Raw genomic sequence first — 142,586 nt, forward strand, 5'->3', positions numbered from 1 at the left:
GGCTGGGTGTCTGTAAAGCAACAACTGCTGATGTTATACTTCTACGTCTGGACGGCTGCTCTTTGGGGGTTTGAGGCTGGCTGTCTGTAAAGCAACACGTCTGGACGGCTGCTCTTTGGGGGTTTGAGGCTGGGTGTCTGTAAAGCAACACGTCTGGACGGCTGCTCTTTGGGGGTTTGAGGCTGGCTGTCTGTAAAGCAACAACTGCTGATGTAATACTTCTACGTCTGGACGGCTGCTCTTTGGGGGTTTGAGGCTGGCTGTCTGTAAAGCAACAACTGCTGATGTTATACTTCTACGTCTGGATGGCTGCTCTTTGGGGGTTTGAGGCTGGGTGTCTGTAAAGCAACAACTGCTGATGTTATACTTCTACAGCTGGACGGCTGCTCTTTGGGGGTTTGAGGCTGGGTGTCTGTAAAGCAACAACTGCTGATGTTATACTTCTACAGCTGGACGGCTGCTCTTTGGGGGTTTGAGGCTGGCTGTCTGTAAAGCAACACGTCTGGACGGCTGCTCTTTGGGGGTTTGAGGCTGGCTGTCTGTAAAGCAACAACTGCTGATGTTATACTTCTACGTCTGGACTGCTGCTCTTTGGGGGTTTGAGGCTGGGTGTCTGTAAAGCAACACGTCTGGACGGCTGCTCTTTGGGGGTTTGAGGCTGGCTGTCTGTAAAGCAACAACTGCTGATGTTATACTTCTACGTCTGGACGGCTGCTCTTTGGGGGTTTGAGGCTGGCTGTCTGTAAAGCAACAACTGCTGATGTAATACTTCTACGTCTGGACTGCTGCTCTTTGGGGGTTTGAGGCTGGCTGTCTGTAAAGCAACAACTGCTGATGTTATACTTCTACAGCTGGACGGCTGCTCTTTGGGGGTTTGAGGCTGGGTGTCTGTAAAGCAACAACTGCTGATGTTATACTTCTACAGCTGGACGGCTGTTCTTTGGGGGTTTGAGGCTGGCTGTCTGTAAAGCAACAACTGCTGATGTTATACTTCTACGTCTGGACTGCTGCTCTTTGGGGGTTTGAGGCTGGCTGTCTGTAAAGCAACAACTGCTGATGTTATACTTCTACGTCTGGACGGCTGCTCTTTGGGGGTTTGAGGCTGGCTGTCTGTAAAGCAACACGTCTGGACGGCTGCTCTTTGGGGGTTTGAGGCTGGCTGTCTGTAAAGCAACAACTGCTGATGTTATACTTCTACGTCTGGATGGCTGCTCTTTGGGGGTTTGAGGCTGGGTGTCTGTAAAGCAACAACTGCTGATGTTATACTTCTACAGCTGGACGGCTGCTCTTTGGGGGTTTGAGGCTGGGTGTCTGTAAAGCAACAACTGCTGATGTTATACTTCTACAGCTGGACGGCTGCTCTTTGGGGGTTTGAGGCTGGGTGTCTGTAAAGCAACAACTGCTGATGTTATACTTCTACAGCTGGACGGCTGCTCTTTGGGGGTTTGAGGCTGGGTGTCTGTAAAGCAACAACTGCTGATGTTATACTTCTACATCTGGACGGCTGCTCTTTGGGGGTTTGAGGCTGGCTGTCTGTAAAGCAACACGTCTGGACGGCTGCTCTTTGGGGGTTTGAGGCTGGCTGTCTGTAAAGCAACACGTCTGGACGGCTGCTCTTTGGGGGTTTGAGGCTGGCTGTCTGTAAAGCAACAACTGCTGATGTTATACTTCTACATCTGGATGGCTGCTCTTTGGGGGTTTGAGGCTGGCTGTCTGTAAAGCAACACGTCTGGACGGCTGCTCTTTGGGGGTTTGAGGCTGGGTGTCTGTAAAGCAACAACTGCTGATGTTATACTTCTACGTCTGGACTGCTGCTCTTTGGGGGTTTGAGGCTGGCTGTCTGTAAAGCAACACGTCTGGACGGCTGCTCTTTGGGGGTTTGAGGCTGGGTGTCTGTAAAGCAACAACTGCTGATGTTATACTTCTACGTCTGGACTGCTGCTCTTTGGGGGTTTGAGGCTGGGTGTCTGTAAAGCAACACGTCTGGACGGCTGCTCTTTGGGGGTTTGAGGCTGGCTGTCTGTAAAGCAACAACTGCTGATGTTATACTTCTACGTCTGGACGGCTGCTCTTTGGGGGTTTGAGGCTGGCTGTCTGTAAAGCAACAACTGCTGATGTAATACTTCTACGTCTGGACGGCTGCTCTTTGGGGGTTTGAGGCTGGCTGTCTGTAAAGCAACAACTGCTGATGTTATACTTCTACGTCTGGACGGCTGCTCTTTGGGGGTTTGAGGCTGGGTGTCTGTAAAGCAACAACTGCTGATGTTATACTTCTACAGCTGGACGGCTGCTCTTTGGGGGTTTGAGGCTGAGTGTCTGTAAAGCAACAACTGCTGATGTTATACTTCTACAGCTGGACGGCTGCTCTTTGGGGGTTTGAGGCTGGCTGTCTGTAAAGCAACAACTGCTGATGTTATACTTCTACGTCTGGACGGCTGCTCTTTGGGGGTTTGAGGCTGGCTGTCTGTAAAGCAACACGTCTGGACTGCTGCTCTTTGGGGGTTTGAGGCTGGCTGTCTGTAAAGCAACAACTGCTGATGTTATGCTTCTACGTCTGGACGGCTGCTCTTTGGGGGTTTGAGGCTGGGTGTCTGTAAAGCAACAACTGCTGATGTTATACTTCTACGTCTGGACGGCTGCTCTTTGGGGGTTTGAGGCTGGGTGTCTGTAAAGCAACAACTGCTGATGTAAAAAGGGCTTGATAAAATAACTTTGATAGATTGATGAACTACTACTGCTACATTTAGGACTCTGATTACAGCCTTTGAGCAGCTCTAGTCTTCAGGCATCTCTGACTTTAGTTAGTGTGTTTATAGAGTGTTTATAGTGTGCAATGTGTTTATAAGGTAGCCTAGTGGTTAGAGCGTTGGACTAGTAACTGAAAGGTTGCAAGATCAAATCCCTAACTCTATAGAAAGGTAAAAATCTGTCGTTCTGCCCCTGAACAAGGCAGTTAACCCACTGTTCCCCGGTAGGCTGTCATTGTAAATAAGAATTTGTTCTTAACTGACTTGCCTAGTTAAATAAAGGATAAATCAAATAAAAATGGTGTTATAATTATGTTCAAATGTGTTTATAGCCATAATAGATCACAGACTATATATATATTATACATGTTAAAAACCTTTCTATAGAGTTAGAGATAATAAAATATAATGTGTGTGTGTGTGTGTGTGTGGAGGTGGTACATGTTGATATTTCTCTAAATGTGTTACATTTCTGAGGCTGTCAGGGGGAGGGAATGTGACAAGTCGGTTACACGGTTGACGTTCTGACTGTTTTCTCACGGGAAAAAGCGCCCCAGAACCAAGGGGGCGTTTAGTGTGACTAGCTGTCGGGTCAGAACAGATGTAGAGCACAGGAATCTGCTTCGCTCATTGGTTTCCAGAATATAGACTTCGGGGCCCTCCAATCTAGTCCTATGTCTATTACTAAAAGGCTATTTAGCATACAAACAAATAAAGCAAACGCTTCTTACACGTATGAGCTATATTATCTCGAAACAGTTTAATTAAGATACACATTGTAGGCAATTACACATGAGTTTATTGATCTGTATTACTCTAATAATATATCGGTGCAAGTGGTTACTGTTTCTCACCCGCGGGGGCGGCTATGTCAAGGTGTTTTGAATTTGTGCGTGTGCATATTTGTGTGTGAGTGAGTGGATATTTACTGCTCTGAAACACGACGCTGGTGTAGGCTATCTTCAGACCTGCGCGTGCTGCCGTACTAATATTTATAAGAGCTATCGGGATGTGGCGCCAAGAACATCCGTGCTTGTCCGCGTTAAGACGCACACACACACACACACACACACACACACACACTGAGCGAGAGACCGAGAAGTTCGTCCGCTCGGGGCGTGGTTTAGAGCGTGTCACTCAAGCGGAGGAGTCAGCTGCTGGCACGAGTCTGGGCGGGGTGACGTGTGCGGAGCTGGAGCCCAGGCAGCAGCAGAAGTTCGTTACTAATGTCAGGACTTCCTCCTGTCTGTTAGTCACCAGTCTACTGCCGGAGGCTCCCAACGGTTTTACACGGATATTCCATCCTGTCGAAATGAAACGGAACTTTTACGGTGCAAAACAGAACTGTTGATTCTGGTGGACCCGTAACCTTCTTTCCAGAGACCACGATGTGAATAAATAGTCATTTGCAGGATTTATTTGTGGATTTTTGTGGTTACTGAAAGGCGGGACGTGGTCTGACCATACTGGGGCGGAGGAGCGGTTGGTCAACCATGCTGTGGCCAGGCTTAACGCACTGGGTAGCGGCTGTGTTTCTCTGTCGGGTCGCCTCGGCGCAGTACACCAGCGACCAGTGCAGCTGGAGAGGAAGGTAGGCTATAAGTTTATTATTGTATGTGTGTTATTCGACACGTTTTATTAATCCTTATAGGATGTAGACTATAAGCCTACAATCTCTTTTGGTTAAGGAGTGTTGGGTTTAGGCTATGGCAGTGTTGCCATCGAACCAGTATATCAGGCTGATACATTCAGATGTTATGGAAACCCTCGTTTCCTCCCTGCACTTCCAGATGTTGCGCAATAATGTCCTGAACAGCGAGACCACAGCATATTTGCAGGTGCAAACAGGTTGGATAGATTAAGTCTAATGCATTTCATATTTTTTGCAATAAACGGGGGGGGGGTGAACCACTTGACACCCCTTGACACCCCCAGCCTCTGTGAGAGTGAGTGAGTGAGGGAGAGAGAGAGACGTCCTTCCTTATACAATGAGATTGTGTTTATACATGCGTTATGTAGTTTAGGCCTGATGGATTTGCATAGGGAACGTGCTTGTTTCTCCTGTCCTGTAGCCTATAGCGATGTGAGCTCCAATTGGCGGCGTGCCATAACATTAAAAGAAAACACGATAACATATTTTGAACTGTTCCAGTTCAGTATACCAAATCTCCGTGCGTGCGCCAAAAGGAGAGCTTGGGTTGGGCGCTTGGACCGTGGAGCCGCCAGAGGGAAAAGGAGAGCTTGGGTTGGGCGCTTGGACCGTGGAGCCGTCAGAGGGAAAAGGAGAGCTTGGGTTGGGCGCTTGGACCGTGGAGCCGTCAGAGGGAAAAGGAGAGCTTGGGTTGGGCGCTTGGACCGTGAAGCCGTCAGAGGGAAAAGGGGAGCTTGGGTTGGGCGCTTGGACCGTGAAGCCGCCAGAGGGAAAAGGAGAGCTTGGGTTGGGCGCTTGGACCGTGAAGCCGCCAGAGGGAAAAGGAGAGCTTGGGTTGGGCGCTTGGACCGTGGAGCCGTCAGAGGGAAAAGGAGAGTTTGGGTTGGGCGCTTGGACCGTGGAGCCGTCAGAGGGAAAAGGAGAGCTTGGGTTGGGCGCTTGGACCGTGAAGCCGTCAGAGGGAAAAGGGGAGCTTGGGTTGGGCGCTTGGACCGTGAAGCCGCCAGAGGGAAAAGGAGAGCTTGGGTTGGGCGCTTGGACCGTGAAGCCGCCAGAGGGAAAAGGAGAGCTTGGGTTGGGCGCTTGGACCGTGGAGCCGTCAGAGGAGAAATTATAGGTTTTCAGCGCTACACCTCGTGTCGAGTTCATACCTTACCTTTCACATACTCATAAAACTGTGTTCTAGGCTATTGTATATAGCATGGCACCCTCCAGAAAGTGAGTGCGCAGCCACTCCTGTAATTACAGTAAAATGAACAGGTCCATATGGCCTGCCCTTTGATCCGTCGTTTTAAGACGCTGCGTAATAAAAATAACGACTGTGCGATGCTTTCTTGTTGCCGTGCCGCGGTGCGGTATTCTTTTGAAGACATCAACTTCGAACAAGTTTGTAGTCTTTTACTGATCTTAAAGTGCGCGCATCCCAGATAACCGACCACATCCTCCCTCCCCTGCGCTCCGGGTATTGGTCACGTCGGGTCACAGTTGAGAGAGAGAGAGAGAGAGAGAGAGAGAGAGAGAGAGAGAGAGAGAGAGAGAGAGAGAGAGAGAGAGAGAGAGAGAGAGAGAGAGAGAGAGAGAGAGAGAGAGAGAGAGAGAGAGAGAGAGAGAGAGAGAGAGAGAGAGAGAGAGAGAGAGAGAGAGAGAGAGAGAGAGAGAGAGAGAGAGAGAGAGAGAGAGAGAGAGAGAGAGAGAGAGAGAGAGGAGAGAGAGAGAGAGAGAGAGAGAGAGAGAGAGAGAGAGAGAGAGAGAGAGAGAGAGAGAGAGAGAGAGAGAGAGAGAGAGAGAGAGAGAGAGAGAGAGAGAGAGAGAGAGAGAGAGAGAGAGAGAGAGAGAGAGAGAGAGAGAGAGAGAGAGAGAGAGAGAGAGAGAGAGAGAGAGAGAGAGAGAGAGAATCATAACCTCTCCTTCTCCCCCATCATCATAACCTCTCCTCCTCCCCCATCATCATAACCTCTCCTCCTCCCTCATCATCATCATAACCTCTCCTCCTCCCCCATCATCATAACCGCTCCTCCTCCCTCATCATCATAACCTCTCCTCCCCCATCATCATAACCTCTCCTCCCCCATCATCATAACCACTCCTCCTCCCCCATCATCATAACCTCTCCTCCCCCATCATCATAACCACTCCTCCTCCCCCATCATCATAACCTCTCCTCCTCCCTCATCATCATCATAACCTCTCCTCCTCCCTCATCATCATCATAACCTCTCCTCCTCCCTCATCATCATCATAACCTCTCCTCCTCCCTCATCATCATAACCTCACCTCCTCCCCCATCATCATCAACCTCTTCTCCTCCCCCATCATCATCATAACCTCTCCTCCTCCCTCATCATCATAACCCCTCCTCCTCCCTCATCATCATCATAACCTCTCCTCCTCCCTCATCATCATCATAACCTCTCCTCCTCCCTCATCATCATCATAACCTCTCCTCCCTCATCATCATCATAACTTCTCCCTCATCATCATCATAACCTCTCCTCCTCCCCCATCATCATCATAACCTCTCTTCCTCCCTCATCAACATCATAACCTCTCCTCCTCCCTCATCATCATCATAACCTCTCCTCTTCCCCCCATCTTCATAACCTCTCCTCCTCCCCCATCATCATCATCAACCTCTCCTCCTCCCCCATCATCAACCTCTCCTCCTCCCCATCATCATCATAACCTCTACTCCTCCCCATAATCATCATATCCTCTCCTCTTCCTCCCCATCATCATAAACGCTCCTCCTCCTCCCCCATCATCATAACCTCTCCCACTCCCCCATCATCATCAAACTCTCCTCCTCCCCCATCATAATAACTCTCCTCCTCCTCCCCCATCATCATAACTCTCCTCCTCCCCCATCATCATAAACTCTCCTCCTCCTCCCCCATCATAATAACTCTCCTCCTCCTCCCCCATCATCATAAACTCTCTTCCTCCTCCCCCATCATCATAACCTCTCTTCCTCCTCCCCCATCATCATAACCTCTCCTCCTCCTCCCCCATCATCATAACCTCTCCTCCTCCTCCCCCATCATCATAACCTCTCTTCCTCCTCCCCCATCATCATAACCTCTCCTCCTCCTCCCCCATCATCATAACCTCTCCTCCTTCTCCTCCCCTTTACCCTCTCTCCTCCTCCTCCCCTTTACCCTCTCTCCTCCTTCCGCAATACCTTAACTTCTTCTCTACCCTACTGTCCCCCTCTCTCCCTCTCTCTCTCCCTCTCTCCTCCCCCAGTGGTCTGACCCATGAGTCTCACTCCCGTGATGTGGAGCAGGTATACCTGCGTTGCTCCCAGGGCAGTCTAGAGTGGCTCTATCCTACTGGGGCCCTCATCGTCAACCTGCGGCCCAACACGGAGCCCACGTCTGGGGCTTCCTCCGGCCTGCACGCCTGCATCAAGCCCCAGACAGACTCCCGCGGATCACACCTCTACCTGGAGAGAGCTGGACAGCTCCGCCTGCTGATGTCTGAGACAGAACAGGTAGATGGTCAGTTAGTCAGTCAATCAGTCTGTCTGGTGGTCACTCATTCAGCCAGTCAGCATTCGGGCAGTCAGTCGGTCTGTTGGTCAGCATTCGGTCAGTCAATCAGTTGGTCAGTCAATCAGTCAATCAGTTGGTCAGTCGGCCGGTCAGTCAGCATTCGGTCAGTCAATCAGTCAATAAGTTGGTCTGTTGGTCAGTCGGTCATTCAGCCAGTCAGCATTCGGTCAGTCAATCAGTCGGTCAGTCAATCAGTCGGTCAGTCAATCAGTCGGTTAGTCAATCAGTCGGTCAGTCATTCAGTCATTCAGTCGGTCAGTCATTCAGTCAGTCATTCAGTCGGTCAGTCATTCAGTCGGTCAGTCATTCAGTCGGTCAGTCAATCAGTCGGTCAGTCATTCAGTCGGTCAGTCATTCAGTCGGTCAGTCATTCAGTCGGTCAGTCATTCAGTTGGTCAGTCAGCATTCGGTCAGTCAATCAGTTGGTCAGTCGGCCGGTCAGTCAGCAATTCGGTCAGTCAATCAGTCAATCAGTTGGTCTGTTGGTCAGTCGGTCATTCAGCCAGTCAGCATTCGGTCAGTCAATCAGTCGGTCAGTCAATCAGTCGGTCAGTCAATCAGTCGGTTAGTCAATCAGTCGGTCAGTCAATCAGTCGGTCAGTCATTCAGTCGGTCAGTCATTCAGTCGGTCAGTCATTCAGTCGGTCAGTCATTCAGTCGGTCAGTCATTCAGTCAGTCAGTCATTAAGTCGGTCAGTCAATCAGTCGGTCAGTCAATCAGTCGGTCAGTCAATCAGTCGGTCAGTCAATCAGTCGGTCAGTCAATCAGTCGGTTAGTCAATCAGTCGGTCAGTCAATCAGTCGGTCAGTCATTCAGTCGGTCAGTCATTCAGTCATTCAGTCATTCAGTCAATAAGTCGGTCAGTCGGTCAGTCGGTCAGTCATTCAGTCGGTCAGTCATTCAGTCGGTCAGTCGGTCAGTCATTCAGTTGGTCAGTCATTTAGTCGGTCAGTCATTCAGTCGGTCAGTCATTCAGTCGGTCAGTCGGTCAGTCATTCAGTCGGTCAGTCATTCAGTCGGTCAGTCACGTTTATTCATAAATCCCTTTTTTACATCAGAAGTAGATATTTCACAGTAACCTGACTGAGAACAGCACAGAGCAGGTTACATAGGCAGGAAACGCATGCTTAAGTTTAACCGCTCTAAATATAACTGTTGATATGTTCATAAAGTACTTGTGTGAAAATGATTATCTCAGCGTCATTACACCAGTACATTACACCAGTACATTACACCAGTACATTACACCAGTACATACATGCACCAGTACATTACACCAGTACATACATACACCAGTACATACATACACCAGTACATTACACCAGTACATTACACCAGTACATTACACCAGTACATTACACCAGTACATACATACACCAGTACATTACACCAGTACATACATACACCAGTACATACATACACCAGTACATTACACCAGTACATTACACCAGTACATTACACCAGTACATACATACACCAGTACATACATACACCAGTACATTACACCAGTACATTACACCAGTACATACATACACCAGTACATTACACCAGTACATTACACCAGTACATTACACCAGTACATACATACACCAGTACATTACACCAGTACATTACACCAGTACATACATACACCAGTACATTACACCAGTACATTACACCAGTACATTACACCAGTACATACATACACCAGTACATTACACCTTTACATACATACACCAGTACATTACACCAGTACATTACACCAGTACATTACACCAGTACATTACACCAGTACATACATACACCAGTACATTACACCAGTACATTACACCAGTACATTACACCAGTACATACATACACCAGTACATTACACCAGTACATACATACACCAGTACATTACACCAGTACATACATACACCAGTACATTACACCAGTACATTACACCAGTACATAGATACACCAGTACATACATACACCAGTACATTACACCAGTACATTACACCAGTACATTACACCAGTACATTACACCAGTACATTACACCAGTACATTACACCAGTACATACATACACCAGTACATACATACACCAGTACATACATACACCAGTACATTACACCAGTACATTACACCAGCACATACATACACCAGTACATTACACCAGTACATTACACCAGTACATACATACACCAGTACATTACACCAGTACATTACACCAGTACATACATACACCAGTACATTACACCAGTACATTACACCAGTACATTACACCAGTACATTACACCAGTACATTACACCAGTACATACATACACCAGTACATACATACACCAGTACATACATACACCAGTACATACATACACCAGTACATTACACCAGTACATTACACCAGTACATTACACCAGTACATTACACCAGTACATTACACCAGTACATACATACACCAGTACATTACACCAGCACATTACACCAGTACATACATACACCAGTACATTACACCAGTACATTACACCAGTACATTACACCAGTACATTACACCAGTACATACATACACCAGTACATTACACCAGTACATTACACCTTTACATACATACACCAGTACATTACACCAGTACATTACACCAGTACATTACACCAGTACATTACACCAGTACATTACACCAGTACATTACACCAGTACATTACACCAGTACATTACACCAGTACATACATACACCAGTACATTACACCAGTACATACATACACCAGTACATTACACCAGTACATTACACCAGTACATTACACCAGTACATACATACACCAGTACATTACACCAGTACATTACACCAGTACATACATACACCAGTACATAGATACACCAGTACATTACACCAGTACATTACACCAGTACATTACACCAGTACATTACACCAGTACATTACACCAGTACATTACACCAGTACATAGATACACCAGTACATACATACACCAGTACATTACACCAGTACATTACACCAGTACATTACACCAGTACATACATACACCAGTACATACATACACCAGTACATTACACCAGTACATACATACACCAGTACATACATACACCAGTACATTACACCAGTACATACATACACCAGTACATTACACCAGTACATTACACCAGTACATTCCACCAGTACATTACACCAGTACATTACACCAGTACATAGATACACCAGTACATTACACCAGTACATTACACCAGTACATTGCACCAGTACATTACACCAGTACATACATACACCAGTACATTACACCAGTACATAGATACACCAGTACATTACACCAGTACATAGATACACCAGTACATAGATACACCAGTACATTACACCAGTACATTACACCAGTACATACATACACCAGTACATTACACCAGTACATAGATACACCAGTACATTACACCAGTACATTACACCAGTACATTACACCAGTACATTACACCAGTACATACATACACCAGTACATTACACCAGTACATTACACCTTTACATACATACACCAGTACATTACACCAGTACATTACACCAGTACATTACACCAGTACATTACACCAGTACATTACACCAGTACATTACACCAGTACATTACACCAGTACATTACACCAGTACATTACACCAGTACATACATACACCAGTACATTACACCAGTACATACATACACCAGTACATTACACCAGTACATTACACCAGTACATTACACCAGTACATACATACACCAGTACATTACACCAGTACATTACACCAGTACATAGATACACCAGTACATAGATACACCAGTACATTACACCAGTACATTACACCAGTACATTACACCAGTACATTACACCAGTACATTACACCAGTACATAGATACACCAGTACATACATACACCAGTACATTACACCAGTACATTACACCAGTACATTACACCAGTACATTACACCAGTACATACATACACCAGTACATACATACACCAGTACATTACACCAGTACATACATACACCAGTACATACATACACCAGTACATTACACCAGTACATACATACACCAGTACATTACACCAGTACATTACACCAGTACATTCCACCAGTACATTACACCAGTACATTACACCAGTACATAGATACACCAGTACATTACACCAGTACATTACACCAGTACATTGCACCAGTACATTACACCAGTACATAGATACACCAGTACATTACACCAGTACATAGATACACCAGTACATAGATACACCAGTACATTACACCAGTACATTACACCAGTACATTACACCAGTACATACATACACCAGTACATTACACCAGTACATAGATACACCAGTACATTACACCAGTACATTACACCAGTACATTACACCAGTACATAGATACACCAGTACATTACACCAGTACATACATACACCAGTACATTACACCAGTACATACATACACCAGTACATTACACCAGTACATTACACCAGTACATACATACACCAGTACATTACACCAGTACATTACACCAGTACATTACACCAGTACATTACACCAGTACATAGATACACCAGTACATTACACCAGTACATACATACACCAGTACATAGATACACCAGTACATTACACCAGTACATACATACACCAGTACATTACACCAGTACATTACACCAGTACATTACACCAGTACATTACACCAGTACATACATACACCAGTACATTACACCAGTACATAGATACACCAGTACATACATACACCAGTACATATTTAATCATGTTTGTTATATTTCCAGGCGCATGGCAGGGTGCAGTGTTTCTCCCTGACAGAGGGGGCGCTGTTCATAGAGGCAGTGGGCCAGCAGGACATCAGCAAGAGGATCACAGTGTTTCAGTATGAACTGGTGGCCAGCCACGGACCTGGAGCTCATCTGTACCCACACCTCAACACTGGCACTGGTAAGAGACCAACACACACACACACCTGAATACTGGCACTGGTAAGAGACCAACACACACACACACACCTGAATACTGGCAAGAGACCAACACACACACACCTGAACACTGGACCTGGTAAGAGACCAACACACACACACACCTCAACACTGGCACTGGTAAGAGACCAACACACACACACACCTGAATACTGGACCTGGTAAGAGACCAACACACACACACACCTGAACACTGGCACTGGTAAGAGACCAACACACACACACACACCTGAATACTGGCAAGAGACCAACACACACACATCTGAACACTGGACCTGGTAAGAGACCAACACACACACACACCTGAATACTGGCAAGAGACCAACACACACATTTCATGGTAGAACCCAGGCGATAGAACCCGTTCCCCAGATAGAACCCGTTCCCCAGATCAAGGGCTGTACAAAGTAACATGACAGATGGACAGAGTCAGTGACAGAGTCCAGAGAGAGGAGGAAGAATGAACCACTGGTTCAACTGACCCCTAGACACATTAAATAGGCCTTGTGTTAGCTGAAGAAGGGGAGGCCGAGGTAGAAATGGGGGGGGGGCAGGAGATGACAGGAGTTAAACAGGGTGACTGTCTGTCTAGCCTAATAAAGCAGTCTAGCCAAGACCCACACATCCACAGCCCTGCTGTCACTCAAGAGACAGACCGGACCAGACCAGAGACCCCCCTCCCTCTCTTACTGCTGTCCTCTATCCCCCTCTCCTCTCACCCGTCTCCCTCCTCTCTCTCCCATCTCCCTACCTCCTCTCTCTCTCCTCTCCCTCCCTCCTCTCTCTCTCGTCTCCCTCTCTGACATATAAAAACAAGCTGGCTAATCAACAGGTCACACTGGGGTCAAGCCCAGGGGTCAGCCAATCATCATCCAGCTGTCAATCAGTGGTGTCTGCTGCAAGACAGGGAGAGGATATGATTGGTCAGATGGAGAATGGAGGGAGGGAGAGTGGGAGGGAGGGAGAGCGGGAGAGGGAGAAAGGTTTGTATCTGCCTAGTACAGGTATGGAGGGAGAGAGAGATGTTTTGTATCTGCCTAGTACAGGTATAGAGGGAGGGAAAAAGAGAGAGAGAGAGATATGTTTTATATCTGCCTAGTACTAGGTATAGAGGGAGGGAGAAAGAGAGAGAGAGAGATATGTTTTGTATCTGCCTAGTACAGGTATGTGTGCCCCATAAAACCATTGACAGACAAAGAGAAAGACTGTGTGTGTTTAATAGTTGTTTTACTGGCAGACAGGGTCAAAGGTTACCACCCTGACTACCTTCTCCCACCTGTTGTTTCACTCTCTCTCACACACACACACACACACACACACGCACACAAGAAAATCCTTCATCTTGTACCCTCCCCCATAGACATCCATCTTATCCCTCCCTCTCTCCCTCCTCATTCCTCCCTCCTCACCCCTCCCTGTCTCCATCCTCATCCCTCCCTCTCTCCCTCACCTCTCCCTCTCTCCATCCTCATCCCTCCCTCTCTCTCTCCCTTCTCATCCCTCCCTCCTCATCCCTCCCTCTCTCCCTCATTCCTCTCTCTCTTCCTCCTCATCCCTCCCTCCTCATTCCTCCCTCTCTCCCTCATTCCTCTCTCTCTTCCTCCTCATCCCTCATTCCTCCCCCTCTCTCGCCTCATTCCTCTCCCTCCCTCCTCATCCCTTCCTCTCTCCCTCCTCATCCCTCCCTCCTCATCCCTCTCTCCCTCCTCATTCCTCCCTCTCTCCCTCATTCCTCTCTCTCTTCCTCCTCATCCCTCATTCCTCCCCCTCTCTCACCTCACCCCTCCCTCTCTACCCCAAATAGAGCTAGGGGGAACAACAAGGGGGTAAGAGAACCAGACTTCCCCCTCTCACACCTCCTCTCCCCTCTCTCAGGAAGTGAGGGATGGATGGGGGAGGGAAAGAGGGAGGAGAATATTAGTGGAGAGATACAGGACTAACTGACTCACACGCTCAGTCTTCTTTATATCTGATGCTAGTGTTGTACACGACTGATCAACCGTTTTAGAACACCTACTAATTCAAGGGTTTTTCTTTATTTGTACTATTCTCTATATGGAATCATGTAGTAACCAAAATATCAAAATATATTTTATATTTGAGAGTCTTAAAATAGCCACCCTTTGCCTTGATGACAGCTTTGCACACTCTTGGCATTCTCTCAATCAGCTTCATGAGGTAGTCACCTCGTATGCATTTCAATTAGCAGGTGTGCCTTCTTAAAATATCATTTCTCTCCTTCTTAAAGCATTTCAGAAGGAAACGTTGGGGGGGGGGGGGGGGGGGGTGTTATACAGAAAATAGCCCTATTTGGTAAAAGACCAAGTCCATATTATGGCAAGGACAGCTCAAATAAGCAAAGAGAAACAACAGTCCATCATTACTTTAAGACACGAAGGTCAGTCAATTCGCTTTTAACGTTTCTTCAAGTGCAGTCTCAAAAACCATCAAGCACTATGATGAAACTGTCTCTCATGAGGACCGCCACAGGAAAGGAAGACCCAGAGTTACCTCTGCTGCAGAGGATCAGTTCATTAGAGTTACCAGCCTCAGAAATTGCAGACCAAATAAATGCTTCACAGAGTTCAAGTAACAGACACATCTCAACATCAACTGTTCAGAGGAGACTACATGAATAAGGCCTTCGTGGTTGAATTGCCACAAAGAAACCACTACTAAAGGACACCAATCAGAAGAAGAGAGTTGCTTGGGTCAAGAAACACGAGCAATGGACATTAGACCGGTGGAAATTTTGGCCTGGATATTTTTGGTTCCAACCTCCGTGTCTTTGTGAGATACGGTGTGGGTGTATGGATGATCTCTGTTTGTGTATTTCACACCGTAAAGCATGGAGGAGGAGGTGTTATGGTGTGGGTGTATGGATGATCTCTGTTTGTGTATTTCACACCGTAAAGCATGGAGGAGGAGGTGTTATGGTGTGGGTGTATGGATGATCTCTGTTTGTGTATTTCACACCGTAAAGCATGGAGGAGGAGGTGTTATGGTGTGGGTGTATGGATGATCTCTGTTTGTGTATTTCACACCGTAAAGCATGGAGGAGGAGGTGTTATGGTGTGGGTGTATGTATGATCTCTGTTTGTGTATTTCACACCGTAAAGCATGGAGGAGGAGGTGTTATGGTGTGGGTGTATGGATGATCTCTGTTTGTGTATTTCACACCGTAAAGCATGGAGGAGGAGGTGTTATGGTGTGGGTGTATGGATGATCTCTGTTTGTGTATTTCACACCGTGAAGCATGGAGGAGGAGGTGTTATGGTGTGGGGGAATATTGCTGGTGACATTGTCTGAGATTCATTTAGAATTCAAGGCACACTTAACCAGCATCGCTACCACAGCATTCTGCAGCCATACTCCATCCCATCTGGTTTGGGCTTAGTGGGACTATCATTTGTTTTCAACAGGTCAATGACCCAACAAACCTCCAGGCTATTTCATAGTTTTGATGTCTTCACTATTATTCTACAATGGAGAAAATAGTAAAAATCAAGAAAAACCTTTGAATGAGTAGGTATTCTAAAACGTTTGACCGGTAGTGTATACTGTATGGTGGTGAATATGGTGGTGGTGTATGGTGTGTATGGTGGGATGGTGTATGGTGTGTGGTGGTGTGTGGTGTTGTATGGTGGTGTGTGGTGGTGGGGTGTGTGGTGGTGTGTGGTGTTGTATGGTGGTGTGTGGTGGTGGTGTGTGGTGGTGTGTGTGGGGGTGTGGTGGTGTATGGTGTGTGGTGGTGTGTGGTGTTGTATGGTGGTGTGTGGTGGTGTGTGTGGGGGTGTGGTGGTGTATGGTGTGTGGTGGTGTGTGGTGTTGTATGGTGGTGTGTGGTGGTGTGTGGGGGTGTGGTGGTGTATGGTGTGTGGTGGTGTGTGGTGTTGTATGGTGGTGTGTGGTGGTGTATGGTGGTGTGGTAGTGGTGTGGTGGTGTGGTAGTGGTGTGGTGGTGTATGGTGGTGTGTGGTGGTGTATATGTCATGTGTCTCATGTCTCATGTCTCTCTCTCAGCCTCCTGTACACCCTGCACAGATGACCAGATCCTGATGGCGGTATGCACCAGCGACTTTGGTAAGCACACACACACAGGTTACGCACAACACCACAACACACACACACACACACAGGTACGCACAACACCACAACACACACACACACACATGTTATGTTAAGTCATGTTATCATAGACTCAGTACTGGTACCCTGTGTGTATAGTCATGTTATCATAGACTCAGTACTGGTACCCTGTGTGTATAGTCATGTTATCATAGACTCAGTACTGGTACCCTGTGTGTATAGTCATGTTATCATAGACTCAGTACTGGTACCCTGTGTGTATAGTCATGTTATCATAGACTCAGTACTGGTACCCTGTGTGTATAGTCATGTTATCATAGACTCAGTACTGGTACCCTGTGTGTATAGTCATGTTATCATAGACTCAGTACTGGTACCCTGTGTGTATAGTCATGTTATCATAGACTCAGTACTGGTACCCTGTGTGTATAGTCATGTTATCATAGACTCAGTACTGGTACCCTGTGTGTATAGTCATGTTATCATAGACTCAGTACTGGTACCCTGTGTGTATAGTCATGTTATCATAGACTCAGTACTGGTACCCTGTGTGTATAGTAATGTTATCATAGACTCAGTACTGGTACCCTGTGTGTATAGTCATGTTATCATAGACTCAGTACTGGTACCCTGTGTGTATAGTCATGTTATCATAGACTCAGTACTGATACCCTGTGTGTATAGTCATGTTATCATAGACTCAGTACTGATACCCTGTGTGTATAGTCATGTTATCATAGACTCAGTACTGGTACCCTGTGTGTATAGTCATGTTATCATAGACTCAGTACTGGTACCCTGTGTGTATAGTCATGTTATCATAGACTCAGTACTGGTACCCTGTGTGTATAGTCATGTTATCATAGACTCAGTACTGGTACCCTGTGTGTATAGTCATGTTATCATAGACTCAGTACTGGTACCCTGTGTGTATAGTCATGTTATCATAGACTCAGTACTGGTACCCTGTGTGTATAGTCATGTTATCATAGACTCAGTACTGGTACCCTGTGTGTATAGTCATGTTATCATAGACTCAGTACTGGTACCCTGTGTGTATAGTCATGTTATCATAGACTCAGTACTGGTACCCTGTGTGTATAGTCATGTTATCATAGACTCAGTACTGGTACCCTGTGTGTATAGTCATGTTATCATAGACTCAGTACTGGTACCCTGTGTGTATAGTCATGTTATCATAGACTCAGTACTGATACCATGTGTGTATAGTCATGTTATCATAGACTCAGTACTGGTACCCTGTGTGTATAGTCATGTTATCATAGACTCAGTACTGGTACCCTGTGTGTATAGTCATGTTATCATAGACTCAGTACTGATACCACGTGTGTATAGTCATGTTATCATAGACTCAGTACTGGTACCCTGTGTGTATAGTCATGTTATCATAGACTCAGTACTGGTACCCTGTGTGTATAGTCATGTTATCATAGACTCAGTACTGGTACCCTGTGTGTATAGTCATGTTATCATAGACTCAGTACTGGTACCCTGTGTGTATAGTCATGTTATCATAGACTCAGTACTGGTACCCTGTGTGTATAGTCATGTTATCATAGACTCAGTACTGGTACCCTGTGTGTATAGTCATGTTATCATAGACTCAGTACTGGTACCCTGTGTGTATAGTCATGTTATCATAGACTCAGTACTGATACCCTGTGTGTATAGTCATGTTATCATAGACTCAGTACTGGTACCCTGTGTGTATAGTCATGTTATCATAGACTCAGTACTGATACCATGTGTGTATAGTCATATTATCATAGACTCAGTACTGGTACCCTGTGTGTATAGTCATGTTATCATAGACTCAGTACTGGTACCCTGTGTGTATAGTCATGTTATCATAGACTCAGTACTGGTACCCTGTGTGTATAGTCATGTTATCATAGACTCAGTACTGGTACCCTGTGTGTATAGTCATGTTATCATAGACTCAGTACTGGTACCCTGTGTGTATAGTCATGTTATCATAGACTCAGTACTGATACCCTGTGTGTATAGTCATGTTATCATAGACTCAGTACTGGTACCCTGTGTGTATAGTCATGTTATCATAGACTCAGTACTGGTACCCTGTGTGTATAGTCATGTTATCATAGACTCAGTACTGGTACCCTGTGTGTATAGTCATGTTATCATAGACTCAGTACTGGTACCCTGTGTGTATAGTCATGTTATCATAGACTCAGTACTGGTACCCTGTGTGTATAGTCATGTTATCATAGACTCAGTACTGATACCATGTGTGTATAGTCATGTTATCATAGACTCAGTACTGGTACCCTGTGTGTATAGTCATGTTATCATAGACTCAGTACTGGTACCCTGTGTGTATAGTCATGTTATCATAGACTCAGTACTGGTACCCTGTGTGTATAGTCATGTTATCATAGACTCAGTACTGGTACCCTGTGTGTATAGTCATGTTATCATAGACTCAGTACTGATACCACGTGTGTATAGTCATGTTATCATAGACTCAGTACTGGTACCCTGTGTGTATAGTCATGTTATCATAGACTCAGTACTGGTACCCTGTGTGTATAGTCATGTTATCATAGACTCAGTACTGATACCACGTGTGTATAGTCATGTTATCATAGACTCAGTACTGGTACCCTGTGTGTATAGTCATGTTATCATAGACTCAGTACTGGTACCCTGTGTGTATAGTCATGTTATCATAGACTCAGTACTGGTACCCTGTGTGTATAGTCATGTTATCATAGACTCAGTACTGGTACCCTGTGTGTATAGTCATGTTATCATAGACTCAGTACTGGTACCCTGTGTGTATAGTCATGTTATCATAGACTCAGTACTGGTACCCTGTGTGTATAGTCATGTTATCATAGACTCAGTACTGGTACCCTGTGTGTATAGTCATGTTATCATAGACTCAGTACTGGTACCCTGTGTGTATAGTCATGTTATCATAGACTAAGTACTGGTACCCTGTGTGTATAGTCATGTTATCATAGACTCAGTACTGATACCCTGTGTGTATAGTCATGTTATCATAGACTCAGTACTGGTACCCTGTGTGTATAGTCATGTTATCATAGACTCAGTACTGGTACCCTGTGTGTATAGTCATGTTATCATAGACTCAGTACTGGTACCATGTGTGTATAGTCATGTTATCATAGACTCAGTACTGGTACCCTGTGTGTATAGTCATGTTATCATAGACTCAGTACTGGTACCCTGTGTGTATAGTCATGTTATCATAGACTCAGTACTGGTACCCTGTGTGTATAGTCATGTTATCATAGACTCAGTACTGGTACCCTGTGTGTATAGTCATGTTATCATAGACTCAGTACTGGTACCCTGTGTGTATAGTCATGTTATCATAGACTCAGTACTTGTACCCTGTGTGTATAGTCATGTTATCATAGACTCAGTACTGGTACCCTGTGTGTATAGTCATGTTATCATAGACTCAGTACTGGTACCCTGTGTGTATAGTCATGTTATCATAGACTCAGTACTGGTACCCTGTGTGTATAGTCATGTTATCATAGACTCAGTACTGGTACCCTGTGTGTATAGTCATGTTATCATAGACTCAGTACTGGTACCCTGTGTGTATAGTCATGTTATCATAGACTCAGTACTGGTACCCTGTGTGTATAGTCATGTTATCATAGACTCAGTACTGGTACCCTGTGTGTATAGTCATGTTATCATAGACTCAGTACTGGTACCCTGTGTGTATAGTCATGTTATCATAGACTCAGTACTGGTACCCTGTGTGTATAGTCATGTTATCATAGACTCAGTACTGGTACCCTGTGTGTATAGTCATGTTATCATAGACTCAGTACTGGTACCCTGTGTGTATAGTCATGTTATCATAGACTCAGTACTGGTACCCTGTGTGTATAGTCATGTTATCATAGACTCAGTACTGGTACCCTGTGTGTATAGTCATGTTATCATAGACTCAGTACTGGTACCCTGTGTGTATAGTCATGTTATCATAGACTCAGTACTGGTACCCTGTGTGTATAGTCATGTTATCATAGACTCAGTACTGATACCCTGTGTGTATAGTCATGTTATCATAGACTCAGTACTGGTACCCTGTGTGTATAGTCATGTTATCATAGACTCAGTACTGGTACCCTGTGTGTATAGTCATGTTATCATAGACTCAGTACTGGTACCCTGTGTGTATAGTCATGTTATCATAGACTCAGTACTGGTACCCTGTGTGTATAGTCATGTTATCATAGACTCAGTACTGGTACCCTGTGTGTATAGTCATGTTATCATAGACTCAGTACTGTTACCCTGTGTGTATAGTCATGTTATCATAGACTCAGTACTGGTACCCTGTGTGTATAGTCATGTTATCATAGACTCAGTACTGGTACCCTGTGTGTATAGTCATGTTATCATAGACTCAGTACTGGTACCATGTGTGTATAGTCATGTTATCATAGACTCAGTACTGGTACCCTGTGTGTATAGTCATGTTATCATAGACTCAGTACTGGTACCCTGTGTGTATAGTCATGTTATCATAGACTCAGTACTGGTACCCTGTGTGTATAGTCATGTTATCATAGACTCAGTACTGGTACCCTGTGTGTATAGTCATGTTACTCGTGTTATTTTTCTATTACATTAAAATGTTTCTCTCTGCATTGTTGTGAAGATCCCGTCAGTCAGCATTTCACTGTTAGTCTCCACCTGTTGTTTCCCAAGCATGTGACAAATGTTATTTGATTTGATTTAGAACACAGCCACAAACAGCACCAGCTGTAAAGGACATGAACAATCCTTTTCATCACTCTCTCTCCCCCCTCTCCTCCCCATATCTCTCTCCTCCCCATATCTCTCTCCTCCCTCTCCTCCCCATATCTCTCTCCCCCCTCTCCTCCCCAAATCTCTCTCCTCCCTCTCCCCCCTCTCCTCACCATATATCTCTCCTCCCCATATCTCTCTCCTCCCTCTCCTCTCCATATCTCTCTCCTCCCCATATCTCTCTCCTCCCTCTCCTCCCCCTCTCCTCCCCATATCTCTCTCCTCCCCATATCTCTCTCCTCCCCATATCTCTCTCCTCCCCATATCTCTCTCCTCATTCTCCTCCCCATATATCTCTCTCCTCCCTCTCCTCCCCATATATCTCTCTCCTCCCTCTCCTCCCCATATATCTCTCTCCTCCCCATATATCTCTCTCCTCCCTCTCCTCCCCATATCTCTCTCCTCCCTCTCCTCCCCATATCTCTCTCCTCCCTCTCCTCCCCATATATCTCTCTCCTCCCTCTCCTCCCCATATATCTCTCTCCTCCCTCTCCTCCCCATATATCTCTCTCCTCCCTCTCCTCCCCATATATCTCTCTCCTCCCTCTCCTCCCCATATCTCTCTCCTCCCTATCTCCTCCCCATATCTCTCTCCTCCTTCTCCTCCCCATATCTCTCTCCTCCCTATCTCCCCCCCATATCTCTCTCTCCTCCCTCTCTCCTCCCCATATCTCTCTCTCCTCCCCATATCTCTCTCTCCTCCCCATATCTCTCTCCTCCTTCTCCTCCCCATATCTCTCTCCTCCTTCTCCTCCCCATATCTCTCTCTCCTCCGTCTCTCCTCCCCATATCTCTCTCTCCTCCCCATATCTCTCTCTCCTCCCCATATCTCTCTCCCTCCCTCTTTCTCTCCAGCGGGTCGTGGCAGTATCCGTGGCGTTGACATGCCCTCGTCATCAGACCACTCCTCCGTTGCCGTGACGCTAAGCCGCCTGTTCCATCAGAAGAGCGGAGTGTTCTCTCTGGACGGAGCCAGAGGAAAGGGGTGGTCCGGACGTCTGAACACGCCCCTGCGGTGCCGGCTGCAGCCGAGGGAGAAGGGGGAGTTCCTGTTCACGGGGGCAGTGAGGTTCGGAGAGGCGTGGCTTGGCTGCTCCCCGCACTACCGCCACTTTCTGAAGCTCTACAGGACCGCCCTGGAGACAGGAAGTAACCCCTGTCACATGGACATGGACACAGACTGAGGCACGCCCCTTCCGCCCAGGAGACAACCAATCAGGGAACAGGATTGGGAAACAAACTCAGCGAATCAGGGACACAGAGAGAGAGGGCTGGGTCGCTGGCTGGACTGACAGGGCCCTGATCCAATCAGAGGAGTGAAGTCGTAAAGGGGCGGAATCTTTGATATGACTGAGAGGTGGTTGGACGTGGTCCCAAGCCCTGCTAACCGATTGGCTGAAGCTCTTACAGTTGCCTAGCAGCAAGGATAGTTGGCCTGTGTCTGAACAGTTCTAAAGCCATCTGTTGTCATAGAATGTCTTAAGACGCTGGTGTGTGTGTGTGTCTGTGTGTGTGTCTGTGTGTGTGTCTGTCTGTGTGTGTGTGTATAGTGTGTGTGTATAGTGTGTGTGTGTCTGTGTGTTTGTGCGCGTGTGTTGGAAATAGATGTAAATATGATCATTGTTGTAATGAAAGTTTGTTTCGTGAAAAGCTTTATGTTTACAGTTTAGAGGTTGTCTTCTGACAGAAGTGTATAGTGGGTTCCTGCACAGCGTGTGTGTCTTAGCGTGTTTGTGTGTGTCTTAGCATGCTCTTGTGTGTCTTAGCGTGTTTGTGTGTGCGCGCTAGTGAGTGTGTGAACGTGTATGTACTATCCTGTGAATGTGTGTGTGCGCTAGCGTGTGTGGTTCTGCACTAGCTTGTGTGAAGGTGTGTCTGTGAAGGTGTGTGTGTGAAGGTGTGTGTGCGACTGTGTTAAAGTACAATAGCACTCTGTCTCTCTGTTCTAGGGAATAAACTATCTTCCTGGAACAAGTCTTTATTTTACTGTGTCTGTGTCTAGATGTGTCTGTGTCTAGATGTGTCTGTGTCTAGATGTGTCTGTGTCACATTGGATTTCTCTACAGTGTTTATAAGGTACTGTTTTGAAGTATCCTCATTTGTGTGTGGGTGGGCGTTTGTGTGTGTGTGTGGGCGTTTGCATGTGTGTGTGTGTACTATCACAGTAAAGGGAGAGAGTGAGTGTGTGTGTGTGTATATATTATCACAGTAAAGGGAGAGAGTGAGTGTGTGTGTGTGTATATATTATCACAGTAAAGGGAGAGAGTGTATATATTATCACAGTAAAGGGAGAGAGTGTATATATTATCACAGTAAAGGGAGAGAGTGAGTGTGTGTATATATTATCACAGTAAAGGGAGAGAGTGTATATATTATCACAGTAAAGGGAGAGAGTGTATATATTATCACTGTAAAGGGAGAGAGTGAGTGTGTGTATATATTATCACAGTAAAGGGAGAGAGTGTGTATATATTATCACAGTAAAGGGAGAGAGTGTATATATTATCACAGTAAAGGGAGAGGGAGTAGAGGCAGACTTTTATGATCCATTTGATTTATTTTCCGACATCTTCGGCCAAAACCACTTCAACAACCACACTGGTGCGAGTGTGTGTGTGTGTGTGTGTGCGCATGTCTGTTGCAGATTAATTCATTGTCGAATGTTCACAAATGTCCAATGGAAATGTGCATTTGGGCTATCCCCTCTGACACACACACACACACACAGGTTGGACTGAGTGGTGGAGGAGGGGAAGGATGGAGGCAGGGAGAATTGGAGGGAGGGATGGAGGGAGAGAAAGATGGAGGGAGAGAAGGGAAGATTGAGGTAGAGAAGGAAGGAAGGATGGAGGTAGAGAAAGATGGAGGTAGAGGATGGAGGGAGAGAAGGGAAGATGGAGGTAGAGAAGGAAAGAAGGATGGAGGTAGAGAAGGAAAGAAGGATGGAGGAAGAGAAGGAAAGATGGAGGATGACCTCAGTGTCAGTGAGTGGGGGGGGGGGGGTCACATTTCCCCTCAGGAAGAACAGCAATGTTTGGAATGTCTCCCTCACACACACACACTTTCTCTGCTGTGTTGTGAGTGTACACCCACACGAGTTTGTAAAACGTCTGCCCTGCTCGAGCTGGCCCAGTCAGCTGTAAGTGCTGTCGCTGTCATTGTGAAGTGGAAACTTCTAGGAGCAACAACAGCTCAGCCATGAAGTGGATGACCACACACGCTCACAGAACGGGACACGGGAAGTGCGTAGCACGTAAAAATCGTCTGTCCTCGGCTGCAACACTGTTCATCAGGAGCTTCATGAAATGGGTTTCCATGGCCGAGCAGCCGCACACAAGCCTAAGATCCCCATGCTCAATGCGTTGGCTGGAGTGGTGTAAAGCTCAGCGCCATTGGATTCTGGAGCAGTGGAAACGCCTTCTCTGGAGTGAACCATCTGGCAGTTCAACGGACCAATCTGGGTTTGCTGGATGCCAGGAGAACGCTACCTGCATCAATGCATAGTGCCAACTGTAAAGTTTGGTGGAGGAGGAATAACGGTCTGTGGCTGTTTTTCATGGTTCAGGCTAGTCTCCTTAGCTACAGCATACAAAGACATTCTAGACGATTCTGTGCTTCCAACTTTGTGGCAAAAGTTTGGGGAAGGCCATTTCCTGCCCCTGTGCACAAAGCGAGATCCATACAGAAATGGTTTGTCAAGATCGGTGTGGAAGAACTTGACTGGCATGCACAGATCCCTGACCTCAACCCCATCGAACACCTTTGGAATGAATTGGAACGCCGACTGCAAGTCAGGCCTAAATCGCATAACATCAGTGTCCGACCTCACTAATGCTCGAGGCTGAATGGAAGCAAGTCCCCACAGAAATGTTCCAACATCTAGTGGAAATTCTTCCCAGAAGAGTGGAGGCTGTTATAGCAGCAAAGGGGGGGGGGGGGGGGGGGGGGATCAACTCCATATTAATGCCAATGATTGTGGGATGTAAGATGAGCAGGTTTCCACATACTTTTGGTCATTTAGTGTATACTGTAGTTATACATACATGAGACACAACACAACATACAACATAACCATGAATGGAAGTGCAACACATTTCTTCATTTAACCTTTATTCAACGAGGCCAAGTCGGTTAAGAACAAATTCTTATTTACAATGATGGCCTACCCCAGCCAAACCCTATGGGACTCCCGTCACGGCCGGTTGTGATACAGCCCGGGATGGAACCCGGGTCTGTAGTGACCCCCCTAGCACTGCGATGCAATGCCTTAGACCACCGCACCACTCGGGAGGTTTATTAAGACAGGGAGAGAAGAAGGGTAGAGGAGGATGAACTCATAGTGTGTTTTAATGATAGGAGAGACGAAGAGAGGAGGGTGAACTCAGTGTGTTTTAATGATAGGAGAGACGAAGAAAGGAGGGTGAACTCAGTGTGTTTTAATGATATGAGAGAAGAGAGGAGGGTGAACTCAGTGTGTTTTAATGGTATGAGAGAAGAGAGGAGGGTGAACTTACAGTGTGTTTTAATGATATGAGAGACGAGAGGAGGGTGAACTTAGTGTGTTTTAGTGAAAGGAGAGGAGGGTGAACTCAGTGTGTTTTAATGATATGAGAGAAGAGAGGAGGGTGAACTCAGTGTGTTTTAATGGTATGAGAGAAGAGAGGAGGGTGAACTTACAGTGTGTTTTAATGGTATGAGAGAAGAGAGGAGGGTGAACTTACAGTGTGTTTTAATGATATGAGAGACGAGAGGAGGGTGAACTTAGTGTGTTTTAGTGAAAGGAGAGGAGGGTGAACTCAGTGTGTTTTAATGATATGAGAGAAGAGAGGAGGGTAAACTCAGTGTGTTTTAATGATATGAGAGGAGGGTGAACTTACAGTGTGTTTTAATGATATTAGAGAAGAAGAGAGGAGGGTGAATTTACCGTGTGTTTTAATGATAGAAGAGAGGAGGGTGAACTTAGTGTGTTTTAATGATAGGAGAGTAGGGTGAATTTAGGACTTGGTGTGTGTGTGTGAATGTATGTGTGTGTGTGTCTGGTGTGTGTGTGTGTGTGTGAATGTATGTGTGTGTGTGTGTGTGTGAATGTATGTGTGTGTGTGTGTGTGTGTGTGTGTCTGGTGTGTGTGTCTAACGACGTGCTCTGAATTCCTCAGAGGTTTAAGACAGGCTCCAACGACCTTAGAAGACTGTCTATATATAACCACCCTTTAAACACACACCATTCTAGACCTCTCTGACCCCCAACCCCCCTCCACATAACATCTGATCAGTGATCAGCTAACACTTTCTCTCCTCCTCCTGTTCTTCTGCCTGAAGAAAACTCTCCCTTTCACATGGAGGGACTGTAGAGAGAGGAGATGGAGAGACCCTGGACGATTTGTTCCTTGTAGCCCTGGTTTTATCCTGTCGAGAGTGAGTGAGTGAGTGAGAGAGTGAGAGTGTGTTTGTTTTGGGCTGTAGTCTGAGAAGGCCACACGCGTCCTACGCACCGCCAACATGCAAACAGGCTACACAGCAGAAACACAACCCGCCCTAGCAACACCCAACACCCCTAGGCAACCCCTTCTCGGCAACCATCCAACTTCTTTTGTCAACCCCTCTAATTCAGGAGACACACTTGCTCTCTACACAAGACATTAACCCTGCACCCCCCCCCCCGCAACACACACACACTCACACACTCACACACTGACGTCCGTCTGCTTTATGTGTGTGTGTGCGTGCGTGCATGTGTGTGTCTCTGTGTGTGTGTGTGTGTGTGCGTGTGTGTGTTGCGGGGGCAGTTCAGGATGCAGTATGAGAGAGGGACAGCTGAGGAGCAGTCAGTAAGGGAGTATAGAATGGCTGAGCTCAGGGAAACTGGACACACCAGCGTTCTAACTCAGACACACACATACACAAAGCACCAGAGGACTCAAGTCACATGACTTGGATTCCAGTCTGACTCTTTAGTCATAAAGTTTATGACTTGAGACTCAACTTGATGAAACATAAAATAACTGGAGACTTGACATGGACTTGCAGTCTCGACACTCTGGACTCGACTTCGACTTGAGACGGATGACTTCTCCGTGAATTACTCTCCACCGCAGCCAGAGACAGTATCGTACTTGCAAAAAAAGTTGATTGGCTAGTGAAAATCCCACTCAACCCTCTGATTGGACCAGCAAACTGTCAATCAATACAGTTCTGGTGAGTTTGCACAGTGAGAAGGTTGTGGGGGGTTGTAAACGTGAAACTGAAAGGGATTTATTTTCTTCGTATTTTAATAGGCTACATATGGCCCACTATTTGTGTATTATATATTTGCTTATTCGATCTGGTCACTAAAATAAACCTATGGCATTCCACCACATTCTTATTAAAAAACGCCTAATCTGTGCTTCAGAACCCCAAAACATTTTGCGTCTTGACTGTTGACCAATGACCAGTAATCAGCATTGGCGGGCGCACATATCCAGATTAGTGACCAGAAAGCGCTTGTTTAATTTTATCCGGTTTTGCCTGGCGAAAAACAGAGTAGCCTACCTATGTATAAAGTACCGTTTAGCAATATGCTACAGACACAACTCTGTCACAACAGTAGGCTGGCTACCTGATGATGTCATTCATCATCGTCATATTTCAGATAGTCCTAGTTTGGGAGGGTTATAATGGTAGAACTGGTAACATGGATGAACGTGTGACATATTCTGGGAAATTAAAGGAAAATTCCACCCAAAAAAACTAAATTTTGATATTTGATTCATTAGTTAATTGCTGACAAGCAAAACATTTTGGGACTGTCAGCAATCCAGTTTTCAAGATACGTAACTTTCAAAATGTCAGCTCCAAACGCAGGTGTAAAACGCAGTTTATTTCTGTATCTTGTCGTTTGAAAACGCATCACCATTTATGGCTGTAATGACAGGCTACATTTGCGCAGTGATTGTGCGGGGTCGCGTGTTTGAAAACCGCTGAGCTCGCGAACAGATGGCTAATTTGCTGTACAGCTATAGAAATGGGTGCAGCGCAAACGTCAAATTGAAGGGAGAGGTGACTGCCATAGATGAATATGGAGCTCCAAAAATGGTTTGGTGATGAAGTATATGAACCGTTTGCTTTAAATGTATACTTGACTTAAGAAGCTTGGATTTGGAATTTATTGAAATGAATTATTACATCATCAGAATGTGTCTGTCTAGTTGCCTCAGTAAATAAACAAAGATTTGTAATTGAATAAATCATTTTCTGTATTTAAAAAAAACAACAACTTGTAACTCAACTCGACTTGCTCTTACGACGCACAACATGGACTTGACCCGTTCTACTTGGGACTCGACTTGAGACCCGGACCATGTGACCTGAGACCCGGACCATGTGACCTGAGACCCGGACCATGTGACTTGAGACTTACTTGTGATTCGAATAATAGTGACTTGGTCCCACCTCTGGCATGCAAACACACCAATTTCCTCCTTAAAATCCACCCTCCCCACTCTTGTTAATTTTGGAATATGTGATATTTACTTTCTCTGTATCCAACATCTGGATGTAATAAATAATATTCTTGCCACAAGATCTCTGCAGCAGGTGAAACTCTAACCGTTAAGTGTCTGGGACCGGTATCTGGAATCTGTCGAGTCTGGAGGCAGCTCTGCATAGTGGTCAATAGCTGGCACATCCACAACGTCATAAAATCTCATTTTAATCGTAACCACACTGCTAACCCTAATGCCTCACCTTAAATTAAGACCAAAAGCTCATTTTTGTTATTATACATTTTTAAAACAGCCAATTTGGACTCTGCAGCTCTAGTGGGCCCAATAAGAGTCATTAGAAAACACAAAAAAATGAATAATACCAATGGAAGACATCTATTGCAGGACAAATAACCGTGAGTTTACATAGCTGTCCATAAATGGATGTTGCATTTGACTTCATGGGTTGGTTAGGTATGCTTCTAACCCATCGGTTCCTACTACTGATTAGAATTCCATTAGGCTGTATCTTTACCTAACAAAAAACAGGCTGTCCCATTTCCAGTCATTACAATTAGCTTAATACCCCCTCGATCTTCAAGATTAGGTCTTATTAAATATGGAAAAGTACATGAATCAACTTGTTTTACCTGAGTATAATCCCAACAAATAAGGACTAAATAGCCCACTCTGTTGTTTATGATTGTGTTGTCATGGAGAACTGATTGGGTTCCTGGCTTCCAGCTGAAAAATAAATGCTGCTCTCGGGGGAAATGACATGATTTGACCACTACCGAAAAGTGATTTCTTTTCATGTGAACAATGTAATGCCATGTGCTGCATTTACTAGAAGCCTCTAGTTTACGTTGTTTGTTAATGACACTTTGAAATCGCCATAATTTGCAGCTGTTTAAGTCTATCAAATGTGCCTGAGTTTGAGCATGTGTCTGTTAAGGCCTCTGAGCATGTGTCTGTTATGCCTCTGAGCATGTGTCTGTTATGCCTCTGAGCATGTGTCTGTTATGGCCTCTGAGTATGTGTCTGTTATGCCTCTGAGTATGTGTCTGTTAAGGCCTCTGAGTATGTGTCTGTTATGGCCTCTGAGCATGTGTCTGTTAAGGCCTCTGAGCATGTGTCTGTTATGCCTCTGAGTATGTGTCTGTTAAGGCCTCTGAGCATGTGTCTGTTAAGGCCTCTGAGTATGTGTCTGTTATGGCCTCTGAGTATGTGTCTGTTAAGGCCTCTGAGCATGTGTCTGTTATGGCCTCTGAGCATGTGTCTGTTATGGCCTCTGAGCATGTGTCTGTTATGGCCTCTGACCATGTGTCTGTTATGCCTCTGAGTATGTGTCTGTTATGGCCTCTGAGTATGTGTCTGTTAAGGCCTCTGAGCATGTGTCTGTTATGGCCTCTGAGCATGTGTCTGTTATGGCCTCTGAGCATGTGTCTGTTATGCCTCTGAGTATGTGTCTGTTAGGCCTCTGAGCATGTGTCTGTTATGGCCTCTGACCATGTGTCTGTTATGCCTCTGAGTATGTGTCTGTTAGGCCTCTGAGCATGTGTCTGTTAGGCCTCTGATCATGTGTCTGTTATGGCCTCTGACCATGTGTCTGTTATGCCTCTGAGTATGTGTCTGTTATGCCTCTGAGCATGTGTCTGTTAAGGCCTATGAGCATGTGTCTGTTATGCCTCTGAGCATGTGTCTGTTAAGGCCTTTGAGCATGTGTCTGTTAAGACCTCTGAGCATGTGTCTGTTATGGCTCTGAGCATGTGTCTGTTATGGCCTCTGAGCATGTGTCTGTTATGCCTAAAAGCCCCAATCTTGGTCTTCTTAAATTAAACTTGTATTTGACCGTAAGGAGCACAACACCACGGGGAAGTTTAGAATGGACCAACTTCCTCAAACTGTTATTCCACAGGCTGGGATCCACAGGCTGGGATCTGTTAAGGACTCTGAACATGTGTCTGTTATGCCTCTGAGCATGTGTCTGTTAAGGACTCTGAACAATAGGGAGCTGCAACTTCCTGAATTCAACCTTTATTGGGTTAAAATAGGCATGCATTTGTGAACAGCCATCCGCAACAACCACAATCCTTAAAGGGCAAATAGCTAAATGAGAGCGCAGCAGTGTGATTCACATCAATGCATTATGTAGCCTAGTAGGTAGCAATAATAAGTGCTATCCTTACGGTCGCTGCACCACTGCTGTCGTCCTTACGGTCACTACACCACTGCTGTCGTCCTTACGGTCGGCTACACCACTGCTGTCGTCCTTACGGTCGCTGCACCACTGCTGTCGTCCTTACGGTCGGCTACACCACTGCTGTCGTCCTTACGGTCGGCTACACCACTGCTGTCTTCCTTACGGTCAGCTACACCACTGCTGTCGTCCTTACGGTCGGCTACACCACTGCTGTCGTCCTTACGGTCAGCTACACCACTGCTGTCGTCCTTACGGTCGGCTACACCACTGCTGTCGTCCTTACGGTCGGCTACACCACTGCTGTCGTCCTTACGGTCGGCTACACCACTGCTGTCGTCCTTACGGTCAGCTACACCACAGCTGTCGTCCTTACGGTCGGCTACACCACTGCTGTCGTCCTTACGGTCGGCTACACCACTGCTGTCGTCCTTACGGTCACTACACCACTGCTGTCGTCCTTACGGTCGGCTACACCACTGCTGTCGTCCTTACGGTCGGCTACACCACTGCTGTCTTCCTTACGGTCGGCTACACCACTGCTGTCGTCCTTACGGTCGGCTACACCACTGCTGTCGTCCTTACGGTCGGCTACACCACTGATGTCTTCCTTACGGTCGGCTACACCACTGATGTCTTCCTTACGGTCGGCTACACCACTGCTGTCGTCCTTACGGTCGGCTACACCACTGATGTCGTCCTTACGGTCGCACCATTGGAAGACATAGCTTGGTCTAGTAGTCTGCCTATTCCTGCTCTTTCCCCGCGATCCGTCAAAACGTGTCATCATAGGGGTCACAAACTTGTGTTCAGGCTTGCTAGACATGTGCGCCTTTTTTCAATGGTGATTTCAATGTCATTGAGAAAACTGAAATATGTCAAATATTTTTTTTGCAAACATTTATTATGGATTTAAAAGTAATCCTAGAACTATTCATCTATAATCTGATCACAATATTTATGCTTGTAACATAATGGATTACAGTTACATATGTTTTCTAATCCATTACTCCCCAACCCTGGGAGTCATTTATTTGTTAAAAAAAAATAAAAAAATTGCATTTATTTAACCAGGTAGGCTAGTTGAGAACAAGTTCTCATTTACAACTGCGACCTGGCCAATATAAAGCAAAGCAGTGCGACACAAACAACACAGAGTTACACATGAGATAAACAAACGTACAGTCAATAACACAATAGAAAAGTCTATATACAGTGTCTGCCAATATAGTAAGATTAGGGAGGTAAGGCAATAAATAGGCGAAATAATTACGAAATAATTACAATTTAGCAATTAAACACTGGAGTGATAGATGTGCAGCAGATGAATGTGCAAGTAGAGATACTGGGGTGTAAAGGAGAAGAGAAAAACAAAAACAATATGGGGATGAGGTAGTTGGGTGGGCTCTTTACAGATGGGCTGTGTACAGGTGCAATGATCAGTAAGCTGCTCTGACAGCTGATGCTTAAAGTTAGAGAGGGAGATATAAGTCTCCAGATTCAGTGATTTTTGCTATTTGTTCCAGTCATTGGCAGCAGAGAACTGGAAGGAAAGGCGGCCAAAGGAGGTGTTGGCTTTGGGGATGACCAGTGAAATATACCTGCTGGAGCGCGTGCTACGGGTGGGTGCTGCTATGGTGACCAGTGAGCTGAGATAAGGCGGGGCTTTACCTAGCAAAGGCTTATAGATGACCTGAGCCAGTGAGGACGAATATGAAGCGAGGGCCAGGCAACTAGAGCATACAGGTCGCAGTGGTGTGTAGTATATGGGGCTTTGGTGACAAAACTGATGGCACTGTGATAGACTACATGAAATTAGCTGAGTAGAGTGTTGGAGGCTGTTTTGTAAATTACAACGCCGAAGTCAAGGATCGGTAGTATAGTCAGTTTTACGAGGGTATATTTGGCAGCATGAGTGAAGGAGGCTTTGCTGTGAAATATGAAGCCGATTCATGTACCATTACTGGACATTCAGAGGCAGGTTCCCAGACACAGATTACGCCTAGATTCATCCTGGACTAAAAACAAAACGCTGTCAATGGAGATTGTCCATTGAGTTGTTTTCAGTCCAGGACTGGGCTGAATCTGTGCCTGGGAAACTGCCCCACAGAGCCTGATCATGGGATGGAGGGAGATCGCCCCACAGAGCCTGATCATGGGATGGGGGGAGATCGCCCCACAGAGCCTGATCATGGGATGGAGGGAGATCGCCCCACAGAGCCTGATCAAGGGATGGAGGGAGATCGCCCCACAGAGCCTGATCAAAGGATGGAGGGAGATCTCCCCACAGAGCCTGATCAAGGGATGGAGGGAGATCTCCCCACAGAGCCTGATCAAGGGATGGAGGGAAACCGCCCCACAGAGCCTGATCAAGGGATGGAGGGAGATCGCCCCACAGAGCCTGATCAAGGGATGGAGGGAAACCGCCCCACAGAGCCTGATCAAGGGATGGAGGGAGATCGCCCCACAGAGCCTGATTATGTGATGGAGGGAGATCGCCCCACAGAGCCTGATCAAGGGATGGAGGGAGATCTCCCCACAGAGCCTGATCAAGGGATGGAGGGAGATCTCCCCACAGAGCCTGATCAAGGGATGGAGGGAGATCGCCCCACAAAGCCTAATCAAGGGATGGAGGGAGATCGCCCTCCAGTGGCAGAAGGACTCTGTTGCTCTTCTCTCTTGTTCATCAGTTTGACAATCAAAACATTAAAACCTACAACGTGTCCAGCCAGACATGGGAGGAGACGTGGGTGTATTGCAATTAGGAGGAACAGGACATGTACCACTAGCATAACACCCAACTCTCCCTTAGTTCAGCGTAAGGAGAGCAGAGCAAACCAAAGGGGATATCAGTAGGGGGTTTAGCATCTAAATCTTGGTGGGGCAAACTCAAAAAAATGTTTATGATGCAAAGCCACTACACAACACTACATTACATAACACTAGACTACAGTACACAACACAATGCAACATAATACATTACATAACACTACACTACAGTACACAACACTACACTACAGTACACAACACAACACTACACTACAGTACACAACACAACACAACATAATACAATACATACACAATACACAGAACAGCACAACATAATACATTACATAACACAACACTACACTACAGTACACAGCACAACACAACACTACACTACAGTACACAACACAACACAACAGGACACAACACAACACAACACTACACTACAGTACACAGCACAACACAACATAACACATTACATAACATAACACTACAGTACACAACACAACACAACACTACACTACAGTACACAACACAACACAACAGGACACAACACAACACTACAGTACACAACACAACACAACAGGACACAACACAACACAATACATTACATGTATTATAATGGAGACAAACGGCCTACATAAAGCTGTCCCAACAGCAGAGCTTTATTTTCAGCACCATGGAGTGAATCCTTACCACCACTACACCTGGATATCAGAGGAGCCTTGTTTTCAGCACCATGGAGTGAATCCTTACCACCGCTACACCTGGATATCAGAGGAGCCTTGTTTTCAGCACCGTGGAGTGAATCCTTACCACTGCTACACCTGGATATCAGAGGAGCCTTGTTTTCAGCACCGTGGAGTGAATCCTTACTACCACTACACCTGGTTATCAGAGGAGCCTTGTTTTCAGCACCGTGGAGTGAATCCTTACTACCACTACACCTGGTTATCAGAGGAGCCTTGTTTTCAGCAGCGTGGAGTGAATCCTTACCACCACTACACCTGGATATCAGAGGAGCCTTGTTTTCAGCACCATGGAGTGAATCGTTACCACCTCTACACCTGGATATCAGAGGAGCCTTGTTTTCAGCACCGTGGAGTGAATCCTTACCACCACTACACCTGGATATCAGCAGAGCCTTGTTTTCAGCACCGTGGAGTGAATCCTTACCACCACTACACCTGGATATCAGAGGAGCCTTGTTTTCAGCACCGTGGAGTGAATCCTTACCACCACTACACCTGGATATCAGAGGAGCCTTGTTTTCAGCACCATGGAGTGAATCCTTACCACCACTACACCTGGTTATCAGAGGAGCCTTGTTTTCAGCAGCGTGGAGTGAATTCTTACCACCACTACACCTGGATATCAGAGGAGCCTTGTTTTCAGCACCGTGGAGTGAATCCTTACCACCACTACACCTGGATATCAGAGGAGCCTTGTTTTCAGCACCGCGGAGTGAATCCTTACCACCACTACACCTGGATATCAGAGGAGCCTTGTTTTCAGCACCGTGGAGTGAATCCTTACCACCACTACACCTGGTTATCAGAGGAGCCTTGTTTTCAGCACCGTGGAGTGAATCCTTACTACCACTACACCTGGATATCAGCAGAGCCTTGTTTTCAGGACCGTGGAGTGAATCCTTACCACCACTACACCTGGATATCAGAGGAGCCTTGTTTTCAGCACCGTGGAGTGAATCCTTACCACCACTACACCTGGATATCAGAGGAGCCTTGTTTTCAGCACCATGGAGTGAATCCTTACCACCACTACACCTGGATATCAGAGGAGCCTTGTTTTCAGCACCGTGGAGTGAATACTTACCACCACTACACCTGGTTATCAGCATAGCCTTGTCTGGCAGTGAAACAGTTCTTTCAGCCTCATTTACTGCCTTTAAAAGAAACAGCTGATATGGCTGACTTGCTTAAACAAATGTGGTTTCTACTGACATTTAAGATGTACATACTATTGCATAAGCAAACGATGAGTGGATAAGAAGCAATCCGTAATTTAGATGAAGGCATTAATAAGCGAGTTACGACAGACATAGTCATAACTATTTGTTCAGCACTTTTGAAATGTACAGTGACAGAATTCAGAACATGGGCTGCTCTTACAGTGTTCTCCCTGTACACCAAGTCAGAGCCGTAGGATAAATAAAAGGGAACATATAAGCAGATAATGAAATATTATATGATGGCATTTCTCTAAGGCATTAGGCTACATGTGCACCACCAAGTCAGAACAGAAGGCTATGTTATGAGGGGGAAAGGGACCAAATTATTAGAGTGAGGCACATGGGCTACTAACAGCTTACTACACAACATACACTTAGTATTACTTTCTTAGCTACAGTATACATATCTCCCTGGCATATTACATCATTTATGCAGCAGCATACAAAAACATTTTGTACTCACCTTGTTGTGCTGTGCTCACTTGAACAGGAAGGTGGTGTGGCAGTCCTTCTTGTCGGAACATTTCGACATCAAACTTTGTCATCAAAGTCTGGCGTTCTCTGGATTTATGGTGCTTTCAAGACAACTGGGAAAAAAAACAGGCCGTATCAATGCTCTTCCGGTCTGAGCTCTAGAAAGAGGCCCGAGTTCCTGACTTGGAATTCTGAGTTGGATGACCGTTCAAAACCTATTTTTCTAGTCAGAGCTCGTTTTTTTCCCCCAGAATTCTCAGTTTTCTTGAACTCACTGAAGTCTGTGATTTCCCAGTTCCGAGTTTCCGGTTGTTTTGAACGTGGCAGAAGTCGTGTTGGATTGACAGCATGGCCAATGTATTCAGCCTTTTCTGGCCCATTGTATTGCATGTGAATGTTTATCCTTTTAAGCTTGGAAAAGAGACCCTTAAATCCAGACTGGGACCACACACACTCTCCACTGAATAGCCGGCTAGTGACTGCTTTGTAACGCTTGCAGTCAGCCACTGATACCTTCCAAACTACTCATTGTTGAAATGGTAGATTTCCAACTTGTTGTGCAATGTTTATGTCCCATGGCCGATGAGCACCTAAACTTTTGATCAGTAATTTCTCTTCATATGACGAACATTGAAAAGGATTTTCCAGTAGATTTTCAACGTGATTCATGATGATGACTGCTTGACTAACTTGCTAGCTAGGATTTTGAAAGTATAATGTTGATACGATCAGTCCAATCAAAGCTACGGTAGAGATTTTATACTAGTTATCGTGGGAAGTTTTTCTTATATTCATGACTCCAATTCACGTAATTGAAGTACCTTTGACTAGTTTGTCTCTTAAATAAACATGACAGGAATGCACCTGATATACGCTAGCTGTCCCAAGGCTACCTGAGCTAGGTCACATGGTCATGTCTAGATACAGCTTTATTTGGGGGGGGTTTAGCTAACACTAACCCTTTTCTCCTAACCTGTTACGTTAATTCTCTTAACCTGTTACGTTAATTCTCTTAACCTGCTTCGTTAATTCTCCTAACCTGCTTCGTTAATTCTCCTAACCTGATTTGTTAATTCTTCTAACCTGCTATGTTAATTCTCCTAACCTGATTTGTTAATTCTTCTAACCTGCTATGTTAATTCTCATAACCTGCTATGTTAATTCTCCTAACCTGATTTGTTAATTCTTCTAACCTGCTACGTTAATAATCTTAACCTGCTACTTTACTTCTTCTAACCTGCTACGTTATTTATCCTAACCTGCTATGTTAATTCTCTTAACCTGCTATGTTAATTCTCCTAACCTGCTATGTTAATTCTCCTAACCTGCAATGTTAATTCTCTTAAACTGCTACGTTAATTCTCCTAACCTGCAACGTTAATTCTTCTAACCTGCTACGTTAATTCTCTTAACCTGCAACGTTAATTATTCTAACCTGCTACATTAATACTCATATCTGTTGCATAAGTTTTCTAAACCAGCTACGAAAGGTACATTTTGACAAAACCAGGTAACATGACAGAAATGTGTAGAGCTATGGGTAGTGGGTAGCTAATACAGTACTGATGCAATAATACCGTCTCTGTATATGTGTAGTGGGAAGCTAATACAATACTGATGCAATAATGCTGTCTCTGTATATGTGTAGTGGGAAGCTAATACAATACTGATGCAATAATGCTGTCTCTGTATATGTGTAGTGGGAAGCTAATACAATACTGACGCAATAATGCTGTCTCTGTATATGTGTAGTGGGAAGCTAATACAGTACTGATGCAATAATGCCATCTCTGTATATGTGTAGTGGGAAGCTAATACAATACTGACGCAATAATGCCGTCTCTGTATATGGTAAACTACCGGGTTACTACACAGTTGGTCATCTCTCGTGAACAGGCACCTCACACAACTGGCATCGTATCTTAACGTCTGTCAACACACTGGGGGGATGCGACAACTAACCAGGAACTTTGTTCCGTGTGTGTAGAATTTTCAGCACTTATTATTTTTTGAAAAATTACGATTTTGCAGCTGTTTGTATGTTTCTTATTTTGGAACATGACAGAGACATGCCTTTAACCAGAGAGGAAGAGGAGGAGACATGCCTTTAACCAGAGAGGAAGAGGAGGAGACATGCCTTTAACCAGAGAGGAAGAGGAGGAGACATGCCTTTAACCAGAGAGGAAGAGGAGGAGACATGCCTTTAACCAGAGAGGAAGAGGAGGAGACATGCCTTTAACCAGAGAGGAAGAGGAGGAGACATGCCTTTAACCAGAGAGGAAGAGGAGGAGACATGCCTTTAACCAGAGAGGAAGAGGAGGAGACATGCCTTTAACCAGAGAGGAAGAGGAGGAGACATGCCTTTAACCAGAGAGGAAGAGGAGGAGACATGCCTTTAACCAGAGAGGAAGAGGAGGAGACATGCCTTTAACCAGCGAGGAAGAGGAGGAGACATGCCTTTAACCAGAGAGGAAGAGGAGGAAACATGCCTTTAACCAGAGAGGAAGAGGAGGAGACATGCCTTTAACCAGAGAGGAAGAGGAGGAGAGATGCCTTTAACCGGAGATGAAGAGGAGGAGACATGCCTTTAACCAGAGAGGAAGAGGAGGAGACATGCCTTTAACCAGAGAGGAAGAGGAGGAGACATGCCTTTAACCAGAGAGGAAGAGGAGGAGACATGCCTTTAACCAGAGAGGAAGAGGAGGAGACATGCCTTTAACCAGAGAGGAAGAGGAGGAGACATGCCTTTAACCAGAGAGGAAGAGGAGGAGACATGCCTTTAACCAGAGAGGAAGAGGAGGAGACATGCCTTTAACCAGAGAGGAAGAGGAGGAGACATGCCTTTAACCAGAGAGGAAGAGGAGGAGACATGCCTTTAACCAGAGAGGAAGAGGAGGAGACATGCCTTTAACCAGAGAGGAAGAGGAGGAGACATGCCTTTAACCAGAGAGGAAGAGGAGGAGACATGCCTTTAACCAGAGAGGAAGAGGAGGAGACATGCCTTTAACCAGAGAGGAAGAGGAGGAGACATGCCTTTAACCAGAGAGGAAGAGGAGGAGACATGCCTTTAACCAGAGAGGAAGAGGAGGAGACATGCCTTTAACCAGAGAGGAAGAGGAGAAGACATGCCTTTAACCAGAGAGGAAGAGGAGGAGACATGCCTTTAACCAGAGAGGAAGAGGAGGAGACATGCCTTTAACCAGAGAGGAAGAGGAGGAGACATGCCTTTAACCAGCGAGGAAGAGGAGGAGACATGCCTTTAACCAGAGAGGAAGAGGAGGAAACATGCCTTTAACCAGAGAGGAAGAGGAGGAGACATGCCTTTAACCAGAGAGGAAGAGGAGGAGAGATGCCTTTAACCGGAGATGAAGAGGAGGAGACATGCCTTTAACCAGAGAGGAAGAGGAGGAGACATGCCTTTAACCAGAGAGGAAGAGGAGGAGACATGCCTTTAACCAGAGAGGAAGAGGAGGAGACATGCCTTTAACCAGAGAGGAAGAGGAGGAGACATGCCTTTAACCAGAGAGGAAGAGGAGGAGACATGCCTTTAACCAGAGAGGAAGAGGAGGAGACATGCCTTTAACCAGAGAGGAAGAGGAGGAGACATGCCTTTAACCAGAGAGGAAGAGGAGGAGACATGCCTTTAACCAGAGAGGAAGAGGAGGAGACATTTGGGCCAAATACTTACCTTTAACATGTAAACACGCTCCACATTCTAGTATGTTTTCTAACACGTCTCCCCCATAACATAATCAAGCATCTGACACAATACGCCTATACCAATATGTTTGGACAATAACACTCTGCCCACATGACAGAACCAGAAATATTACATTTTAGCCTGGTAGACTATAGTTGTGTCAATACCAATACGCCTGTACCAATATGTTTGGACAATAACACTCTGCCCACATGACAGAACCAGAAATATTACATTTTAGCCTGGTAGACTATAGTTGTGTCAATACCAATACGCCTGTACCAATATGTTTGGACAATAACACTCTGCCCACATGACAGAACCAGAAATATTACATTTCAGCCTGGTAGACTATAGTTGTGTCAATACCAATACGCCTGGTAGACTATAGTTGTGTCAATACCAATACGCCTATACCAATATGTTTGGACAACAACACTCTGCCCACATGACAGAACCAGAAATATTACATTTCAGCCTGGTAGACTATAGTTGTGTCAATACCAATTCGTTGTGAGAAGGAGGCAAGGAGAGAGGAATTCCGGAAATTAAATTGAGATCTGTAGTGCCTCTGTCAGTGTGTTTCTGTCATCTGATCTGTAGAGGGCGCTCTATCTCTGATTCCAGTATGAGATGTAGGAACAGAGATGTGATTGGTTAATAGAGACCGATGGCAGAGGGCTATTTAAGGCGGCCAGACGTTTAAAATAATAATAATAAAGGTTAATTGCAGGGGGGCTGGACATTCTCCACCTGCGATTATACTGTATAAAAAAGCAACACACAACTATCCAATAAAACACTTTTCTTAATATTACATGTTGTTAAAAGTAACCAGGAAAGAAGTGGAGGCTCAACCAACGTGAGTCAAGGTGCAACCAAAACATTTGATCATCATTGGAAAGGAAAAAAAGCACAAGGCTCTCCTCCCAACATTATTTTAGTTTTTAGTTCAAAACGATCAATAGCTTCTTGAAAGTAATTAGGTCCATTTAAAATCATCTGAAAAAACAAAGCATCTCAATAAATAACACAAAGATATGTCCAATCAGGTAATGGAACAAAGATATGTCCAATCAGGTAATGGAACAAAGATATGTCCAATCAGATAATGGAACAAAGATATGTCCAATCAGATAATGGAACAAAGATATGTCCAATCAGATAATGGAACAAAGATATGTCCAATCAGATAATGGAACAAAGATATGTCCAATCAGGTAATGGAACAAAGATATGTCCAATCAGGTAATGGAACAAAGATATGTCCAATCAGGTAATGGAACAAAGATATGTCCAATCAGGTAATGGAACAAAGATATGTCCAATCAGGTAATGGAACAAAGATATGTCCAATCAGGTAATGGAACAAAGATATGTCCAATCAGGTAATGGAACAAAGATATGTCCAATCAGGTAATGGAACAAAGATATGTCCAATCAGGTAATGGAACAAAGATATGTCCAATCAGGTAATGGAACAAAGATATGTCCAATCAGGTAATGGAACAAAGATATGTCCAATCAGGTAATGGAACAAAGATATGTCCAATCAGGTAATGGAACAAAGATATGTCCAATCAGGTAATGGAACAAAGATATGTCCAATCAGGTAATGGAACAAAGATATGTCCAATCAGGTAATGGAACAAAGATATGTCCAATCAGATAATGGAACAAAGATATGTCCAATCAGGTAATGGAACAAAGATATGTCCAATCAGGTAATGGAACAAAGATATGTCCAATCAGGTAATGGAACAAAGATATGTCCAATCAGATAATGGAACAAAGATATGTCCAATCAGATAATGGAACAAAGATATGTCCAATCAGGTAATGGAACAAAGATATGTCCAATCAGGTAATAACACAAAGATATGTCCAATCAGGTAATGGAACAAAGATATGTCCAATCAGATAATGGAACAAAGATATGTCCAATCAGGTAATGGAACAAAGATATGTCCAATCAGGTAATAACACAAAGATATGTCCAATCAGGTAATGGAACAAAGATATGTCCAATCAGATAATGGAACAAAGATATGTCCAATCAGGTAATGGAACAAAGATATGTCCAATCAGGTAATAACACAAAGATATGTCCAATCAGGTAATGGAACAAAGATATGTCCAATCAGGTAATGGAACAAAGATATGTCCAATCAGGTAATGGAACAAAGATATGTCCAATCAGGTAATGGAACAAAGATATGTCCAATCAGGTAATGGAACAAAGATATGTCCAATCAGGTAATGGAACAAAGATATGTCCAATCAGGTAATGGAACAAAGATATGTCCAATCAGGTAATGGAACAAAGATATGTCCAATCAGGTAATGGAACAAAGATATGTCCAATCAGGTAATAACACAAAGATATGTCCAATCAGGTAATGGAACAAAGATATGTCCAATCAGGTAATGGAACAAAGATATGTCCAATCAGATAATGGAACAAAGATATGTCCAATCAGATAATGGAACAAAGATATGTCCAATCAGATAATGGAACAAAGATATGTCCAATCAGGTAATGGAACAAAGATATGTCCAATCAGGTAATGGAACAAAGATATGTCCAATCAGGTAATGGAACAAAGATATGTCCAATCAGGTAATGGAACAAAGATATGTCCAATCAGATAATGGAACAAAGATATGTCCAATCAGGTAATGGAACAAAGATATGTCCAATCAGGTAATAACACAAAGATATGTCCAATCAGGTAATGGAACAAAGATATGTCCAATCAGATAATGGAACAAAGATATGTCCAATCAGGTAATGCCACAAAGATATGTCCAATCAGATAATGGAACAAAGATATGTCCAATCAGGTAATGGAACAAAGATATGTCCAATCAGGTAATGGAACAAAGATATGTCCAATCAGATAATGGAACAAAGATATGTCCAATCAGGTAATGGAACAAAGATATGTCCAATCAGATAATGGAACAAAGATATGTCCAATCAGATAATGGAACAAAGATATGTCCAATCAGATAATGGAACAAAGATATGTCCAATCAGGTAATAACACAAAGATATGTCCAATCAGGTAATAACACAAAGATATGTCCAATCAGGTAATAACACAAAGATATGTCCAATCAGGTAATAACACAAAGATATGTCCAATCAGGTAATAACACAAAGATATGTCCAATCAGGTAATAACACAAAGATATGTCCAATCAGATAATGGAACAAAGATATGTCCAATCCGGTAATGGAACAAAGATATGTCCAATCATGTAATGGAACAAAGATATGTCCAATCAGGTAATAACACAAAGATATGTCCAATCAGGTAATGGAACAAAGATATGTCCAATCAGGTAATGCCACAAAGATATGTCCAATCAGGTAATGGAACAAAGATATGTCCAATCAGGTAATGCCACAAAGATATGTCCAATCAGGTAATGGAACAAAGATATGTCCAATCAGGTAATGGAACAAAGATATGTCCAATCAGGTAATGGAACAAAGATATGTCCAATCAGGTAATGGAACAAAGATATGTCCAATCAGGTAATGGAACAAAGATATGTCCAATCAGGTAATGGAACAAAGATATGTCCAATCAGGTAATGCCTCAAAGATATGTCCAATCAGGTAATGCCACAAAGATATGTCCAATCAGGTAATGGAACAAAGATATGTCCAATCAGGTAATGGAACAAAGATATGTCCAATCAGGTAATGGAACAAAGATATGTCCAATCAGGTAATGGAACAAAGATATGTCCAATCAGGTAATGGAACAAAGATATGTCCAATCAGGTAATGGAACAAAAATATTTCCAATCAGGTAATGGAACAAAGATATGTCCAATCAGGTAATGGAACAAAGATATGTCCAATCAGGTAATACCTCAAAGATATGTCCAATCAGGTAATGGAACAAAGATATGTCCAATCAGGTAATTCCTCAAAGATATGTCCAATCAGGTAATGCCACAAAGATATGTCCAATCAGGTAATGGAACAAAGATATTTCCAATCAGGCAATAACACAAAGATATGTCCAATCAGGTAATGCCACAAAGATATGTCCGATCAGGTAATGCCACAAAGATATGTCCAATCAGGTAATGCCACAAAGATATGTTCGATCAGGTAATGCCACAAAGACATGTCCAATCAGGTAATGCCACAAAGATATGTCCAATCAGGTAATGCCACAAAGATATGTCCAATCAGGTAATACCTCAAAGATATGTCCAATCAGGTAATAACACAAAGATATGTCCAATCAGGTAATGCCACAAAGATATGTCCAATCAGGTAATGCCACAAAGATATGTCCAATCAGGTAATGGAACAAAGATACATCCAATCAGGTAATAGAACAAAGATATGTCCAATCAGGTAATGGAACAAAGATATGTCCAATCAGGTAATGGAACAAAGATATGTCCAATCAGGTAATACCTCAAAGATATGTCCAATCAGGTAATGGAACAAAGATATGTCCAATCAGGTAATGCCTCAAAGATATGTCCAATCAGGTAATGCCACAAAGATATGTCCAATCAGGTAATGGAACAAAGATATGTCCAATCAGGTAATAACACAAAGATATGTCCAATCAGGTAATGCCACAAAGATATGTCCGATCAGGTAATGCCACAAAGATATGTCCAATCAGGTAATGCCACAAAGATATGTTCAATCAGGTAATGCCACAAAGATATGTCCAATCAGGTAATGCCACAAAGATATGTCCAATCAGGTAATGCAAAAAAGATATGTCAAATCAGGTAATGCCACAAAGATTTGTCAAATCAGGTAATGCCAAATTCCAGTCTGAAGGATGCTTTGAAGTCACTTCCCTCAGTCATTAGGCGTTGTTTGTCTCACTCCCTTCTAACGAGCCCTTGTGAGTCATAGGGAGGGAAACATAAGGCAGGACGTGTTCCTTAGAGTCGTTTCTTTCAGCAATGGGGTCATAGTATTGTGTGGCTTGAACACTGCCATTGAAACACTAATTCACATGAAGAAGAGAGAAGCAACATGCCACATGTGCGTTAGAAGCGCCTGAAAACAGCTAGAAAACACACCATAGACAACCATGGAGTTTGTCATTTTGACACTGAAAGGTAGATTTTGACGGGGATTTTGTTGCAGGTCTTTAATTCATGTTCAGAATTGATCAAAGGGCCGATGTAAATGACTAAATTACTACCAGTATAACAGCCCTGACTTATGGTGTGTGATGTAGAAAAAAACATTCCTGATTACTACAGGTTGGGTCTTGCCTGCTGCAGTCCTCTCTCTCTCTCTCTTCTTCCCCTGCCACTCTCTCAGTTCTTTCTTGTTCTCTCAGAGACAATACCAAGTCAAACTGACACCACAACACAGAGAAACTTCTGCCACTAGACAAGTAAGAATCTTCCTTTCATAAACACTATTATATAGACACCATATATACAAAAGTATGTGGACACCCCTTCAAATGAGTGGATTCGGCTATTTCAGCCACACCCGTTGCTGTCTGTGTATAGAATAGAGCGCACATCCATTCAATCTCCATAGACAAACATTGTCAGTAGAATGGCCTTACTGAAGAGCTCAGTGACTTTCAACGTGGCACCATCAAAGGATGCCACCTTTCCAACAAGACAGTTTGTCAATTTTCTGCCCTGCTAAAGCTGCCCAGGTCAACCGTAGGTACTGTTATTGTGAAGGGGAAACGTCTAGGAGCAGCAACGGCTCAGCCGTCGTGGTAGACCAGACAATCTCACAGAACGGGACCGCAGAGTGCTGAAGAGCACACTTGTCTGTCCTCGGTTGCAACACTCACTAGCGAGTTCCAAACTTCCTCTGGAAGCAATGTCAGCACAATAACTTTTCGTCGGGAGCTTCATGAAATGGGTTTCCATGGTTGAGCAGCTGCACACAAGCCTACGATCACCATGCGCAATGCCACGCGTCGGCTAGAGTGGTGTAAAGCTCTCCGCCATTGGACTCTGTAGTTGTGTAAGCTCGTTCTCTGGAGTGATGACACCATCTGGCAGTCCGACAGAATAATCTGGGTTTGGAGGATGCTAAGTTATAGCAGCAAAGGAGGGTCCAACTCCATATTTATTTCAATAAATCAATTGTATTTTTAAAGCCCTTTTTACACCAGCCGATGTCACAAAGGGCTATACAGAAGCCCAGCCCAAAACCCCAAACAGAAAGCAATGAGCAATGCAGATGTAGAAGCACTGCGGCTAGGAAAAACTCCCTAGAAATGCAGGAACCTAGGAAGAAACCTAGAACCTGGCTGTATCGGGTGGAGGTTATAACAGAACATGGCCAAGATGTTCAAATGTTCATAGATAATATGATTACAATGAGATATAGGCCTAGATGAGCCTGGCCCTTGGTCACTCCCCCACATTGCCAAAGTGTTGAAATATTCATAGATGACCAGCACGGTCAGATGATAATAATCACGTGGTTGTAGAGTGGGCAACAGATCAGCACCTCAGGAATCATATTAATGTCCATGATTTTGGAATGAGATGTTTGATGAGCAGGTGTCCACATAATTGGTGCCTGTACTGCTCTGGGCATCTTTACACTGCTCACCACAATAGTGAAGTCACTTGTATACCTGCTCTGCCCCTCATCGACCCTCCTAAACCCCAGAAAGGCCTGTCCTCCTCCCCTCCACCCCCCAGAGTAGGAGTGTTTCTGGACTGGCCAGCTGGCATTCTGTCCCTCTACGAGGTCTACTCTGACAATGACTCCCTTGTACACATTCCAGACCACATTCACTGAGCCCCTCTACCCAGGGTTTAGGGTTTGGAATGAGGGCTCTTCAGTGTCCCTGAGCCAGGTAGAGTAGTCTCCTTTGTCCTGGAGGAACACCTGGGTCTCCATGGAAACACAGTCAAACTCCTGTTCTAACCCAACCATGTGACATGATGGGGTGTTGTTGACAGTGATCATGACATCAGATATGGACATTGTAACAGATAAATGTTGTTGACTGTGATCATGACATCAGATATAGACATTGTAACAGATACATGTTGTTGACAGTGATCATGACATCAGATATAGACATTGTAACAGATACATGTTGTTGACTGTGATCATGACATCAGATATAGACATTGTAACAGATACATGTTGTTGACAGTGATCATGACATCAGATATAGACAATGTAACAGATACATGTTGTTGACAGTGATCATGACATCAGATATAGACAATGTAACAGATACATGTTGTTGACTGTGATCATGACATCAGATATGGACATCACGAGTTCATAAATAGACACTATGCAGAAATGTCCTGGTTGCTAAAATTATATTATAAACTGGGTGGTTCGAGCCATGAATGCTGATTGGTTGACAGCCATGGTATATCAGACCGTATATCACGGGTATGGCAAAACATTTATTTTTACTGCTCTAATTACGTTGGTAATCAGCTTATAATAGCAATAAGGCACCTCGGGGTTTGTGATATTTGGCCAACATACCACGGCTAAGGACTGTATCCAGGCACTCCGCACTGCGTCGTGCATAAGAACAGCCCTTGGCCGTGGTATATTGGTCATACACCACACCTCCTCTGGCCTTATTGCTTAAATAGTTCACCTACTTTCAGTTTATGTGACAAAACAAGCAAGTATAGTGCAGAGAATCATTGTACCGTCTAAACCGCTGTGAAATATATTTTCCAGAACCATAAATACTGTTTATTCAGCTGTTTGAAGCTGCTGTACAAAACCCAAAGTAAAAGACGCACAAACTAAACTCTAAGAACGGGAAGCATAGAAATAGTGCACATAGAACAGATCTACCGCGTCTTAAGACTTGCTTTCGATGAGAACGACAGATCTATACCTCACATTTCTATATGAATTTGGTCAGGTCGCCCCCCAAAATGTGACATACTGCAGCTGTAGAACGACAGATCTATATGTAACGGCTGTCGTAGGTGGAAGAAGGTGAGGACCAAGGTGCAGCGTGGTACGTGTTCACGCTTTTAATAAAGGAACTAAACACTGATAAACAAAACGCAGAGAACAACCGAAACAGTTCTGTCTGGTGCAGACACAAAAACAGAAAGCAAACACCCACAACCGAAACAGTTCTGTCTGGTGCAGACACAAAAACAGAAAGCAAACACCCACAACCGAAACAGTTCTGTCTGGCGCCGACACAAAAACAGAAAGCAAACACCCACAACCGAAACAGTTCTGTCTGGTGCAGACACAAAAACAGAAAGCAAACACCCACAACCGAAACAGTTCTGTCTGGCGCCGACACAAAAACAGAACGCAAACACCCACAACCGAAACAGTTCTGTCTGGCGCAGACACAAAAACAGAACGCAAACACCCACAACCGAAACAGTTCTGTCTGGTGCCGACACAAAAACAGAAAGCAAACACCCACAACCGAAACAGTTCTGTCTGGTGCCGACACAAAAACAGAACGCAAACACCCACAACCGAAACAGTTCTGTCTGGTGCAGACACAAAAACAGAAAGCAAACACCCACAACCGAAACAGTTCTGTCTGGTGCAGACACAAAAACAGAACGCAAACACCCACAACCGAAACAGTTCTGTCTGGCGCCGACACAAAAACAGAACGCAAACACCCACAACCGAAACAGTTCTGTCTGGTGCAGACACAAAAACAGAACGAAAACACCCACAACCGAAACAGTTCTGTCTGGTGCAGACACAAAAACAGAAAGCAAATACCCACAACCAAAATGGGGGAAAAACAGGCTACCTAAGTATGATTCTCAATCAGAGACAACGAACGACACCTGCCTCTGATTGAGAACCATACTAGGCCAAACACATAGAAATATAACATAGAAAAAAAGAACATAGACTACCCACCCCAACTCACGCCCTGACCAACCTAACACGAAGACATAAAAAAGGAACTAAGGTCAGAACGTGACATGTAACTCACATTTCTATATGAGTTTGGTCTGGTCGCCCCCAAAAAGTTACATACTGCAGAAACAAAACTTAAGATAGTGAAAAACAAAACTCTGCACATAGAACAGATCTACCGCGTCTTAGACTTGCTTTCGGTGAGAACGACAGATCTATAACTCACATTTCTATATGAATTTAGTCCGGTCGCCCCCAAAATGTGACATACTGCAGCTGTAATGATTATAGTCTTGTGACTGTTTTCTGTTCTGTGCTGTAGGCCAACCTGGTCTCAGAGCAGGTCATATTATTCTGTAAGTAAATCCAAGACTTTCCATGTTACGTTTGGTGTGGTTACATAATACAGATCGTTATTTTAAGAGAAAAAACGAAAGGAGGGTAATTGGTCAGGATTCCTGATTATATTCCTGTACCTGTTCTTCCTGTTCTGTTCTGTTAGAGGGTTGTACCGGAAAAGGCCTTTACCTTTGTATAGGAGACATTATGTTGCTAAATCAGTGATTGACTTTATATCAATGCTGTATATCAATGCTGTATATCAATGCTGTATATCAATGCTGTATATCAATGCTGTATATCAATGCTGTATAACAATGCTGTATATCAATGCTGTATATCAATGCTGTATATCAATGCTTTATATCAATGCTGTATATCAATGCTGTATATCAATGCTGTATATCAATGCTTTATATCAATGCTTTATATCAATGCTGTATATCAATGCTGTATATCAATGCTTTATATCAATGCTTTATATCAATGCTGTATATCAATGCTGTATATCAATGCTGTATAACAATGCTGTATATCAATGCTGTATATCAATGCTGTATATCAATGCTGTATATCAATGCTGTATATCAATGCTGTATATCAATGCTGTATATCAATGCTGTATATCAATGCTGTATAACAATGCTGTATATCAATGCTGTATAACAATGCTGTATATCAATGCTTTATATCAATGCTGTATATCAATGCTGTATAACAATGCTGTATATCAATGCTTTATATCAATGCTGTATATCAATGCTGTATATCAATGCTGTATAACGATACTGTATAGTAAGCTACTGTATCAATAGATCTAGTTATTCACATATTTTTGTGATTGAACAAGCATTTCGCTGCGCTCGCAATAACATCTGCTAACCATGTGTCTGTGACCAATAAAATGTGATTTGCTTTGCATCTTGCTCTAAACACAACACTCCTGTTTATGTCTGATTATCTCAAGACAAGTAAAGCTTTGACACGAACTGGTGTGTGTTTCACCTAATTCAGCTCTTTCAGATCAGTGTAGTTGAATTAAGGTCAAATTAAAGGAGACTGAGAGGATGCAAAGGCGAGAAAGACACTTTAAACTTTTGAAAGGGTATTTGATTGACACACTTTGCGGCCAATAGCAGGACATTGCCGGGTCCACGGAGGCGTGTCTAACGCCCATTTTTCTCAACACACGAAAACCAATCATACAGTAGGCTCCTCCTATACGTTGACAGACACTGTGATGACCAATGAGAAGAGGTGTAAGTGTATGACAGGCGGAGCCACGGTCTGGAGCAGAGTCTGCGTGTCGCCTGACCGGATGATGACTGACTGAAGTTTTATCACTGTAGTTTTCTATTCCGTGTTTTCTATTCATTTAAATAGCGCGTCACTGTAGCCCTGTTATTTAGAATCTAGTTACGGAGCCTAACCCAAATCTGACAACAATCACGTTTTAACAGTCGACTTGACTTTTACGCTTTTTTTCCGTGAAAGGAAACTCCAGTTCGCAAGTGAGAGAGCGCAAAGATCCGACCCATCTCTCTCTCTCTCCCTGTCTCTCCGAGAATCCTGAGTTGAGTCCGCCGGAGAGAAGAGCAGCAGCCATGGGGAACCGGGGCATGGAAGACCTTATTCCCCTCATCAACAAGCTCCAGGACGCCTTCAGCTGCATCGGCCAGAGCTGCAACCTGGACCTGCCGCAAATCGCCGTGGTCGGAGGGCAGAGCGCCGGGAAAAGCTCTGTTCTTGAAAATTTCGTTGGAAGGTGAGTAGTAATGGTTAGCTCTGGTCCTTGGCGTTACTACGCGTTCATACATTTATGAGTGAAAGAGGGAACGCGCACTAACGCTCTGGACCAGAGCTGGGTAACGGGTTGAGTATAGAAATACTATACACATAGATAGTCATATATCTATATAAAGTGAAGGGTTGGATGCATGCTGGCGGAGCTTTGGGGCTTTTTACATAAAGTTTGTAGTGCAAGTTATATGCTATATATACCGTCCCTTGCATGGCGTAAAAGTAGCCAACGAAGCAACATCGGGTCTACGAGTTTTCACGTCTTTTTTCCGGTTCTGATGAGCGGGTTTATTCACGAATAACGTTTACGCACTTTGCGCAACTAGCTGTCAAAATAAAGGGATAAAAGGCGTGGGGGGAGAGATAGTGGGGGTTTGAGAAAGGGGGGAGGAGACTGAAAGAGAGTCTCTCTCTCTCTCTCTCACACCCACACACACACACACACACACACACACACACACACACACACAGCAATCAGCTCATAGACCTACAGTATGTCTGTCTGTTATATTGACTCTATCCTATCGAACTTTAACATGGATCCTGTGTGTGTGTGTGTGTGTGTGTGTGTGTGTGTGTGTGCGCACATGCGTGTGTTCTTGTGTGTATGTTTCTGTTTGTGTGCCAGTGTGTGTGTGTGTGTGTGTGTGTGTGTGTGTGTGTGTGTGTGTGTGTGTGTGTGTGTGTGTGTGTGTGTGTGTGTGTCAGTGTGTGTGTGTGTAGACTGGTGTTGTAGTTTATAACCTAACATTATATAATATTCAATAGATTGGTCTGTATAATTTGGTCTGTGTCGTGTGTTAGCTTCATCGAGAGGTAGAGAGAGACGTCCCAAATTGAACCTTATTCACCACATAGTGTATTACTTATGAAGGGAATAGGGTCCATAGTGTAGTACTTAGTGCACTATAAAGGGAATAGGGCCCATAGTGTTTTACTTAGTGCACTATAAAGGGAATAGGGTCCATAGTGTTTTACTTAGTGCACTATAAAGGGAATAGGGTCCATAGTGTATTACTTAGTGCACTACTTTTAAAGGGAATAGGGTCCATAGTGTAGTACTTAGTGCACTACTTATAAAGGGAATAGGGTCCATAGTGTAGTACTTAGTGCACTACTTATAAAGGGAATAGGGTCCATAGTGTTTTACTTAGTGCACTACTTTTAAAGGGAATAGGGTCCATAGTGTAGTACTTAGTGCACTACTTATAAAGGGAATAGGGTCCATAGTGTATTACTTAGTGCACTACTTATAAAGGGAATAGGGCCCATAGTGTATTACTTAGTGCACTACTTATAAAGGGAATAGGGCCCATAGTGTGGTACTTAGTGCACTACTTATAAAGGGAATAGGGCCCATAGTGTAGTACTTAGTGCACTACTTATAAAGGGAATAGGGCCCATAGTGTAGTACTTAGTGCACTACTTATAAAGGGAATAGGGCCCATAGTGTGGTACTTAGTGCACTACTTATAAAGGGAATAGGGCCCATAGTGTAGTACTTAGTGCACTATAAAGGGAATAGGGCCCATAGTGTTTTACTTAGTGCACTATAAAGGGAATAGGGTCCATAGTGTATTACTTAGTGCACTACTTATAAAGGGAATAGGGTCCATAGTGTATTACTTAGTGCACTATAAAGGGAATAGGGCCCATAGTGTATTACTTAGTGCACTACTTATAAAGGGAATAGGGCCCATAGTGTTTTACTTAGTGCACTACTTATAAAGGGAATAGGGCCCATAGTGTATTACTTAGTGCACTATAAAGGGAATAGGGCCCATAGTGTATTACTTAGTGCACTATAAAGGGAATAGGGCCCATAGTGTTTTACTTAGTGCACTACTTATAAAGGGAATAGGGCCCATAGTGTAGTACTTAGTGCACTACTTATAAAGGGAATAGGGCCCATAGTGTATTACTTAGTGCACTATAAAGGGAATAGGGCCCATAGTGTATTACTTAGTGCACTATAAAGGGAATAGGGCCCATAGTGTTTTACTTAGTGCACTACTTATAAAGGGAATAGGGCCCATAGTGTTTTACTTAGTGCACTACTTATAAAGGGAATAGGGCCCATAGTGTTTTACTTAGTGCACTACTTATAAAGGGAATAGGGTCCGTAGTCTATTATTTTGTATGAAAGATAACACATTTTCTGTCCCTCTCATGCCCCCTCCATATTTACATACTCCTGCGTGTTAGCCTGTATGTGTGTGTGTGTGTGTTTGTGTGTGTGTGTGTATGTGTGTGTGTGTGTGTGTGTGTGTGTGTGTGTGTGTCTCAGAGAGATAGACAGTAGGGGCATTGATGGGGTGGCTGGGTGGTGAGGTCATTATTGATGTCATAAGCTGTGATGTCATATGTCATCTCTGGTGGACAGTGGTGTGTGTGTGTGTGTGTGTGGTGGCTGCAGTAAGTCTAGGGGTCAACCCTATGAAGTAGTGCACTACACCCTATTTGCCCTAGTCAATAGTAGTGCACTACATAGGGAATAGGGTTCCATTTGGGTTCCATTTGGTGATCACTTCCTTCCTTCCTGTCTGCTTGGTCAGGGCTAAACAGTTAGGAAGAAGTGATGTGTGTATGTATGTATGTATGTATGTATGTATGTGTGTGTGTGGGGGGGAACTGTCCCTGACAAAAAAAAATATTGGTCGCCTGAAAGTCGTCTATTCTCCTCCAGCTCTTGCTGGCTTTTCCAGATTCCGACTTTACTCTCCTGAAGTTGCCACCTTTCTCATGTGGATTATCAATGTATCTTACCGTTTCTACCGATCTGCCTGTTATGCTTTTCATGGAACAGCTTCATTTGTAATAACGTCTTCGTGTCTCTAAATCCTTGTCATGTGGTTCATCAACATTCTATCCAAATCTAAATAAACACGATACAAACCTAAAAAGTAACTTATATTGCCATTGTCATCTATGTAAAGACAGCCTACATAAAGCCAACACATAAAAACATTGTCAACTATGTAAAGACAGCCTACATAAAGCCAACAAATAAAAACATTGTCAACTATGTAAAGACAGCCTACATAAAGCCAACAAATAAAAACATTGTCATCTATGTAAAGACAGCCTACATAAAGCCAACAAATAAAAACATTGTCAACTATGTAAAGACAGCCTACATAAAGCCAACAAATAAAAACATTGTCAACTATGTAAAGACAGCCTACATAAAGCCAACAAATAAAAACATTGTCATCTATGTAAAGACAGCCTACATAAAGCCAGCAAATAAAAACATTGTCAACTATGTAAAGACAGCCTACATAAAGCCAACAAATAAAAACATTGTCAACTATGTAAAGACAGCCTACATAAAGCCAACAAATAAAAACATTGTCAACTATGTAAAGACAGCCTACATAAAGCCAACACATAAAAACATTGTCAACTATGTAAAGACAGCCTACATAAAGCCAACAAATAAAAACATTGTCATCTATGTAAAGACAGCCTACATAAAGCCAACAAATAAAAACATTGTCAACTATGTAAAGACAGCCTACATAAAGCCAACAAATAAAAACATTGTCAACTATGTAAAGACAGCCTACATAAAGCCAACAAATAAAAACATTGTCATCTATGTAAAGACAGCCTACATAAAGCCAACAAATAAAAACATTGTCAACTATGTAAAGACAGCCTAAATAAAGCCAACAAATAAAAACATTGTCAACTATGTAAAGACAGCCTACATAAAGCCAACAAATAAAAACATTGTCAACTATGTAAAGACAGCCTACATAAAGCCAACAAATAAAAACATTGTCATCTATGTAAAGACAGCCTACATAAAGCCAACAAATAAAAACATTGTCAACTATGTAAAGACAGCCTACATAAAGCCAACAAATAAAAACATTGTCAACTATGTAAAGACAGCCTACATAAAGCCAACAAATAAAAACATTGTCATCTATGTAAAGACAGCCTACATAAAGCCAACAAATAAAAACATTGTCAACTATGTAAAGACAGCCTACATAAAGCCAACAAATAAAAACATTGTCAACTATGTAAAGACAGCCTACATAAAGCCAACACATAAAAACATTGTCAACTATGTAAAGACAGCCTACATAAAGCCAACAAATAAAAACATTGTCATCTATGTAAAGACAGCCTACATAAAGCCAACAAATAAAAACATTGTCAACTATGTAAAGACAGCCTACATAAAGCCAACACATAAAAACATTGTCAACTATGTAAAGACAGCCTACATAAAGCCAACAAATAAAAACATTGTCATCTATGTAAAGACAGCCTACATAAAGCCAACAAATAAAAACATTGTCAACTATGTAAAGACAGCCTACATAAAGCCAACAAATAAAAACATTGTCAACTATGCAAAGACAGCCTACATAAAGCCAACAAATAAAAACATTGTCATCTATGTAAAGACAGCCTACATAAAGCCAACAAATAAAAACATTGTCAACTATGTAAAGACAGCCTAAATAAAGCCAACAAATAAAAACATTGTCAACTATGTAAAGACAGCCTACATAAAGCCAACACATAAAAACATTGTCAACTATGTAAAGACAGCCTACATAAAGCCAACACATAAAAACATTGTCAACTATGTAAAGACAGCCTACATAAAGCCAACAAATAAAAACATTGTCAACTATGTAAAGACAGCCTACATAAAGCCAACAAATAAAAACATTGTCAACTATGTAAAGACAGCCTACATAAAGCCAACACATAAAAACATTGTCATCTATGTAAAGACAGCCTACATAAAGCCAACAAATAAAAACATTGTCAACTATGTAAAGACAGCCTACATAAAGCCAACACATAAAAACATTGTCAACTATGTAAAGACAGCCTACATAAAGCCAACAAATAAAAACATTGTCAACTATGTAAAGACAGCCTACATAAAGCCAACACATAAAAACATTGTCAACTATGTAAAGATAGCCTACATAAAGCCAACACATAAAAACATTGTCAACTATGTAAAGACAGCCTACATAAAGCCAACACATAAAAACATTGTCAACTATGTAAAGACAGCCTACATAAAGCCAACACATAAAAACATTGTCAACTATGTAAAGACAGCCTACATAAAGCCAACACATAAAAACATTGTCAACTATGTAAAGACAGCCTACATAAAGCCAACAAATAAAAACATTGTCAACGATGTAAAGATAGCCTACATAAAGCCAACAAATAAAAACATTGTCAACTATGTAAAGACAGCCTACATAAAGCCAACAAATAAAAACATTGTCAACTATGTAAAGACAGCCTACATAAAGCCAACAAATAAAAACATTGTCAACGATGTAAAGATAGCCTACATAAAGCCAACACATAAAAACATTGTCAACTATGTAAAGATAGCCTACATAAAGCCAACACATAAAAACATTGTCAACTATGTAAAGACAGCCTACATAAAGCCAACAAATAAAAACATTGTCAACTATGTAAAGACAGCCTACATAAAGCCAACACATAAAAACATTGTCAACTATGTAAAGACAGCCTACATAAAGCCAACAAATAAAAACATTGTCAACTATGTAAAGATAGCCTACATAAAGCCAACAAATAAAAACATTGTCAACTATGTAAAGACAGCCTACATAAAGCCAACAAATAAAAACATAGCCGCCTGCAGGTAGAAAATCTCCTGATAAAATGTTTTATATTGAATTCGTTAACAGAAATGACTGTAACCAAAGTAACAAACATTGTAGATTAGAAATGATAGCAATTAACAGTAAATGTACTCCTGGTGATATATATATATATATAACATTGGGAATTGATAGACACTAACAATCAGATGCAAATTCACACAATGAAGTTATGAAACAATGTGCCCAAATTGGCAGGTGAGAGCGCATTCTGCACAGAGAAGTACATTGTACATCTGGGAGCTGCATGGTCTGACTTCTGCATTGGGCCTTGCAGCATTTACAGTGATACGACCTCAGGAGAAGTCAGGGCCTCAGGAGAAGTCAGGGCCTCAGGAGAAGTCAGGGCCTCAGGAGAAGTCAGGGCCTCAGGAGAAGTCAGGGCATTTATGCTTCTTGCGCTTCGCAGAGCAGTGCAGAGTTGTTGTCAAGGAAGTGTGTTTGTGTTTTCTACCGGATGTAATCTCCCCCACCTACCATTTTTTTAAAAATAGTTTTATTTTATTTCACCTTTATTTATTTATTTTATTTTTATTTAGGTAGGCCAGTTGAGAACACCTTTATTTAACCAGGTAGGCCAGTTGAGAACACCTTTATTTAACCAGATTGGCTAGTTGAGAACAAGTACTCATTTACAACTGCGACCTGGCCAAGATAAAGCAAAGCAGTGTGACACAGACAACAACACAGAGTTACACATGGAATAAACAAACATACAGACAACAACACAGAGTTACACATGGAGTAAACAAACAGACAGACAACAACACAGAGTTACACATGGAGTAAACAAACAGACAGACAACAACACAGAGTTACACATGGAATAAACAAACATACAGACAACAACACAGAGTTACACATGGATTAAAACAAACATACAGACAACAACACAGAGTTACACATGGAATAAACAAACATACAGACAACAACACAGAGTTACACATGGAATAAACAAACATACAGACAACAACACAGAGTTACACATGGATTAAAACAAACATACAGACAACAACACAGAGTTACACATGGAATAAACAAACATACAGACAACAACACAGAGTTACACATGGAATAAACAAACATACAGACAACAACACAGAGTTACACATGGAGTAAACAAACATACAGACAACAACACAGAGTTACACATGGAATAAACAAACATACAGACAACAACACAGAGTTACACATGGAATAAACAAACATACAGACAACAACACAGAGTTACACATGGAATAAACAAACATACAGACAACAACACAGAGTTACACATGGAATAAACAAACATACAGACAACAACACAGAGTTACACATGGAATAAACAAACATACAGACAACAACACAGAGTTACACATGGAGTAAAACAAACATAAGGTCAATGATACAGTAGAACAAAAAGTATATATACAGTGTGTGCAAATGAGGTGAGATTAGGGAGGTAAAGGCCATAAAATAGGCCATAGTGGTGAGGTAATTACGATATAGAAATTAAACACTGGAGCGATAGATGTGCAGAAGATGAATGTGCAAGTAGAGATACTGGGGTGCAAAGGAGCAAAATGAATAAATTAATACAGTATGGGGATGGGGTAGTTGGATGGGCTATTTACAGGTGCAATGCTCTGTGAGCTAACCAATCATGTCAATGTAGAGCTGTACAGAGCCCTCTGCATTGGTACAACATTTGGGAGGCGCTTGGCGTTGCGGTAGGGAGTGCCGTTGGGCCTCTGCATTGGTACAACATTTGGGAGGGGCATGGCGATGTGGTAGGGAGTGCCTTTGGGCCTCTGCATTGGTTCAACATTTGGGAGGGGCATGGCGATGTGGTAGGGAGTACCGTTGGGCCTCTGCTTGCCTCTGGAGGCTCTGCAATTGGGTCACACCCTCCATATGGAGCCTCTGACCATATCTTCAGATCAAGTATAAATAGGCTTTTAGTCTCAGCCTCCATAATGGATTAGTGCCCTGAGATGGGCGCAAGTATATATGTATTTGTTACTGCTCGACTCAAACAATCTTGGTCAACCAACAGCCTGACGACCAAACAATCGACCAGTCAACTAATTGGGGTCAGCCCTAATGTACTGTATGTGTGTGTGTGTGCAATAGTGGTTGGTTGGGAGAAACTTGACTGTCCGTATTCCCCTCCCCCTTACTGTCCTGGATCTAACACACACACACACACACACACACACACACACACACACACACACACACACAGATGCTTTCAGGGTCCTGGGTTGATGCAAAGACGTTGACCTGGAAATTATTTGATTTCCATCGTATATCCCCCTCTCGTTCTCTCCCTGTATCTCTCTCTCGCTCTCTCTCTCTTTTCTCTCACTGTTTTTCCATCTCTCTCTCTCTCCCTCTCTCTCAATTCATTTTCAATTAGCTTTGTTGTCATGACGTATTGATTATAGTGCCAAAGCACAATGTTACATTAGAAAAACACTCTTAGAACAAAAGGGTTCTTCGGCTCTCCCCGTAGGAAATCCCTTTTTGGTTCTAGGAGACCCTTTTTGGAAAGGGCCCTACATGGAACCCAAAAGGGTTCTTCGTCTGTCCCCATAGGAAACCCCTTTTTGGTTCTAGGGAGACCCTTTTTAGAAAGGGCCCTACATGGAACCCAAAAGGGTTCTACCTGGAACGAAAAAGGATCTATCTGGAACCAAAAAAGGTTCTTCAAAGGGTTCTCTGGGGACAGCTGAATAACCCTTTTAGGTTCTAGAGGTCTTTTTATTCTTCTAAGAGTGTAATGAACAATTATTAATAATGAACAGGTTATGGAGTGGTCTCCGTGTGTGTGTGTGTGTGTGTGTGTGTGTGTTAAATGATCTGTGTCTTTCTTCAAGGGACTTTCTACCCCGGGGCTCTGGTATCGTGACCCGAAGACCTCTCGTCCTTCAACTGGTCAACAACCAAGCAGGTGGATATGCACACACCCTCACGCACCTACGCACGCACGTATGAGGGAGAAATGTAGAAAACTGATCTCACCATAGAATGACTTAGAACTCTAGAATTAGAATGGACACTGTCTAAAAATTACCTTAGAACTCTAGAATGGACACTGTCTAAAAATCACCTTAAAACTCTAGAATGGACCCTGTCTAAAAATTACCTTAGAACTCTAGAATGGACACTGTCTAAAAATCACCTTAAAACTCTAGAATGGACCCTGTCTAAAATCACCTTAAAACTCTAGAATGGACACTGTCTAAAAATCACCTTAGAACTCTAGAATGGACACTGTCTAAAAATCACCTTAGAACTCTAGAATGGACCCTGTCTAAAATCACCTTAAAACTCTAGAATGGACACTGTCTAAAAATCACCTTAGAACTCTAGAATGGACCCTGTCTAAAAATCACAAGGTCTGTCAAGTTGGTTGTTGATCATCGCTAGACAACCATTTTCAAGTCTTGCCATAGATTTTCAAGTTGATTTAAGTCAAAACTGTAAATAGGCCAGACAGGAACATTTAATGTTGTCTTGGTAAGCAACTCCAGTGTATATTTGGCCTTGTGATTTAGGTTATTGTCCTGCTGAAAGGTGAATTTGTCTCCCAGTGTCTGTTGGAAAGTAGTTTGAACCAGGTTCTGTGCTTAGCTCTATTCGGTTTATTTTTATCCTAAAAAAACGTGTTGCAAACAGGATGCATGATTTTTAATATTTATATTTTCACTCTGTCATTTAGGTTAGTATTGTGGAGTAACTACAATGTTGTTGATCCATCCACAGTGTTCTTCTATCACAGCCATTAAACTCTGTCATTTAGGTTGGTATTGTGGAGTAACTACAATGTTGTCTATCCATCCTCCGTTTTCTCCCATCACAGCCATTAAACTCTGTCATTTAGGTTGGTATTGTGGAGTAACTACAATGTTGTCTATCCATCCTCCGTTTTCTCCCATCACAGCCATTAAACTCTGTCATTTAGGTTGGTATTGTGGAGTAACTACAATGTTGTCTATCCATCCTCCGTTTTCTCCCATCACAGCCATTAAACTCTGTCATTTAGGTTGGTATTGTGGAGTAACTACAATGTTGTCTATCCATCCTCCGTTTTCTCCCATCACAGCCAATAAACTCTGTCATTTAGGTTCGTATTGTGGAGTAACTACAATGTTGTCTATCCATCCTCCGTTTTCTCCTATCACAGCCAATAAACTCTGTCATTTAGGTTAGTATTGTGGAGTAACTACAATGTTGTCTATCCATCCTCCGTTTTCTCCCATCACAGCCAATAAACTCTGTCATTTAGGTTGGTATTGTGGAGTAACTACCATGTTGTCTATCCATCCTCCGTTTTCTCCCATCACAGCCAATAAACTCTGTCATTTAGGTTCGTATTGTGGAGTAACTACAATGTTGTCTATCCATCCTCCGTTTTCTCCCATCACAGCCAATAAACTCTGTCATTTAGGTTAGTATTGTGGAGTAACTACAATGTTGTCTATCCATCCTCCGTTTTCTCCTATCACAGCCAATAAACTCTGTCATTTAGGTTAGTATTGTGGAGTAACTACAATGTTGTCTATCCATCCTCCGTTTTCTCCCATCACAGCCAATAAACTCTGTCATTTAGGTTAGTATTGTGGAGTAACTACAATGTTGTCTATCCATCCTCCGTTTTCTCCTATCACAGCCAATAAACTCTGTCATTTAGGTTAGTATTGTGGAGTAACTACAATGTTGTCTATCCATCCTCAGTTTTCTCCCATCACAGCCAATAAACTCTGTAACTGTTTTAAAGTCACCATTGTCCTCATGGTGAAAACCCTGAGCAGTTTCCTTCCTCTCTGGCAACTGAGTTAGGAAGGACGCCTGTATCTTTGTAGTGACTGGGTGTATTGATACACCATCCAAAGTGTAATTAATAACTTCACCATAACATTCTCAAAGGGATATTCAATGTTTGCTTCTTTTTGTTGACCCATCTACCAATATGTGCTCTTCTTTGCAAGGCATTGGAAAACCTTCCTGGTCTTTGTGGTTGAATCTGTGTTTGAAATTCACTGCTCGACTGAGGGACCTTACAGATAATTATATGTGTGTGGTACAGAGACGAGGTAGTCATTCAAAAAGTATGTTAAACACTATTATTGCACACAGAGTGAGTCCATACATCTTATTATGTGAAATGTTAAGCACATGTTTACTCCTGAACGTATTTAGATTTGCCATAACACAGGGGTGGATTACTTATTGACTCAAGACATTTCAGCTTTTCATTTTTAATGAATTTGTCAAAAAATGTAAAAACATAACTCAAATTTGGCATGATGGGGTATGGTGTGTAGGCCAGTAACACAATCTGAATTTAATCAATCATGACATGTCATGACATGCTTCGTTTTTGTGGTGACTTACAGATGTTTTCTCTCTCCCTCTAACCTCTTCCCTCCCTCCCTCCCTCCCTCCCACCTCTTCTCTATGTCCCTCTCTCCCTCTAACCTCTTCCCTCCCTCTCCCTCTAACCTCTTCCCTCCCTCTAACCTCTTCCCTCCCTCCAACCTCTTCTCTATGTCCCTCCCTCCCTCTAACCTCTTCTCTATGTCCCTCCCTCCCTCTAACCTCTTCTCTATGTCCCTCCCTCCCTCCCTCCCTCTCTCTCCCTCCCTCCCTCTAACCTCTTCTCTATGTCCCTCCCTCCCTCTAATCTCTTCCCTCCCTCCCTCTCTCTCTATCCCTCTCTCTGCCTCTCTCTCCCTTGAACCTCTTCTCTATGTCCCTCCCTCCCTCCCTCTCTCCCTCCCTCTAACCTCTTCTCTATGTCCCTCCCTCCCTCTCTCTCCCTCCATCCTTCTCTCCTTAATAACAGAGTATGCTGAGTTCCTTCATTGTAAAGGTCGTAAGTTTGTGGACTTTGATGAGGTGCGTTTGGAGATTGAGGCCGAGACTGATCGCATCACTGGGTCCAATAAGGGAATCTCTGCTGTTCCCATCAACCTCCGAGTCTATTCCCCTAATGGTACACACACAGACACAGACACAGACACACGGACACACGGGCACACACACACACACACGGACACACACACGGACACACAAGCACGGACGCATGCAAACATAGGCACACACGAACATGCAAAACACACAGTCCTGAATGCAGTTATGCTTTGTTAGGTTCTGGTAAACAGAGTGAACAACTAATGGACAACTAGTCAAAGCAGAAACCACATCTTTTCCCCCACTGGGTCAAACAGCTGCACAGCACAAAGTTTCCAACAGCACCAGTATGTATACCCTCCTTTAGGCAGTCTCCTGCTCGTCTAAACACTACGTCTATGTTGCTAGGCAGGAAGTCAAGTGATGTGTTTAATAAAACTGTTCCTTCTCCCTTCATCTGACCTGACCTCGGCCCACATTCCTCCCTAGTCCACATCTGACCTGACCTTGGCCCACATTCCTCCCTAGTCCACATCTGACCTGACCTCGGCCCACATTCCTCCCTAGTCCACATCTGACCTGACCTCGGCCCACATTCCTCACTAGTCCACATCTGACCTGACCTCGGCCCACATTCCTCCCTAGTCCACATCTGACCTGACCTCGGCCCACATTCCTCCCTAGTCCACATCTGACCTGACCTCGGCCCACATTCCTCCCTAGTCCACATCTGACCTGACCTCGGCCCACATTCCTCCCTAGTCCACATCTGACCTGACCTCGGCCCACATTCCTCCCTAGTCCACATCTGACCTGACCTCGGCCCACATTCCTCCCTAGTCCACATCTGACCTGACCTCGGCCCACATTCCTCCCTAGTCCACATCTGACCTGACCTCGGCCCACATTCCTCCCTAGTCCACATCTGACCTGACCTCGGCCCACATTCCTCACTAATCCACAGCGATCCAACCTTATCAGTGACCGTAACCATTAACCAGTATAGCCAGTATTTCAAACTACAACCCGACAGTCCCTCCTTTTTCAATAGTATTTCCATACTGTTCAACATCACATAAACTTTGAAATGACTTATAAATGAACAGAAAATAAAACATGGTTCACTTTCACGGTTGATTATTTTGTTGACACGTCCGAGACTAATGTCCTCTGATCTGTAATTACACTATGGACTCTCATTTCCATCTCTCGTCGGACAACTGATAATGACTTTTCAGCTGGAGATGTTGACTTCATCCGTTTCAGCTGGAGATGTTGACTTCATCCGTTTCCGCTGGAGATGTAGACTTCCTGCGTTTCAGCTGGAGATGTTGACTTCATCCGTTTCAGCTGGAGATGTTGACTTCATCCGTTTCAGCTGGAGATGTTGACTTCATCCGTTTCAGCTGGAGATGTTGACTTCATCCGTTTCAGCTGGAGATGTTGACTTCATCCGTTTCAGCTGGAGATGTTGACTTCATCCGTTTCCGCTGGAGATGTTGACTTCATCCGTTTCAGCTGGAGATGTAGACTTCATCCGTTTCCGCTGGAGATGTTGACTTCCTCCGTTTCAGCTGGAGATGTTGACTTCATCCGTTTCCGCTGGAGATGTAGACTTCATCCGTTTCAGCTGGAGATGTTGACTTCATCCGTTTCCGCTGGAGATGTTGACTTCCTCCGTTTCCGCTGGAGGTGTTGACTTCCTCCGTTTCCGCTGGAGGTGTTGACTTCATCCGTTTCAGCTGGAGATGTAGACTTCCTCCGTTTCAGCTGGAGATGTAGACTTCCTCCGTTTCAGCTGGAGATGTAGACTTCCTCCGTTTCAGCTGGAGATGTAGACTTCCTCCGTTTCAGCTGGAGATGTAGACTTCCTCCGTTTCCGCTGGAGGTGTTGACTTCATCCGTTTCAGCTGGAGATGTTGACTTCATCCATTTCAGCTGGAGATGTTGACTTCCTCCGTTTCAGCTGGAGATGTAGACTTCCTCCGTTTCAGCTGGAGATGTAGACTTCCTCCGTTTCCGCTGGAGATGTTGACTTCATCCGTTTCCGCTGGAGATGTTGACTTCATCCGTTTCCGCTGGAGATGTTGACTTCATCCGTTTCCGCTGGAGATGTTGACTTCATCCGTTTCCGCTGGAGATGTTGACTTCATCCGTTTCCGCTGGAGATGTTGACTTCATCCGTTTCCGCTGGAGATGTTGACTTCATCCGTTTCCGCTGGAGATGTTGACTTCATCCGTTTCCGCTGGAGATGTTGACTACATCCGTTTCAGCTGGAGATGTTGACTTCATCCGTTTCCGCTGGAGATGTTGACTTCATCCGTTTCAGCTGGAGATGTTGACTTCATCCGTTTCAGCTGGAGATGTTGACTTCATCCGTTTCCGCTGGAGATGTTGACTTCATCCGTTTCCGCTGGAGATGTAGACTTCCTCCGTTTCCGCTGGAGATGTAGACTTCCTCCGTTTCAGCTGGAGATGTTGACTTCCTCCGTTTCAGCTGGAGATGTTGACTTCATCCGTTTCCGCTGGAGATGTAGACTTCCTCCGTTTCAGCTGGAGATGTAGACTTCCTCCGTTTCAGCTGGAGATGTTGACTTCATCCGTTTCAGCTGGAGATGTTGACTTCCTCCGTTTCAGCTGGAGATGTAGACTTCCTCCGTTTCAGCTGGAGATGTAGACTTCCTCCGTTTCAGCTGGAGATGTTGACTTCCTCCGTTTCAGCTGGAGATGTTGACTTCCTCCGTTTCAGCTGGAGATGTAGACTTCCTCCGTTTCAGCTGGAGATGTAGACTTCATCCGTTTCAGCTGGAGATGTTGACTTCATCCGTTTCAGCTGGAGATGTAGACTTCATCCGTTTCAGCTGGAGATGTAGACTTCCTCCGTTTCAGCTGGAGATGTAGACTTCATCCGTTTCAGCTGGAGATGTAGACTTCATCCGTTTCAGCTGGAGATGTTGACTTCCTCCGTTTCAGCTGGAGATGTTGACTTCCTCCGTTTCAGCTGGAGATGTAGACTTCCTCCGTTTCAGCTGGAGATGTTGACTTCATCCGTTTCAGCTGGAGATGTAGACTTCATCCGTTTCAGCTGGAGATGTTGACTTCCTCCGTTTCAGCTGGAGATGTAGACTTCATCCGTTTCCGCTGGAGATGTTGACTTCATCCGTTTCCGCTGGAGATGTTGACTTCATCCGTTTCCGCTGGAGATGTTGACTTCATCCGTTTCCGCTGGAGATGTAGACTTCATCCGTTTCCGCTGGAGATGTAGACTTCATCCGTTTCCGCTGGAGATGTAGACTTCCTCCGTTTCAGCTGGAGATGTTGACTTCCTCCGTTTCAGCTGGAGATGTAGACTTCCTCCGTTTCCGCTGGAGATGTTGACTTCATCCGTTTCCGCTGGAGATGTTGACTCCATCCGTTTCCGCTGGAGATGTTGACTTCATCCGTTTCCGCTGGAGATGTTGACTTCATCCGTTTCCGCTGGAGATGTTGACTTCATCCGTTTCCGCTGGAGATGTAGACTTCATCCGTTTCAGCTGGAGATGTTGACTTCATCCGTTTCCGCTGGAGATGTTGACTTCATCCGTTTCCGCTGGAGATGTTGACTTCCTCCGTTTCCGCTGGAGGTGTTGACTTCCTCCGTTTCCGCTGGAGGTGTTGACTTCATCCGTTTCAGCTGGAGATGTAGACTTCCTCCGTTTCAGCTGGAGATGTAGACTTCCTCCGTTTCAGCTGGAGATGTAGACTTCCTCCGTTTCCGCTGGAGATGTAGACTTCCTCCGTTTCCGCTGGAGGTGTTGACTTCATCCGTTTCAGCTGGAGGTGTTGACTTCATCCGTTTCAGCTGGAGATGTTGACTTCCTCCGTTTCAGCTGGAGATGTAGACTTCCTCCGTTTCAGCTGGAGATGTAGACTTCATCCGTTTCCGCTGGAGATGTTGACTTCATCCGTTTCCGCTGGAGATGTTGACTACATCCGTTTCAGCTGGAGATGTTGACTTCATCCGTTTCCGCTGGAGATGTTGACTTCATCCGTTTCAGCTGGAGATGTTGACTTCATCCGTTTCAGCTGGAGATGTTGACTTCATCCGTTTCCGCTGGAGATGTTGACTTCATCCGTTTCCGCTGGAGATGTAGACTTCCTCCGTTTCCGCTGGAGATGTAGACTTCCTCCGTTTCAGCTGGAGATGTTGACTTCCTCCGTTTCAGCTGGAGATGTTGACTTCATCCGTTTCCGCTGGAGATGTAGACTTCCTCCGTTTCAGCTGGAGATGTAGACTTCCTCCGTTTCAGCTGGAGATGTTGACTTCATCCGTTTCAGCTGGAGATGTTGACTTCCTCCGTTTCAGCTGGAGATGTAGACTTCCTCCGTTTCAGCTGGAGATGTAGACTTCCTCCGTTTCAGCTGGAGATGTTGACTTCCTCCGTTTCAGCTGGAGATGTTGACTTCCTCCGTTTCAGCTGGAGATGTAGACTTCCTCCGTTTCAGCTGGAGATGTAGACTTCATCCGTTTCAGCTGGAGATGTTGACTTCATCCGTTTCAGCTGGAGATGTAGACTTCATCCGTTTCAGCTGGAGATGTAGACTTCCTCCGTTTCAGCTGGAGATGTAGACTTCATCCGTTTCCGCTGGAGATGTAGACTTCATCCGTTTCCGCTGGAGATGTTGACTTCCTCCGTTTCCGCTGGAGGTGTTGACTTCCTCCGTTTCCGCTGGAGGTGTTGACTTCATCCGTTTCAGCTGGAGATGTAGACTTCCTCCGTTTCAGCTGGAGATGTAGACTTCCTCCGTTTCAGCTGGAGATGTAGACTTCCTCCGTTTCCGCTGGAGATGTAGACTTCCTCCGTTTCCGCTGGAGGTGTTGACTTCATCCGTTTCCGCTGGAGGTGTTGACTTCATCCGTTTCAGCTGGAGATGTTGACTTCCTCCGTTTCAGCTGGAGATGTAGACTTCCTCCGTTTCAGCTGGAGATGTAGACTTCCTCCGTTTCAGCTGGAGATGTAGACTTCCTCCGTTTCCGCTGGAGATGTTGACTTCATCCGTTTCCGCTGGAGATGTTGACTTCATCCGTTTCCGCTGGAGATGTTGACTTCATCCGTTTCCGCTGGAGATGTTGACTTCATCCGTTTCCGCTGGAGATGTTGACTTCATCCGTTTCCGCTGGAGATGTTGACTTCATCCGTTTCCGCTGGAGATGTTGACTTCATCCGTTTCAGCTGGAGATGTTGACTTCATCCGTTTCCGCTGGAGATGTTGACTTCATCCGTTTCCGCTGGAGATGTTGACTTCATCCGTTTCAGCTGGAGATGTTGACTTCATCCGTTTCAGCTGGAGATGTTGACTTCATCCGTTTCCGCTGGAGATGTTGACTTCATCCGTTTCCGCTGGAGATGTAGACTTCCTCCGTTTCCGCTGGAGATGTAGACTTCCTCCGTTTCAGCTGGAGATGTTGACTTCCTCCGTTTCAGCTGGAGATGTTGACTTCATCCGTTTCCGCTGGAGATGTAGACTTCCTCCGTTTCAGCTGGAGATGTAGACTTCATCCGTTTCAGCTGGAGATGTTGACTTCCTCCGTTTCAGCTGGAGATGTAGACTTCCTCCGTTTCAGCTGGAGATGTAGACTTCATCCGTTTCCGCTGGAGATGTTGACTTCATCCGTTTCCGCTGGAGATGTTGACTACATCCGTTTCAGCTGGAGATGTTGACTTCATCCGTTTCCGCTGGAGATGTTGACTTCATCCGTTTCAGCTGGAGATGTTGACTTCATCCGTTTCAGCTGGAGATGTTGACTTCATCCGTTTCCGCTGGAGATGTTGACTTCATCCGTTTCCGCTGGAGATGTAGACTTCCTCCGTTTCCGCTGGAGATGTAGACTTCCTCCGTTTCAGCTGGAGATGTTGACTTCCTCCGTTTCAGCTGGAGATGTTGACTTCATCCGTTTCCGCTGGAGATGTAGACTTCCTCCGTTTCAGCTGGAGATGTAGACTTCCTCCGTTTCAGCTGGAGATGTTGACTTCATCCGTTTCAGCTGGAGATGTTGACTTCCTCCGTTTCAGCTGGAGATGTAGACTTCCTCCGTTTCAGCTGGAGATGTAGACTTCCTCCGTTTCAGCTGGAGATGTTGACTTCCTCCGTTTCAGCTGGAGATGTTGACTTCCTCCGTTTCAGCTGGAGATGTAGACTTCCTCCGTTTCAGCTGGAGATGTAGACTTCATCCGTTTCAGCTGGAGATGTTGACTTCATCCGTTTCAGCTGGAGATGTAGACTTCATCCGTTTCAGCTGGAGATGTAGACTTCCTCCGTTTCAGCTGGAGATGTAGACTTCATCCGTTTCCGCTGGAGATGTAGACTTCATCCGTTTCCGCTGGAGATGTTGACTTCCTCCGTTTCCGCTGGAGGTGTTGACTTCCTCCGTTTCCGCTGGAGGTGTTGACTTCATCCGTTTCAGCTGGAGATGTAGACTTCCTCCGTTTCAGCTGGAGATGTAGACTTCCTCCGTTTCAGCTGGAGATGTAGACTTCCTCCGTTTCCGCTGGAGATGTAGACTTCCTCCGTTTCCGCTGGAGGTGTTGACTTCATCCGTTTCAGCTGGAGGTGTTGACTTCATCCGTTTCAGCTGGAGATGTTGACTTCCTCCGTTTCAGCTGGAGATGTAGACTTCCTCCGTTTCAGCTGGAGATGTAGACTTCCTCCGTTTCAGCTGGAGATGTAGACTTCCTCCGTTTCCGCTGGAGATGTTGACTTCATCCGTTTCCGCTGGAGATGTTGACTTCATCCGTTTCCGCTGGAGATGTTGACTTCATCCGTTTCCGCTGGAGATGTTGACTTCATCCGTTTCCGCTGGAGATGTTGACTTCATCCGTTTCCGCTGGAGATGTTGACTTCATCCGTTTCCGCTGGAGATGTTGACTTCATCCGTTTCAGCTGGAGATGTTGACTACATCCGTTTCAGCTGGAGATGTTGACTTCATCCGTTTCCGCTGGAGATGTTGACTTCATCCGTTTCAGCTGGAGATGTTGACTTCATCCGTTTCAGCTGGAGATGTTGACTTCATCCGTTTCCGCTGGAGATGTTGACTTCATCCGTTTCCGCTGGAGATGTAGACTTCCTCCGTTTCCGCTGGAGATGTAGACTTCCTCCGTTTCAGCTGGAGATGTTGACTTCCTCCGTTTCAGCTGGAGATGTTGACTTCATCCGTTTCCGCTGGAGATGTAGACTTCCTCCGTTTCAGCTGGAGATGTAGACTTCCTCCGTTTCAGCTGGAGATGTTGACTTCATCCGTTTCAGCTGGAGATGTTGACTTCCTCCGTTTCAGCTGGAGATGTAGACTTCCTCCGTTTCAGCTGGAGATGTTGACTTCCTCCGTTTCAGCTGGAGATGTTGACTTCCTCCGTTTCAGCTGGAGATGTTGACTTCCTCCGTTTCAGCTGGAGATGTAGACTTCATCCGTTTCAGCTGGAGATGTTGACTTCATCCGTTTCAGCTGGAGATGTAGACTTCATCCGTTTCAGCTGGAGATGTAGACTTCCTCCGTTTCAGCTGGAGATGTAGACTTCATCCGTTTCCGCTGGAGATGTTGACTTCATCCGTTTCCGCTGGAGATGTAGACTTCATCCGTTTCAGCTGGAGATGTTGACTTCATCCGTTTCCGCTGGAGATGTTGACTTCATCCGTTTCCGCTGGAGATGTTGACTTCCTCCGTTTCCGCTGGAGGTGTTGACTTCCTCCGTTTCCGCTGGAGGTGTTGACTTCATCCGTTTCAGCTGGAGATGTAGACTTCCTCCGTTTCAGCTGGAGATGTAGACTTCCTCCGTTTCAGCTGGAGATGTAGACTTCCTCCGTTTCAGCTGGAGATGTAGACTTCCTCCGTTTCCGCTGGAGATGTAGACTTCCTCCGTTTCCGCTGGAGGTGTTGACTTCATCCGTTTCAGCTGGAGGTGTTGACTTCATCCGTTTCAGCTGGAGATGTTGACTTCCTCCGTTTCAGCTGGAGATGTAGACTTCCTCCGTTTCAGCTGGAGATGTAGACTTCCTCCGTTTCAGCTGGAGATGTAGACTTCCTCCGTTTCCGCTGGAGATGTTGACTTCATCCGTTTCCGCTGGAGATGTTGACTTCATCCGTTTCCGCTGGAGATGTTGACTTCATCCGTTTCCGCTGGAGATGTTGACTTCATCCGTTTCCGCTGGAGATGTTGACTTCATCCGTTTCCGCTGGAGATGTTGACTTCATCCGTTTCCGCTGGAGATGTTGACTTCATCCGTTTCAGCTGGAGATGTTGACTACATCCGTTTCAGCTGGAGATGTTGACTTCATCCGTTTCCGCTGGAGATGTTGACTTCATCCGTTTCAGCTGGAGATGTTGACTTCATCCGTTTCAGCTGGAGATGTTGACTTCATCCGTTTCCGCTGGAGATGTTGACTTCATCCGTTTCCGCTGGAGATGTAGACTTCCTCCGTTTCTGCTGGAGATGTAGACTTCCTCCGTTTCAGCTGGAGATGTTGACTTCCTCCGTTTCAGCTGGAGATGTTGACTTCATCCGTTTCCGCTGGAGATGTAGACTTCCTCCGTTTCAGCTGGAGATGTAGACTTCCTCCGTTTCAGCTGGAGATGTTGACTTCATCCGTTTCAGCTGGAGATGTTGACTTCCTCCGTTTCAGCTGGAGATGTAGACTTCCTCCGTTTCAGCTGGAGATGTTGACTTCCTCCGTTTCAGCTGGAGATGTTGACTTCCTCCGTTTCAGCTGGAGATGTAGACTTCATCCGTTTCAGCTGGAGATGTTGACTTCATCCGTTTCAGCTGGAGATGTAGACTTCATCCGTTTCAGCTGGAGATGTAGACTTCCTCCGTTTCAGCTGGAGATGTAGACTTCATCCGTTTCAGCTGGAGATGTAGACTTCATCCGTTTCAGCTGGAGATGTTGACTTCCTCCGTTTCAGCTGGAGATGTTGACTTCCTCCGTTTCAGCTGGAGATGTAGACTTCCTCCGTTTCAGCTGGAGATGTTGACTTCATCCGTTTCAGCTGGAGATGTAGACTTCCTCCGTTTCAGCTGGAGATGTAGACTTCCTCCATTTCAGCTGGAGATGTAGACTTCATCCGTTTCAGCTGGAGATGTAGACTTCCTCCGTTTCCGCTGGAGATGTTGACTTCATCCGTTTCCGCTGGAGATGTTGACTTCATCCGTTTCCGCTGGAGATGTTGACTTCATCCGTTTCCGCTGGAGATGTTGACTTCATCCGTTTCCGCTGGAGATGTAGACTTCATCCGTTTCAGCTGGAGATGTAGACTTCCTCCGTTTCAGCTGGAGATGTTGACTTCCTCCGTTTCAGCTGGAGATGTAGACTTCCTCCGTTTCAGCTGGAGATGTTGACTTCATCCGTTTCAGCTGGAGATGTAGACTTCCTCCGTTTCAGCTGGAGATGTAGACTTCCTCCGTTTCAGCTGGAGATGTAGACTTCCTCCGTTTCAGCTGGAGATGTAGACTTCCTCCGTTTCAGCTGGAGATGTTGACTTCATCCGTTTCAGCTGGAGATGTAGACTTCCTCCGTTTCAGCTGGAGATGTAGACTTCATCCGTTTCAGCTGGAGATGTTGACTTCCTCCGTTTCAGCTGGAGATGTTGACTTCATCCATTTCCGCTGGAGATGTTGACTTCATCCGTTTCAGCTGGAGATGTAGACTTCCTCCGTTTCAGCTGGAGATGTAGACTTCCTCCATTTCAGCTGGAGATGTAGACTTCATCCGTTTCAGCTGGAGATGTAGACTTCCTCCGTTTCCGCTGGAGATGTTGACTTCATCCGTTTCCGCTGGAGATGTTGACTTCATCCGTTTCCGCTGGAGATGTTGACTTCATCCGTTTCCGCTGGAGATGTTGACTTCATCCGTTTCCGCTGGAGATGTAGACTTCATCCGTTTCAGCTGGAGATGTAGACTTCCTCCGTTTCAGCTGGAGATGTTGACTTCCTCCGTTTCAGCTGGAGATGTTGACTTCCTCCGTTTCAGCTGGAGATGTAGACTTCCTCCGTTTCAGCTGGAGATGTTGACTTCATCCGTTTCAGCTGGAGATGTAGACTTCCTCCGTTTCAGCTGGAGATGTAGACTTCCTCCGTTTCAGCTGGAGATGTAGACTTCCTCCGTTTCAGCTGGAGATGTAGACTTCCTCCGTTTCAGCTGGAGATGTTGACTTCATCCGTTTCAGCTGGAGATGTAGACTTCCTCCGTTTCAGCTGGAGATGTAGACTTCATCCGTTTCAGCTGGAGATGTTGACTTCCTCCGTTTCAGCTGGAGATGTTGACTTCATCCATTTCCGCTGGAGATGTTGACTTCATCCGTTTCCTCCTTCGGGTTCCTAAGAGAGTGACAGCACAAGACTTGAAAAGCAAAAGAAAACACAAAACATAACAAGTATTAATAATGCCTTAAACTAGGCATAATTACATATGCATATTCCCACTCTCTCTTCACCTGACTCTATGCCTTCGGGATACTGTTCTGCTGGGTTCTACAAAAATGAAGGCCCTAAAACAACCTCATGTTTCATGTTACTATAGTCTAGTTCCATGTTACTATAGTCTAGTTCCATGTTGTTACTATAGTTACAGTGCCTTGCGAAAGTATTCGGCCCCCTTGAACTTTGCGACCTTTTGCCACATTTCAGGCTTCAAACATAAAGATATAAAACTGTATTTTTTTGTGAAGAATCAACAACAAGTGGGACACAATCATGAAGTGGAACGACATTTATTGGATATTTCAAACTTTTTTTAACAAATCAAAAACTGAAAAATTGGGCGTGCAAAATTATTCAGCCCCTTTACTTTCAGTGCAGCAAACTCTCTCCAGAAGTTCAGTGAGGATCTCTGAATGATCCAATGTTGACCTAAATGACTAATGATGATAAATACAATCCACCTGTGTGTAATCAAGTCTCCGTATAAATGCACCTGCACTGTGATAGTCTCAGAGGTCCGTTAAAAGCGCAGAGAGCATCATGAAGAACAAGGAACACACCAGGCAGGTCCGAGATACTGTTGTGAAGAAGTTTAAAGCCGGATTTAGATACAAAAAGATTTCCCAAGCTTTAAACATCCCAAGGAGCACTGTGCAAGCGATAATATTGAAATGGAAGGAGTATCAGACCACTGCAAATCTACCAAGACCTGGCCGTCCCTCTAAACTTTCAGCTCATACAAGGAGAAGACTGATCAGAGATGCAGCCAAGAGGCCCATGATCACTCTGGATGAACTGCAGAGATCTACAGCTGAGGTGGGAGACTCTGTCCATAGGACAACAATCAGTCGTATATTGCACAAATCTGGCCTTTATGGAAGAGTGGCAAGAAGAAAGCCATTTCTTAAAGATATCCATAAAAAGTGTTGTTTAAAGTTTGCCACAAGCCACCTGGGAGACACACCAAACATGTGGAAGAAGGTGCTCTGGTCAGATGAAACCAAAATTGAACTTTTTGGCAACAATGCAAAACGTTATGTTTGGCGTAAAAGCAACACAGCTCATCACCATGAACACACCATCCCCACTGTCAAACATGGTGGTGGCAGCATCATGGTTTGGGCCTGCTTTTCTTCAGCAGGGTCAGGGAAGATGGTTAAAATTGATGGGAAGATGGATGGAGCCAAATACAGGACCATTCTGGAAGAAAACCTGATGGAGTCTGCAAAAGACCTGAGACTGGGACGGAGATTTGTCTTCCAACAAGACAATGATCCAAAACATAAAGCAAAATTTACAATGGAATGGTTCAAAAATAAACATATCCAGGTGTTAGAATGGCCAAGTCTAAGTCCAGACCTGAATCCAATCGAGAATCTGTGGAAAGAACTGAAAACTGCTGTTCACAATGCTCTCCATCCAACCTCACTGAGCTCGAGCTGTTTTGCAAGGAGGAATGGGAAAAAATGTCAGTCTCTCGATGTGCAAAACTGATAGAGACATACCCCAAGCGACTTACAGCTGTAATCGCAGCAAAAGGTGGCGCTACAAAGTATTAACTTAAGGGGGCCGAATACTTTCGCAAGGCACTGTATCTAGGACTGAGTCTATCAGATACTCCCTACCAGTCTCCCATGGTTCACTGATATATCTAGGACTGAGTCTATCAGATACTCCCTACGAGTCTCCCAAGGTTCACTGATATATCTAGGACTATCAGATACTTCCTACGAGTCTCCCATGGTTCACTGATATATCTAGGACTATCAGATACTCCCTACGAGTCTCCCATGGTTTTCTTGCAACCGACATATACAATGAGATCCTATGTTCTGCTACAGTCAGTGGTCGGGTTTAGGTCCACATCTCTCAGGTTAGGTTAGGCACACATGTCTCAGGTTCAGATAGGTACACATCTCTCAGGTTAGTTACACATCTCTCAGGTTAGGTTAGTTACACATCTCTCAGGTTAGTTTGGGTACACATCTCCCGGGTTAGGTTAGGTACACACCTCTCAGGTCAGGTTATGTACACATCTCTCAAGTTAGGTTAGGTACACATCTCTCATCCCAAGGCCCATCTACAGCTCTTTGAACACCCTTGTTACAGTGTAAACCTCCCTCTGTAGATGTATTTGCTTATTGTACATCAATTTTCTATTTGAATTGAATAATTTAATCTCTCTCTCCCTCTGTCTCTCTGTCTCTGTCCCTCCCCCCTTTCCCACACACCCTCCCTTCCTCTCTCTACTCCCATCCCTCTCTCCCTACTCCCATCCCTCTCTCCCTACTCCCTCTATCCCTCCCTCCCTCCCTCCTCAGTGTTAAACCTGACTCTTATAGATCTACCAGGGATGACTAAGGTAGCGGTGGGAGACCAGCCAGTCGACATCGAGCACCAGATCAGAGACATGCTGATGCAGGTCAGAGACTGTGGTTATGGTCCCAACTGGCACCCTATTCCCCAAATGGCACCCTATTCCCTAGATAGTGCACTACTTTTGACTAGATGGCACCCTATTCCCTAGATAGTGCACTACTTTTGACTAGAATGGCACCCTATTCCCTAGAGAGTGCACTACTTTTGACATGATGGCACCCTATTCCCTAGATAGTGCACTACTTTTGACCAGATGGCACCCTATTCCCTAGATAGTGCACTACTTTTGACCAGAATGGCACCACTTTTGACCAGAATGGCACCCTATTCCCTAGATAGTGCACTACTTTTGACCAGATGGCACTCTACTCTCTATTCAGTGTATAACAGAAGGGGATTGAGTGATTGAAACTCACTCCTCAGCCTGAAATGTCTTTACTTTGGGTTAAAACGTTTCAGGCGGTCGGTCACCTGTGTTTTTGATGCAGATATAAAGGACCAGTCAAAAGTTTGGACACACCTACACTTTAAATATTAAAGTAATATAGTATATATTCTATGTTGTGTGTAGTTCATATCCAAAGAGTAATAAAGTACATGTTAAAGTAATTAAGTCTAGAGAAAGGAGGTAATTAAGTATATGTTACAGGGAAAGGGGGTAATTAAGTATATGTTACAGGGAAAGGAGGTAATTAAGTATATGTTACAGGGAAAGAGAAAGGGGGTAATTAAGTATATGTTACAGAGAAAGAGAAAGGGGGTAATTAAGTATATGTTACAGAGAAAGGGGGTAATTAAGTATATGTTACAGGGAAAGGAGGTAATTAAGTATATGTTACAGGGAAAGGGGGTAATTAAGTATATGTTACAGGGAAAGGGGGTAATTAAGTATATGTTACAGGGAAAGGGGGTAATTAAGTATATGTTACAGGGAAAGGGGGTAATTAAGTATATGTTACAGGGAAAGGGGGTAATTAAGTATATGTTACAGGGAAAGAGAAAGGGGGTAATTAAGTATATGTTACAGGGAAAGAGAAAGGAGGTAATTAAGTATATGTTACAGGGAAAGGGGGTAATTAAGTATATGTTACAGGGAAAGAGAAAGGGGGTAATTAAGTATATGTTACAGGGAAAGGGGGTAATTAAGTATATGTTACAGAGAAAGGGGGTAATTAAGTATATGTTACAGGGAAAGGGGGTAATTAAGTATATGTTACAGGGAAAGGGGGTAATTAAGTATATGTTACAGAGAAAGGGGGTAATTAAGTATATGTTACAGGGAAAGGGGGTAATTAAGTATATGTTACAGGGAAAGAGAAAGGGGGTAATTAAGTATATGTTACAGGGAAAGGGGGTAATTAAGTATATGTTACAGAGAAAGGGGGTAATTAAGTATATGTTACAGGGAAAGAGAAAGGGGGTAATTAAGTATATGTTACAGAGAAAGGGGGTAATTAAGTATATGTTACAGAGAAAGGGGGTAATTAAGTATATGTTACAGGGAAAGGGGGTAATTAAGTATATGTTACAGGGAAAGGGGGTAATTAAGTATATGTTACAGGGAAAGAGAAAGGGGGTAATTAAGTATATGTTACAGGGAAAGGGGGTAATTAAGTATATGTTACAGGGAAAGAGAAAGGGGGTAATTAAGTATATGTTACAGGGAAAGGGGGTAATTAAGTATATGTTACAGAGAAAGGGGGTAATTAAGTATATGTTACAGGGAAAGGGGGTAATTAAGTATATGTTACAGGGAAAGGGGGTAATTAAGTATATGTTACAGAGAAAGGGGGTAATTAAGTATATGTTACAGGGAAAGGGGGTAATTAAGTATATGTTACAGGGAAAGAGAAAGGGGGTAATTAAGTATATGTTACAGGGAAAGGGGGTAATTAAGTATATGTTACAGAGAAAGGGGGTAATTAAGTATATGTTACAGGGAAAGAGAAAGGGGGTAATTAAGTATATGTTACAGAGAAAGGGGGTAATTAAGTATATGTTACAGAGAAAGGGGGTAATTAAGTATATGTTACAGGGAAAGGGGGTAATTAAGTATATGTTACAGGGAAAGAGAAAGGGGGTAATTAAGTATATGTTACAGGGAAAGGGGGTAATTAAGTATATGTTACAGGGAAAGGGGGTAATTAAGTATATGTTACAGAGAAAGGGGGTAATTAAGTATATGTTACAGGGAAAGGGGGTAATTAAGTATATGTTACAGGGAAAGGGGGTAATTAAGTATATGTTACAGGGAAAGAGAAAGGGGGTAATTAAGTATATGTTACAGAGAAAGGGGGTAATTAAGTATATGTTACAGAGAAAGGGGGTAATTAAGTATATGTTACAGAGAAAGGGGGTAATTAAGTATATGTTACAGGGAAAGGGGGTAATTAAGTATATGTTACAGGGAAAGGGGGTAATTAAGTATATGTTACAGGGAAAGGGGGTAATTAAGTATATGTTACAGAGAAAGGGGGTAATTAAGTATATGTTACAGGGAAAGGGGGTAATTAAGTATATGTTACAGGGAAAGGGGGTAATTAAGTATATGTTACAGGGAAAGAGAAAGGGGGTAATTAAGTATATGTTACAGGGAAAGGGGGTAATTAAGTATATGTTACAGGGAAAGAGAAAGGGGGTAATTAAGTATATGTTACAGGGAAAGAGAAAGGGGGTAATTAAGTATATGTTACAGGGAAAGAGAAAGGGGGTAATTAAGTATATGTTACAGGGAAAGAGAAGGGGGGTAATTAAGTATATGTTACAGAGAACGGGGGTAATTAAGTATATGTTACAGAGAAAGGGGGTAATTAAGTATATGTTACAGGGAAAGAGAAAGGGGGTAATTAAGTATATGTTACAGGGAAAGGGGGTAATTAAGTATATGTTACAGGGAAAGGAGGTAATTAAGTATATGTTACAGGGAAAGGGGGTAATTAAGTATATGTTACAGGGAAAGGGGGTAATTAAGTATATGTTACAGGGAAAGGGGGTAATTCAGTATATGTTACAGGGAAAGGGGGTAATTAAGTATATGTTACAGGGAAAGGGGGTAATTAAGTATATGTTACAGGGAAAGAGAAAGGGGGTAATTAAGTATATGTTACAGGGAAAGAGAAAGGAGGTAATTAAGTATATGTTACAGGGAAAGGGGGTAATTAAGTATATGTTACAGGGAAAGAGAAAGGGGGTAATTAAGTATATGTTACAGGGAAAGGGGGTAATTAAGTATATGTTACAGAGAAAGGGGGTAATTAAGTATATGTTACAGGGAAAGGGGGTAATTAAGTATATGTTACAGGGAAAGGGGGTAATTAAGTATATGTTACAGAGAAAGGGGGTAATTAAGTATATGTTACAGGGAAAGAGAAAGGGGGTAATTAAGTATATGTTACAGGGAAAGGGGGTAATTAAGTATATGTTACAGAGAAAGGGGGTAATTAAGTATATGTTACAGGGAAAGAGAAAGGGGGTAATTAAGTATATGTTACAGAGAAAGGGGGTAATTAAGTATATGTTACAGAGAAAGGGGGTAATTAAGTATATGTTACAGGGAAAGGGGGTAATTAAGTATATGTTACAGGGAAAGGGGGTAATTAAGTATATGTTACAGGGAAAGAGAAAGGGGGTAATTAAGTATATGTTACAGGGAAAGGGGGTAATTAAGTATATGTTACAGGGAAAGAGAAAGGGGGTAATTAAGTATATGTTACAGGGAAAGGGGGTAATTAAGTATATGTTACAGAGAAAGGGGGTAATTAAGTATATGTTACAGGGAAAGGGGGTAATTAAGTATATGTTACAGGGAAAGGGGGTAATTAAGTATATGTTACAGAGAAAGGGGGTAATTAAGTATATGTTACAGGGAAAGGGGGTAATTAAGTATATGTTACAGGGAAAGAGAAAGGGGGTAATTAAGTATATGTTACAGGGAAAGGGGGTAATTAAGTATATGTTACAGAGAAAGGGGGTAATTAAGTATATGTTACAGGGAAAGAGAAAGGGGGTAATTAAGTATATGTTACAGAGAAAGGGGGTAATTAAGTATATGTTACAGAGAAAGGGGGTAATTAAGTATATGTTACAGGGAAAGGGGGTAATTAAGTATATGTTACAGGGAAAGGGGGTAATTAAGTATATGTTACAGGGAAAGAGAAAGGGGGTAATTAAGTATATGTTACAGGGAAAGGGGGTAATTAAGTATATGTTACAGAGAAAGGGGGTAATTAAGTATATGTTACAGGGAAAGGGGGTAATTAAGTATATGTTACAGGGAAAGGGGGTAATTAAGTATATGTTACAGGGAAAGAGAAAGGGGGTAATTAAGTATATGTTACAGAGAAAGGGGGTAATTAAGTATATGTTACAGAGAAAGGGGGTAATTAAGTATATGTTACAGAGAAAGGGGGTAATTAAGTATATGTTACAGGGAAAGGGGGTAATTAAGTATATGTTACAGGGAAAGGGGGTAATTAAGTATATGTTACAGGGAAAGGGGGTAATTAAGTATATGTTACAGAGAAAGGGGGTAATTAAGTATATGTTACAGGGAAAGGGGGTAATTAAGTATATGTTACAGGGAAAGGGGGTAATTAAGTATATGTTACAGGGAAAGAGAAAGGGGGTAATTAAGTATATGTTACAGGGAAAGGGGGTAATTAAGTATATGTTACAGGGAAAGAGAAAGGGGGTAATTAAGTATATGTTACAGGGAAAGAGAAAGGGGGTAATTAAGTATATGTTACAGGGAAAGAGAAAGGGGGTAATTAAGTATATGTTACAGGGAAAGAGAAGGGGGGTAATTAAGTATATGTTACAGAGAAAGGGGGTAATTAAGTATATGTTACAGAGAAAGGGGGTAATTAAGTATATGTTACAGGGAAAGAGAAAGGGGGTAATTAAGTATATGTTACAGAGAAAGGGGGTAATTAAGTATATGTTACAGGGAAAGGGGGTAATTAAGTATATGTTACAGGGAAAGAGAAAGGGGGTAATTAAGTATATGTTACAGAGAAAGGGGGTAATTAAGTATATGTTACAGGGAAAGGGGGTAATTAAGTATATGTTACAGGGAAAGGGGGTAATTAAGTATATGTTACAGGGAAAGAGAAAGGGGGTAATTAAGTATATGTTACAGAGAAAGGGGGTAATTAAGTATATGTTACAGAGAAAGGGGGTAATTAAGTATATGTTACAGAGAAAGGGGGTAATTAAGTATATGTTACAGGGAAAGGGGGTAATTAAGTATATGTTACAGGGAAAGGGGGTAATTAAGTATATGTTACAGGGAAAGGGGGTAATTAAGTATATGTTACAGAGAAAGGGGGTAATTAAGTATATGTTACAGGGAAAGGGGGTAATTAAGTATATGTTACAGGGAAAGGGGGTAATTAAGTATATGTTACAGGGAAAGGGGGTAATTAAGTATATGTTACAGGGAAAGGGGGTAATTAAGTATATGTTACAGGGAAAGGGGGTAATTAAGTATATGTTACAGGGAAAGGGGGTAATTAAGTATATGTTACAGGGAAAGGGGGTAATTAAGTATATGTTACAGGGAAAGGGGGTAATTAAGTATATGTTACAGGGAAAGGGGGTAATTAAGTATATGTTACAGGGAAAGAGAAAGGGGGTAATTAAGTATATGTTACAGGGAAAGAGAAAGGGGGTAATTAAGTATATGTTACAGGGAAAGAGAAAGGGGGTAATTAAGTATATGTTACAGGGAAAGGGGGTAATTAAGTATATGTTACAGGGAAAGAGAAAGGGGGTAATTAAGTATATGTTACAGGGAAAGGGGGTAATTAAGTATATGTTACAGGGAAAGAGAAAGGGGGTAATTAAGTATATGTTACAGGGAAAGGGGGTAATTAAGTATATGTTACAGGGAAAGAGAAAGGGGGTAATTAAGTATATGTTACAGGGAAAGGGGGTAATTAAGTATATGTTACAGAGAAAGAGAAAGGGGGTAATTAAGTATATGTTACAGGGAAAGGGGGTAATTAAGTATATGTTACAGGGAAAGAGAAAGGGGGTAATTAAGTATATGTTACAGGGAAAGGGGGTAATTAAGTATATGTTACAGGGAAAGAGAAAGGGGGTAATTAAGTATATGTTACAGGGAAAGGGGGTAATTAAGTATATGTTACAGAGAAAGAGAAAGGGGGTAATTAAGTATATGTTACAGGGAAAGGGGGTAATTAAGTATATGTTACAGGGAAAGAGAAAGGGGGTAATTAAGTATATGTTACAGGGAAAGGGGGTAATTAAGTATATGTTACAGGGAAAGGGGGTAATTAAGTATATGTTACAGGGAAAGGGGGTAATTAAGTATATGTTACAGGGAAAGGGGGTAATTAAGTATATGTTACAGGGAAAGGGGGTAATTAAGTATATGTTACAGGGAAAGGGGGTAATTAAGTATATGTTACAGGGAAAGGGGGTAATTAAGTATATGTTACAGGGAAAGGGGGTAATTAAGTATATGTTACAGGGAAAGGGGGTAATTAAGTATATGTTACAGGGAAAGGGGGTAATTAAGTATATGTTACAGGGAAAGGGGGTAATTAAGTATATGTTACAGGGAAAGGGGGTAATTAAGTATATGTTACAGGGAAAGGGGGTAATTAAGTATATGTTACAGGGAAAGGGGGTAATTAAGTATATGTTACAGGGAAAGGGGGTAATTAAGTCTATGTTACAGGGAAAGGGGGTAATTAAGTCTATGTTAAAGGGAAAGGGGGTAATTAAGTATATGTTAAAGGGAAAGGGGGTAATTAAGTATATGTTACAGGGAAAGAGAAAGGGGGTAATTAAGTATATGTTACAGGGAAAGAGAAAGGGGGTAATTAAGTATATGTTACAGGGAAAGAGAAAGGGGGTAATTAAGTATATGTTACAGGGAAAGGGGGTAATTAAGTATATGTTACAGGGAAAGGGAGTAATTAAGTATATGTTACAGGGAAAGGGGGTAATTAAGTATATGTTACAGGGAAAGGGGTTAATTAAGTATATGTTACAGGGAAACAGAAAGGGGGTAATTAAGTATATGTTACAGGGAAAGAGAAAGAGGGTAATTAAGTATATGTTACAGGGAAAGAGAAAGGGGTAATTAAGTATATGTTACAGGGAAAGAGAAAGGGGGTAATTAAGTATGTTACAGGGAAAGAGAAAGGGGGTAATTAAGTATATGTTACAGGGAAAGAGAAAGAGGGTAATTAAGTATATGTTACAGGGAAAGAGAAAGGGGGTAATTAAGTATATGTTACAGGGAAAGAGAAAGGGGGTAATTAAGTATATGTTACAGGGAAAGAGAAAGGGGGTAATTAAGTATATGTTACAGGGAAAGAGAAAGGGGGTAATTAAGTATATGTTACAGGGAAAGAGAAAGAGGGTAATTAAGTATATGTTACAGGGAAAGAGAAAGGGGGTAATTAAGTATATGTTACAGGGAAAGAGAAAGGGGGTAATTAAGTATATGTTACAGGGAAAGAGAAAGGGGGTAATTAAGTATATGTTACAGGGAAAGAGAAAGGGGGTAATTAAGTATATGTTACAGGGAAAGAGAAAGAGGGTAATTAAGTATATGTTACAGGGAAAGAGAAAGGGGGTAATTAAGTATATGTTACAGGGAAAGAGAAAGAGGGTAATTAAGTATATGTTACAGGGAAAGGGGTTAATTAAGTATATGTTACAGGGAAAGAGAAAGGGGGTAATTAAGTATATGTTACAGGGAAAGGGGGTAATTAAGTATATGTTACAGGGAAAGAGAAAGGGGGTAATTAAGTATATGTTACAGGGAAAGAGAAAGGGGGTAATTAAGTATGTTACAGGGAAAGAGAAAGGGCGTAATTAAGTATGTTACAGGGAAAGAGAAAGGGCGTAATTAAGTATGTTACAGGGAAAGAGAAAGGGGGTAATTAAGTATATGTTACAGGGAAAGAGAAAGGGGGTAATTAAGTATATGTTACAGGGAAAGAGAAAGAGGGTAATTAAGTATATGTTACAGGGAAAGAGAAAGGGGGTAATTAAGTATATGTTACAGAGAAAGAGAAAGGGGTAATTAAGTATATGTTACAGGGAAAGAGAAAGGGGGTAATTAAGTATATGTTACAGGGAAAGAGAAAGGGGGTAATTAAGTATATGTTACAGAGAAAGAGAAAGGGGGTAATTAAGTATATGTTACAGGGAAAGAGAAAGGGGGTAATTAAGTATATGTTACAGGGAAAGAGAAAGGGGTAATTAAGTATATGTTACAGGGAAAGAGAAAGGGGGTAATTAAGTATATGTTACAGGGAAAGAGAAAGGGGGTAATTAAGTATATGTTACAGGGAAAGAGAAAGGGGTAATTAAGTATATGTTACAGGGAAAGAGAAAGGGGGTAATTAAGTATATGTTACAGGGAAAGGGGGTAATTAAGTATATGTTACAGGGAAAGAGAAAGGGGGTAATTAAGTATATGTTACAGGGAAAGAGAAAGGGGGTAATTAAGTATATGTTACAGGGAAAGGGGGTAATTAAGTATATGTTACAGGGAAAGAGAAAGGGGTAATTAAGTATATGTTACAGGGAAAGGGGGTAATTAAGTATATGTTACAGGGAAAGGGAAAGGGGGTAATTAAGTATATGTTACAGGGAAAGAGAAAGGGGGTAATTAAGTATATGTTACAGGGAAAGGGGGTAATTAAGTATATGTTACAGGGAAAGAGAAAGGGGGTAATTAAGTATATGTTACAGGGAAAGAGAAAGGGGGTAATTAAGTATATGTTACAGGGAAAGAGAAAGGGGGTAATTAAGTATATGTTACAGGGAAAGAGAAAGGGGTAATTAAGTATATGTTACAGGGAAAGGGGGTAATTAAGTATATGTTACAGGGAAAGAGAAAGGGGGTAATTAAGTATATGTTACAGGGAAAGAGAAAGGGGGTAATTAAGTATATGTTACAGGGAAAGAGAAAGGGGGTAATTAAGTATATGTTACAGGGAAAGGGGGTACTTAGTTACTAACTTAAGAATCCTGTCTGATCCTGTTATATGCAGTTACTAACTAAAGAATCCTGTCTGATTCTGTTATATGCAGTTACTAACTAAAGAATCCTGTCTGATCCTGATATATGCAGTTACTAACTAAAGAATCCTGTGTGATCCTGATATATGCAGTTACTAACTAAAGAATCCTGTCTGATTCTGTTATATGCAGTTACTAACTAAAGAATCCTGTCTGATCCTGTTATATGCAGTTCATAACTAAAGAATCCTGTCTGATCCTGGCTGTGACTCCAGCTAACCAGGATCTGGCCAACTCTGATGCTCTCAAGATTTCTAAGGAGGTCGACCCTCAAGGTAAGGAGGGGGTGCAGAGTGTGTGTAGAGGAGTTACGTCTGTGTGTGTGTGTCAGGCAAATCCGTTATGATGTATGTGTTCTAACAGGCCCACAATGTGGTTACTAAAATCCCATTTGGAAATATTTGGCTGTTTTCGCTGCATAAAAGTGGTCAAACTCTTTACCTGATCTATTCATATAATGGGATGGAGAGGTGTTTGAGTGAGAGTGGAAAGTTGCCACGACGACCTGTGTTGACCTATGTGTTTCCAGGGTTACGTACCATCGGAGTGATCACCAAGCTGGACCTGATGGACGAGGGGACGGACGCACGGGACATTCTAGAGAATAAACTACTGCCGCTACGCAGGGGTGACACACACACACACACACACTCCTGTTATAAGCTGCTCCCTCCAGGTTATAACAGGGTAATAACCACCTCTCCTCCTCTCCAGGTTACATCGGGGTGGTGAATCGTAGTCAGAAGGATATTGACGGCAGGAAGGATATTAAAGCAGCTCTGGGTGCAGAGAGGAAGTTCTTCCTGTCTCATCCAGGATACAGACACATAGCTGACCGCATGGGAACACCACATCTACAGAAAACACTCAACCAGGTTAGATATGTAGACACTATATCAACATGTTACTAGTTCTTCAAAGTAGATAAGACATACTTTCACAAACTGTCTCTCTCTCTTGTTGTTGTGTACATCCCTCTTCCATGTGGTCTGTGTGTTTATAACCCAACACAGCAGGGTGTAAAACTGTCTCTGGCCAGAGATCTGTAGATAATGATGAGATGCTCATGTCTCTGCTCTAACAATGGGAGTCGTTGTCCCAAAGCCAGGAAGGCAGGCACCAAGCTTACTGTAGGTTCAAATAAGCCCGTAGGACCATTGGGCTTATTTTGGACAGATTAAACTCTCATTCTACCTCTTCCTCTCTGACCCGTCTCTGTCTGAACTGGAAAAAAACAGATGCAATGGCTGGTCCTTGTTGTTAATTACCACATTTCTGCGCTGAACTAGGTTGAATAAATGCTTAATGAAATCTACAACTCCCTTCAGCCCAGCGTCCCACATACTTCTTGACTTCTTTCGTGAATGATTTTATTTCTCTCTAGAGAAACAGAGCGTTGGGCTCACAAAAAAAAATAAATGGAATTCATGTAATTGAACCGACCTCGGTAAATTAGTTGTTTAAAGGAACATTTCACCGTTCCTCATCTCTAGCACCACCCCAACATGTGAAAATTCAGCATTTGTTTTGTAATAAACAAGAGTGAGGAAAATAAGTGATTCCAATGACATCGTTGTGTGCATCATGAGATTTTAACCAATTAGGATTAGGCATTGCCTACTAATTGGTTGATGATGTCATTGGAAACACTTATCTTCCTCTTTATTTTTTTTACTACAAAACATAGAAACGCATCATTTTCACATATGTTGATGTTGGGGAGGTGCTGGAGAATTATGTTTATATTTCCCTTTAAATCGCTCATCTCTCTTTCTGTGTGTCTCTCTCTGTAAATTCAATTCAATTTAAGGGCTTTATTGGCAGGGGAAACATGTAAACGTTGCCAAAGCAAGTGAACAATATAATAAACAAACGTGAAATAAACAAAAAATGAACAGTAAACATTACACTCACTGAAGTTCCAAAATAATAAAGACATTTCAAATGTGATATTATGTGCAGATTGTTAGGAATCCCTTTGGCTCGTCAGTCTAGGGGACGAGACCCGTAGCATAACTCATCCAAATTATAACAGTGACAAAGTCTAGGGGACGAGACCCGTAGCATAACTCATCCAAATTATAACAGTGACAAAGTCTAGGGGACGAGACCCGTAGCATAACTCATCCAAATTATAACAGTGACAAAGTCTAGGGGACGAGACCCGTAGCATAACTCATCCAAATTATAACAGTGACAAAGTCTAGGGGACGAGACCCGTAGCATAACTCATCCAAATTATAACAGTGACAAAGTCTAGGGGACGAGACCCGTAGCATAACTCATCCAAATTATAACAGTGACAAAGTCTAGGGGATGAGACCCATAACATAACTCATCCAAATTATAACAGTGACAAAGTCTAGGGGATGAGACCCATAGCATAACTCATCCAAATTATAACAGTGACAAAGTCTAGGGGACGAGACCCGTAGCATAACTCATCCAAATTATAACAGTGACAAAGTCTAGGGGATGAGACCCATAACATAACTCATCCAAATTATAACAGTGACAAAGTCTAGGGGATGAGACCCATAGCATAACTCATCCAAATTATAACAGTGACAAAGTCTAGGGGATGAGACCCATAGCATAACTCATCCAAATTATAACAGTGACAAAGTCTAGGGGATGAGACCCATAGCATAACTCATCCAAATTATAACAGTGACAAAGTCTAGGGGATGAGACCCATAGCATAACTCATCCAAATTATAACAGTGACAAAGTCTAGGGGATGAGACCCATAGCATAACTCATCCAAATTATAACAGTGACAAAGTCTAGGGGATGAGACCCATAGCATAACTCATCCAAATTATAACAGTGACAAATTCTAGGGGATGAGACCCATAGCATAACTCATCCAAATTATAACAGTGACAAAGTCTAGGGGATGAGACCCATAGCATAACTCATCCAAATTATAACAGTGACAAAGTCTAGGGGATGAGACCCATAGCATAACTCATCCAAATTATAACAGTGACAAAGTCTAGGGGATGAGACCCATAGCATAACTCATCCAAATTATAACAGTGACAAAGTCTAGGGGATGAGACCCATAGCATAACTCATCCAAATTATAACAGTGACAAAGTCTAGGGGATGAGACCCATAGCATAACTCATCCAAATTATAACAGTGACAAAGTCTAGGGGATGAGACCCATAGCATAACTCATCCAAATTATAACAGTGACAAAGTCTAGGGGATGAGACCCATAGCATAACTCATCCAAATTATAACAGTGACAAAGTCTAGGGGATGAGACCCATAGCATAACTCATCCAAATTATAACAGTGACAAAGTCTAGGGGACAAGACCCATAACATAACTCATGCAAAGTGTAATAGTGACAAAGTAACAGTGAGAACGAAATAATCACAGACAACTAAATTACCGTCAAACTCTCATGGTTTATTCCTAAACACACGGTAAGGGGAGGGGGAGGGGGGGGGGGGGGGGGCTGAGCTGGACCCAAGGAAAGAAACAAATATCCCAAAACACCCCTAAGCTAGACTAGCCTACTTCAATACAGCTAACTAACTAACCAAAAACACCCCTAAGCTAGACTAGCCTACTTCAATACAGCTAACTAACCAAAAACACCCCTCAGCTAGACTAGCCTACTTCAATACAGCTAACTAACTAACCAAAAACACCCCTAAGCTAGACTAGCCTACTTCAATACAGCTAACTAACCAAAAACACCCCTAAGCTAGACTAGCCTACTTCAATACAGCTAACTAACCAAAAACACCCCTAAGCTAGACTAGCCTACTTCAATACAGCTAACTAACCAAAAACACCCCTAAGCTAGACTAGCCTACTTCAATACAGCTAACTAACTAACCAAAAACACCCCTAAGCTAGACTAGCCTACTTCAATACAGCTAACTAACTAACCAAAAATACAGTGGGTGGTCCGCCCAGTTCTAACTAGTGTATTTAGACAAAGTTTACCTACGGGTAGTGTATGCCTATGGGCGACTTGTCTGGTTACCCCCTTTCCCACCAACAAACACCATCACCAAAACAATACTCACAGGTGGGGACAAAGTGACATGTGGTTGATAAACGAAACCAGAGATCTACAGAGAGATGGAGCTCCAGAGAAAACAACTGAATGGGTTTTGAAACCAAGGGAAGGGGGATGTGATTGGGTAATGGAAACAGGTGTGTCTTCTGATTGGTGACTGATTGGGGAATGATGATTGCCACCTGTGAGGGGAGAGGGAGAGAAAATAAATACACACAGGATACCTGTATTCGTAACAAAATAGTTAAAGTACAAAAGGGAAAATAAATAAACATAAATATGGGTTGTATTTACATTCTCTCTCTCTCTCCATCTTTCATCCTTCTTTTTGTCTCCATATAATCATTTCAACCCCCCCCCCCCCCCCCTCTAGCAACTGACCAACCACATCCGGGACACGTTGCCAGGGTTACGTAGTAAGCTCCAGAGCCAGCTTCTCTCTCTGGAGAAAGAGGTGGAGGAATACAAGAACTACAAACCAGACGACCCGACGCGCAAGACCAAGGCCCTACTGCAGTCAGTATATAAACACACACACACACACACACAAGACCAAGGCCCTACTGCAGTCAGTATATAAACACACACACACACACACACAAGACCAAGGCCCTACTGCAGTCAGTATATAAACACACACACACACAAGACCAAGGCCCTACTGCAGTCAGTATATAAACACACACACACACAAGACCAAGGCCCTACTGCAGTCAGTATATAAACACACACACACATACACACGCAAGACCAAGGCCCTACTGCAGTCAGTATATAAACACACACACACATACACACGACCAAGGCCCTACTACAGTCAGTATATAAACACACACACACATACACACACAAGACCAAGGCCCTACTGCAGTCAGTATATAAACACACACACACATACACACGACCAAGGCCCTACTGCAGTCAGTATATAAACACACACACACACACACACACACACAAGACCAAGGCCCTACTGCAGTCAGTATATAAACACACACACACACACACACACACGCAAGACCAAGGCCCTACTACAGTCAGTATATAAACACACACACACATACACACGACCAAGGCCCTACTGCAGTCAGTATATAAACACACACACACATACACGCGCAAGACCAAGGCCCTACTGCAGTCAGTATATAAACACACACACACACACACGCAAGACCAAGGCCCTACTGCAGTCAGTATATAAACACACACACACACACACACGCAAGACCAAGGCCCTACTGCAGTCAGTATATAAACACACACACACACACAAGACCAAGGCCCTACTGCAGTCAGTATATAAACACACACACACATACACACGCAAGACCAAGGCCCTACTGCAGTCAGTATATAAACACACACACACGCACACACACGCAAGACCAAGGCCCTACTGCAGTCAGTATATAAACACACACACACACAAGACCAAGGCCCTACTGCAGTCAGTATATAAACACACACACATACACACGCAAGACCAAGGCCCTATTGTAGTCAGTATATAAACACACACACACACAAGACCAAGGCCCTACTGCAGTCAGTATATAAACACACACACATACACACGCAAGACCAAGGCCCTATTGTAGTCAGTATATAAACACACACACACACAAGACCAAGGCCCTACTGCAGTCAGTATATAAACACACACACATACACACGCAAGACCAAGGCCCTACTGCAGTCAGTATATAAACACACACACACACAAGACCAAGGCCCTACTGCAGTCAGTATATAAACACACACACACACACAAGACCAAGGCCCTACTGCAGTCAGTATATAAACACACACACATACACACGCAAGACCAAGGCCCTATTGTAGTCAGTATATAAACACACACACACACAAGACCAAGGCCCTACTGCAGTCAGTATATAAACACACACACATACACACGCAAGACCAAGGCCCTATTGTAGTCAGTATATAAACACACACACACACAAGACCAAGGCCCTACTGCAGTCAGTATATAAACACACACACATACACACGCAAGACCAAGGCCCTACTGCAGTCAGTATATAAACACACACACACACAAGACCAAGGCCCTACTGCAGTCAGTATATAAACACACACACACACACAAGACCAAGGCCCTACTGCAGTCAGTATATAAACACACACACACACATATATATACTGTATCTGACTGTCAGTACTTTTGTAATATGACTGTGTGTGTGTGTGTGTGTGTGTGTGTGTGTGTGTGTGCGTGTGTGTGTGTGTGTGTGTGTGTGTGTGTGTGTGTGTGTGTGTGTGTGTGTGTGTGTAGGATGGTTCAGCAGTTTGGTGTAGACTTTGAGAAGCGTATTGAGGGATCAGGTGATCAGGTGGATACTGCGGAGCTCTCTGGAGGAGCTAGAATCAACAGGATCTTCCACGAGAGATTCCCCTTCGAACTGGTCAAGGTACACACACACACACACACACACACAAATTGTTTTACTATCCTTGTGGGGACCCAAAAATGTATTCCCAATCAAAATCCCTAACCCTAACCCAAACCCTAACCGTAACCCTAACCCTAAACCCTAAGCTTAAAATAGTATTTTTCCTTGTGAGGACCAGCGAAATGTCCCCACTTCTCAGAATGTTCCTTGTTTTACTGTCTATGTGAGGACGTCTGGTACCTAGTAAAACCAAAAACACACACACTGATTTCCCGTCTGTGTGTTGTGTTCAGATGGAGTTTGATGAGAAGGAGTTGAGGAGAGAGATCAGTTATGCCATCAAGAACATCCATGGAGTGAGGCAAGTACAGACAGGCAGATATATATACCTGTCTGTCTCTAGCTCCCTCTCTATCTACCTATCTGTCTCTATCTCTATCTGTCTGTCTGTCTGATTACATGTTTGTCTGTCTACATGTCTGTGTCTGTCTCTACCTACATATGTGTCTGTCTGTCTGTCTGTCTCTGCCTACATGTCTGTGTGTCAGTTTTTACCTACATTTCTGTCTGTCTGTCTGTCTGTCTGTCTGTCTGTCTGTCTGTCTGTCTGTCTGTCTGTCTGTCTGTCTTTCCACCTGCCTCTACCTACATGTCTGTGTGTCTGTCTGTGTGCCCCCTCCAGAACAGGCCTGTTCACCCCTGACCTAGCCTTTGAGGCCATAGTGAAAAAGCAGATCATTAAGCTGAAAGAGCCCTGTCTGAAATGTATGGACCTGGTGATCCAGGAGCTCATCAACACCGTGCGCCAGTGCACCAATAAGGTACCTCGCTGCATGGAGCCTGTAAAGCCCTGTCATGTTACTCCAGGCCACATGGGAGCGCTATGGAGCTAGCCTTTAATGCTACCATGCTAACCTCGGCCCCTGCGTAGTGCACCGCATGGAGCATGTAATGTCCTGTCATGTTACTCCAGTCCACATGGGGGCGCTATGGAGCTAGCCTTTAATGCTACCATGCTAATCTAGGCCCCAGGATAGTGCACTGCATGGTACTGTACTGTGTAGGGTGAAGTTGACCCTAAAAGCTGATCTGGGGTCAGTTTAGCATTTTCCACACTAATGGTTAACGATTTGTTTAGTTTAGAATTTTGGGGAAGAGAAGCTGATCCTAGATCTGTACCTAGGGGAGACTTCACACCAGGGAGCATGGAGACTGTAATGCCTGACATGCCCACAGGGGGGGCGATGTGCAGCTTTCTTCTACTGTTTTCAGGATGTTGTGCTGTGAGATGTGTGAGACTGTTTATGTTTCTCCTCACGTGTCTCTGGTTCCCCCTGAAGACAAACTGCAGATTGACACACACACACACACACACACACACACACACACACACACACACACACACACACACACACACACACACACACCTTGTAACTTAGTGGATGTCAAAGTTTAGTAACAGATGCCAGTATAAACTAACTGACTAAACAAAATGCCTTTTATCTCTCTCTCTCCCTCTCTCCCTCTCTCTCTCTCTCTCTCTCTCTGTGTTATTCTCCCTCTATCCCTCCATCTCTCTCTTTTATTTTATTTCTCTCTTTCACTGCTCCCCGACCTCTCTCCCTCTCTTAATCTGTTTCTATCACTTCCGGACTTCCCTGACTCCTCCCCACCATGACCCCTCCCACTCACGGACCCCTCCCACTTCCGGACACCTCCCCACTTCAATGACTCCTCCCACTCCCTGGCTCCTCCTTCTCCTGCCCTACCGTGATAAACTACATCTCCCACGATGCTCCAGAACAGGCCTGTTCACCCCTGACCTAGCCTTTGAGGCCATAGTGAAAAAGCAGATCATTAAACTGAAAGAGCCCTGTCTGAAATGCGTGGACCTCGTCCTGTCCGAGCTCACCTCCCTCGTCAAGAAGTGTACCGGAAAGGTAAAGAGAAGAATCACAGTGGAGGGAAGGAAAGAAGGAAGGAGGGAAGAGAGAAGAGGGACAGTGGAGGGAAGGAAAGAAGGAAGGAGGGAAGAGAGAAGAGGGACAGTGGAGGGAAGGAAAGAAGAAAGGAGGGAGGGAAGAGAGAAGAGGGACAGTGGAGGGAAGGAAAGAAGGAAGGAGGGAAGAGAGAAGAGGGACAGTGGAGGGAAGGAAAGAAAGGAGAGAAGAGGGACAGTGGAGGGAAGGAAAGAAGGAAGGAGGGAAGAGAGAAGAGGGACAGTGGAGGGAAGGAAAGAAGGAAGGAGGGAAGAGAGAAAATCAAATCAAATCAAATCAAATCAAATTTATTTGTCACATACACATGGTTAGCAGATGTTAATGCGAGTGTAGCGAAATGCTTGTGCTTCTAGTTCCGACAATGCAGTAATAACAAGTAATCTAACTAACAATTCCAAAACTACTGTCTTGTACACAGTGTAAGGGGATAAAGAATATGTACATAAGGATATATGAATGAGTGATGGTACAGAGCAGCATAGGCAAGATACAGTAGATGGTATCGGGTACAGTATGTACAAATGAGATGAGTATGTAAACAAAGTGGCATAGTATAGTATAAAGTGGCTAGTGATACATGTATTACATAAGGATACCGTCGATGATATAGAGTACAGTATATACGTATGCATATGAGATGAATAATGTAGGGTAAGTAACATTTATATAAGGTAGCATTGTTTAAAGTGGCTAGTGATATATTTACATCATTTCCCATCAATTCCCATTATTAAAGTGGCTGGAGTTGAGTCAGTGTCAGTGTGTTGGCAGCAGCCACTCAGTGTTAGTGGTGGCTGTTTAACAGTCTGATGGCCTTGAGATAGAAGCTGTTTTTCAGTCTCTCGGTCCCAGCTTTGATGCACCTGTACTGACCTCGCCTTCTGGATGATAGCGGGGTGAACAGGCAGTGGCTCGGGTGGTTGATGTCCTTGATGATCTTTATGGCCTTCCTGTGACATCGGGTGGTGTAGGTGTCCTGGAGGGCAGGTAGTTTGCCCCCGGTGATGCGTTGTGCAGACCTCACTACCCTCTGGAGAGCCTTACGGTTGAGGGCGGTGCAGTTGCCATACCAGGCGGTGATACAGCCCGCCAGGATGCTCTCGATTGTGCATCTGTAGAAGTTTGTGAGTGCTTTTGGTGACAAGCCGAATTTCTTCAGCCTCCTGAGGTTGAAGAGGCGCTGCTGCGCCTTCTTCACGATGCTGTCTGTGTGAGTGGACCAATTCAGTTTGTCTGTGATGTGTATGCCGAGGAACTTAAAACTTGCTACCCTCTCCACTACTGTTCCATCGATGTGGATAGGGGGGTGTTCCCTCTGCTGTTTCCTGAAGTCCACAATCATCTCCTTAGTTTTGTTGACGTTGAGTGTGAGGTTGTTTTCCTGACACCACACTCCGAGGGCCCTCACCTCCTCCCTGTAGGCCGTCTCATCGTTGTTGGTAATCAAGCCTACCACTGTTGTGTCGTCCGCAAACTTGATGATTGAGTTGGAGGCGTGCGTGGCCACGCAGTCGTGGGTGAACAGGGAGTACAGGAGAGGGCTCAGAACGCAACCTTGTGGGGCCCCAGTGTTGAGGATCAGCGGGGAGGAGATGTTGTTGCCTACCCTCACCACCTGGGGGCGGCCCGTCAGGAAGTCCAGTACCCAGTTGCACAGGGCGGGGTCGAGACCCAGGGTCTCGAGCTTGATGACGAGCTTGGAGGGTACTATGGTGTTGAATGCCGAGCTGTAGTCGATGAACAGCATTCTCACATAGGTATTCCTCTTGTCCAGATGGGTTAGGGCAGTGTGCAGTGTGGTTGAGATTGCATCGTCTGTGGACCTATTTGGGCGGTAAGCAAATTGGAGTGGGTCTAGGGTGTCAGGTAGGGTGGAGGTGATATGGTCCTTGACTAGTCTCTCAAAGCACTTCATGATGACGGATGTGAGTGCTACGGGGCGGTAGTCATTTAGCTCAGTTACCTTAGCTTTCTTGGGAACAGGAACAATGGTGGCCCTCTTGAAGCATGTGGGAACAGCAGACTGGTATAGGGATTGATTGAATATGTCCGTAAACACACCGGCCAGCTGGTCTGCGCATGCTCTGAGGGCGCGGCTGGGGATACCATCTGGGCCTGCAGCCTTGCGAGGGTTAACACGTTTAAATGTCTTACTCACCTCGGCTGCAGTGAAGGAGAGACCGCATGTTTTCGTTGCAGGCCGTGTCAGTGGCACTGTATTGTCCTCAAAGCGGGCAAAAAAGTTATTTAGTCTGCCTGGGAGCAAGACATCCTGGTCCGTGACTGGGCTGGGTTTCTTCCTGTAGTCCGTGATTGACTGTAGACCCTGCCACATGCCTCTTGTGTCTGAGCCGTTGAATTGAGATTCTACTTTGTCTCTGTACTGGCGCTTAGCTTGTTTGATAGCCTTGCGGAGGGAATAGCTGCACTGTTTGTATTCGGTCATGTTACCAGACACCTTGCCCTGATTAAAAGCAGTGGTTCGCGCTTTCAGTTTCACACGAATGCTGCCATCAATCCACGGTTTCTGGTTTGGGAATGTTTTAATCGTTGCTATGGGAACGACATCTTCAACGCACGTTCTAATGAACTCGCACACCGAATCAGCGTATTCGTCAATGTTGTTATCTGACGCAATACGAAACATCTCCCAGTCCACGTGATGGAAGCAGTCTTGGAGTGTGGAGTCAGCTTGGTCGGACCAGCGTTGGACAGACCTCAGCGTGGGAGCCTCTTGTTTTAGTTTCTGTCTGTAGGCAGGGATCAACAAAATGGAGTCGTGGTCAGCTTTTCCGAAAGGGGGGCGGGGCAGGGCCTTATATGCGTCGCGGAAGTTAGAGTAACAATGGTCCAAGGTCTTTCCTCCCCTGGTTGCGCAATCGATATGCTGATAAAATTTGGGGAGTCTTGTTTTCAGATTAGCCTTGTTAAAATCCCCAGCTACAATGAATGCAGCCTCCGGATAAATTGTTTCCAGTTTGCAGAGAGTTAAATAAAGTTTGTTCAGAGCCATCGATGTGTCTGCTTGGGGGGGGATATATACGGCTGTGATTATAATCGAAGAGAATTCTCTTGGTAGATAATGCGGTCTACATTTGATTGTGAGGAATTCTAAATCAGGTGAACAGAAGGATTTGAGTTCCTGTATGTTTCTTTCATCGCACCATGTCACGTTAGTCATAAGGCATACGCCCCCGCCCCTCTTTTTACCAGAAAGATGTTTTTTCCTGTCTGCGCGATGCGTGGAGAAACCTGTTGGCTGCACCGCTTCGGATAGCGTCTCTCCAGTAAGCCACGTTTCCGTGAAGCAAAGAACGTTACAGTCTCTGATGTCCCTCTGGAATGCTACCCTTGCTCGGATTTCATCAACCTTGTTGTCAAGAGACTGGACATTGGCAAGAAGAATGCTAGGGAGTGGTGCGCGCTGTGCCCGTCTCCGGAGTCTGACCAGAAGACCGCCTCGTTTCCCTCTCTTTCGGAGTCGTTTTTTTGGGTCGCTGCATAGGATCGACTCCGTTGTCCTGTTTGTAGGCAGAACACAGGATCCGCGTCGCGAAAAACATATTCTTGGTCGTACTGATGGTGAGTTGATGCTGATCTTATATTCAGTAGTTCTTCTCGACTGTATGTAATGAAACCTAAGATGACCTGGGGTACTAATGTAAGAAATAACACGTAAAAAAACAAAAAACTGCATAGTTTCCTAGGAACGCGAAGCGAGGCGGCCATCTCTGTCGGCGCCGGAAGTAGAGTAGAGGGAAGAGGGACAGTGGAGGGAAGGAAAGAAGGAAGGAGTGAAGAGAGAAGAATCACAGTGGAGGGAAGGAAAGAAGGAAGGAGGGAAGAGAGAAGAGGGACAGTGGATGGAAGGAAAGAAGGAAGGAGGGAAGAGAGAAGAGGGACTGCGGAGGGAAGGAAAGAAGGAAGGAGGGAAGAGAGAAGAGGGACAGTGGAGGGAAGGAAAGAAGGAAGGAGGGAAGAGAGAAGAGGGACAGTGGAGGGAAGGAAAGAAGGAAGGAGGGAAGAGAGAAGAGGGACAGTGGAGGGAAGGAAAGAAGGAAGGAGGGAAGAGAGAAGAGGGACAGTGGAGGGAAGGAAAGAAGGAAGGAGGGAAGAGAGAAGAATCACAGTGGAGGGAAGGAAAGAAGGAAGGAGAGAAGAGGGACAGTGGAGGGAAGGAAAGAAGGAAGGAGGGAAGAGAGAAGAGGGACAGCGGCTGCGTCCAGATTGTCTTTCCTTACTCCCAAAGAGTGCACTCGTTCACTTCCTTTCAAGGAAATGACTGAAATGACTGTGGAAACTCCCTCTCTAGCCACATGCCTTCACCGATCTAATGCTTTTAGATTTGTGGGAAGTAGGGAACGAGTGTACACTTTAGGAAGAAGGAGATAGTATTGGAACGTACCCAATAAATTGATGGAGAGAATGAAGAGAACTGTGTTTCTACCACTTCTCCTGCTAGTCTCTAACCCCTCCACCCTCCCTCCCTCCACCCCTCCTTCTCCTCTCCCTCCACTCTCCCCAATTGATTTAATTTCTCCTCGCCCCTCTGGGTAGAATTATTGCTGTCTGTATAGTCACTACCCCCCCCCCCCCCTCATAAGCATTGGCCGTGTTCCAGGCTGACTACATTGCAGACAACGCCTGGATAGGTGTTTAGCATATTTAACAACAAACCACAACATATCATGTAGTAATCTGATGCCTGACTGCACAGTCAGTGACGTGGCACGCAAACATTGTTTGATACACTGCAATGACTGCAATAGAGTACCACAGTATGAGTCATAATACCCATAAAACCTAGCTGTCAAACAAGGAACTGTTTCCAATCATTTTTCCACCATAAATTCTTCCCATAGGGGATTTTAGAAAAGTCTTGAAATAATGTCTGTGTTTCGTGTAGGTTCACCCTGGCGGGACATTTTCATAACCGCGTAAATCTCTCTAGGACAAGGTGACTTTTATCAATATAGTCGCCTGTATTTACCCCCCCCCCCCCCCCAAAAAAAAAAAAATGAAATGCTATTTAGCTGCTAAAATGGTTATCGTAAAGAACTACAAACGCCATGAGGATCTGGACCAGACTGCCGATTCCAGGCCAAGGTAAGAATCTCTGGATCAGCTCTCTAATGTTAGATACATTTAGTCATGAATAAATTGGATACAATTCTGTAAATGGACAATTCTGTGAAAAATGTTGTGCAAGTTTTGACACAATACCCGATAGCAAAGGTGTCATCTAGAGACGCCGTGCAGGAGCCTGCAGGGACTTGTAGTTTTACATGATGTCTACTTTGATGCTAATCAGCATTTTCAAATCTGAGAGTAAATAGAGCCGAATATACTGATAAAAGTCACCTTGTCCGAGAGAGATTGACGTGGTTATCAGAACGTCACACCGGGGTCAACATACCCAAAACACAGCCCTTATTTCACGTGTTTCTATAATGTCCTATGGGGAAACTGAAGGGTGGAGAGACAATTGGAAGCCTTTCCCTGTTTGACCACTAGGTTTTATGGGTATTACAACACCTCCACTGTGGGGCTCTATGTAGTCGGCCTGGAATGCGACCTCTGCCGCTAAATCCAACAGCCCCTCCATCTGATTCCACACCCGCCCCCTTCCTCACAGTGATTGTTGCTTCAACCTCCCTTCACCCCACCCCTCACTCAATTACCCAATCAAAACACTCACCTCCCCTTATCTCAGCTTAAAACGTAAGCCCCGAAACCTTTGTCTTTATCGTTCCCCCTATGTAGCTCAGGGGGAAGATGTTCTGTGTGACACATTCTTTCCTATGCTTACCCAACCATGTCCAGTCACTCACCCCTACTTTTGACCAATCAGAACGTTCCTGCTGTGTCTTTAAATCCTCTCTGTGACTCTCACCTCTGTTCCCTAACTCACCTTGTGCTAACATGCTAAATCACAGGCGTCAAACTCATTCCATGTCTGCAGGTTTTCACTCCTCTCTCAGATTGATCAATTCAGACTGTTTAGTTAGTAACTGCCCTGAACTGGTTGTCCAGGTCTTAAGGAACTGCCCTGACCTGGTTGTCCAGGTCTTATTGAACTGCCCTGACCTGGTTGTCCAGGTCTTATTGAACTGCCCTGACCTGGTTGTCCAGGTCTTATTGAACTGCCCTGACCTGGTTGTCCAGGTCTTATTGAACTGCCCTGACCTGGTTGCCCAGGTCTTATTGAACTGCCCTGACCTGGTTGTCCAGGTCTTATTGAACTGCCCTGACCTGGTTGTCCAGGTCTTATTGAACTGCCCTGACCTGGTTGTCCAGGTCTTATTGAACTGCCCTGACCTGGTTGTCCAGGTCTTATTGAACTACCCTGACCTGGTTGTCCAGGTCTTAACTGAACACAAGTTGAGAGAAGATAATGAAACCAGCAGACAGAGTTGGACTCTCCTTCGCTAAATCAATAAAATGGCATTAGTGCTCAGCTTGGGATACCTGTGGGTTATTGATGACAGTATTGTGAGCATGCTGGGATACCTGTGGGGTATTGATGACAGTATTGTGAGCATGCTGGGATACCTGTGGGATATTGATGACAGTATTGTGAGCATGCTGGGATACCTGTGGGTTATTGATGACAGTATTGTGAGCATGCTGGGATACCTGTGGGATATTGATGACAGTATTGTGAGCATGCTGGGATACCTGTGGGATATTGATGACAGTATTGTGAGCATGCTGGGATACCTGTGGGTTATTGATGACAGTATTGTGAGCATGCTGGGATACCTGTGGGATATTGATGACAGTATAGTGAGCATGCTGGGATACCTGTGGGATATTGATGACAGTATTGTGAGCATGCTGGGATACCTGTGGGATATTGATGACAGTATTGTGAGCATGCTGGGATACCTGTGGGATATTGATGACAGTATTGTGAGCATGCTGGGATACCTGTGGGATATTGATGACAGTATAGTGAGCATGCTGGGATACCTGTGGGATATTGATGACAGTATTGTGAGCATGCTGGGATACCTGTGGGATATTGATGACAGTATTGTGAGCATGCTGGGATACCTGTGGGATATTGATGACATTATTGTGAGCATGCTGGGATACCTGTGGGATATTGATGACAGTATAGTGGAGCATGCTGGGATACCTGTGGGATATTGATGACAGTATTGTGAGCATGCTGGGATACCTGTGGGATATTGATGACAGTATTGTGAGCATGCTGGGATACCTGTGGGATATTGATGACAGTATTGTGAGCATGCTGGGATACCTGTGGGATATTGATGACAGTATTGTGAGCATGCTGGGATACCTGTGGGATATTGATGACAGTATTGTGAGCATGCTGGGATACCTGTGGGGTATTGATGACAGTATTGTGAGCATGCTGAGATACTTGTGGGATATTGATGACAGTATTGTGAGCATGCTTGCTAAAACCAGATGCAAATCTCCTAAATCAGATAAAACGAGCCTCAAACCAGTTTGTGTTAATTTAATCTGGTTTTCCTAGATTCAAACTGGTTGATGTTAGTTTATACCAGATATACTACCAAGCAGGATCAATGTCCTATCTGCATGACCCCTCTATGTTGAACTGTCTGTCTCCTATACATGTCAATCACTAGGGGGTGTGTCTGTTTGGCTGGATGGATGACCCCTCTATGCTAACTGTCTGTCCTCTACACATGTCAATCACTAGGGGTGTGTTTGTTTGGCTGAATGGATGGTGTGTGTCTGAGTGAGAGAGAGGTGTGTGTGTGTGTGTGCGTGTTGATGCATGTGTGTGTGATTGTGTGTGCGTGTGTGTGTGTGTGTGTGCATGCATGTGTGTGCAATTTTATGTGTGTGTGTGTGTGCATGCATGTGTGTGTGATTGTGTGTGTGTGTGTGCCGTCAGTACCTGCAGCATTGTGTGTTGTTCCACAGCTTGGCTCCTACCCCAAACTGAGAGAAGAGACAGAGAGAATCGTCACAACCTACGTCAGAGAGAGAGACATCAAAACCAAAGACCAGGTGAGAGAGAGACATCAAAACCAAAGACCAGGTGAGAGTGAGACATCAAAACCAGAGACCAGGTGAGAGAGAGAGGTAGATGGAGAGAGAGACATCAAAACCAGAGACCAGGTGAGAGTGAGAGATAGATGGAGAGAGAGATCAAAACCAGTGACCAGGTGAGAGAGAGACATCAAAACCAGAGACCAGGTGAGAGTGAGAGATAGATGGAGAGAGAGACATCAAAACCAGAGACCAGGTGAGAGTGAGAGATAGATGGAGAGAGAGACATCAAAACCAGTGACCAGGTGAGAGAGAGACATCAAAACCAGTGACCAGGTGAGAGTGAGACATCAAAACCAGAGACCAGGTGAGAGTGAGAGATAGATGGAGAGTGAGACATCAAAACCAGAGACCAGGTGAGAGTGAGAGATAGATGGAGAGAGAGACATCAAAACCAGTGACCAGGTGAGAGAAAGACATCAAAACCAGAGACCAGGTGAGATAGAGAGATAGATGAGAGAGAGAGACATCAAGACCAGGTGAACTAGAGAGAGATAGATGGAGTGAGAGAGACATCAAAACCAGAGACCAGGTGGGATAGAAAGAGACATCAAAACCAGCGACCAGGTGGGAGAGAAAGATACATCAAAACCAGAGACCAGGTGAGAGAGAAAGAGACATCAAAACTAGAGACCAGGTGAGAGAGAGACATCAAAACCAGAGACCAGGTGAGAGAGCGACATCAAAACCAGAGACCAGATGAGAGTGAGAGATAGATGGAGAGAGAGAGAGAGAGGGGTGAGTGGGAGAGAAAGAGAGGCTGACATCTAGTCAAATGGCTACCCAGACTATTCACATTGCCCCCCTCCCCTCTCCACACCACTGCCACTCTCTGTTGTCATCTATGCATAGTCACTTTAATTAACTCTACCTACATGTACATATTACCTCAATGTGCCCCTCTCACATTGACTCTGTCCCGCCCCCCCTGTATATGTTGTTGTATATGTTGTTATTTTTTACTGCTCCTCTTTAATTACTTGTTACTTTTATCTCTTATTCTTATCCATATTTTTTCAAACTGCACTGTTGGTTAGGGGCTTGTAAGTAAGCATTTCACTGTAAGGTACCTGTTGTATTCGGCGCATGTGACTAATACAATTTGATTTGATTTGACCCAACCTGTCTGTCTGTCTGTCTGTCTGTCTGTCTGTCTGTCTGTCTGTCTGTCTGTCTGTTTCAGGTGCTGCTGTTGATTGACATTGAGCTGTCTTACATCAACACAAACCATGAGGACTTCATTGGCTTCGCAAAGTGAGTTGACCTCTAGTAACCCCTAGCAACGACCTTTCAACGTTCACCTGCCTATGTAACCCCTAGCACCGACCTTTCAACTTTCACCTATGTAACCCCTAGCAACGACCTACTTCTTAAGGATTAGCCCCTTTTTTTCAATTTTCACCTAAAATGACTCACCAAAATCTAACTGCCTGTAGCTCAGGACCTGAAGCAAAGATAAAAGATCTGGTAAAAGATAATACAAAGAAAAAATATGTTATTTTGTAATTTTTTTGTACCATCATCTTTGAAATGCAAGAGAAAGGCCATAATTTATTATTCCAACCCAGGTGCAATTTAGATTTTGGCCACTAGATGTCAGCAGTGTCAGTGCAAAGTTTTAGACTGAGCCAATGAACCATTGCATTTCTGTTCAAAATGTTGTATCAAGACTGCCCAAATGTGCCTAATTGGTTTATTAATACATTTTCAAGTTCATAACTGTGGACTCTCCTCAAACAATAGCATGGTATTATTTCACTGCAATAGCTACTGTAAATTGGACAGTGCAGTTAGATTAACAAGAATTTAAGTGTAACGGATGTGAAACGGCTAGCTTAGTTAGCGGTGCGCGCTAAATAGCATTTCAATCAGTGACGTCACTTGCTCTGAGTCCTTGAAGTAGTTGTTCCCCTTGCTCTGCAAGGGCCGCGGCTTTTGTGGAGCGATGGGTAACGATGCTTCGTGGGTGTCAGTTGTTGATGTGTGCAGAAGGTCCCTGGTTCGCGCCCGGGTATGGGCGAGGGGACGGTCTAAAATTATACTGTTACATTGGTGCCGTGACCCGGATCACTGGTTGCTGCGGAAAAGGAGGAGGTCAAAAGGGGGGTGAGTGTAATGGATGTGAAACGGCTAGCTTAGTTAGCGGTGCGCGCTAAATAGCGTCTCAATCAGTGACATCACTTGCTCTGAGACCTCGAAGTAGTAGTTCCCCTTGCTCTGCAAGGGCCGCGGCTTTTATGGAGCGATGGGTAACGATGCTTCGTGGGTGTCAGTTGTTGATGTGTGCAGAAGGTCCCTGGTTCGCGCCCGGGTATGGGCGAGGGGACGGTCTAAAATTATACTGTTACATAAGCTTTCTGCCAATATCAGATATGTCTGGCAAATAGATATGATATGTCCTGGCAAATGTTCTTGTTACTTACAACCTCATGCTAATCGCATTAGCCTTCGTTAGCTCAACCGTCCCGCTGATCCTGTAGAGGTTATAGTTTATGCACTTCATGTCAGTTGTCCACGTCTGTGTCCCAATTATCTCTCCTTTCTCCCAAAGTGTGCACTTGTTCACTTCCCTTCACTGATTTGAAAGGAAACAACTGATATATTGAAACTCCTATCTAGCCCATGCCTACTCCACCAATTCAATGCTTTTAAACTTGTGGGGAGTAGTGAACGAGCGCACACTTCAGGAAGAAGGAGAGATGATTGGGAAGCACCCCGTATGTGATAGTCTTTCTATCTGGCCTCTGTCTCCCTTGTAGCGCGCAACAGAGGACCACTGCTATTAACAACAAGAAGAGAGTGATGCCAAACCAGGTACCACAAAAAACTACCCTCCTCCTCTCTCCTTTACTTCTCTCTCTCTCTCACCCCCCTATCCTGAACTAATGGTCTGTCCCGCTGTGTGTAGGTGATCCGGAGGGGCTGGCTCACTATCAACATAAGCATTATGAAGGGGGGGTCCAAAGACTACTGGTTCGTCCTGACTGCAGAGTCACTGTCCTGGTACAAGGATGAGGAGGTAAGGAAGGGGGAGTGTGTGTGTGTGGGGGTGCGTGCGTGGGTGGGGGGGGTTATATGGAAGACCGATGCACTTGTTTCTTAAACATTTGAACCAGAGACCAATGCATATTGGTGAATCATTACCTCCCTACAAGCCTGGTATCAAGCAAGCTTAATACAATGGCTAGTGGCTTGACCGGATCCAACGCTCAACCAGATACCATTGTTGTCTTAGACATTCAGGATATTCAGATGATGTCACCTAGACAGTTAGCTAACTCACTAGATAGCTACTGAATCAGATGATGTCACCGAGACAGTTAGCTAACTCACTAGTTAGCTACTGAATCAGATGATGTCACCGAGACAGTTAGCTAACTAACTAGATAGCTACTGAATCAGATGATGTCACCTAGACAGTTAGCTAACTCACTAGATAGCTACTGAATCAGATGATGTCACCTAGACAGTTAGCTAACTAACTAGATAGCTACTGAATCAGATGATGTCACCGAGACAGTTAGCGAACTCACTAGATAGCTACTGAATCAGATGATGTCACCAAGACAGTTAGCTAACTCACTAGATAGCTACTGAATCAGATGATGTCACCTAGACAGTTAGCGAACTCACTAGATAGCTACTGAATCAGATGATGTCACCGAGACAGTTAGCTAACTCACTAGATAGCTACTGAATCAGATGATGTCACCGAGACAGTTAGCGAACTCACTAGATAGCTACTGAATCAGATGATGTCACCGAGACAGTTAGCGAACTCACTAGATAGCTACTGAATCAGATGATGTCACCGAGACAGTTAGCTAACTCACTAGATAGCTACTGAATCAGATGATGTCACCTAGACAGTTAGCTAACTCACTAGATAGCTACTGAATCAGATGATGTCACCGAGACAGTTAGCGAACTCACTAGATAGCTACTGAATCAGATGATTTATGTGTTTGTGTGTTGTGTCTGTGTATCCAGGAGAAAGAGAAGAAGCACATGCTGTGTCTATTTTTTAAACTTCATTTAACTAGGCAAGTCAGTTAAGAACAAATTCTTATTTTCAATGACGGCCTAGGAACAGTGGGTTAACTGCCTGTTCAGGGGCAGAATGACAGATTTGTACCTTGTCAGCTCGGGGATTTGAACTTGCGGCCTTCCGGTTACTTGTCCAACGCTCTAACCACTAGGCTACCCTGCCGCCCCGTGTATAACTGTGTGTGTGTGTGTGTGTTGTGTGTGTCTAACTGTGTGTGTCTCCAGGAGAAAGAGAATGAGTACATGCTGGCTGTGTGTGTGTGTGTGTGTGTGTGTGTGTGTGTGTGTGTGTGTGTGTGTGTGTGTGTGTGTGTGTGTGTGTGTGTGTGTGTGTGTGTCTAACTGTGTGTGTGTGTGTGTGTGTGTGTGTGTGTGTGTGTGTGTTTATAACTGTGTGTGTGTAACTGTGTGTGTGTGTGTGTCTAACTGTGTGCGTGTGTGTGTGTGTGTGTGTGTGTATGTATGTGTGTGTGTGTGTGTATAACTGTGTGTGTCTCCAGGAGAAAGAGAAGAAGTACATGCTGCCTCTAGATAATCTGAAGCTGAGAGACGTGGAGAAAGGTTTCATGTCCACAAAACACACATTCGCCATCTTCAACACCGAGTCCAGGTGTGTATCTGTAAACAGTGTCTGTAATGTTTAGAAATACTGAGTGTGTGTACTTTGTCAATAACTAAGTGTGTGTGTGTGCGTGCGTGCGTGCGTGCGCGCGTGTGTGTGTGTGCGCGTTCCAGGAACGTGTATAAGGACCTACGTCAGATAGAGCTGGCCTGTGACACACAGGAGGATGTAGACAGCTGGAAGGCTTCGTTCCTCAGAGCTGGAGTTTACCCTGAGAAAGACCAGGTAAAACACACACAGTTTTGTATTGCTGTACTTTTGAGGACCAAAGAATTGATTCCCATCCAAAATCCTATTTTCTCAAATCCCTAACCCAAAATCTAACCCTAACCTTAACCCTTAACCTAATCATAACCCTAAACTTACCCCTAAACCTAATCATAACCCTAAACTTACCCCTAAACCTAATCATAACCCTAACCTTAACCCTAAACCTAATCATAACTCTAAACTTAACCCTAAACCTAAACCCCAACCTTAACTCTAACCCTGAGCCTAAAATAGCCTTTTTCCTTGTGGGGATCGGCAAAATGTCCCCACAAGGATAGTAAAACACACACACACACACACACACACACACACACACACACACACACACACACAGGATACAAGTCTCTTTCTCACTCCAAACGAAAAACATGATTTATTTTGAAAAATAAAAACATCTTATTAGTAGCTAAAACATCTTATTAGTAGCTAAAACATCTTATTAGTAGCTAAAACATCTTATTAGTAGCTAAAACATCTTATTAGTAGCTAAAACATCTTATATTATTTTATTAGTAGCTAAATGTTCAAAGTCGCCATCAGACTCTTAAAATTAGCTATTGCTCTTTAGCTCTTCATTTCTGACAGTAACACACACCACACACACCACACACCACACACACCACACACACACACCACACACACCACACCACACACACACCACACACCACACACACCACACACCACACACCACACACACACCACACACACACCACACACACACACACACACACACACACACACACACACACACACACACACACACACACACACACACCACACACACACACACACACACACCACACACACACCACAAACACACACACACACACCACACACACACACCACACGCACACACACACACACACCACACACACACACCACACACAGTAACACACACACACACACACACACACACACACCACACACAGTAACACACACACACACACACACACACACACACACAGTAGATGGGGATCCACGTATTCCTGGAAATCCTGATGGAGCATGAAGCCGCAAGCATTTCAATGTGAAGCGCTCCATATTGCTGGGTGGGGCTGAATGCCTCCATATTGCTGGGGGGGGGGGCTGAATGCCTCCATATTGCTGGGGGGGGGGGGGGCTGAATGCCTCCATATTGCTGGGGGGGGGGGCTGAATACCTCCATATCGCTGGGGGGGGGCTGAATGCCTCCATATTGCTGGGGGGGGGCTGAATGCCTCCATATTGCTGGGTGGGGCTGAATGCATCCATAGTGCTGGGTGGGGCTGAATGCCACCAAAATAATCGCTAAGGATCACGGAGAAAGTGGCCGTAACTAGCAAAGGATCATGGTCGATGTAGTTGTTATCATGCTGCCTGAGAGGGTCCTCGTAGCCGGCCGGCCGGCCCGTGGTTGGTCTGTTTCAGCACATGGTCCTGTGTGACAACAAATGTAGTCAGAATGGACCAGTATTTAATTACATATCTAGTAGTCAGAATGGATCAGTATTTAATTACAGATCTAGTAGTCAGAATGAACCAGTATTTAATTACAGATCTAGTAGTCAGAATGGATCAGTATTTAATTACAGATCTAGTAGTCAGAATGGACCAGTATTTAATTACAGATCTAGTAGTCAGAATGGATCAGTATTTAATTACAGATCTAGTAGTCAGAATGGATCAGTATTTAATTACAGATCTAGTAGTCAGAATGGATCAGTATTTAATTACAGATCTAGTAGTCAGAATGGATAACACACACACACACACATATCTAGTATCTAGTAGTCAGAATGGATCAGTATTTAATTACAGATCTAGTAGTCAGAATGGATCAGTATTTAATTACAGATCTAGTAGTCAGAATGGACCAGTATTTAATTACATATCTAGTAGTCAGAATGGATCAGTATTTAATTACAGATCTAGTAGTCAGAATGGTTCAGTATTTAATTACAGATCTAGTAGTCAGAATGGACCAGTATTTAATTACAGATCTAGTAGTCAGAATGGACCAGTATTTAATTACAGATCTAGTAGTCAGAATGGACCAGTATTTAATTAGAGATCTTGATATCTTCATTTACATGTATAGAGAACTTTAAAATAATTCACAATGGGGTTCGAAACTTGATCATAATAAACACATTTTCGATGCCCAAAACATTTGTCTGTAAAATAATTGGTTTGTCCATTCTGGCGACTGTAATTCACATAGGCTTTCTAGAGCAGACCAGGACGTTTGTGGCTGCTAGGTTGCTACACAGTACCCGACCAGCAGAGATCGTAACGTCACACTCCAGGCCTTACACTGGGTAACACACGGACGTACACGCACACACACGGATGGATAAATATACACGCAATCATGTACACATACAGGTACACTCTCCTCCTCTCCTCCCTTCCCCCAGGTTGACAGTGAAGCACAGGACCAGAAGAATCCTTCTCAATGTGTCTCATGCATCCCCCCCCTCACTCTCTCTCCACCCTCACCCCCCCTCGCTCCCCCCTCCCTCCCTCCCTCTCTCTCTCCCTCCCCCAGGTTGACAGTGAGGACACAGGACCAGCAGAATCCTTCTCTATGGATCCCCAGCTGGAGAGGCAGGTTGAGACCATAAGGAATCTAGTAGATTCCTACATCGGCATCGTCAACAAGTCCATCAGGGATCTAATGCCCAAGACCATCATGCACCTCATGATCAACAGCGTGAGTGGACACCTCACTCACTCACTCACTCACTCACTCACTCACTCACTCACTCACTCACTCACTCACTCACTCACTCACTCACTCACTCACTCACTCACTCAAACACACACATACATACATATACATATATACTGGAGCACATCAGAGCACACATGCAAACACGCACACATACATCAGAGCACCTAAACACACACACACACACACACACACACACACACACACACACACACACACACACACACACACACACACACAATCAGAGCACCTAAACACACACCAATCTATGAAAGGTATTTATAAAGCCCTTTTTACATCAGCAGATGATGTCACAAAGTGCTGTACAGAAACCCAGCCTAAAACCCCAAACAGCAGGATAATTATACCAGATATACCAGGAGAATTATACCAGATATAACAGGAGAATTATGCCAGATATAACAGGAGAATTATACCAGATATAACAGGAGAATTATACCAGATATAACAGGAGAATTATACCAGATATAACAGGAGAATTATACCAGATATAACAGGAGAATTATACCAGATATACCAGACTGACCCTACTCCCCCCGCCACATAGACTATTGCAGCATAGATACTGGAGTCTGATACAGGGGGGGTCGTCGAGGGACACTGTGGCCCTGTCCGACTATACCCCCGGACATGGCCAACCAGGCAGGATATAACCCCACCCACTTTGCCAAGGCACAGCCCCGACACCACCAGAGGGATATCAATAAACCACCAACTTACTACCCTGAGACAAGGTGGTGTCTCGCCCACAAAGATCTCCTCCACCGCACGAGCCCGAGGGGGCGCAGAACCAGACAGGAAGATCACATCAGTGATTCAACCCACTCAGGTTGAGTATAGCCTTGCATGGTGTGATTCACCCCTTCTAGGGATATCTTGGGAGAGTACTAGCAAGCCAGTGACTCATCCCCTTTGGCAGAGAATCCTAGTAGAGAGACTAAGGAGCTGGCTAGGCAGAAACAGCAAGGGTGATTCGTCACTCCAGTGCCTTGTCATTCACCCTCGCACCCCTGGGCCAGACTACACTCAATCGTTGGACCTACTGAAAATAAAGATTTAGAGGTTGAGACTGAGTCTGCGACTGTCACATGGCTCCGCAGACCATTCCATAAAGATGTACCTCTATTTGAAAAAACCCTGCCTCTAGCTGTTTGCTTACAAATTCTAGGGACAGTAAGTGATTGCATCTAGTGATTGTAGCGTACGTGTAGGTGTGTACGACAGGACCAAATCAGAGAGATAGGTAGGAGCAAGTCCATGTAATGCTTTGTAGGTTAGCAGTAAAACCTTGAAATCAGCCATTAACAGGAAGCCAATGTAGAGAGGCTAGCACTGGAGTAATACGATCACATGTTTTGGTCCTAGTCAGGATTCTAGCAGCCGTATTTAGCACTAGCTGAAGTTTATTTATCCGAGGAGAGAGAGAGTCGAGCATTGCAGCAGTCTAATCTTGAAGTGACAAAATCATGGATGAGCTTTTTCTGCATCATGTTTTGAAAAGACATGTTACAAAGATAGAAAAAAAACTGTGCTTGAATAATTTTTGATCTGTTCTGTCAAAAGAGAGATCAGGGTCCAGAGTAACGCCGAGGTCCTTCACAGTTTTATTTGAGACGACTGTAACAACCCTGGAGATTCAGAGTCGGATCAAACAGCATATCTCTTTGTTTCTTGGGACCTGAGAACTGAGTTCAAAGGTAAAACGTTTGCCTCCATCCACTTCCTTATTTCTGAAACACAGGTTTCCTGGGTAGGCAATCTGGGTGCAGTCTCAGCATTATGATGTGGTCTAAAACCAGACTGGAGCATTTCTTATACATTAATACATGATCTGCCTTCAGGAAGGCAGTGAGTTGCTGAGCAACAGCTTTAAAATACATTTTGGGGGAGATTCGATATAAGTTGATTTGTAAAGGCTTTATTGGCTTTATTGCTTCCAATTTTAGTGGGTTTGGTACAAATGTAACTGGTGTGAAATGGCTGGTTCGAGCCCGGGACCCACGAAGCATCGTTACCCAAGCCGCGGCCCTTGCAGAGCAAGGGGAACCACTACTTCAAGGTCTCAGAGAAAGTGACGTCACCGATTGAAACGCTATTAGCGCGCACCACCGCTACCTAGCTAGCCATTTCACACCGGTTACACACATCCGGAGGATAGGGAGACGTTTAATATGTTCAACATAGGAGGGCCAAACACAGGAAGTAGCTCTTTCAGTAGTTTAGTTGTAATAGGGTCCAGTAGGCAGCTGGAAGGTTTATAGAGTCCATGACTATTTGTGTGAATGTGTGGAGAGATACAGGATAAAAAAAACGAGTGTCTCCATTAATTCGAGGTCATCTTGGCAGTTCTGTGCAGACTCAGGACGACTGAAATATTCAAAGAGGAGTTTGCTTTCTAATGATCATAATATTTTTGTCTAAGAAGTTCCTGAATTCGTCACTGCTGAAGTGAAGGCCATCCTCACTTAGGGAATGCTGCTTTTTAGTTCAGTATCAATATAAATGTTGAATCGTTTTGGCTGGAAAAGTAGTCTGATCGAGCAACAGTGATGGCTTTTCGATACTGCATGGTACTGTCTTTCCAAGCTAGTCGGAAGCCTTCCAATTTTCATTCTAATTTTCTGGAAGCTTGCTTCAGGTCTCAGGTATTTTTTATATACCTGGGAGCTAGTTTCATGTGACAAACGTTTTTTAGTTTTTAGCAGTGCGATTGCATATAGGGTATTACGCAAGGTTAAGTTCAGATCCTCGGTTAGGTGGTCAACTGATTTTTGCACTCCGACGTCTTTGAGTAGGTGGAGGGATTTTGAAAGGGCATCTAGGACTCTTTTGGGTTGTCCAAGGCTTTTGATATTCCTTGCAAATTTTTATTTTTTTTTGCGATTACAAACGTAATAATATGGTGGTCCGATAGTCCAGGACTACGAGGAAAAACATGTAGATCTGCAAAAACTAGATCCAGGATATGATTGGTCGCTTGATTGGACGTAGGTCCCGAGACATGTTGGACAAAGCCCACTGAGTCAACAATGGATCCGAAAGCCTTTAGGAGTGGATCTGTGGACTTCTCCATGTCAATATTGAAGTCACAATTGTTTTTGAATATTATCTGCCAGGACGACAAGGACCGATAGGAATTCAGGGAACTCAGAGAGGAACGCTGTAAACGGCCCAGGAGGCCTGTAAACAGCAGCTATATCCTACTGTGATTGAGTAGGATGCATAGATTTCATGACTAGAAGATCAGAAACGGTCACTAGTGTTGCACCCTATCTCATTGTGGAGCTAGAGGAGCTAGAGCCCTGTCTATGTTGATAGATAAGATGAGGGCACCCCACCAGCTAGGATAGAATCCATCACTCCTCAGCAGGACAGGCTTCATCCTGTTTGTGGGTGAGTCCCAGAAAGAGGGCCAGTTAACTACAAATTCTTTCTTTTGGGAGGGGCAGAAAACAGTTTTCAACCAGCGATTGAGTTGTGAGACTCTGCTGTAGAGCTCATCCCTCCCACTAAGTGGGAGGGGGCCAGAGACAATTACTCGATGCCGACACATCTTTCTAGCTAATTTACAGCTGAAGATATGTTGCACTTGGTGACCTCTGACTCTTTCATCCTAACATTGTTGGTGTCGACGTGGATAACAATCTCTATAGTCTCTACACTCGCCAGTTTTAGCCTTAGCCAGCACCATCTTCAGATTAGCCTTAACGTTGGTAGCCCTGCCCCCCGGTAAACAGTGTATGATCGCTGGATGATTCGTTTTAAGTCTAATACTGCGGGTAATGGAGTAACGGGTGGAGGAGAGACCTGGGAAGGCTCGGCATCTCAGACCCCGTAACGGGTGGAGGAGAGACCTGGGAAGGCTCGGCGTCTCAAACCCCGTAACGGGTGGAGGAGAGACCTGGGAAGGCTCGGCGTCTCAGACCCCGTAACGGGTGGAGGAGAGACCTGGGAAGGCTCGGCGTCTCAGACCCCGTAACGGGTGGAGGAGAGACCTGGGAAGGCTCGGCGTCTCAGACCCCGTAACGGGTGGAGGAGAGACCTGGGAAGGCTCGGCGTCTCAGACCCCGTAACGGGTGGAGGAGAGACCTGGGAAGGCTCGGTGTCTCAGACCCCGTAACGGGTGGAGGAGAGACCTGGGAAGGCTCGGCATCTCAGACCCCGTAACGGGTGGAGGAGAGACCTGGGAAGGCTCGGCGTCTCAGACCCCGTAACGGGTGGAGGAGAGACCTGGGAAGGCTCGGCGTCTCAGACCCTGTAACGGGTGGAGGAGAGACCTGGGAAGGCTCGGCGTCTCAGACCCCGTAACGGGTGGAGGAGAGACCTGGGAAGGCTCGGTGTCTCAGACCCCGTAACGGGTGGAGGAGAGACCTGGGAAGGCTCGGTGTCTCAGACCCCGTAACGGGTGGAGGAGAGACCTGGGAAGGCTCGGCGTCTCAGACCCCGTAACGGGTGGAGGAGAGACCTGGGAAGGCTCGGCGTCTCAGACCCCGTAACGGGTGGAGGAGAGACCTGGGAAGGCTCGGCGTCTCAGACCCCGTAACGGGTGGAGGAGAGACCTGGGAAGGCTCGGCGTCTCAGACCCCGTAACGGGTGGAGGAGAGACCTGGGAAGGCTCGGTGTCTCAGACCCCGTAACGGGTGGAGGAGAGACCTGGGAAGGCTCGGCATCTCAGACCCCGTAACGGGTGGAGGAGAGACCTGGGAAGGCTCGGCGTCTCAGACCCCGTAACGGGTGGAGGAGAGACCTGGGAAGGCTCGGTGTCTCAGACCCCGTAACGGATGGAGGAGAGACCTGGGAAGGCTCGGCGTCTCAGACCCCGTAACGGGTGGAGGAGAGACCTGGGAAGGCTCGGCGTCTCAGACGCTGTTTCATCCTTTCCTACACTTAAATTGACCTTGCAGCAAGGCTATCCTCACCATAAGGCGATCGTTCTCCTGTATATTATCAGTACAACGTCTGCAATGACAAGGCATAATGTTACTCAGCTTCTTCGGCTGGTGGAGGTCCTGCAGATCCATGCCCAGATAAAGCGCCCGGGGTGAAAAAGTTTAATGAAAAAGTTGAGTGTGGACGTTATTAAAAGCGCAAAAAAAAAAAGTTTGGCAGTTAGCCAAGTAGCAACAAACAGCACGTCAGCATGGAGATAACGTGGAAGTGTGAACCACACGTACACACCAGACTATGTGAACCACACACGTACACACCAGACGATGTGAACCACACGTACACACCAGACTATGTGAACCACACGTACACACCAGACTATGTGAACCACACGTACACACCAGACGATGTGAACCACACGTACACACCAGACGATGTGAACCACACGTACACACCAGACTATGTGAACCACACGTACACACCAGACGATGTGAACCACACGTACACACCAGACTATGTGAACCACACGTACACACCAGACTATGTGAACCACACGAACACACCAGACGATGTGAACCACACGTACACACCAGACTATGTGAACCACACGTACACACCAGACCATGTGAACCACACGTACACACCAGACGATGTGAACCACACGTACACACCAGACGATGTGAACCACACGTACACACCAGACTATGTGAACCACGTGTACACACCAGATGATGTGAACCACACGTACACACCAGACTATGTGAACCACACGTACACACCAGACGATGTGAACCACACGTACACACCAGACTATGTGAACCACACGTACACACCAGACTATGTGAACCACACGAACACACCAGACGATGTGAACCACACGTACACACCAGACTATGTGAACCACACGTACACACCAGACTATGTGAACCACACGTACACACCAGACTATGTGAACCACACGTACACACCAGACGATGTGAACCACACGTACACACCAGACTATGTGAACCACACACGTACACACCAGACGATGTGAACCACACGTACACACCAGACGATGTGAACCACATGAACACACCAGACTATGTGAACCACACGTACACACCAGACGATGTGAACCACACGTACACACCAGACGATGTGAACCACACACGTACACACCAGACGATGTGAACCACACGTACACACAAGACTATGTGAACCACACGTACACACCAGACGATGTGAACCACACGTACACACCAGACTATGTGAACCACACGTACACACCAGACAATGTGAACCACACGTACACACCAGACTATGTGAACCACACGTACACACCAGACGATGTGAACCACACGTACACACCAGACTATGTGAACCACACGTACACACCAGACTATGTGAACCACACGTACACACCAGACAATGTGAACCACACGTACACACCAGACTATGTGAACCACACGAACACACCAGACGATGTGAACCACACGTACACACCAGACTATGTGAACCACACGTACACACCAGACAATGTGAACCACACGTACACACCAGACTATGTGAACCACACGTACACACCAGACGATGTGAACCACACGTACACACCAGACTATGTGAACCACACGTACACACCAGACTATGTGAACCACACGTACACACCAGACTATGTGAACCACACGTACACACCAGACTATGTGAACCACACGTACACACCAGACGATGTGAACCACACGTACACACCAGACTATGTGAACCACACGTACACACCAGACTATGTGAACACATTTGTCAACAAGTCTGAGACCTCATGTCTTATCTTCTCCTTATTTCTTGTTCTCTCTGCCCCTCTTCTCTCCTCCCTTCAATCTCTCTCTCTCTCTCTCTCTCTCTCTCTCACTACCCTCGTTCCCCCTCTTCTCTCCTCCCTTCTCTCTCTCTCTCACTACCCTCGTTCCCCCTCTTCTCTCCTCCCTTCTCTCTCTCTCTCACTACCCTCGTTCCCCCTCTTCCTCCTCTCTCCCTCCCCCATCCCCCTCTCCTTCTCTAGGCTAAAGACTTCATCCATTCTGAGTTGTTGGCCTACCTGTATTCCTGTGGGGACCAGGGCAGTCTGATGGAGGAGTCAACTGACCAGGCTCAGAGGAGAGATGAGATGTTGAGGATGTACCATGCTCTGAAAGAAGCCCTGCTGATCATAGGAGACATCAGTACAACCACAGTGTCAGCTCCTGTACCTCCACCTGTAGACGACACCTGGAGGACCAAGGAACCCAGGTAACAGAGAGAGATGCACATGTACACACACACATGTACACACACACACGTACACACACACACATGTACACACACACACATGTACACACACACACGTACACACACACACATGTACACACACACACATGTACACACACACATGTACACACACACACACACACACACACAGGCATGTACACACACGCATGTACACACACACCTGTACACACACACATGTACACACACACATGTACACACACACATGTACACACATGTACACACACACACATCTGTACACACACACACACATGTACACACACACACACATGTACACACACGCATGTACACACACACACACACAGGCATGTACACACACGCATGTACACACACCTGTACACACACACATGTACACACACACACACGCATGTACACACACACATGTACACACACACCTGTACACACACACATGTACACACACACACACGCATGTACACACACACATGTACACACACACACACACGCATGTACACACACACACGTACACACACACATGTACACACACACCTGTACACACATGTACACACACACATGTACACACACACACACACATGTACACACACACACATGTACACACATGTACACACATGTACACACACACACACATGTACACACCTGTACACACACGCATGTACACACACATGTACACACACACACACATGTACACACACACATGTACACACACATGTACAGATGCAGTTCGCATGTTCAAACACACACTAGGCTCTCACATGTAGGTTAATGTACACTTGGATGTGAAACTGAATATATTTCCCCTTTTTCTTCCTCTCTCTCCCCCTCTCTATCTCTCTCTCTCTCTGTGTCCCCCCTCTTTCTCCCCCCTCCTATCTATCCCCCCCTCTTTATCGCTCTCCATCTCGCCCATCTCTATCTCTCTCCCCTCCCTCCTCTTCCCTCCCCCAGCCCCCCTCCTCAGGCCAGACCAGCCCCGGCCGCTGTCCCCCCTCCTAGTCGCCCCCCGGCAGCAAGAGGCCCCACCGCCGCCCCTCCTCCCTCCAGTCCCCAAAACCCAGCTTTTGGGGCGCCCCTCATCCCCTCTCGGCCCGGACCCCCACCAGTCAACACCTACAGTGCAGCGGACCCTGTCGTCAATGTCCCCCTGATCCCATCTCGCCCAGCCAGGGTACCCCCAGCCCTACCCCCCGGCATACCCAGGTAAGAGCTCTGCTCCTGGGCAGGCGAGTGTGCACAACCCCACTTACCTCTGGAGGAATGGAGGCTGGAACTGCTAGAACGGTCTATTCTGTCACAATAGGTCACTTTTATTAGTAATGATGTTACATTCAGAGGGGTGGTTGTGGTGGTGGTAGTGGTTGTAGTAGTGGTTGTGGTGGTGGTAGTGGTTGTAGTAGTGGTTGTGGTGGTGGTTGTGGTGGTGGTAGTGGTTGTAGTAGTGGTTGTAGTAGTGGTTGTGGTAGTGGTTGTAGTAGTGGTTGTGGTGGTGGTAGTAGTAGTTGTAGTAGTGGTTGTGGTGGTGGTAGTGGTTGTGGTAGTGGTTGTAGTAGTGGTTGTAGTAGTGATGGTTGTAGTAGTGGTTGTGGTAGTGATGGTTGTAGGGGTTGTGGTAGTAGTGGTTGTGGTGGTGGTAGTAGTGGTTGTGGTGGTGGTTGTAGTAGTGGTTGTGGTGGTGGTAGTAGTGGTTGTAGTAGTGGTTGTGGTAGTGGTTGTAGTAGTGGTTGTAGTAGTGGTTGTAGTAGTGGTTGTAGTAGTGGTTGTAGTAGTGGTTGTGGTATTGGTTGTAGTAGTGGTTGTAGTAGTGGTTGTGGTGGTGGTAGTAGTGGTTGTAGTAGTGGTTGTGGTAGTGGTTGTAGTAGTGGTTGTAGTAGTGGTTGTAGTAGTGGTTGTGGTATTGGTTGTAGTAGTGGTTGTAGTAGTGGTTGTAGTAGTGGTTGTGGTATTGGTTGTAGTAGTGGTTGTAGTAGTGGTTGTAGTAGTGGTTGTGGTAGTGGTTGTAGTAGTGGTTGTAGTAGTGGTTGTGGTGGTGGTAGTGGTTGTGGTTTAGACGTTGTGGTGGGGGGTTTGGTGGTAGTGGTTGTGGTGGGGAATTGGGATAGTGGTAGTGGTTGTGGTTGTAGTAGCGTTTGTGGTGATAGTGGTAGTGGTTGTGGTAGTGATGGTTGTGGTTGTAGTAGTGGTGGTTGTGGTGGTAGTAGTGGTGGTTGTGGTTGTAGTAGCGTTTGTGGTGATAGTGGTTGTGGTGGTAGTAGTGGTGGTAGTGGTTGTGGTAGTGGTGGTTGTGGTGGTAGTAGTGGTGGTAGTGGTTGTGGTAGTGGTGGTTGTAGTAGTGGTTGTGATAGTGGTGGTAGTGGTTGTGGTAGTGATGGTTGTAGGGGTTGTGGTAGTAGTGGTTGAAGGGGTTGTGGTGGTAGTGAGGATAATGGTTGTGGTGATAGTGATGGTAGTTGTGGTAGTGATGGTTGTGGTAGTGATGGTAGTGGTTGTGGTGATAGTGGTTGTGGTGGAAGGGGTGTTAGTGGTTGTGGTGGTAGTGATGGTAGTTGTGGTAGTGGTAGTGATGGTTGTGGTAGTGATGGTAGTGGTTGTGGTGGGGGGTTTGGTGGTTGTGGTGGTAGTGATGGTTGTGGTAGTGATGGTGGTAGTGGTTGTGATGGTGGTAGTGGTAGTGGTTGTGGTGATAGTGATGATAGTGGTGGTAGTGGTTGTGGTAGTGATGTTGGTGATGATAGTGGTGGTAGTGATGGTTGTGGTAGTGATGGTGGTAGTGGTTGTGATGGTGGTAGTGGTAGTGGTGGTAGTGATGATAGTGGTGGTAGTGGTTGTGGTAGTGATGTTGGTGATGATAGTGGTGGTAGTGATGGTTGTGGTAGTGATGGTGGTAGTGGTTGTGATGGTGGTAGTGGTAGTGGTTGTGGTGGTAGTGATGATAGTGGTGGTAGTGGTTGTGGTAGTGATGTTGGTGATGATAGTGGTGGTAGTGGTTGTGGTGGTAGTGATGATAGTGGTGGTAGTGGTTGTGGTAGTGATGTTGGTGATGATAGTGGTGGTAGTGGTTGTGGTGGTAGTGATGATAGTGCTTGTAGTGGTTGTGTTAGTGATGTTGGTGATGATAGTGGTGGTAGTGATGATAGTGGTGGTAGTGGTTATGGTAGTGATGTTGGTGATGATAGTGGTGGTAGTGGTTGTGGTAGTGATGTTGGTGATGATAGTGGTGGTAGTGGTTGTGGTGGTAGTGATGATAGTGCTTGTAGTGGTTGTGTTAGTGATGTTGGTGATGATAGTGGTGGTAGTGGTTGTGGTAGTGATGTTGGTGATGATAGTGGTGGTAGTGGTTGTGGTGGTAGTGGTGGTAGTGGTTGTGGTGGTAGTGGTTATGGTAGTGATGTTGGTGATGATAGTGGTGGTAGTGGTTGTGGTAGTGATGTTGGTGATGATAGTGGTGGTAGTGGTTGTGGTGGTAGTGATGATAGTGCTTGTAGTGGTTGTGTTAGTGATGTTGGTGATGATAGTGGTGGTAGTGGTTGTGGTAGTGATGTTGGTGATGATAGTGGTGGTAGTGGTTGTGGTGGTAGTGATGATAGTGGTGGTAGTGGTTGTGGTAGTGATGTTGGTGATGATAGTGGTGGTAGTGGTTGTGGTGGTAGTGATGATAGTGGTGGTAGTGGTTGTGGTAGTGATATTGGTGATGATAGTGGTGGTAGTGGTTGTGGTAGTGATGTTGGTGATGATAGTGGTGGTAGTGGTTGTGGTGGTAGTGATGATAGTGGTGGTAGTGGTTGTGGTGGTAGTGATGATAGTGGTGGTAGTGGTTGTGGTAGTGATGTTGGTGATGATAGTGGTGGTAGTGGTTGTGGTGGTAGTGATGATAGTGGTGGTAGTGGTTGTGGTAGTGATGGGAATGATACATATGTTTTTCTCTTCTCTCTTCTCTAGTGATGGTTGTGGTGGTAGTGGTTGTGGTGGTAGTGATGGTTGTGGTGGGTATGGTGGTTGTGGTGGTAGTGGTTGTGGTAGTGATGGGAATGATACATATGTTTTTCTCTTCTCTCTTCTCTAGTGATGGTTGTGGTGGTAGTGGTTGTGGTGGTAGTGATGGTTGTGGTGGGTATGGTGGTTGTGGTGGTAGTGGTTGTGGTAGTGGTTGTGGTAGTGATGGTGGTGGGGGGTTTGTTGGTAGTGGTTATGGTAGTTGTGGGGGGTTTTGTGTATCATGGGTTGTGGGAATGATACATATGTTTTTCTCTTCTCTCCTCTCTCCCTCCACCTTCCCTCTTTCTCCCTCCCTGCTTCCCCCATCCCACCTTCCCTCTTTCTCCATCCCCCTCCCTCCCTCCCTCCCCCATCCCACCTTCCCTCTTTCTCCATCCCCCTCCCTCCCTCCCTCCATCCCTCCCTGCTTCCCCCATCCCACCTTCCCTCTTTCTCCATCCCCCTCCCTCTCTCCCTCCCTCCCTCCCTGCTTCCCCCATCCCACCTTCCCTCTTTCTCCATCCCCCTCCCTCCTCTCCCTCCCTCTCTCTCCATCCCCCTCCCTCCCTCCCTCCCTCCTCTCCCTCCATCCCTCCCTTCCTCCCTCTCTCTCCATCCCCCTCCCTCCCTCTCTCTCCATCCCCCTCCCTCCTTCCCTCCTCTCCCTCCATCCCTCCCTTCCTCCCTCTCTCTCCATTCCCCTCCCTCCCTCCTCTCCCTCCCTGCTTCTCTCCATCCCCCTCCCTCCCTCCCTCCCTCCATCCCTCCCTTCCTCCCTCTCTCTCTCTCCCTCCCTGCTTCTCTCCCTCCCTTCCTCCCTCTCTCTCCCTCCTTCTGTCCTCCTCTACAACAGGAGACCCCCAGCGGCCCCAGGCCGGCCCACCATCATACGCCCTTCAGAGCCTTCACTGCTGGACTAGACAGACAGACAGACAGACAGACAGACAGACAGAATGAACAATTACCTCTCCTAATGTCCTTTGACTACAAAAACACACTTTGCGTAATGTTGTTTTATTCCCTAACATGTTTCAAGCCTGTCTTTCATGTCTTCCCTCTTAATATTCATATTGTCATGTTATTGTTCTTTCATGTATTCTCTCTTAATATTCATATTGTCATGGGGTTTTTTTTCTCATTTAATCAACACTATGTACTTTTGATCACGTAGTTTTTTTATAGCTTTGTTACAATGTTTAATACCTTCAACTTTTCAAAGGGATTGAGAGAGAGAGAGAAAAATGAAACCTACATGTTTTTGTTTAACTCTAACTTAACTTTAATGAACTTCAAACCGGTGGATCAGACAGAATTGAAATCAGACAGGTTTAAAATATGTAACAGATGTTTGTGAATACCTAGAATACTTCTTCACATGGAAGCATTATTCCATTTAAAATAACAAATACACTCCATAATTAATAACAAAATACTTAGTTCTTTATACTGTTTTAAATGTTTCTAACCTTCTTACTGGATCATATGTACATGTGTATTTTTAGATCTGATCTTCAATATGCACTTCAATATCTATGCAGGTATATTATAGTCCTTTCTCGCTCGCAGCTTTTTGAAATTCATTTTGATGAAATGCTAATTATGCTATAAAATGAATTGATTTCAATGGAAAATAGTTAGCTTCAACTGCCCTCAGAGTTCACTCAAAGAACAGTGCTAACCAGTCAGGGTTGGTGTCCATTCCGTTTCAATTTCAGTCAATTCAGAAAGTTCCAATTCTCTTCAATGCTCTTTAATGAGGAACATTTGGAATGTGGTTTTCTCTCTGAATTGACATGGAATTGACATGGAATTGACATGGAATTGACATGGAATTGGCACCAACCCTGTAGTCAATAGAGATACCTAGTGTCTCGTCAGTTATCGATGTTAGTAGTAGATAGTTGTTAGACAAGGGCCGAGATTCAATCGAAGATGGGTTGTCGATAAGCTCACTGCACTTGACTTTTAAAAGGTCATTCATGACATCCGCAGCGTTTACCGCAAATGCAACATCTCTGCAAACATCTTGGAAATTCCCTTTAAAAGGATCACTGTTGAGAGTGTTGTTTGCTTATCGCTTCTTTAATGAAATCCCGGCTTTTAGCCCAGTCTATTGTAAATGGTAGCTTGCTGTCAATCTGGCCTCTGCTTCCTGAATAGACCATTCAAAATAGACCTGCTTCCTGAATGGACCAATCAAAATGGACCTGTTTCCTGAATGGACCAATCAGAATGCAGACAGAGGGGGTAGTGCACCACATAGGGAATAGGATGCCGTTTCAGACTCTTTTGTATTGTTTTTTAAAAATGACTTTTTCTATTTTTCTAAGTGCCTCTTACCTGTGGCTTTCCTATTGGATGAACAGATGAATGACATGATACATTAAAAAAGGAATGGATCACTGGATGAACGAGGAATGGTAGAATGGAACAGTAGTGTGAAGGTGGATAGAGATGGTAGAATGGAACAGTAGTGTGAAGAAGGTGGATAGAGATGTGATATGGAATAATAAAGAGATAAAGGGACTGAGGTGGTGGCTGGTCTTTTTTTCCAAGTATTTTTGTTCCTGTTCATCCCCCACTATTCTTTCTCCTCTCTCTCTCTCTCTCTCTTTCATCTCTCTCTCTCTCCCTCATCTCTCTCTCCCTCTCTCTCTTCCCTCTCTCACTCTCTCTCCCCTCATCTCTCTCTCTCTGTCTCTCTGTCTCTCTTTCATCTCTCTCTCTCCCTCTCTCTCTCTCTCCCCCTCTGTCTCTCTCTCTCTCTTCCCTTATCTCTCTTTATCTCCCCTCATCTCTCTTTCTCTCCCCTCATCTCTCTTTCTCTCCCCTCATCTCTCTTTCTCTCCCCTCTCTCTCTCTCTCTCCCCCTCTGTCTCTCTCTCTCTCCCCTCATCTCTCTCTCTCTCCCCTCATCTCTCTTTCTCTCCCCTCATCTCTCTCTCTTCCCTCATCTCTCTTTCTCTCCCCTCATCTCTCTTTCTCTCCACTCATCTCTCTCTCTCTTTCTCTCCCCTCATCTTTCTCTCCCCTCATCTCTCTCTCCCCTCATCTCTCTCTCTTTCTCTCCCCTCATCTCTCTCTCTTTCTCTCCCCTCATCTCTCTTTCTCTCCCTTCATCTCTCTTTCTCTCCCTTCATCTCTCTTTCTCTCCCCTCATCTCTCTCTCTCTCTCTTCCCTCATCTCTCTTTCTCTCCCCTCATCTCTCTTTCTCTCCCCTCATCTCTCTTTCTCTCCCCGCATCTCTCTCTTTTCCGTCATCTCTCTTTCTCTCCCCTCATCTCTCTTTCTCTCCCCTCATCTCTCTTTCTCTCCCCTCATCTCTCTTTCTCTCCCCTCATCTCTCTCTTTCTCTCCCCTCATCTCTCTCTCTCTCCCTTCATCTCTCTTTCTCTCCCCTCATCTCTCTCTCTCTCCCTTCATCTCTCTTTCTCTCCCCTCATCTCTCTCTTTCTCTCCCCTCATCTCTCTTTCTGTAAATGACCTACCCACTGCTCTATAACACTCGTTGGACTGAATCGTGTCCCTGGAATCGTGCCCCAGACACACCTAACAATGAATACTGATGATGATGCCTTCTTGGTAATACCCTGTTAAAGTGACATCATCCTATGTCTAACTTCAGGGTCCTGTCCCCTAATCTGTTGTCATGGGCTAGACAATTATATCATCCAATTCATGAAAACGTGGTAATTTTTTCTAATTATATTTGTGTTTGTCAATGAATTGACTTCTGCCAGATGCCTTCTGAGGTTTTGGCTGAATACCACTGTGTTATGTTTTTGCCCGTTGGAGACCATTCAAAAAGTCTACAAAAGTAGTTTTTTTTAAATACAAGGCCACTTCATGGAAATTTACGCGTCACTTTCTTAGGCTAGTGCCGCGTTCAAAACAAATTAGGAACTCAAAAATAAAACGAGCTCCGACTGGGAAAAATATTTTTTGAACCGTCATCAAACTCGGAATTCCAAGTGGGGAAACTCAGGCATCTTTCTAGAGCGGTGACTTTACCACCTGAAGAACACTGACCTCGTGGTTTGACCTTTTCCCCCAGAGTTCCCAGTTCTCTTGAAAGCACCATATGCAGCGGTCTCTGTGTTAAAATATTATATCTGTGTTTGTCCATGAATTCACTTCTACCAGATACAAGTTTTTTTTGTCACTTGTGCTTTCATAGTCTATACAGCAGTCTGTGTGTTTGTCAGTAAGAGGCAACAGCAGTCTGTGTGTTTGTCAGTAAGGGACAACAGCAGTCTGTGTGTTTGTCAGTAAGGGGCAACAGCAGTCTGTGTGTTTGTCAGTAAGAGACAACAGCAGTCTGTGTGTTTGTCAGTAAGAGGCAACAGCAGTCTGTGTGTTTGTCAGTAAGGGACAACAGCAGTCTGTGTGTTTGTCAGTAAGAGGCAACAGCAGTCTGTGTGTTTGTCAGTAAGGGACAACAGCAGTCTGTGTGTTTGTCAGTAAGAGGCAACAGTAGTCTGTGTGTTTGTCAGTAAGGGACAACAGCAGTCTGTGTGTTTGTCAGTAAGAGACAACAGCAGTCTGTGTGTTTGTCAGTAAGAGACAACAGCAGTCTGTGTGTTTGTCAGTAAGAGACAACAGCAGTCTGTGTGTTTGTCAGTAAGGGGCAACAGCAGTCTGTGTGTTTGTCAGTAAGGGACAACAGCAGTCTGTGTGTTTGTCAGTATAGGACAACAGCAGTCTGTGTGTTTGTCAGTAAGGGGCAACAGCAGTCTGTGTGTTTGTTAGTTAGGGACAACAGCAGTCTGTGTGTTTGTCAGTAAGGGACAACAGCAGTCTGTGTGTTTGTCAGTAAGAGACAACAGCAGTCTGTGTGTTTGTTAGTAAGGGGCAACAGCAGTCTGTGTGTTTGTCAGTAGTGGACAACAGCAGTCTGTGTGTTTGTCAGTAGTGGACAACAGCAGTCTGTGTGTTTGTCAGTAGTGGACAACAGCAGTCTGTGTGTTTACAGTAAGGGACAACAGCAGTCTGTGTGTTTGTCAGTAGTGGACAACAGCAGTCTGTGTGTTTACAGTAAGGGACAACAGCAGTCTGTGTGTTTGTCAGTGAGGGACAACAGCAGTCTGTGTGTTTGTCAGTAGTGGACAACAGCAGTCTGTGTGTTTGTCAGTAGTGGACAACAGCAGTCTGTGTGTTTGTCAGTAGTGGACAACAGCAGTCTGTGTGTTTACAGTAAGGGACAACAGCAGTCTGTGTGTTTGTCAGTAGTCGACAACAGCAGTCTGTGTGTTTGTCAGTAAGAGGCAACAGCAGTCTGTGTGTTTGTCAGTATAGGACAACAGCAGTCTGTGTGTTTGTCAGTAAGAGACAACAGCAGTCTGTGTGTTTGTCAGTAAGGGACAACAGCAGTCTGTGTGTTTACAGTAAGGGACAACAGCAGTCTGTGTGTTTGTCAGTAAGGGACAGCAGCAGTCTGTGTGTTTGTCAGTAAGGGACAACAGCAGTCTGTGTGTTTGTCAGTAGTGGACAACAGCAGTCTGTGTGTTTGTCAGTAGTGGACAACAGCAGTCTGTGTGTTTACAGTAAGGGACAACAGCAGTCTGTGTGTTTGTCAGTAGTGGACAACAGCAGTCTGTGTGTTTGTCAGTAAGAGGCAACAGCAGTCTGTGTGTTTGTCAGTATAGGACAACAGCAGTCTGTGTGTTTGTCAGTAAGGGACAACAACATTCTGTGTGTTTGTCAGTAAGGGACAACAGCAGTCTGTGTCAGTATAGGACAACAGAAGTCTGTGTGTTTGTCAGTAAGGGGCAACAGCAGTCTGTGTGTTTGTCAGTAAGAGACAACAGCAGTCTGTGTGTTTGTCAGTAAGGGACAACAGCAGTCTGTGTGTTTGTCAGTAAGGGACAACAGCAGTCTGTGTGTTTGTCAGTAAGGGGCAACAGCAGTCTGTGTGTTTGTCAGTAAGGGACAACAGCAGTCTGTGTGTTTGTCAGTAAGGGACAACAGCAGTCTGTGTCAGTAAGGGACAACAACAGTCTGTGTGTTTGTCAGTAAGGGACAACAGCAGTCTGTGTGTTTGTCAGTAAGGGACAACAGCAGTCTGTGTGTTTGTCAGTAAGAGACAACAGCAGTCTGTGTGTTTGTCAGTAAGGGACAACAGCAGTCTGTGTGTTTGTCAGTAAGGGACAACAGCAGTCTGTGTGTTTGTCAGTAAGGGACAACAGCAGTCTGTGTGTTTGTCAGTAAGGGACAACAGCAGTCTGTGTGTTTGTCAGTAAGGGACAACAGCAGTCCAATCAGTACCATATTCATCCTGGACCCTAGCCACAAACTGTCTCAGAGTAGGAGTTCTGATCTAGAATCAGTTTGGCCTGTTAGATCATAATGAATCAGATTATAGGGTCTGATCCTGGATCAGCACTCCTGCTCTGAGGTGTTTTGTGGATACGACTCCAGGTCCTGGTTCCTATACAATAAAAACACAACTACACCGTTACTCAAATGAAAATGTCCCGTCTTTTATTGTGTAAAAAAACAACATTAAAATCACTGGCTGGTTTACTGTGTAAACAGAACACAGGTATTAAAGCACTGGCTGCCATGGCAACACGGTGAAGAATGAACAAAGTACCACTCCTTTCTTAGTTACAATCACAACCTTACAATCACAGGCTGTGTCCCAATTCTCCACACAATGGTGGAAACTCCAGAGGGAGTTTCATTGTTAAATCCATGGCTGGAAGTGTGCAAGGCAAGTCCACACTTGGGGAAAAAGGTAGAGGATTGTGATATAACACACACACACACATGCCCTGAATGGGGTGGGTGAGAGAGGGAGGGTGAGAGAGGGAGGGGGGGGGGGGAGAGGGAGGGAGGGAGGGTGAGAGAGAGAGGGGGGGTGAGAGTGGGAGGGTGAGAGAGAGAGAGGGAGGGTGAGAGAGAGAGAGAGAGAGGGTGGGTGAGAGAGGGAGGGAGGGGGTTGGTAAGAGGGAGAGAGAGAGAGGGTGGGTGAGAGAGGGAGGGAGGGTGAGAGAGAGAGAGGGGGGGTGAGAGTGGGAGGGTGAGAGAGAGAGAGAGAGAGAGGGAGGGTGAGAGAGAGGGGGTGGGTGAGAGGGGGGGTGAGAGAGAGAGGGGGTGGGTAAGAGAGAGAGAGAGGGGGGGTTGAGAGAGGGAGGGAGGGAGGGGGTGGGTAAGAGGGAGAGAGAGAGAGGGTGGGTGAGAGAGGGAGGGTGAGAGAGAGGGGATGGGTGAGAGAGGGAGGGGGTGGGTGAGAGAGGGAGGGGGTGGGTGAGAGAGGGAGGGAGGATGAGAGAGGGGGGATGGGTGAGAGAGGGGGGGTGAGAGAGGGAGGGAGGGTGAGAGAGAGGGGGGGTGGGTCCATAGCATCAAAGCCTTCCTCTTGCAGGAACTGCTGACACACTCCAGCCACATGAGGTCTAGCATTGTCTTGCATTAGGATGAACCCAGGGCCAACCGCACCAGCATATGGTCTCACAAGGGGTCTGAGGATCTCATCTCGGTACCTATAGGCAGTCAGGCTACCTCTGGCGAGCACATGGAGGGCTGTGCGGCCCCCCAAAGAAATGCCATCCCACACCATGACTGACCCACTGCCAAACCGGTCATGCTGGAGGATGTTGCAGGCACCAGAATGTTCTCCACGGCGTCTCCAGACTGTCACATCTGTCACATGTGCTCAGTGTGAACCTGCTTTCATCTGTGAAGAGCACAGGGCGCCAGTGGCGAATTTGCCAATCTTGGTGTTCTCTGGCAAATGCCAAACGTCCTGCACGGTGTTGGGCTGTAAGCACAACCCCCACCTGTGGACGTCGGGCCCTCATACCACCCTCATGGAGTCTGTTTCTGACCGTTTGAGCAGACACAATCACATTTGTGGCCTGCTGGAGGTCATTTTGCAGGGCTCTGGCAGTGCTCCTCCTACCCCTCCTTGCACAAAGGCGGAGGTAGCGGTCCTGCCGCTGGGTTGTTGCCCTCCTACGGCCTCCTCCACGTCTCCTGAGTTACTGGCCTGTCTCCTGGTAGCGCCTCCATGCTCTGGACACTACGCTGACAGACACTGCAGGATTTGAGTCCCTGGCGGCGTAGTGTGTTACTGATGGTAGGCTTTGTGACTTTGGTCCCAGCTCTCTGCAGGTCATTCACTAGGTCCCCCTGTGTGGTTCTGGGATTTTTGCTCACCGTTCTTGTGATCATTTTGACCCCACGGGGTGAGATCTTGCGTGGAGCCCCAGATCGAGGGAGATTATCAGTGGTCTTGTATGTCTTCCATTTCCTAATAATTGCTCCCACAGTTGATTTCTTCAAACCAAGCTGCTTACCTATTGCAGATTCAGTCTTCTCAGCCTGGTGCAGGTCTACAATTTTGTTTCTGGTGTCCTTTGATAGCTCTTTGGTCTTGGCCATAGTGGAGTTTGGAGTGTGACTGTTTGAGGTTGTGGACAGGTGTCTTTTATACTGATAACAAGTTCAAACAGGTGCCATTAATACAGGTAACGAGTGGAGGACAGAGGAGCCTCTTAAAGAAGAAGTTACAGGTCTGTGAGAACCAGAAATCTTGCTTGTTTGTAGGTGACCAAATACTTATTTTCCACCATAATTTGCAAATAAATTCATTAAAAATCCTACAATGTGATTTTCTGGATTTTTTTTTCTCATTCTGTCTGTCATAGTTGAAGTACCTATGATGAAAATTACAGGCCTCTCTCATCTCTCTCATCTTTTTAAGTGGGAGAACTTGCACAATTGGTGGCTGACTAAATACTTTTTTTGCCCCACTGTAACATGTAGATATAAATACCATAGATGATATATAACATGTGAGGGAGGGATAAATACCATAGATGATATATAACATGTGAGGGAGGGATAAATACCATAGATGATATATATAACATGTAGATATAAATACCATAGATGATATATATAACATGTAGATATAAATACCATAGATGATATATAACATGTGAGGGAGGGATAAATACCATAGATGATATATATAACATGTAGATATAAATACCATAGATGATATATAACATGTGAGGGAGGGATAAATACCATAGATGATATATATAACATGTAGATATAAATACCATAGATGATATATAACATGTGAGGGAGGGATAAATACCATAGATGATATATAACATGTAGATATAAATACCATAGATGATATATAACATGTGAGGGAGGGATAAATACCATAGATGACATATAACATGTAGATATAAATACCATAGATGATATATATAACATGTAGATATAAATACCATAGATGATATATAACATGTGAGGGAGGGATAAATACCATAGATGATATATAACATGTAGATATAAATACCATAGATGACATATAACATGTAGATATAAATACCATAGATGATATATAACATGTAGATATAAATACCATAGATGATATATATAACATGTAGATATAAATACCATAGATGACATATATAACATATGAGGGAGGGATAAATACCATAGATGATATATATAACATGTAGATATAAATACCATAGATGATATATAACATGTAGATATAAATACCATAGATGACATATAACATGTAGATATAAATACCATAGATGATATATAACATGTAGATATAAATACCATAGATGATATATATAACATGTAGATATAAATACCATAGATGATATATAACATGTGAGGGAGGGATAAATACCATAGATGATATATAACATGTAGATATAAATACCATAGATGATATATAACATGTGAGGGAGGGATAAATACCATAGATGACATATAACATGTAGATATAAATACCATAGATGATATATATAACATGTAGATATAAATACCATAGATGATATATAACATGTGAGGGAGGGATAAATACCATAGATGATATATAACATGTAGATATAAATACCATAGATGACATATAACATGTAGATATAAATACCATAGATGATATATAACATGTAGATATAAATACCATAGATGATATATATAACATGTAGATATAAATACCATAGATGACATATATAACATATGAGGGAGGGATAAATACCATAGATGATATATATAACATGTAGATATAAATACCATAGATGATATATAACATGTAGATATAAATACCATAGATGACATATAACATGTAGATATAAATACCATAGATGATATATAACATGTAGATATAAATACCATAGATGATATATATAACATGTAGATATAAATACCATAGATGATATATAACATGTAGATATAAATACCATAGATGATATATATAACATGTAGATATAAATACCATAGATGATATATAACATGTAGATATAAATACCATAGATGATATATAACATGTAGATATAAATACCATAGATGATATATAACATGTAGATATAAATACCATAGATGATATATATAACATGTAGATATAAATACCATAGATGATATATATAACATGTAGATATAAATACCATAGATGACATATATAACATATGAGGGAGGGATAAATACCATAGATGATATATAACATGTAGATATAAATACCATAGATGATATATAACATGTAGATATAAATACCATAGATGATATATAACATGTAGATATAAATACCATAGATGACATATAACATGTGAGGGAGGGATAAATACCATAGATGACATATAACATGTAGATATAAATACCATAGATGACATATAACATGTAGATATAAATACCATAGATGATATATAACATGTAGATATAAATACCATAGATGATATATAACATGTAGATATAAATACCATAGATGATATATAACATGTGAGGGAGGGATAAATACCATAGATGATATATAACATGTAGATATAAATACCATAGATGATATATATAACATGTAGATATAAATACCATAGATGATATATAACATGTAGATATAAATACCATAGATGATATATATAACATGTAGATATAAATACCATAGATGATATATAACATGTAGATATAAATACCATAGATGATATATAACATGTAGATATAAATACCATAGATGATATATATAACATGTAGATATAAATACCATAGATGATATATATAACATGTAGATATAAATACCATAGATGATATATAACATGTAGATATAAATACCATAGATGATATATAACATGTAGATATAAATACCATAGATGATATATATAACATGTAGATATAAATACCATAGATGATATATAACATGTAGATATAAATACCATAGATGACATATAACATGTAGATATAAATACCATAGATGATATATAACATGTAGATATAAATACCATAGATGATATATAACATGTAGATATAAATACCATAGATGATATATAACATGTAGATATAAATACCATAGATGATATATATAACATGTAGATATAAATACCATAGATGATATATAACATGTAGATATAAATACCATAGATGATATATAACATGTAGATATAAATACCATAGATGATATATAACATGTAGATATAAATACCATAGATGATATATATAACATGTAGATATAAATACCATAGATGATATATAACATGTAGATATAAATACCATAGATGATATATAACATGTAGATATAAATACCATAGATGACATATAACATGTAGATATAAATACCATAGATGATATATATAACATGTAGATATAAATACCATAGATGATATATATAACATGTAGATATAAATACCATAGATGATATATAACATGTAGATATAAATACCATAGATGATATATAACATGTAGATATAAATACCATAGATGATATATATAACATGTAGATATAAATACCATAGATGATATATAACATGTAGATATAAATACCATAGATGATATATAACATGTAGATATAAATACCATAGATGATATATAACATGTAGATATAAATACCATAGATGATATATATAACATGTAGATAGATATAAATACCATAGATGATATATATAACATGTAGATATAAATACCATAGATGATATATAACATGTAGATATAAATACCATAGATGATATATAACATGTAGATATAAATACCATAGATGACATATAACATGTAGATATAAATACCATAGATGATATATATAACATGTAGATATAAATACCATAGATGATATATATAACATGTAGATATAAATACCATAGATGATATATAACATGTAGATATAAATACCATAGATGATATATAACATGTAGATATAAATACCATAGATGATATATAACATGTAGATATAAATACCATAGATGATATATATAACATGTAGATATAAATACCATAGATGATATATAACATGTAGATATAAATACCATAGATGATATATAACATGTAGATATAAATACCATAGATGATATATAACATGTAGATATAAATACCATAGATGATATATATAACATGTAGATATAAATACCATAGATGATATATAACATGTAGATATAAATACCATAGATGATATATAACATGTAGATATAAATACCATAGATGATATATATAACATGTAGATATAAATACCATAGATGATATATAACATGTAGATATAAATACCATAGATGATATATATAACATGTAGATATAAATACCATAGATGATATATAACATGTAGATATAAATACCATAGATGATATATATAACATGTAGATATAAATACCATAGATGATATATAACATGTAGATATAAATACCATAGATGATATATAACATGTAGATATAAATACCATAGATGATATATATAACATGTAGATATAAATACCATAGATGATATATAACATGTAGATATAAATACCATAGATGATATATAACATGTAGATATAAATACCATAGATGATATATAACATGTAGATATAAATACCATAGATGATATATATAACATGTAGATATAAATACCATAGATGATATATAACATGTAGATATAAATACCATAGATGATATATAACATGTAGATATAAATACCATAGATGATATATATAACATGTAGATATAAATACCATAGATGATATATAACATGTAGATATAAATACCATAGATGACATATAACATGTAGATATAAATACCATAGATGATATATAACATGTAGATATAAATACCATAGATGATATATAACATGTAGATATAAATACCATAGATGATATATAACATGTAGATATAAATACCATAGATGATATATATAACATGTAGATATAAATACCATAGATGATATATAACATGTAGATATAAATACCATAGATGATATATAACATGTAGATATAAATACCATAGATGATATATAACATGTAGATATAAATACCATAGATGATATATATAACATGTAGATATAAATACCATAGATGATATATAACATGTAGATATAAATACCATAGATGATATATAACATGTAGATATAAATACCATAGATGATATATAACATGTAGATATAAATACCATAGATGATATATATAACATGTAGATATAAATACCATAGATGATATATAACATGTGAGGGAGGGATAAATACCATAGATGATATATAACATGTAGATATAAATACCATAGATGATATATAACATGTAGATATAAATACCATAGATGATATATATAACATGTAGATATAAATACCATAGATGATATATAACATGTAGATATAAATACCATAGATGATATATATAACATGTAGATATAAATACCATAGATGATATATAACATGTAGATATAAATACCATAGATGATATATATAACATGTAGATATAAATACCATAGATGATATATAACATGTAGATATAAATACCATAGATGATATATATAACATGTAGATATAAATACCATAGATGATATATAACATGTAGATATAAATACCATAGATGATATATAACATGTAGATATAAATACCATAGATGATATATATAACATGTAGATATAAATACCATAGATGATATATAACATGTAGATATAAATACCATAGATGATATATAACATGTAGATATAAATACCATAGATGATATATAACATGTAGATATAAATACCATAGATGATATATATAACATGTAGATATAAATACCATAGATGATATATAACATGTAGATATAAATACCATAGATGATATATATAACATGTAGATATAAATACCATAGATGATATATAACATGTAGATATAAATACCATAGATGATATATAACATGTAGATATAAATACCATAGATGATATATATAACATGTAGATATAAATACCATAGATGATATATAACATGTAGATATAAATACCATAGATGATATATAACATGTAGATATAAATACCATAGATGACATATAACATGTAGATATAAATACCATAGATGATATATATAACATGTAGATATAAATACCATAGATGATATATATAACATGTAGATATAAATACCATAGATGATATATATAACATGTAGATATAAATACCATAGATGATATATAACATGTAGATATAAATACCATAGATGATATATAACATGTAGATATAAATACCATAGATGATATATAACATGTAGATATAAATACCATAGATGATATATATAACATGTAGATATAAATACCATAGATGATATATAACATGTAGATATAAATACCATAGATGATATATAACATGTAGATATAAATACCATAGATGATATATAACATGTAGATATAAATACCATAGATGATATATATAACATGTAGATATAAATACCATAGATGATATATAACATGTAGATATAAATACCATAGATGATATATATAACATGTAGATATAAATACCATAGATGATATATAACATGTAGATATAAATACCATAGATGATATATATAACATGTAGATATAAATACCATAGATGATATATAACATGTAGATATAAATACCATAGATGATATATATAACATGTAGATATAAATACCATAGATGATATATAACATGTAGATATAAATACCATAGATGATATATAACATGTAGATATAAATACCATAGATGATATATATAACATGTAGATATAAATACCATAGATGATATATAACATGTAGATATAAATACCATAGATGATATATAACATGTAGATATAAATACCATAGATGATATATAACATGTAGATATAAATACCATAGATGATATATATAACATGTAGATATAAATACCATAGATGATATATAACATGTAGATATAAATACCATAGATGATATATAACATGTAGATATAAATACCATAGATGATATATATAACATGTAGATATAAATACCATAGATGATATATAACATGTAGATATAAATACCATAGATGATATTTAACATGTAGATATAAATACCATAGATGATATATATAACATGTAGATATAAATACCATAGATGATATATAACATGTAGATATAAATACCATAGATGATATATAACATGTAGATATAAATACCATAGATGATATATATAACATGTAGATATAAATACCATAGATGATATATAACATGTGAGGGAGGGATAAATACCATAGATGATATATAACATGTAGATATAAATACCATAGATGATATATAACATGTAGATATAAATACCATAGATGATATATAACATGTAGATATAAATACCATAGATGATATATATAACATGTAGATATAAATACCATAGATGATATATAACATGTAGATATAAATACCATAGATGATATATAACATGTAGATATAAATAACATAGATGATATATATAACATGTAGATATAAATACCATAGATGATATATAACATGTGAGGGAGGGATAAATACCATAGATGATATATAACATGTAGATATAAATACCATAGATGATATATAACATGTAGATATAAATACCATAGATGATATATATAACATGTAGATATAAATACCATAGATGATATATAACATGTAGATATAAATACCATAGATGATATATAACATGTAGATATAAATACCATAGATGATATATAACATGTAGATATAAATACCATAGATGATATATAACATGTAGATATAAATACCATAGATGATATATAACATGTAGATATAAATACCATAGATGATATATAACATGTAGATATAAATACCATAGATGATATATAACATGTAGATATAAATACCATAGATGATATATAACATGTAGATATAAATACCATAGATGATATATAACATGTAGATATAAATACCATAGATGACATATAACATGTAGATATAAATACCATAGATGATATATAACATGTAGATATAAATACCATAGATGATATATATAACATGTAGATATAAATACCATAGATGATATATAACATGTAGATATAAATACCATAGATGATATATAACATGTAGATATAAATACCATAGATGACATATAACATGTAGATATAAATACCATAGATGATATATATAACATGTAGATATAAATACCATAGATGATATATAACATGTAGATATAAATACCATAGATGATATATATAACATGTAGATATAAATACCATAGATGATATATAACATGTAGATATAAATACCATAGATGATATATAACATGTAGATATAAATACCATAGATGATATATAACATGTAGATATAAATACCATAGATGATATATAACATGTAGATATAAATACCATAGATGATATATAACATGTAGATATAAATACCATAGATGATATATAACATGTAGATATAAATACCATAGATGATATATAACATGTAGATATAAATACCATAGATGATATATAACATGTAGATATAAATACCATAGATGATATATAACATGTGAGGGAGGGATAAATACCATAGATGATATATAACATGTAGATATAAATACCATAGATGATATATATAACATGTAGATATAAATACCATAGATGATATATATAACATGTAGATATAAATACCATAGATGATATATAACATGTAGATATAAATACCATAGATGATATATAACATGTAGATATAAATACCATAGATGACATATAACATGTAGATATAAATACCATAGATGATATATAACATGTAGATATAAATACCATAGATGATATATATAACATGTAGATATAAATACCATAGATGATATATAACATGTAGATATAAATACCATAGATGATATATAACATGTAGATATAAATACCATAGATGACATATAACATGTAGATATAAATACCATAGATGATATATATAACATGTAGATATAAATACCATAGATGATATATAACATGTAGATATAAATACCATAGATGATATATATAACATGTAGATATAAATACCATAGATGATATATAACATGTAGATATAAATACCATAGATGATATATAACATGTAGATATAAATACCATAGATGATATATAACATGTAGATATAAATACCATAGATGATATATATAACATGTAGATATAAATACCATAGATGATATATAACATGTAGATATAAATACCATAGATGATATATATAACATGTAGATATAAATACCATAGATGACATATAACATGTAGATATAAATACCATAGATGATATATATAACATGTAGATATAAATACCATAGATGATATATAACATGTAGATATAAATACCATAGATGATATATATAACATGTAGATATAAATACCATAGATGATATATAACATGTAGATATAAATACCATAGATGATATATAACATGTAGATATAAATACCATAGATGATATATAACATGTAGATATAAATACCATAGATGATATATAACATGTAGATATAAATACCATAGATGACATATAACATGTAGATATAAATACCATAGATGATATATAACATGTAGATATAAATACCATAGATGATATATAACATGTAGATATAAATACCATAGATGACATATAACATGTAGATATAAATACCATAGATGATATATAACATGTAGATATAAATACCATAGATGATATATAACATGTAGATATAAATACCATAGATGATATATAACATGTAGATATAAATACCATAGATGATATATAACATGTGAGGGAGGGATAAATACCATAGATGATATATAACATGTAGATATAAATACCATAGATGATATATAACATGTAGATATAAATACCATAGATGATATATAACATGTGAGGGAGGGATAAATACCATAGATGATATATAACATGTAGATATAAATACCATAGATGATATATAACATGTAGATATAAATACCATAGATGATATATATAACATGTAGATATAAATACCATAGATGACATATAACATGTAGATATAAATACCATAGATGATATATAACATGTAGATATAAATACCATAGATGATATATAACATGTGAGGGAGGGATAAATACCATAGATGACATATAACATGTAGATATAAATACCATAGATGACATATAACATGTAGATATAAATACCATAGATGATATATAACATGTAGATATAAATACCATAGATGATATATAACATGTAGATATAAATACCATAGATGATATATAACATGTAGATATAAATACCATAGATGATATATATAACATGTAGATATAAATACCATAGATGATATATAACATGTAGATATAAATACCATAGATGACATATAACATGTAGATATAAATACCATAGATGATATATAACATGTAGATATAAATACCATAGATGATATATAACATGTAGATATAAATACCATAGATGATATATAACATGTAGATATAAATACCATAGATGATATATATAACATGTAGATATAAATACCATAGATGATATATAACATGTAGATATAAATACCATAGATGATATATAACATGTAGATATAAATACCATAGATGATATATAACATGTAGATATAAATACCATAGATGATATATATAACATGTAGATATAAATACCATAGATGATATATAACATGTAGATATAAATACCATAGATGATATATAACATGTAGATATAAATACCATAGATGATATATAACATGTAGATATAAATACCATAGATGATATATATAACATGTAGATATAAATACCATAGATGATATATAACATGTGAGGGAGGGATAAATACCATAGATGATATATAACATGTAGATATAAATACCATAGATGATATATAACATGTAGATATAAATACCATAGATGATATATATAACATGTAGATATAAATACCATAGATGATATATAACATGTAGATATAAATACCATAGATGATATATATAACATGTAGATATAAATACCATAGATGATATATAACATGTAGATATAAATACCATAGATGATATATATAACATGTAGATATAAATACCATAGATGATATATAACATGTAGATATAAATACCATAGATGATATATATAACATGTAGATATAAATACCATAGATGATATATAACATGTAGATATAAATACCATAGATGATATATAACATGTAGATATAAATACCATAGATGATATATATAACATGTAGATATAAATACCATAGATGATATATAACATGTAGATATAAATACCATAGATGATATATAACATGTAGCTATAAATACCATAGATGATATATAACATGTAGATATAAATACCATAGATGATATATATAACATGTAGATATAAATACCATAGATGATATATAACATGTAGATATAAATACCATAGATGATATATATAACATGTAGATATAAATACCATAGATGATATATAACATGTAGATATAAATACCATAGATGATATATAACATGTAGATATAAATACCATAGATGATATATATAACATGTAGATATAAATACCATAGATGATATATAACATGTAGATATAAATACCATAGATGATATATAACATGTAGATATAAATACCATAGATGACATATAACATGTAGATATAAATACCATAGATGATATATATAACATGTAGATATAAATACCATAGATGATATATATAACATGTAGATATAAATACCATAGATGATATATATAACATGTAGATATAAATACCATAGATGATATATAACATGTAGATATAAATACCATAGATGATATATAACATGTAGATATAAATACCATAGATGATATATAACATGTAGATATAAATACCATAGATGATATATATAACATGTAGATATAAATACCATAGATGATATATAACATGTAGATATAAATACCATAGATGATATATAACATGTAGATATAAATACCATAGATGATATATAACATGTAGATATAAATACCATAGATGATATATATAACATGTAGATATAAATACCATAGATGATATATAACATGTAGATATAAATACCATAGATGATATATATAACATGTAGATATAAATACCATAGATGATATATAACATGTAGATATAAATACCATAGATGATATATATAACATGTAGATATAAATACCATAGATGATATATAACATGTAGATATAAATACCATAGATGATATATATAACATGTAGATATAAATACCATAGATGATATATAACATGTAGATATAAATACCATAGATGATATATAACATGTAGATATAAATACCATAGATGATATATATAACATGTAGATATAAATACCATAGATGATATATAACATGTAGATATAAATACCATAGATGATATATAACATGTAGATATAAATACCATAGATGATATATAACATGTAGATATAAATACCATAGATGATATATATAACATGTAGATATAAATACCATAGATGATATATAACATGTAGATATAAATACCATAGATGATATATAACATGTAGATATAAATACCATAGATGATATATATAACATGTAGATATAAATACCATAGATGATATATAACATGTAGATATAAATACCATAGATGATATTTAACATGTAGATATAAATACCATAGATGATATATATAACATGTAGATATAAATACCATAGATGATATATAACATGTAGATATAAATACCATAGATGATATATAACATGTAGATATAAATACCATAGATGATATATATAACATGTAGATATAAATACCATAGATGATATATAACATGTGAGGGAGGGATAAATACCATAGATGATATATAACATGTAGATATAAATACCATAGATGATATATAACATGTAGATATAAATACCATAGATGATATATAACATGTAGATATAAATACCATAGATGATATATATAACATGTAGATATAAATACCATAGATGATATATAACATGTAGATATAAATACCATAGATGATATATAACATGTAGATATAAATAACATAGATGATATATATAACATGTAGATATAAATACCATAGATGATATATAACATGTGAGGGAGGGATAAATACCATAGATGATATATAACATGTAGATATAAATACCATAGATGATATATAACATGTAGATATAAATACCATAGATGATATATATAACATGTAGATATAAATACCATAGATGATATATAACATGTAGATATAAATACCATAGATGATATATAACATGTAGATATAAATACCATAGATGATATATAACATGTAGATATAAATACCATAGATGATATATAACATGTAGATATAAATACCATAGATGATATATAACATGTAGATATAAATACCATAGATGATATATAACATGTAGATATAAATACCATAGATGATATATAACATGTAGATATAAATACCATAGATGATATATAACATGTAGATATAAATACCATAGATGATATATAACATGTAGATATAAATACCATAGATGACATATAACATGTAGATATAAATACCATAGATGATATATAACATGTAGATATAAATACCATAGATGATATATATAACATGTAGATATAAATACCATAGATGATATATAACATGTAGATATAAATACCATAGATGATATATAACATGTAGATATAAATACCATAGATGACATATAACATGTAGATATAAATACCATAGATGATATATATAACATGTAGATATAAATACCATAGATGATATATAACATGTAGATATAAATACCATAGATGATATATATAACATGTAGATATAAATACCATAGATGATATATAACATGTAGATATAAATACCATAGATGATATATAACATGTAGATATAAATACCATAGATGATATATAACATGTAGATATAAATACCATAGATGATATATAACATGTAGATATAAATACCATAGATGATATATAACATGTAGATATAAATACCATAGATGATATATAACATGTAGATATAAATACCATAGATGATATATAACATGTAGATATAAATACCATAGATGATATATAACATGTAGATATAAATACCATAGATGATATATAACATGTGAGGGAGGGATAAATACCATAGATGATATATAACATGTAGATATAAATACCATAGATGATATATATAACATGTAGATATAAATACCATAGATGATATATATAACATGTAGATATAAATACCATAGATGATATATAACATGTAGATATAAATACCATAGATGATATATAACATGTAGATATAAATACCATAGATGACATATAACATGTAGATATAAATACCATAGATGATATATAACATGTAGA

The 142,586-nt window shown here is 42.4% G+C and overlaps 2 protein-coding genes across 5 annotated transcripts; both read left to right on the plus strand.

The window, feature by feature from the left end:
- Positions 1 to 544: 544 nt before the first annotated feature.
- On the plus strand, positions 545 to 23,800 carry LOC118938164 (meteorin-like protein). The gene is made up of 5 exons (XM_036939949.1): positions 545 to 4,338; positions 7,642 to 7,888; positions 12,694 to 12,856; positions 16,918 to 16,977; positions 22,681 to 23,800. The coding sequence occupies exons 1-5, from the start codon at positions 4,241 to 4,243 to the stop codon at positions 23,007 to 23,009; spliced, it is 897 nt and encodes a 298-aa protein (XP_036795844.1). The 5' UTR covers positions 545 to 4,240; the 3' UTR covers positions 23,010 to 23,800.
- A 27,104-nt stretch (positions 23,801 to 50,904) lies between these two features.
- LOC110519517 (dynamin-2) lies at positions 50,905 to 121,652 on the plus strand. Of its 4 annotated transcripts, none has more exons than XM_036939952.1 (22): positions 50,905 to 51,382; positions 59,963 to 60,036; positions 62,935 to 63,084; positions 75,775 to 75,875; positions 85,071 to 85,173; positions 85,428 to 85,526; positions 85,613 to 85,773; positions 89,318 to 89,460; positions 91,247 to 91,382; positions 91,658 to 91,725; positions 93,166 to 93,304; positions 101,291 to 101,348; positions 101,380 to 101,408; positions 102,603 to 102,673; positions 104,179 to 104,233; positions 104,328 to 104,438; positions 105,967 to 106,076; positions 106,202 to 106,313; positions 108,886 to 109,050; positions 116,012 to 116,238; positions 117,199 to 117,450; positions 121,076 to 121,652. In XM_036939952.1, exons 1-22 carry the CDS (start codon positions 51,222 to 51,224, stop codon positions 121,140 to 121,142), a joined length of 2,592 nt encoding a protein of 863 aa, XP_036795847.1. In that variant the 5' UTR covers positions 50,905 to 51,221; the 3' UTR covers positions 121,143 to 121,652. The 4 variants fall into 4 exon arrangements, with proteins under 4 accessions (XP_036795847.1, XP_036795848.1, XP_036795846.1 ...); XM_036939951.1 differs by lacking the exon at positions 93,166 to 93,304 and adding an exon at positions 92,047 to 92,185 and having other exon boundaries at positions 50,906 to 51,382; XM_036939953.1 differs by lacking the exon at positions 101,380 to 101,408 and having other exon boundaries at positions 101,291 to 101,377.
- Positions 121,653 to 142,586: the final 20,934 nt, after the last annotated feature.

The sequence above is a fragment of the Oncorhynchus mykiss genome, chromosome 13 (genome assembly GCF_013265735.2).
Source record: "Oncorhynchus mykiss isolate Arlee chromosome 13, USDA_OmykA_1.1, whole genome shotgun sequence".
NCBI lineage: Eukaryota > Metazoa > Chordata > Actinopteri > Salmoniformes > Salmonidae > Oncorhynchus > Oncorhynchus mykiss.

Bases quoted from the DNA above. Each gene is read 5' to 3' on its own strand.
- LOC118938164 (XM_036939949.1), top strand. From the start codon at position 4,241: ATGCTGTGGCCAGGCTTAACGCACTGGGTAGCGGCTGTGTTTCTCTGT. The intron at 4,339-7,641 runs GTAGGCTATAAG...CTCCTCCCCCAG, and splicing joins CAGTGCAGCTGGAGAGGAAG to TGGTCTGACCCATGAGTCTC. The intron at 12,857-16,917 runs GTAAGAGACCAA...TCTCTCTCTCAG, and splicing joins ACACCTCAACACTGGCACTG to CCTCCTGTACACCCTGCACA.
- LOC110519517 (XM_036939953.1), top strand. From the start codon at position 51,222: ATGGGGAACCGGGGCATGGAAGACCTTATTCCCCTCATCAACAAGCTC. The intron at 104,439-105,966 runs GTAAGGAAGGGG...GTGTGTCTCCAG, and splicing joins CCTGGTACAAGGATGAGGAG to GAGAAAGAGAAGAAGTACAT. The intron at 106,077-106,201 runs GTGTGTATCTGT...TGCGCGTTCCAG, and splicing joins ATCTTCAACACCGAGTCCAG to GAACGTGTATAAGGACCTAC.